Source organism: Anguilla anguilla, chromosome 3 (assembly GCF_013347855.1).
Source record: "Anguilla anguilla isolate fAngAng1 chromosome 3, fAngAng1.pri, whole genome shotgun sequence".
NCBI lineage: Eukaryota > Metazoa > Chordata > Actinopteri > Anguilliformes > Anguillidae > Anguilla > Anguilla anguilla.
This window is the reverse complement of record NC_049203.1, coordinates 3,680,453-3,806,585: the sequence shown is the minus strand read 5'-3', so window position 1 is coordinate 3,806,585 and position 126,133 is coordinate 3,680,453. Positions and strand designations below refer to the sequence as shown.

Below are 126,133 nucleotides of genomic sequence, written 5' to 3'. Positions count from 1 at the left end.
ATTCCGGTAAATTCTTTCACGTAAATCCCATTAATGTCACACCACCCCCCTCCAGTGCACTTCAGTGCTGAGTTTAAACCAGAGGGATAAAATGCTTTTCATACAGGGAAAAAAAGTCTTAAATCCCCACCTTGAAGATTATATTTTTATAGTCATTTTTGCAGACACTGTAATCCAGAGCAATTTACACATCTTGCTAACAATGATGCTGCACTGCTTCAGTTCAGTCCCCCGCCCGCCCCACCCCTGACCCCCCCCATTCGTCATGATTGTGCCTGTCAGCTCGCAGTAGGGTTGTCAGATGTCCAGTTTTTCGACCAGAATGTCCATTTATCAAATTATTTGTGCATGTCCTGGTTTGTGGTCTTGTACGGACAATATAATGTCCGGTCAAAGCAATCGATGGAAGAAATTGAGCTACAGTTTGTAATAAATTTGCGTCTCAATCACTCCCCACAGCTGCGATCCATTCCGACATCACTCCCCATTCCCCAATCGATCACGTGAACCTCATTCACGATTAAGCTTCCAGCTGCGCATGCGGTCCGATTTCAAAGACAAATTCAAAGTCTGGAAACCCTAGCTGGTGGTAATGACCTCTGACCTGCAATCATGTGTTTGCACCGTGTCTCTGGTTCAAACGCACCCGCGTGTGTTCTGTAAGAAAATATTGGATTTGAAATAAAACAATGAATAGAAGGTTAAAGCGCACAGTCAGCTTTAATTTGAGGGAATGTACATCCTTATCGGGTGTCCCTCGTAGGAATTACAACACTTTTTATACATACTTACCCCATTTTGGGTTCTCTCAAGGCGAAGGAGCAGGGGCTTTATTCAAGCCCCACATTAAACACACGGTAAGTGAAACGTATGTGCAAGATAAACGCGACATCGGTATTTTTTTCATGAGAGCAGCACGATGAAAGTTGTAAAACGCGGAGATTATTTTAAGAAGAGGATTCTGCAAAACGAAAATTGACTGTCAGTAAAACTGCCGATCGGCCTCTAGAGCTGGCTCCTCAGGCCTGGAGTTCCAAGCCGGCGAGTGAAGTGGGACCGGGAGGGCAGATTGGTGGCCGCGACTTCCCGCTGGTAAACACAGGAGGTTGGTTGCGCGGACCTGCTGGCTGCGTTCTACAGCGTGGGAAGAATAGTCCTTCCGGATTTTGTGATGGTCGCTGTTTACACAACTAAACCAGTTCATTGCCGGCAGCCCATATTAGCGGCGGAACTGGGCGAAAACATAGGGAAGGGGGAGAGAAGACAAGTTGGGTTGCCAGATTTAGAATTGGTGAAAACCGGTCAACGCACACAGCTGTAAGTTATATCGCGGATGAGATTGGAACTGGGAAGCTGTCACAACCGGCGGTTGAGACGCGAATTCATTACAAAATAACTGTCATTTTTCAAAAATGAATTAGGCTACTCAGACCGGACGTTATAGGATGTTGTGCAATTAACAAATAATTTGAAACCCTTACATTCGAAAACACGAAAATGGGGCATCTGGCAAACGCATGGACATGGCATTAGCAAGGTTATTCCGAAAACCATTCACGAAAAAAGTAGCGAGCAAATGACCGTATACTAACGGTTAGGGAGATTCTACGTTGGATTCTTTGGCACAGCACTATCACTGTGCCCTTGAGCCAGGCGCGTAGGCTGAATTACCTTGACAAAAATACAGCTGTATAACTGAACAGAATTAAAAAAAATAATAATTTTGCTCTGGGTTAGAGCATCTGCTAAATGTCTAAATATAAATGTGCCAAATGTTATCCACACCCTCACCACCTGTCTGTTCTCTTGTTCTCTTTATAACGGCATCATCTCTCTGTCTCTCCCTCTTTTCTTGGTACATCTGTTACCCCTCTCTTTTTGTGTTTCTCCACGGAGTGTTTGGACAGGGGCTGTTTCACCCAAACTCCCCGTCTTGTCTGGAGCTATTTCCTGCCCTCATTACTGGTGTCGAAATCAGTTAAGGTGCGTGCATCGAATAACTCAGAGCACAGGAGTGATTCGTTTGAAAATCCGATGTAATAACACAGAAATGACCACAGACCTCTGCACAAAGATCAGACACGTGCACACACACACACACACACACACACACTCACTCGCCTTAGACAAACACATATGCATGCGAACACACACACACGGACAAGCTTGCTCACCAAAAATTTTGGCTGTCACACACAAACTGTCACATGTACGTAGGGGTTTGGTCAGTATAGTGTAATTATCAGGGAACCGGATTTACCTGATTCCAAGGTTGCAGGTTTGAATCCCAGGTCTGACCCTGTCAATGTATTCTTGAGCAAGAAGTTTATCCAAAATACACAGCTGTGTAAATCAAGCTGTATGAGAGTGGCTGCTAAATGCCCAACTGTAAATGTACACAGGCATGCACATGCTCATAATTGCGCAGTCAAGCGATTGCATGCAGGTTCCCAACCCATTTGCCATACCCAAGACCAACACTGGGGGGCAGCAGTGAGCCTGTAGCTTCATTTTCACAGTATACAGGAACGCCGAGCGCACCTCACTGAACTCAGACGGTACGCAGCTGAGGGGGTTTATGAAACCCTTGAAAACCTCTCTTCCTGTCCGCAGGGAATACATTCATTCGATCTATTCTTAGACACGTGTGCGCGAGTGTGTGTATGTGTGTTTATTTGTTTGATATTCTAGAACACTCCAGGAGAGGGTTGCCATGCCAGTGAGGTAAATCAGTCAGTTCCACCTGAGGCAAACTATGCTTATTTTGGTACCGTTCCAAATGGTCCAATGAAACCCCCCTCACCTTCAACACATTGTTATTTGAACTGACTCCACTTGGTGGAAGCAGCTATAGTTGTGGGATTTGATTTGTGATTTAGGGTTTCAGGTTCAAATCCCCACTGCTTTGCCACCCTATGGTACTCAAAGGGGGCTTGCTTTGGGAAATAACCACTCATTGCATAAGCAGAAAATGTTAGCTGTGTATGTCTCAAAGGATAACAGCCAGAAAAAAAAATGACTTTAATTATATAGCACAATCCATTTTGTTTTTGCAGCTGTGAGTTGATCAACAGCCCTCTGGTTACCAAATGCCCCCTCCCCTAACCTAGCAGGGGGCTGTTACATTCCTAGAGGGAAAATGCATGTGGAGGTATTTGTTTCCAGCAATTACCCTGGCTCACCTTACATACGGGTGGACACAATAACAGTCTTCTGCTGCTGTTCAGTAGCTTGTCAATAAGTTTAGCTGAAATGCCAAATCACGTAAATGACTGGGGGGAAATTAAATCATCGAGAGCACAAACTTGACTGGAAGCCAGAACCAGATGCGGCTCCTCTTGCCAAAAAACCCCTGCTTTTGAGCACCGTGCTTCGCTGCTGACCCAGTTAAGACGAGCAGAATTTTTGGAAAAAGCATCGCGATAAGAGACAGATGGGAAGAGAGGAGGGATGAAAAACAGAGCAGGAAGGCGGACGAATGGCTGTCTCAGATCCCTGTGGGGGAACAGCCAGAGCCATCTGATGGAGAGAGGGATGGAGAGGAGGGATGGAGGGCTGGAGAGGATGGTGTGGTGGGGTGGCAGGAAAAGTAATAAAAATCTCACCGATGTTCTCTTTGCCCTCAGGCTCTCTGAACACCATTTTGTGTTGTTCTGTCTTTCTGACGGTCGGGTCTGTGATGGATGAATTATCGTACAGGGAATTCTGGGTAAATGTATCCACTGGAAGAGGAGAATACAAGACTCGTCTGGTCTCATCTCTTTAAATTAACTTGAAATAATGAAACAACTTGTATCCTGAGGGAATGTCATCACTCCTGGGTCAACCAGCCATGAAAGAACAGAGAGAGAGAGAGAGGGAGGGAGGGAGATGGAGACAGAGAGAGAGAGACAGAGAGGGAGAGAGAGAGAGAGAGAGAGAGTGCACAAGTCAGAACATGCTGGGGACCTGTGACCTGCTTCTCACGATAGTCGATAAAAATTCTATCAATAGTGACTCAGTATGAACATTTCAAACTTTTTTGCGCATTACAAAATTGCCCCTGGGGCGTCGCCAAGGCAACAACTTGACTATTAAAAAAAAAAAAAAAAAAAAAAAAACAAAGAGAGCAGGTACCAATTAAATGAACTGAATTCTGCTCCCTCCTAGCCCTCACCTGAGGACATGCAGGTAGAACCTGCACTCCATGTGCTGCTTTACATACACCTGCGTGAACAAGAGCACACAACGTGCCCTTGTATGTTCACGTAAGGGAGCTTGCTCTGTGTGTGTGTGTGTGTGTGTGTGTGTGTGTGTGCGTGTGTGTGTGCGCGGCGAGACTGCTGAGGGGGATGCAGTTGCCGTGACAACGGGGCTGCATATTCCAGGGCTGAGCTTTGGCAGTGGATTGGAGGAGAGAGAGGCAGGTGGGCGGGCCTGCCATCCCCCCCTCCCCTCTCCTCCCCCCCCCCAACAAGCAGACCTGTCAGTCGCTCAGAGTCCCCTCCCTCCCTCCCTCCCTCCCTCCCTCCCGACTCCCCTCTCCACCGTTCACGCCGGAGATCGGGAAAAGTGATCGAGACGCCGCTCTAAGAGCCCGATCCCCCACAAGCTCCGTCTGCTCCTCCGGTTTAAAAAAAATAACCCCCCCCTCCCCTCCCCCGACGGGAACGAGGAAGAAACCGCGCCAAACCTCGACGCCAGGATCCACCTGTGAGCCCCCAGCATGGCCACCATCACCTGCACGCGCTTCACCGATGAGTTCCAGATGTTCGAGGAACTGGGCAAGTAAGTTCAGTCTGAGCGTTTGGGATGACAGGCAGGAAATAACAGACTGCCTTCAGTACGGAAACCTATTAGAGATGATGCCTTTTCGTGGCTGGACCACTATTGCGTAATTTGTGGCGGTAATAATTGTGTACTCTGTGGCAGCAAAGTTGGCGGGATTATTGGATGGTGTCGGTTGCCAATGGAAACGTGCTTTCGGGCCATTATGAGGTTAGGGACCGAGGGAACTTTTTTTTGATGTGAGAAAAGAAAAAGTGATGAGACAGGAGGAAGGGGTAGATGATGAAGGAAAGAGAGAGAGAGAGAGAGAGAGAGTGAAGGAAGACTGCAGAGTGATCAGTGGGAATAGGTGTGGTGCTTTGACGGGCTAACTGGCAGCACCAGGACGTTTTTTCTGAAACCAAATACAAAAAGCGATATAACGTGTAAACATTTTTAAAATACTGTGCCTGTCATTCAAAGAGAGGTGCTCGACGGGGGGTTCTGCAGGTTTGGATTGGCGTTAACCTAGCGCAGGTAGTCGCGCATACTTCCAGCCCTGAGCGGAAGACGGACTTGTGCTGGATAGTGTGCCGTCTGTAGGAAGCTGACCCCATAAGCTGACCCCAGTTCAGCTGGGCTGTTCGGTGGCGATGAGAGGAAACGTCTTGGTGAATCTAATGCTTTTACGGCTGCCATTCAATTCAAGACCATATTGAACAATGCTGTGTGTGCGTGTTTGTGTGTGTGTGTGCGCGTGCGTTTGTGTGTGTATATCTGTGTGTGCGTGTGTGTGCGTGTGTATATGTGTGCGAGTATCTGTATATGTGTGAGTGTGTGTGCATGAAACAATCCTGTGAGCGTGCTTGTGTTTGCATGTACTGTATGTGTGTGATTGTTGCATGTTTGAGTATGCTTGAGGAATGTGTGCGTGTTTATTCATGTATGTATGTGAGTATCTGTGTATTTGTGTGTGTGTGTGTGTGCGCACGTGTGTGTGTGTGTGTGTGTGTGAGAGAGTATCTGTGTATTTATGTGTGTGTGCATGTGTGTGTGTGTATGTGTGTATAAGTGTATGCGATTGCGTATCACTGAATCGGTTAGTGTGCTCCTGACAGTGTGATTGCCTGTCTCTGGGTCTCGCTGGACGCATGGTAATTTGTCTCCCTGGTGCTGAGCAGCTGTCTCTGTAGCGTCTGCAGATCATGCAACACCTGAGTAAAGTTCATCACTCCGAGTCGCACACACACACACACCCTAACTGCCGTGCGTTATACGCACACACACACACACACACACCCTAACTGCCGTGCGTTATACGCACACACACACACACACACCCTAACTGCCGTGCGTTATACGCACACACACACACACACACACACACCCTAACTGACGCCCGTGGTACCGTGTGTTATATGGGGACACACAGACCCTAACTGCTGTGCGTTATATGAACACACACAGACCCTAACTGCTGTGCGTTATATGAACACACACAGACCCTAACTGGCACTTGTGGTGGCATGCGTTATACGCACACACATATGCACGCACACGCACACACACACACACGCACACACACACGCACACACACCCTAACTGCCTCCCTCCTCTCGCTGCTGAGCCCCCGCTCTCTCCATCACAGCCCCCGCTCGGCGGCCAGAGCCACTTACATAACGCCCTCTGTGGGCGGCAATCCAGTACTCTCGAATCAAAACATTTCATAATCTCTGCCCGCGCCTCTGCCCGCGCCTCTGCCCGCCCCGCCGCGTCCTGAGGACCCCCACGGGCGCCGGCCTCCCGCCCCAACCAACCCTTTCATCCTGCTTTCCTTTCCTTGCAGAGGGGAGAGAGAGAGAGAGAGAGGGGGAGAGAAGGAGAAGGAGAGGGAGAGGGAGAGAGAGAGAAGGAGAGGGGGAGGGAGAAAGTAGGAGAGAGAGCAGAAGAGGGAGAGAGAGAGAAAAGGAGGGAGAGAAATGGAGAGAGACGGAGAAAGAGAGGGAGATTGAGGGACCAGACAAGGAAGAGAGAGAGACAGAGAGAGCGAGAGAAGAAGGAGGGAGAGAGAGTGGGAGAGAGAGAGAGAGAGAGAGAGAGGGAGGGAGAGAGCACTTATTTTCCCTTGTAAGACATTACACTGTATAATGACGGAAAAGATTATTGATGGGACTAATTATTAATTAGTCAATTCCGCGAAGTCTAGTTGCTGTCAATTTCAGTGAAGTCAATTTCTAGAAACATCCGAAAGCGTATTTTATAAAGCATCACTCGCACAAATGGGCTTTATCTGCCCGCATTTTATCTAATGCGTAATTAAAATATACATAAAAAAAATAATATATCCGAGCTCCATATAATTCCCATCTGGTACCCGTTTACAGCGATCCGTGATGGTGCCAGACCTCTCTCCCCCCTCTCTGTTAATCTCCTCAGCTTTTACAGCTGTCAGGAAGTGTGGCAGTCGAGCAGTTTATAGTTTATTGACCCTCTCCTCTCATCCTTGGTTTTGAGTAGACTAACAACCAGCAGTGCCAATGGCCCAGACTGGTAGGGGTCGGTCTGGCACAAACAAACCCACCTCCCCAAACCTCTCCTGCCAATACACGATCCCCTACCAACACTACCCCTACCCCCTACTCTTCCCCTAACTACACTACCCCTACCCCCTACTCTACCACCTACCAACTGTACCCTCTACACTACACCCCACCTACTCTACCCTCTACTCTACCCCCCACCTAGTCTACCCTATATTCTATTGCCAACCTACTCCCGACCTACATTACCCCTACTCTACCCCCTACTCGATCTCCTAACTACACCACCCCTACCCCTACTCTACCCCTAACTTCACTACCCCTACCCCCAACTACACTACCCCTGCCCCCTACTCTACCCCTACCAACACTACCCCTACCCTTACTCTACCCCCTAGCAACACTGCCCCTACTTTACACCCTATCTACACTTTCCCCTACCTAAACTGCCCCTGCTCTACCCCCTGCATGACCCCTACTCTATATAACTCCCCCTACTCCCCTCACCGGCTCCAGCACCCCCCTGGCCGAGGAACTGCGGCTGAAATGAACTTTCGCGTGGCTTCAGGAGAGCGAGCGAAACCCCGCGTGCAGCCCATGCATAAAACAAACATACACTCCTGACCTCCCGCTGCCAGACGCGGCCCCAGTGTGCAGTGTGCAGCGCTTGTGCGGTACTGAACCGAGCGTACGTAAATGGAAAAAAAACATGGCTGTTCGTCTCCTGGCTGCTGTGCTCATTTTTAGGAAAGTAATGCCGAGAGTGAGGCTGAGGGAAAAGCCGAAAACTGGAAGGTGTTCTTTGGGCTGTTTCCTCTCTGTCCCGGGGCGCTGTGACTCACACACACTCCTGCTCACGCTGCTCCTCTGTGTGTCTTTCTGTCAGCCGTCCCACGATGATACACACACATGCACGAACACACACACACACGCACGGGCACACACATGCACACACACACACTCTGACCCTCTCAAATACACACACACAAACACACACACTCTGACCCTCTCAAATACACACACACGCACATACACTCTGATCCTCTCAAATACACACACACACACACAAGCATGCGCACCAAAAATAAAAAAGGAAATATTTTGGCTCTGTTGACAGAACTGTTGCCCTCAAGGCTCCTAAATAACTTTTCTGTCTCTTGAGGAAGACGCTGGCTTCGCCTGACTTGTTTTTTTTTTTTTAAATGCACCGTCACCGTATTTACCGCAGATATCTCTGCCTTCCACGGCGAATAACAGCACTTTCTCGATCCGTCGCGTTCCCCTGGCGCTCAAAGACGCGGATACGCTTTATCATTTATAATAACTCTCGTCTCCGGGCCGTGTGAAATGCTAGGTCGTTACTTTGAATTATGGAAGAGAGCTTCGCGTTTCGTCTTGCGGAAGCCCTAAAAAAACAGGCGCAAAAACTCCATTTCGCGAAAACACAAACAGCAAGTTAATGGTGCAGAATGTTACTTTTTCATAAACGCAAAGATCAGCCCCTCGGTCTCAATGAGGGCTCGAGTGTTTGGCTCTTGGGTTTGCTGAAAGAATGGCTGGAAAACGAAGCTTCTCTGAAGTGGAGCAAAAGATGGACGACTCAACGCGATGTGTTTGCCTTGCCTTGCTTTACCTCACTGCAGGCTACTTCTGCGTATCTCTGACTGTTGGTTGGGTTTGGGGACTACAGTCTTTCTCCCTCAGTTTTTTTGAATTTTTTGGTAGCATACCGACTAGGTAATTGGGCTTGCTGCTCTAAAACTCTAGACAGCAATGCCCAGGTAGGACCCTGCCATTGTTCCTTTTGGCCAGGTACTTCACCTGAGCTGCTTCAGTCAACATCCAGCAGTATAAATGACTTGCGTAATATATGGTCACAAAATTTGGGGAACGTTCAGGAGTGGAAACGTTCCATGGGAATAGTTTCAGGGAATTTCAGAAAGTTTCCCAGAGTTTTTGGGAATTTACCGGAGGTTTTTCTGACCCTTTGCATCCCTATGTGTATAAAATGAGTATAATCTGTTTAAGATAAGTGTGTTCACTAAATGCCTTTAAATGTAAATGTAACCCAGTTGCTAATGGAAGCTTTTACCCAACCTGCTCATGCGATTTATTTACTTTCCTGTGAATAGACCAGCATCGGCGATGCTGAGGATTTGCCCAGAAAAATAAAGAGGGGGAAAAAAACCCCCCAAAAACATAAACTGAAGTGGCTTAGTTCCAGCTCTTCAGTGGATACAAGTTTTGCCTGTTACAGCACTCTCACCTAACACTTCTCTTCCTTGTTTCCCAGGGGAGCCTTTTCAGTGGTGCGCAGGTGCATGAAGGTCCTGTCAGGACAGGAGTACGCTGCCAAGATAATCAACACCAAGAAGCTGTCTGCCCGGGGTAGGTGGCCTGCGCCTCCTGTTTCTGCCACACAGCCTTACTTTCCTGTCTAGCCCGTGGGGTGAAAGGGAAGCTGGCCCTGAGGTTTTGGTGGCCCTTATCAGGAAGCCCCAAAATTGCTCCAGCATAAATCGTACCCACCATTTAAAGCTTGAGGGATGGTTGTGGACCTAACTGGCTGCATGGAGTGTTTATGCCAGCGGTTGGCTCTGTACGAAAGGGATGCCTGGGGGGGGGGGGGGGGGGCGGAGCGTGTTGGGGGTCTTGTGGAAACAATCTTGGACCAGCGAACCCATCGCTGCAGAACAATAGCATCAAAAAGCTATCTGCACCCTGAGAATGCTGCAGAAATAAAATGCGTCCCCCCGCCACAAAAGAAATAAAAATAATAATTTAAACATGAAAACATTGTGGCCCTACACGACTGCTTAGTGTGTTTATGTCATGTGATCCGCAGTCACCTGGTGGGTAGCTACTGTGGGTGGTGCTTAATTAGCAGTTATCCAAAGAGCTTTGATCAACTCAAGCCCAGCCTTGCATGATAAGGCCCGTTGTGTTTCCTGCTGCTTTGAACTCGGCGAACACAGCCGGCTATAAGCTGAACAGCTCTATTCAGGCCATTTGTCATTCCGATTGGATAACAGCATTTGGCGACGGAGCGACAGAGAAAAGGTCACGCGGATCAAATGAAGAGGCTTATCTGTTCCCTTCTCCTTGCCCGAATCGGAAGTCACAGCTACGACCCCCCTACCCCCCACCACCACCGCCGCAGTGCTGTCCTGTTTCCTTCAGTGATAACGAGTGGCTAAGTGCTTTCATGTGTCCCTTTCAAGGGACCTCCGACTCGCTGCTGGAGAAACCGCTCTTTAGCTGGCTGGACAGATAAAAATCCCCCTTGTGTGGCAACTTGGAACAGAACAGCCTTCAGTTGGATTTTAAATAATAGGGGATCAATGGGCGGCACGACGATGTAGTGGGTAGCACTGTTGCCCCACAGCAGGAAGGTCCTGGGTTCGAATCCAGGTTGGGCCTTTTTTTGTGTGGAGTTTGCATGTTCTATCTGTGCACGCATGGGTTTCCTCCCAGTACTCCGGTTCCCCCCCGCAGTCCAAAGACATGCAGGTAGGCTAATCGGAGACTCTTCTAAATTGGCCCATTGGTATGAGTGTGTGAGAGAATGGTGTGTGTGCCATGTCCAGGGTGTATTCCTGCCTCTCGCCCAATGCATGCTGGGATTTGCTCCAGCACCCCCCCCCCCCCCAACCCCCGCGAACCCTGCCCAGGATAAGCAGGTATAGGTGATGGATGGATGGATAGATGGATGGATGGATGGATAATAGGGGATCAGACATCATTTGATATCAGATGTGGTGCCAGCTTCTGAGATAAGAAAGAACTAGGAGTGGAGAGGCAGGATTTTCTTCTGTCCACAATGTCTAATGTGCGAAGTGAGTGCTTTGTCTACCTTTGTACATGCTGTTTAATCCTGCTTTTGGGTCAAACAGGAAGGCTTTCTCGTCTGGCGATCGATCGTTTTCAGTCACGCGCCCTCGATTTCCTAGCAGCCTGGTTTTGGACATGCTTCAAGATCAAACTCGAAAGAATAACTTAACTAACCCGTCATAATCTTCCATAATCTATCTAATCCATCAAAAGAATTGGTATTTTCTGTTACTCCAGGGCCCCAGCTAGTAAGCAAACTGCCCCTGGTAAGCAAACTATGAAAATTAATATTTGTACTTTGAATTTCAGCTGAGAAGTTGTCAAGAATAACAAGCGAGGTTGTAGACATGACAAAAAAAAATCTGTCCTTCTTAAAACAAAAAATCTAATTATTTGTCTTAAGACACTCTAACTACCCAAGTCCCTCGGGAAGAGGTTGAGAAAAAGTTGCGACTCTCTTTTTTATTCTTAGCTACTGTGAAAGCATCTTGCATAAAAAGCACAAGCTTCTGCCAAACAGCATGACTGTGCCGGTGATTAAAATCGTGATAGCTGTATTATAATTGCATATAACTGCGATAAACTTTTAAGCCGGTGGCACAAGAAACGGAAGCCAGTTTGTACACTTCGTCCACCTGGTCTTGCCGCGCGCTGGAAGTGGGGTCAGGCGATCAAAGCTTAGAACACCGCAATATTCCACTCAGATATTTTAAGAATATGTTCCAAGAAACAGAATTTGATAATGACTTACATCCTGCAAAATCATTTTTTCCACCCACTCCTTTAAAAAAAATGTTATTGCGCTTAGCTTTTCAGAACATTTGATCTTTTTTTCTTCTTTATAAACCGCAACAATACTAAGGAGTGTTAACCTGTTTATGGCTAAGTTTCCGTTTCGCTATGCACAGTAGAAAGTTCAGTGTTATTTCAGTTCAACCAGTGTTAATTCGCAGCGGGGACCAAATGTTATCTGTCAGAATCAAATTAACACTGTTAGGGTTTAATTAACACTTGACATTTTACTGCGTAGATATCCTTTGCAAGAGGGTAATCACGTGAAACCTTCACGCGTATGAATGACTTTGGTTCGAGCGTACATTACCGCCGATTTCGGGCGCACAATTTATTCTTTGCCAGCTGTGATGTAGAGGTACACCCCTTAACCCTCCCCAGTCTCATTAGTTCTTTTAACTCCTCTGTCGATTTTTCTTTCCGTGAATTCGCGGTAGCCAACGAGACTCATCTACAAACCTCGTTAAAGCGGGTCCTCCGCGAGTTCGCGAAATGAACCGGTGGCGAAGCAGTCAGCCGCAGTCTGCGCGTTCGGCAGTTGGTTTTAGCGCGAGGGAACTGCATAGGAAAAAAAACGGCCAAAAACCGGGTGGGCGGTTTGCTTTGAAAATCCACCAGAAGCCGTCTGCTGGGTAATTATGGACTCCTGCTCCCACCGGTGATGTGGAAAGAGATCATTTATCAAACAGGGTAATGCTCCAAAAACCACTGCCACCTGTTTTGTTAGGGCTCGTGGATTTTTAAAACGGGTGAAGAGGGTGCTCCTTATTTTTGGTCAGTTTATGAGCTGTTTTTTTTCCCATTTCGACAACCCCCCACCCCCCATGGCTTCTCGACCTGGGCCAGTTATTTGCCTCCCCAACCCCGCCTTGTGATGGAATGAACTGTCTACAGTCAGGACAGCTGAATCACTGTCTAGTCTGCAGACTGGAAGCACTCTTGTTTACACATCACCCTGGCTCCACTAACACTGGACATTAATTATTTGCTTACCGATGCTTCATCTAGACACTATGCCCACCTGCTGCTTTTTTATTTATTCATTTAAAAATGTATCCTTGAAAAAGGAAAAAGGTCCAATAAAGCCCCATACCCAGAGGACTTAATCCACAATGTCCCTCTTGCACCTACTATGGTGCTGAACTTTGTGTTGGCTTTTGTAGTGACTGCAGTTATGAAATGGCTGACTTGGCGTTGGCTCTACTCATTGCCTAAACCTTTTCCGTTTGCATTTTGAGCATCTGCTAAATAGGTAAATGCAATCTAATGTAATGCAGGCTCCCCCCCTGAGCTGGCCAAAGGAGGATGGGTTCCCCCCGAGTCTAGTTCCTTCCAAGGTTTCTTTCTGTCTGTCCCACCCAGGGAGTTTCTCCTTGCCACTGTCCTTCTAGGGTTGCTCTTATAATGGGAGTTTAGGCCAGGGTCGACTGTAAAGTGTGTTGTGACAGATGTCTGTAAAATATGCTATACAAAAAAAAAATATTGATCTGATTCGATTGTGCGGTGCTTCTATTGTGGCTGCTTTGTAGTATTGAACGATTGGCCTTGTCTAGCAGCTTTAGGGGACAGAAGTCTGGGCATCTGGGGGATTAATTAAGGAACTTGGTCATTGCATGACTTCTTAGGCTGGCTAAAGCTTAATGAAGAATCTTTCCACTGAAATGATTAAAGTTCCCTGTGGGGGAACACCTCATCCTTGCTGTTCTTAAACTTTACAGAATCTGTAGACAAATCAGGAGGTCATGAGTCTCTACAATGTGTCCATATCAACGGCCCGTATATTTCCATAATTCATAATCATTTTTTTGCATTAGTACTGCGCTAGATTAGCATGTTGAGTATGTATAATATTACCCTACAGTGCTGGCTTTAGCTCATTTGGCGGACACTTTTGAACAAAGCGACTTGCAAAAGTGTGGTTTGCAGAGTAAGCAATCATCCAGAGAGTTACAGATAAGCAAAGTTACTGTCATAAAAGTGCCATGCCAATGTCAAGGTGCTTTTCTGAACACCTGACGGATAGAAAGGACGGAGAGAAAAGGGTTAGTGTTTCTTTTTCGATACGAAATAGAAACATTGAGGCGTTGTACGAAACGGTGTGAGGAACTCTCTCGTCTCCAAGATGGCCGCCTTTCTGAAGGAAGAGAAGCGCGTTTTTGTTAAATAACAAAATGCAACGAAGCAGAGCCGAAGAAGGCGGTTGTTTGGAGTTCACAAACGCCAGAAGGAAGCTGAGTTTCCTGTTACTCCGGTTACTGCTGCAGGGGATGGAAAGAAGCTGGAGATTTTTTGTGCGTTCGGAGAGGAGGAGGACGGAGCTGGAGGAGGACGGAGCTGTGTGCCCTCTTGAAGTTCCGGAACGATCTGCGACTCACAAGTCCCACGCATCGTTGCTAGGCACAGGGTTCGATTGGACGTATATGCATAGCAGCGTTCAGTCAACATTTGTTCTTAAATTAGTCACAATTAAAAAACAGGAATTATTCTTTTCTTTAGTCTGAGACACTGTTTAGAAATCGATGCCAAACCGTGTTTCTGATGAAGGGGTGTAATTGCTGGTATTTACAGGCAGGTCTTTATACTTCAGTTGTATTCCATAAAGCCTACATGAATCATGGCATAACACCTATTGTTACCAAACCTTGCAGAATATTTTATCTCAGGACAAATGTCAATACACTGTCATAAGTTTTGCAGTGAGTTTTTCCAAAATAACTGATAAAATGTTTTTAAAATTTTTTTAAATTTTTTTTATAGCTGATTCCACATAACCTTGAGGTCGTTTTGACTTTTCACGGTTTATTCGCTGCTGATGCCTTTGTCACATTTCGCCAGACTCTTAACCGACGTCGAATGGCGACGTTCGACTGAGATAACGACCTTATCTTGAGTGATGGGGTGAGCATGGATGCTTGCGGGGGAAAGAGTGAACACCCTGTCTCTCTGGAGAAAGGGGGGGGGGGGGAAGCTTGTTTTCTCCTGGGAATAATAATAAGCATCTGTCTTACTGAGGTTTCTGGATTACTGCTCAGACAGAACCAGCTGAAATAGAGGCAGAAACATTATGGAGGTCTGGTGAACGGTGCGGTCCACCTTGGTGCAGTACCAGTACTGGAAGAAAGGGGGAGGCAGAGTAACCATTTCAAAAGAGGCGAGCCTGTTATTGAACTTCTGGTCGCTAGGGGAAAAAAAGCGGCGCATTTTGCGGCAAATTACTGAGATGTTTGTTTACGCTAGACCGGTATTACAAGAGAACCTCAGATGCATACTTTCTCCCCACAAAAAAACAGCAGGTAATTCAGTTCAGGAAATTTAAAGGTAAAAACTGCTGACATAGCGGATTCTGATGGGCTTAAAAATCACAGTAATAGGTAATAATTCCTATTACAGGACATCCTTGTGTGAAGCTAATTTCGTCAGAATAGGACTACACTGATTCGGGATCAGTTTCTCTGATCCTAATTCGCCTCCTGTGGCTTTTACATCAAAACAGACTGAACCTAATGTGGGGTCTAAGCTCACAGATAGACCGGATGTATTTTAGAAACTTTAAATCTCTTTCCATCAGCTATTTGGCTTTCTAAATAGTGGATAGCCCGAGGGAGAGTCTATGTAATCCCCAGGAATTAGACCAAGCTGTCTCCAAAACTGAGCGTATATTCAGAGTGAAATTTCATTATGTGTGGTATTCGGCATTTTAAGTTCGTCCTCCCTCGAAGCAAGGGAAATAAATTAGGTTTACTGTAAATAGAGACGTCTGGGGGAAAAAAACAAAACAAATTAATTAACACTGGGAATGTTCACTTATTTCCCAAAAAAAGCTTGAGGTCATTTTGGAAAGGAAAAAAACAAAAAAACAAAACCGAATCAGAGGAGACAGATGTGAATATTCCAGATGTGAACCCCCAGCAAACGTGGGGTCACCTCAGGACAGGAGATGAAAGGAGGAGGTCTCATCAGAGAGAGAGAGAGAGAGCGAGAGAGAAAGAGAAGGAGAAGGAGAGTGAGAGAGAGAGAGAGAGCACAGGCTTTAAGCCATGACATTATGTTAATCAACAGCATAAATTCCGTATTTATAAGATTAATCATGAATAATAATTATGATTAATCTGTGTTTTTGTTCACAGCATCTACGCTACAAAGAGGGATAGAGATTAGAGAAAGAAAGACAGAGACATTTGAGAAACAAAGTAGAGAGAGAGACAGAGATGGAGAGAGATTAGAGAGAGAAGGACAGAGAGAGAAATATTAGAGAGCCATTAGTTGGGAGAGAGTGAAATGTATACAGAGAGAGAGGGAGAGGGCGAGAGAGATGGAGAGGGAGAAAGATTATGAGAGGAGAGAGAGAAATATTAGAGAGACATTAGTTGGGAGAGAGTGAAATGTATACAGAGGGAGAGGGCGAGAGAGATGGAGAGGGAGAAAGATTATGAGAGAAGGAGAGAGAGAAATATTAGAGAGACATTAGTTGGGAGAGAGTGAAATATATACAGAGAGAGAGAGAGAGAGATGGAGAGGGAGAAAGATTAGGGAGAGAAGGAAAGGGAAACATCATTAGAGAGAGAGAGAGTTTAAAAGGTCATGAGCGCTGCATTGTGGGAGATGAATATAGGCGTGCTTGCACGGCGTGTGTAGGAAACACAGCCAGATAAGAATCGCTGAGCTCTGTGAAGGGGGGACGGGGGGGGGGGGGGGGGGGGGGGGTGTGTGGTGGTGGTGAGAGGGGGCGGGCGTGTGTGGTGGTGGTGAGGGCGGGCGGGGGGGAGGGGGTGGGCGTGTGTGGTGGTGGTGAGGGGGGGCGGGGGGGAGGGGGCGGGCGTGTGCGGTGGTGGTGAGGGCGGGTGGGGGGGAGGGGGCGGGCGTGTGTGGTGGTGGTGAGGGGGGGCGGGAGGAGGGGGCGGGCGTGTGTAGTGGTGGTGAGGGGGGGCGGGGGGAGGGGGCGGGCGTGTGTGGTGGTGGTGAGGGGGGGCGGGGGGGGAGGGGGCGGGCGTGTGTGGTGGTGGTGGTGATGGTGAGAGGGGGGGGGGGGGGGGGGCATGTCTTCTGTGTTGTGCTACAGCCTGCCGCTGAGTTCGCTGAGCTGTAACCACGGGAGGAAATGTTGAAACCGCTGCCCTGCTTCCTCTGATGCAGCGCTGGGAGGGAGAAGCAGATGGCTGGGCTGAAAATAAGAGATAATGAATAATGTGTGTGTGCGTGTGTGTGTGCGTGTGTGTGTGCGGGTGTGTTTGTGTGTGTAGGGGGGGGTTGTGTGTATGTGTGGGTGTGTGTGTCTTGTGTGCGTGTGTGTGCATGTGCATGCTTCTGTGTGTAGGCTTGTGTGTGTGTAGGAGGGGTGGTTGTGCGTGTATGTGTATGCTTCTGTGTGTGTTTGGTGTGTATGAGCGTGTGTGTGTGGTCTGTGTGTTTTTTTTTTTTTGTGTTTTTTTACACACAGAATTATGATCTTCCACGTTTTCACTCGATGGGAGCATTAGCAATCCCACCGTCTGCCTGTCTCTATTATATTTCATATGACAATGTGATTATAGCTCATATCCTGGCTTGATAGGAGCTATGCTTCAGCACTAAGTATATAATTACCTGCACCTAGTCGGAGGATCAGGACACAGAAGTGACACTGTAATGAAAGTAAATCATGTTGCGGTGTGTTGTGTGCACTGTATGCATGTGTGTGTGTGTCTGTGTATGAGTGTGTTTGTGTGAGTGCGTATGAGTGTGTTAATGTGTGTGTGTGCTTGTGTGTATGTTTTTTAATGTGTGTGTTTATTTGCACACTGTATGGAAAGTAAATCATGTTGCGGTGCTTTCCAGTCTTAATAGCTGGAAATACACAGATAGAATTGGCAGCATTGGCGACACAACGTGTGATATCTTCAGACATAGAATCTAGAATTTCTTCTGCATGTTCAAAGTGAACGAGACCAGTCCTTCAGCTCAACAGGAAGTTCGCGGGTTGCACTGTGCTCACCAAGAGATACCACGTCTTCCTGTGTGTCACAGTCCTGATACTAAATCTACAGAATTAAAATAAAAACCCAAAAACGTAAGCTGCAACTTGTAAGTCAGATTTTTTTGTTTTGCGTGTAAAAAGGGACCGGTTCCCAAAAGGGATGAGAAAGCGCTGCAATTGTCTTGTTTTCACAATAAGTGAGATCTCTCCATTTCACTGCCCCCTCATCTGTGCTGTGTGGGAGTTCTCCTCCGGCTCGTGATCGACTGAACGTCCCAGTTCGTGAGGGAATAAATAGCACTGTGGACAATAATTAAAGGTCTCCCCGGCAGAGTCGAGACGAGCCTCTTTCCATCTCGCCAAACGAGGCAAGCAAATTGGCGGCTCTGCCTTTTTTTTTTCGTGAGAATGGACAGCTGTTGTTGCGACTCGTAGCCGATAAGGATATCTGAGGACATTTTTGGAAAGCGAAGGGAATGCGAATGGGCGGAGACGTGACCTGATCTGTGCCGTTATTCACAGCTGGGCGAAAGCGGGTTAAAACGCTGTTGCCGAAAGGGGGAACTGAATGCAGCCGTCACTGTTTTGTAACACTACGAGTTTCAGTAAAGTTTCACTTCCCTTTTTATTAAGTTGTTGCGCAACACGTTGTCACCGGAAATAACGCGCGATCTGTGATAATGTGATAATCTGTGATAATGCACCCTGCCAGATATCGTTTTGAAAATATAAACGACTGTTCTTAATGCCACACGCCGTTACGGTCAGCCACGTTTTAAGTGGTAACGAGGAAGGTATGTTATTGATGAAAGCTAAGATGAGATGTGCGTGTGCAGCAAGTGTACGGGCCCATCTGGACGTTCACATGCCGCGTGCTGGGGATTGAATCCACCCTTCTCTGTGTGAGGGTCACGCCACAATTTTTTGCATTCGTTTCAATGTAAGTGCAAGAGTTTTTTTTTTTACAAGAGTTATCGCTTGTGCTTACCAAACCTTGTTTGTGAAGACAAATGGCTGAAGCCCCCACTTGGCTAGTGTGTGTGTGCAGGTCGACACTGTCCCCAGTTGCACTGGCCAGATTAGCTGAACACACTTGCGCTGAGTTAGCTGTGGATTGGGCCGCGATGTGATGCTTATGCTGGGGCACCAGAACGGTGTCCTTTCGATGACATTCAGGAACCTATCAGGAAATGAGGCTGGAATATCAATTCGGAAATTATCGGGGCTAATTTTATAATTAAGAGCTGGAGTTGGCATGAAATGCAGGAACAGATACGACCCCCATGCCCCCCCCTGCCCCCCCCCCCCCGGGTCTGTCGGGCGGGGCGAAAAAGCACAGCAGAGCGAGGGGGGGGGGGGGGGGGGGGTACAATCACAATCACACAAAGGACTGAGTCAGAGAATGGCGCTGAAGTGCATTCGCGGTAAAGTGGGAAGGCTGTTATTGGAAGGCCTGGCGGGAAGCTTGGCGAATCGGGGCGGGGGGGGCGACTCGGTGACTCACCCAAAAATGACGCGAGGGGGCAGCGGCTGCCCTCTGAAGTGTGTGAGACGGCGGGGGGGGTTGCGGGCCGACCCCATTGAAGAGTGGGGGAGTGGGGGAGGGGTCCACTTGACAGGTTTAAAAGTTGTGCTCTGCCCACTCGTCTGTCTCGTTGTGACGATGTTGAGCCCTGCTGGTGGGTGGCCTGTGGCACGTGGGGGTGCGTTACTCACCCACCTGTCATATCGCCCACCTGACCCACAGGTGCCCTCAGCAGGTATCTGTACAGACCGTTAGACCGAGAGAGGCAGGGAGGGAGGGAGGGAGAGAGAGAGCGAGACAGGGAGGGAGGGAGGGAGGGAGAGAGAGAGAGAGAGACAGGGAGGGAGGGAGGGAGGGAGAGAGAGAGAGAGAGGACCCCACACGCTTAAAGACATTACATTTATATTGAACTATGGGCATAAACTTCACATTTATTAAGAGATTATGATTAATAATTATAACTAATCTGTGATTCTGTGCAAAGTATTTCTGTGCGCTTTGGCAATTTTTAATAATGTATTTCATGGCAATAAAGCATTCAGAATTTGCATCAAATCTGATCAGCACAAAGTTTATGAGCCCGGTGAGCTCAAGTTGCATTAGTGTACAAATAACTGCAATGCAATGCACGACCTAATGAAAACTGTTGAGTGTGTGTGTGCATGCATGAGTGTGTGTGTGGTTGTGTGTGCGTGCATGAGTGTGTGTGTATGTGTATGTCTAATTGCTTTAGAGAAGCCGCTATACTCCACTGTGTCTGAAAGAGAGAGGGTGTGAGAGTGTGGTTTCTTTCAAGAACCCACAGTCTTTCACTTTATGTGTGTCTGTGAGGGTGTGTGTATGTGTGTGTGTGTGTGTGTGTGTCTGTGTGTGTTAGGGGATGTGTGTCTGTGAGGGTGTGTGTATGTGTGTGTGTGTGTGTGTGTCTGTGTGTGTTAGGGTATGTGTGTCTGTGAGGGTGTGTGTATGTGTGTGTGTGTGTGTGTGTCTGTGTGTGTTAGGGTATGTGTGTCTGTGAGGGTGTGTGTATGTGTGTGTGTGTGTGTGTCTGTGTGTGTTAGGGGATGTGTGTCTGTGAGGGTGTTGGGGGGAGGTGCATTAGTCATAGAAAGTCTCAATAACACTGTGTGGGTCATCGGTCCAGAACTGACGTTGAAAAGCCGCTCTGTTTCACCGATGACAAAGGGAGGTGCGCTGGCCTACGATAAGGAGACCCGCAGTCCTCTGCCTCTCCCCTAGGGGGCGTTAGCCTCTGTCTGCTGTGCCACACTCAGCCCCTGCTTCAGTTCCCTTTCATCCGTTTACACACCTGCAGCGCGTCACAGAGAGGCGTCTCCACGGCGACGGTTACGCGGCGTCGTCCGTAACGCCCCCACGCCTGGCCGGGGGCGCACGTCTCCCCCCCCCCCCGTCCCCCCCCGTCCCGTCGAGTCCCGCCCCCCCATCACGCTGTGCTGTTCGATTCTCTCAACTTCGTAAGTGCTGCGTGGAAATATCCGCTTGCGTATCTGTGGCCTTTGGCTGCGTTCTGAGGGGGAGGAGGAAGAGGAGGAGGAGGAGGAGGAAAGAGAGGAGGAGGAGGAGGAAAGAGAGGAGGATGAGTAGGAGGCAGAGGAGGATGCGCTGCAGCGCTGTTCAGGCAGAGGGATGAGAGAGGATTCTATTTCTGTGCACAGTTGCCATCCTTTAGGGTTTAGGCAGCTCTGCAGTGGAGAAAGAGGCCTCAGCGTGGCCATTTTAAACTGGGTCCTTTACTGTTCCTGCTGTAACACCAGCCTTCTTGGGCATGTGCAGGGCTAGATGGCTGGATTGTAGAAAGAGACACACACACACGCACACACATGCACAGATATTCTTGCTCTCTCTCTCTTTCTCTCTCTCTCTCTCTCTCTCTCTCTTTCTCACTCAGACATAGAATGAAGGATTGTTGGGTTCTTCAAAGCAACCACACATACCATTTATTTCTTCCACTCTCGCGTACAGGTAGTGGAGTTTGTGGCTTCATGAAAGCAACCTCGGTCTCTCTCTCTCACACGCGCACACGCCCACACACACGCATCCAGCCTAGTGCAAGAAATATTGTGCTAATCTGCTAGTCCTGTTCACTGACGTGTGGCAGTGCGACTGAAGTATTTGAGATGCTGATGTTCAGCATGTCTGGGCTGTGAAGGTGCCCCCACCTGCCCCTTTCTCACCTGCACAGTTTCTCTTCTTTCTCACGTTTTTCATTGCTTATTCCATGTGATCTTTCCAAAACTCTGAATCCCTGTTTCCGTTATTCTGATTCATCAATGTCAGCCATTTTGTGGCAGAACACTAACAATACATCACCTAAAGTGGAGAGAAAATCACCAAAAAAAATTCAGAAAAATAAAGCAGAACTTTCAAACGTAATTAATCTGTAACAAAGTGTTTGTACACCTGTAATTACATTGTAATTACACATGTATTAAGGCCACGTAACAGAAGCCGTAATGAATTACCATTTTAAAACACGGGGCTGGTTCGAGGGGCCAGATTAGGAACTGAGATAGCCAAAAAAAAAAACAGATGGTCTTTTGCAAGGACACACAAGCATCCTTTTCCCTCTGGCCAACAGCAACTCGGGTTGAATGTAAAACAGCAAACGGAGAGCTTAACAGCTGGTGTGAGACGCACTTGCTGTGACTGTGGTGGAGTCGATGCTCACGTCCGCTTTCCAAATGAGGACTCAGAGGAGCTGCTAAGTGAGGGATAATCCAGGGGGGGAGTGGTCAGGAACAAAGCATCAGGTAGACCCCCCCCCCCCCCCCCCCCGATGGCAGGAAGAGTCCTACACACACCTGAACCAGGTGAACGCTGATGTTCCTGAGCAGCTCTCCTGAGGGGGAGTTCTTTGTGTGGCAAGATGGTGCTCTGCTCCATTCCTGTAGCATTAAGGGCTCTTATTGCTATTGTCTGCTGTGTATCCTAAGAAGTCTTGCTGTCTACTCAGAGATAGTTTAAGGTGAATTTACAGCGCGTGTGGGTGTATGAGTGTATGTGTGAATTGGTTTCTGTGTGTGTTTGTGTTTGCGCTTGACTCTTATTAGTTTGTGTTTATTTGTATTTTTTGTGTGTGCAAAAAGCATTTGTCTGTGTGTACGCATGTTTTTGGTGTGTTTGTGTGTGTGTGTGTGTTACAGTGTGCTTATGTGTGTGTGTGTGATAGAGTGCGCTTGTGTGTATGAGTGTGTCTATGTGTATATGTGCAAGACCCAATGAAAACCCTAATGTGTGTGTTTGAGTGTGTTACATCATGTGAAACAGACTAACTGCAAGCCCTTCCCACCCAGGGAAGGTACAGTGTATGAAATTGGGGAATATGTGTCATTCCTATCCCAGAATGCTCTGCTCTGACTGGCTGTGTCACACAGGAGTCCAGATCCGTCACCCTGGACGATCCCCCACCAGGGCGAGCGGGGGCCGACTTGTGGCAGAGGACCACCACCCCCCTACCACCCCCCCCCCCCCACCCCCCCACCCCCACACACACACACACACACACACACTCAACCGACAGGAACAGGGGTAATATGAGGACCCGGTGTGTTTTTTGACAGTGGCTGTCAGCGGGGTGGGGGGGGGGGGGGGAGCACTGCGGATCCCACGCTCTACCCATACCTGTCACAGGACTCCTTTCAGCCCTTCCAGTGCTGAGAGCTCACTTATTCTGCTTTTTTTGCTGAAACAAAGCCAGCGAACAAAAAGAAATCCCTTGCATCGTACGGTACGGTTCGTGTGTACAGCGAGCCCCCCCCCCCCCCCCCACAATGCCGCAGACCGTAATTACGTGCTGTTTGCTGGCCTCCTTTCACCCCCACTGACTTTAATTACTCCTGTTTTTGTGCAAGACGACGCAACAGTCAGTCCTCTGCATGCCGTTGTAAGTTTTGGTTTTCCAAATTCCACGTCCTTTTTCGTTTTTATACCTGAGTGTGACTCCAAGCCTCGGACCCGTGTCTAATGAGGGCTGTCTTCCACCTCGGGCCGTCCTGTGTCCCTCCTGGGGAAGCCACGCCCCCATCCCGCCACAGTGCGTTTTCTATAACACGCACACCTCTGACTGCTCCCTTAGCTGGCCAATAAAAGGTGGTGGTACCCCCCTATCCCCCAAAGTTCTTTTTGGGAGTCTCACTAGCCTTAGTTCAGGTGGGGGGGGAGGGGGCGGGGCGGGGCGGGGGGGGGGGGTGGGGGGGGGGAGGGATATAAATACCAATTTTATTTGCATTGAATTGGGTGTGCACAAAGTAAATCTAAATCACGAATACACATTATCCCTGTTAGTAATATTCCGTTGTGAATATTGCCACACTAGTGCTTTAAGCAATATCATGCAGACAGAGGACATTGCTGTGTGATCTTGTGTCAAGTGGTTGGTTTACTGTCCTTGAGGACAGAACCTTCTAGAACCCCCTCCCCGATTGCCACTTTTAATGTTCGATTGCAATTCTGATTTGAGCACTACTTCAGTTATGGCACTGATGTCCGCTCATCGGCTCAGAGGACTCCCTGAACCCTTAATCTATGCGCTTTTATGAGTCACTGTGGATAAGAGTGTCCACTGAGTGCCTAAATGCAAATTAAATGTAAATTGTAGGCCCTTCCCATCATTATGACGTTCCTGTCAAATCGAGAGATGCCCTGTTGTTTGACACCTTCCTACTACAAGCATTTTTATATTCACAGATCCACTCCTGACTTAGAGGACACATCGTTGACCTATTGGAGCCCTGACCTTATAGTGACCTCTGACCTTACGGCCCATGCAGCATGCACTGCTCATCGGTGTCAGAGAGCCCTACAAGTTCCTCTAATTCCATCGCGTTTTTTTAACGAAAGGCGGAGGCGACGCCACCTCACAGACGAAAGTGCCACGCCTTCGATTCACGCCGCGCAAGCTAGCGCATTTACCAGTCGCGGCTTCTCCTCTTAGCGCTGGGGGGGGGGGGGTGGGGGGCGGTGGATTCCTTTAAGGGTTAGAACGACGCGCGATTGTTGTTCTTGGAAAATTCTGCATGCAGGGTTGCTTAGCAACGGCAATTTTTTAAGCCCACCGTGAAAGCTTTGCTCATTGTGTATATTACACTGGCAGTGGTAAGAAATGCGGAGAATAAGAGAACCATTAACCCTCGGAAGAGTAGGCTTTTTGTAAAGTTTTTTTTTTTTTCCTTCAAAATTATATGTCAGTGTTCTAGAACCCCATCGCTTTCAGTTACCAGTAGCGATTGTTACATCAGCATCAGAACGTTCAGTTCGGAACATTCTAATCACACGTCTGTGAACTCACACCTTAAAGGGTTAAGGAAGAATTCAACAACCGCTGATTAGGTGACAGATATGATGAAAGCATGTAATGGGCATTGCTCCAACCGTGTAATTTCTGTGGCTTAACGAGGTGGGCATGGTGTGGGTGCGGGGTTGGGGGGAAGGGGGGGGGTGCTGGGATCAACCGTGTCATTTCCCTCTGTCGTTTGGGCTGTGGATTATTGCCGCGGCAACGCTAGCTCTCTGCAACAGACAATTTATTTAGCGGGAATAGCGCCGGGAGAGCGTGTGTTTTCCACCCCCCAGGGTAGCTCCCCCCCCCCCTCCCCAGGGGTGAAAAATCTGAACCCCCCCGCTCCCCACACCCCCCAGCCACCTCTCTGACCCACCCGTATCCACTCCTCCCCTCCCCCACCTTTTCCTATTAGCCCGCTCTCCACTCAATCTCTCATCCCCCCCCATCTTTCTTCAGTCACCCCCCCCACCCCCCACCCCCTTTAAAAAAAAAATTTCAATATCATCACTGTCTCATTTCCCACAAGAGTAATCCCCCCCACCCCCACCCACCCCCCCCACCGCAGTGGTGAAATTTGATAATCGCTGCCGTGGAATTTATGACTCAATCTGAGGCCGACGGTCGGTCGCTGGGCGCCGGATCTGAGCCTATTGGCATCGCCGACCCGGGCACCCGGCTCTCCCCGCTCCCCCGCGGCGGAAGCCGGATCGGATCGGATCGACCCGCGGCCACACGCCCTCCGCCGTTCGCGTGACCGCGACGCACGTCCGATCGGTCTGAGCCTCGCTCCCGACGAATACCCTTTAAGCCCCGGGCCGATTTAGTTACCCCGTCTGGGGCGTGAGCCGCGACGCTAGACCCCCGCGCCCAACTGACGCTCTCTTTAGCGCCCGCGCCGGGGCTGCTTGAGCGATATGCGCAATGTGTATGCTAATCATGGGGTTCCCGGGGCGACGCAGATATTGCATATTTGAAGAAAGAAGAAGAAGAAGAAGAAAAAAAAAACCCTTGATTGGATCGTATATCAGGATTACGCTGAGGTGTGCCGTGCAAGCGCGTCTGCCTGAAGCTGATTGATGGTTCGCGTTGGCGGACTGCGGTGGAACCAGCCTCCACGCCCATTTGAGTTGCGATGGGAAATAAAAAGAGAGTCTTTGCTGAATGTTATTATTCTGTCTGTTATGAATTAAAAAATGGAATAGTGGAAATTTTTGGCGTTCGCTGAATTGTAAGCAAATTGTTCTGCTTGTGTGGTTCGCTGAAACAAGTGAAATGTCGGATCAACTCAAAAATTCTTCAGAAAATTAGACCCATCTAAAAAAAATAATGATTTGATTCAACTAAGTTAAAAAAATAAATAGATTCATTTCATTAAATACAATTTTAAAAATTAAAATCTTTAGATGTGACCACTTGAAGAAGAATTCAGAAGATTTTTCTAAGAGCGTGATCCAACGTTTCACTTTTTCGGTGTCGATGTTGTAATTGTCTGCTTGGGCCGTTCCCTCCACAGACATGGATTGATTACCAGGTGCTGGAAAATTGCTTTCGCTGATAAATGTGTCTCCAGGGGAATCATGGCTCTGCCACAGATCAGTCAGTGAAATCTCTCTCTTGTCTTCTTCCAGATCACCAGAAGCTGGAGAGGGAAGCCCGCATCTGCAGACTGCTGAAGCACCACAACATCGGTGAGTTTCATTGGTCGGTTCCTCTGGACGCGCGCGCTTCAGCATCGGGGAAGTTGATTGGACCGCAGGTGGAAAAAAAACCCATGATCTTCAGGTGGAAAAGATCAAGAAGCGGGGAAACCCACAGGGGGGGGATCTAATGCCTCACAGCACGGTCCACGAAACCCCCCCCCCCCCCTCCCCTGGTTGATATGCCTCTTACTGAGAGAGAGAGAGAGAGACAGGGAGAGGGAGGGAGAGACAAGAAGAGAGACAGAAAGGGAGAGGGAGGGAGGGAGAGACAGGAAGAGAGAGAGAGTGAAAGAGAGAGAGAGACAGGAAGAGGGAGGGAGATACAGGAATGAGAGACAGAGAGGGAGAGACAGGAAGAGAGAGGGAGAGGGAGTGAGGGAGAGACAGGAAGAGAGAGAGAGTGAAAGAGAGAGAGAGAGACAGGAAGAGAGAGAGAGAGGAAGAGGGAGGGAGAGACGGAGAGAGAGAGAGAGAGAGAGAGAGACAGGAAGAGGGGAGAGAGAGAGTGAAAGAGGGAGAGAGAGAGACAGGAAGAGAGGGAGGGTGAGCCGGAGAGAGAGAGAGAGAGAGAGAGAGAGAGAGAGAGAGAGAGAGAGAGAGAGACAGGAAGAGGGGAGAGAGAGAGTGAAAGAGAGAGAGAGAGACAGGAAGAGAGAGAGAGAGGAAGAGGGAGGGAGAGACGGAGAGAGAGAGAGAGAGACAGGAAGAGGGGAGAGAGAGAGTGAAAGAGAGAGAGAGAGACAGGAAGAGAGAGAGAGGAAGAGGGAGGGAGAGACAGACAGACAGAGAGAGAGAGAGAGAGAGAGAGAGAGCGATCGTCAACTTGAGCGAGCCGCCGCTCCATTCATCTCCGGCCCGTCAGTGTTAATTAGTGACATACAGGCTGGCAGGCTGAGCGTTACGCGGAGAGTCGGCTCGCCAGAGGAGTGTGTAATTTTCCGATTAGGGAACGCGGAGGGCTTTTCACTGACTGGCGGGCCTTAAATAATGCAGCCCCGCGCACCCGCCGCGTCACCACGTGACTTATTCATTATTCATCCTCCAAAGTCGTTTTCATCCCTCCATCTCTCTGGGAGAACGAGAGAATTTCCGTTAGATGAGTGGGAAGAAAGAAAAGAAATGAAGTGAGTGAGAAACAAAGGAGGAGGGAGGAGGGAGGGGGTGGGGGGAGGGGGAAGGGGGGGAGTGCAAGGTGGGTCGGGGGAGCGGTTTGCACGCGGGGTCAGAGTCAGAACCGCGAGCTTATCACCCGTAATGGGATCGCGGAATACGTTAGCGTTAGCATTAGCATTAGCATTAGCGTTAGCATTAGCGTTAGCGGCTCCCGGCCGACTCGCTCCGGGCCTCCTTGCGTTTGCGTCTGAAAGCCCTTCGGGAGAAAGTGTTCAGGAAGTGCCTGGAGTAGAAAACCATTTAAAAAAAAAAAAAAAAAAACTAAATAAAACAACAACAGTATAAGAACCAGTATTGAGCAGCCGCATTACTCTGACCTCTGATATTGCAGGAGACAAAACATTACAAGCTTATGTAATAATAATAATAATAATATAGAGTGGCAGAAGTCGGGTGCTGCGCCAACTCAATGAACTGGATTTGCATATGGATCACATCCTGACTTTCATGGCATGAGAATCCACCTGACCAACACCCCCACCCCCCACCCTTTCCGACAGGCAGTGACCCTGGGTCCAGGGGTTGGGTTTGTGCTGTTCTGACTCCAGTGGGAAGCTCGTTCCATCGCTAAATTTGATTACTGTGGTTAATGGTTAAATGGAAACCCTACTCTCGTTTCTCACATTCGGTCATCACCGGTAGCTTTTTAGATCGTTTCTGCGATTGTGGACGCTAAAGCTCTCAATGCTCAGGAAGTGTGGACTCATATAGAGCACTATTCAAAACATTGGTAGGGACTTCTGCCAGATCAGTAGATAATAATGATAATGATGTATTTTTAGACTCACTTCTCTATATGGATTAGTTGTGTCATGTATTGCAACGCTATTGTTTTTTTGTATAGCTAACCTTTTTCGCCTGTGTTTTTGTTCTGGATATTGTACTAATGGGAATCTTGCTTACATTTGCTCCAAGAGTACTCCAATGTGAGATAAGGGAGATAATGGGCAATTAAGAGAGGTCCAGAATTTAAACAATTAAATGGCGCTGTTGAATATAATCGCTACATGCATTTTTCCTGATGGTGCACTTACTTTGAATTGCACGCATTTAATAAACATAACACTGACAAGAACATTTTGCAACGTGCATAAAATGCATCTATATGACATCACCATTTCAAATTTAACAGGACATATTGTAGTATTATACGGACCTAACTGTATAGAGATCTCCAGGATGTATTTATCCTCCAGAAAAGGTCACGAAAGGGTATGTTTTATTGTGTACAAGACGCGATATTGCACAGCAGTTTTCGCCGTTGGGGGCACCGCGCTGAGTAAAAATGGGTTGATTGGTTGACAGTTGGCCTGTGGAAGAGCCAATGCGGTCATACAGGGTTCATTAGCAGCGAAGGAGAAACGTGTCACGAAGGTCGAAGATTAGGTCTTCAGACGTGCCCTGCAGGACAAAGCACTTTGCTGTATAATTGTCTGTGGCTGTCACATTGATTTGTAAGGGGGCGTACGAGAACTCAATTCTGTAACGGCTGAACTAGCGACTGCGATTGACAGAGATTGCGTGAGACCCCCCCCATCCCCGCCCCCCCCCCCCCAATCTGACCCCATGGCAACGGTGCTGTCATTCATTCTTCGATGACTAAGCCCGAAACATTGAGCAGGGGAACAACAGGAGAGGGAAGGGTCGGGGGAGAAAAATAAATGTTCAGAAAGCTGACAGTGCGGTGTGCATGGGTGGGGCGGGGGCCAGGATTTTGGGTAAGTCGGGGGGCAGGGGGGCAGGGGGGCAGGGGGGCAGGGGGGCAGGGGGGCGCCTTCACGGTCATATCCTCCTCTTTTTTGTCCCTTCCTGGGGATGACAGTCTCTGGTACTAATCTCAAGAACCATAGATTCTACTATGCTGAAACCTATGCTACAAGGGACATTCAATAGCAATAAAATAATTAATGTTTCTTGACATATTTTCTGCTGGGACTCTGGAGGATACAAAAACTGCAAATGGCCAGATGTGAGAATTTGGGGTGGAGGAGTTGTTACAGGGGAGGGGGGTGATGGTTGATGTTTGACAGGGTGATGTAGGGGTGTCAAAAACATGTAGACATAATCGATCTGTTAGTGGGGTGGTGGGGGGAGGGGGGGGGGGGGGGGGGGGGGGCGGGGGTTTACCAAAGGGTGAGTGGAGTTTGTGAACCTGTGAACTCCCCCAAGGATTTTCAACATACACTACACTATCAGAAAAAAGGGGTTGTTAGATGAGCTCCATAGGGGAACCATTTTTATCTCTTTGTGGAACCATCTACTGTAGTTGTGAAAAGTGTGAAAGCTCCTAGATTTTGAACTATTTTTAACCCTTTTGCCCAACAAAGATCCTTGAACTAGACAGGGTTCCATTATGGAGACACAGAACCCTTTGGAACCCTTTCTTCTGAGAGTGCAGGCCCTGTACCTGCAGTAGGTCACTTTTAACTGTGAGAAAAGTGCTTTCTGTTTCAGAAGTGCATTCAGCAAACATAAGTTTCTGCTGTGGTTTGGAGTGTCGCGTCAGCAAAGGAGGGATCCTCGACCAGAGTCCCAAAGTTTTAATTAAGAAGTAGAATTATTTTGGATTGCAGTGAGTCACCGTTTTGCAAGTTAGAGTTGAACCTCTTATGGGATTCTTCTAAAAGACACACTCAAGTGGAACACTGAGGTAAAGCCTTTTCCCCTTCATAGCTTCCAAGCGACAATCAAATGAGACAGGATGGTATGTGGGATCTCGGGAAACTTGAAGACATTATTTGTGTGTGTGTGTGTGTGTGTGTATAATCATTTCAAAGATTAAGATATAATGACCCACATACCCCAGACTCGGATGATTAAAGACTTCCGAAGAGAGAGAGAAAGAGACAGTAAGAATCTTCAGAATTGAGAGAGTAAGAGACTGTAAGAATCTTCAGTATAAAGGGAAAGAAAGAGACTGTAAGAATCTTCAGTATAAAGAGAAAGAAAGAGACAGTAAGAATCTTCAGAATTGAGAAAGAGTAAGAGACAGTAAGAATCTTCAGAATAAAGAGAGAGAAAGAGACTGTAGGACTCGAGTTTCAACTGCTCGGCCCACGCCTGGCAGGGATGGTTATTATTTCTAGTCTTCTTCTCTTATTTATTTAGCGTGAGCGAAGCTATATTGCGAGAGCGCTGCTGCCCTCCCAGGGGACTTTGCAGAGCGGCCTATCCTACACCGGATTACTCTCTGCCGCCTTATCGCGAAGAGATACGAAGGCGGTCGACATAATCCTGTCTGCAGCAGCCTTAACCGGCCGCCCAATCCTTTATGTCCCGGGGCTACGGTTCAGCCGCCGAGACAGTTTACCCAGAATGCCGTCTTTCAGAGACGAGTGGCATGGAAATGAGAGCCGGTTGGTGGAGCTGGGAACTCGTCTCTGACAGACGGCCTTCTGGGTAAACTATCTCAGCGTCTGAATTATATAATCGTTTTTTATTTTTTTTTACTTTCAAAATTTATTTATTTTTTTTACGAGTGACTGACATTCTCACTGTCATTCTCTGGTACTGTTTTGGCAAAAAAAAAAGTTAATATTGAAACTGCGGATGTTTCTGATTCTGCAGCAAATATAATGAGGCTCAGCTGCTCTTGAGAGCTCAATGAGGAATTGTGCTTGCGCATGAATACTGATATGCAGACGTCCTTCTGCCAGCGGGTCCTGCTATGGGCGGCAGTTTGGTGGTACAGTGATTAGGGAAATGTGCTCCTAACCACAAGGTTGCCAGTTCAGATCCCGAGTACGACAGTGCTGTTGTACCCTTGATCCAGGTACTTAACCTGACACACACACACACACACACACACCTGCTACAAGGCAAAGCAGACTGACTATGACTAATGTCAGCTGTCATAACAGTTGCTGACTATACAGTTTCTCTGCATAAGCGTAAGTCTGATAGATCCCAGTAATGCAATATCGGTGCAGTAAAATGTTCTGTGCTAAATCAAGTCATACAGAGTACACGTGGTCCCTATTGGCAGTGACGGATTAATCAATTTTGGGGCCCCAACCAAGGCTCAGTTCTGGGGTCCCCCAAAACTCCTCCTGACAGTTTGCTGACAAAGCTGTCTGCTTTAAAAGCTACTGTGCATAAGAAGTGAAATTCTGCCATCTTCTCAAAATGTGTAATTTGTGGAGTTATTTTTCAATGATGTATTTACCAATATTCTAAGTTCACAGGCTACCGCTCGTAGCCAGCAGGGGACCTCCAAGTCCTAGGGGTCCCAGGCATTTCACTGCATGAAAAATTGAGTTTCTGGAAGATATCCGACCTCGTAAACTTCAGTCGGACGTGTTCAGCCGTGAGCAGTCAGTAGTTTCCCCGTGTCACACGCGTGTATTTCCAGAAGCTTCCGCGCGCTCCCGGACCCACTTCTGCGATCGGGGATTTCTGGACTCGGATGATTCCGTGATTAATTCATGGACTCCGCTAACAACACTGAAATTTTACGGCGTTGTCCCGGGACGCGGACGGCCGTGTCTGGTAATTTATGCCGAGTGTCTGGACCAGAACGGCTCCGGTGCGTTAAATTATGTAGATTTCCATCACAGGGACCGTGGTTTCCGACATTTGCGCCGCAGCACAGGGCAGGAAATGTGTCCGTTCTCAGACAAGTGTCTCCACCCAGCAGGGGCACATTTTCATGCAGTAATTGTGTGGTTTGCCTGCTGGCAAAGTCTGCCTGTGCCTATTGGACTCCTATGCACTCTGCTAGAATTAAATTAACACTGGACATTTTACTGTATTGTGTTGAAGGGTAATGGGCATGTTCAAAGCAGACGTTAACCCTAACCCTAACCCTAACCCTAACCCCAGGAAAAGTTTCTGGGTGTGTCAGATCTCCAAGTTTCATTTTCAGACTTACTGACTTTAACCAGAATATGGTCGGTTTGGTCAGGTCTCCCTTGAAAGAGAGGTTTTTTTTGTTCTCGGTGCGTATAAACAAAGGATAGAAATACTTAAAATCTTCAAGTGCTAATCGAGCATCAGAATTAATAATCTGGTGTGTTTTGTTGTCACACCTCTTAGACTCTAACTGACCCAACAGTTGATTATATTTCAAAAGTACATTCTCTCCTTCGTTGTACTTTAAGGTTTTAAAGTCTTTATTCTGCGAATGGCATTACGTTGTGCGGTTAATGTGGGGCAGGCTAAATTAAGAGTGCTGAGAGGGTCATTAGATTCGGGTCTGCTGAGAACACAGGGCCTAATGAATCTCGTAATGAATGAACACGGAAGAATTATGTCCCTGAATTTTTAATTCAGTGCTTAAAGAAAGGGAGAAATTAAAGGAAATGAGTGAAAAACGGCTGACTCAAACACTGACGCTACGTGCACGGGTCAGCACTGTCGCGGTCGCGGTTACTTTCAGTGCTAACTTAGCAGCATTTCTATTTTGAGAGGCAGCCTCTGCAGTTTGTGTTCTGAGCAGCGTGATAGCTGCTTTGAAGCACAGTTTCTGCTTTTTTTTTTGGGGATCTGTTGCTTTAATCAACGGGAACCTCAGCACCGTGCTCCTGAGAGTACTCCTCCGGCTCGTGTCTGTTTGAGCGCGACTCGTCAACTGTGATACGAAAAAAAAACAAAACAAAAAAAAACGGCAGTTGACATTATGCGCTTTGCGGTGGCAGAGTACCAGTTTTTCTGCACTCTCCAAAATTGATAGCAGAGGTTCCAGTAATGAGCTCAGATATATATATATATATATATATATATATATATATATATATCATTAATATCATTAATATCTTTACATTACATTACAGGCATTTAGCAGACGCTCTTATCCAGAGCGACTTACACAACTTTTACATAGCATTTTACATTGTATCCATTTATACAGCTGGATATATACTGAAGCAATTCCGGTTAAGTACCTTGCTCAAGGGTACAACGGCAGTGTCCTTACCCGGGAACCGAACCTGCGACCTTTCGGTTACAAGCCCAGTTCCTTACCCACTGTGCTACACTCCGTCACTTTAATATCTTCTCTCCGAATTGGGGGGAAACAGAGGGAGGAAGCAGAGCGAAAGAATACTCCCGTCAGAAGAATGGCATGTAGGTGAATGACGAGACCAGATGGGCTGAATGGGCTGGATGTTCTCGTCCCTGTGAATTCTCGTGAATCAGCCTCTTGTTTCCTCCCCAGCTCAGCCCGACGTCTTGAAAATGGGATGCCGGGTGTCCCGCTGTTTCGGCAGTGCTGTTAATTAAACAATTTGCATACTTAGTGGATTCATGTAAATGATGAGGAAATGCGCTGGAAAAATCGTTCTCTTGTAATCGGTCAAAATTTTGCCATTCGTTCTCGCTGAGTTCGGCTGCATGAAGTGAGGCTTTTAGAGCTTTACGAGAATGGCTTCCACTGCTGAGAACAATTTTTTAAAAACAGTTTTTCAGTGGCTATAGACGAGAGATACGCTCTTTTTCCACGACATTATTTCCAATTCTTGCACCGTATTTAATTTGATGGAGATGAGAACCAGATGCAGCTCTAAATAAAGTAAGAACGAACACACAGACACTCACACACAAGCATGCAAACACACACCTGCGCGCACACATGTACATACACACACACGCACACACACACACACACACCTGCAACAAGGCAAAGCAAACTGACTAATATCAGTTGCCATAACGATCTTCATGCACAAGCAATCCTCAGTGTTGCAGCAAATGTAATGGCAATTTGAATATTTGCTGTATGCTGTAATTTTATGCAAACAACCATGCAATGAAATGAAATTCTTTGCGAGTGTAACAGCTTTGACTGGCACAGTTACATAATGCCAACTCCGAATCTCCTTATTTGTATTATTTACCATAACTGGAGGGAGACAATTACAGATTGCTGGAAAGAAGTTGTTTACTTTGGAGACTTTGGGAAATTGATGTTACTCAACGTCTGAATTTAAAATGCAACAAACAGTGCAATTTTCTCTGCACTGCAGCACGGTTGCGACAATTATAGTTTATTGTTTGTTTGCCTTGCAGTGTTTAAAGGAGTAAGGTTTGACTGTAGTTAGGTTGAACTAAATTCGGCATTTTTTTTTAAAACTCACGTAATGAAAGTTAGTTTTCTAGCGGGAAAAGAAAATGGTGGTTAAAGTCTTAAAAGGCAGCAGTGGGCTTTTGTTCCCATTGGTGAGGGATTCTTTTCTAACTCACTTTGCTCAATTTGCCTTTCTGTTTTCTCAGTTCTCGGTTCCGCGTCGGTTCCGCGTCGGTTCCGCGTCGGTTCCGCGTCGGTTCCGCGTCGGTTCCGCGTCGGTTCCGCGTCGGTTCCACGTCGGTTCCGCGTCTGAGGTCTGATGCCTTAACAAGGCCGCCGTGAGCAGCTCTGATGGCCCGACATGCGAACGCATCGCACGTTACGCACCGATGACTGGCTCTGCACTGCAGCTCCAGTCAGCTGTGAAAGACCCTCTAATTGGATTACACTACGTACATGCCAGTTCTCATTCGGAGGGAGGGAAAAAGCCAACACTGTCTCTCTCTCTCTCTCTCTCTCTCTCTCACTCTCTCACTCTCGCTCAAACTCTCACTCTTGTCTCAGTCTCAGTCAAACTCTCAAACTCTCACTCTAACTATTGCTCTCTCTCTCTGTCTCTGTCTCTTTCTCTCATGCTCTCTCTTTCTCTTTCACTCTCACTTTGACTCAAACTATCACTCTCTCTCTAACTCATACTCCCTCACTTTCACTCTCACTCAAACTCCCTCTCTCTCTCTCTCTCTCTCTGTCTTTCTCTCTTTCCGGAGTAGCACAGGGATTCAGGGGTTAACAGTTGAGAGGCCGACTGAAGAACCATATTTCCAGCCACAGCAGAAATATAAGCGTATAAACACACCGCCAACAGCCAATCACACCCTAACGGCAGTTTCCTTTCCTCAAAGGGAATATCACAATTAGGCCTTCCAGTTGGAGTCGACCAGAATCGAGGGTTTATGAGGAATTACACACATTAATAAGTCATAACAGAAAGTACAGGCATTACTGAGCCGCGAGTCTGGCGAGGAAGGAGTTCAGTGCGGTGGTTAGTAAGAAACTAAGTCTCCAGCGGAAACTGTAAATGGCTGAGATGAAATATGCATCAGAACGACTGGCCCAAGGGAGAGAGGCAGAGAGAGAGAGAGGGTGAGGTGTTTGTCCAATTTCATAACTTTGCCGCTTTTCTCTAGAGATAGCGGATTGGAATTATAGACATTATGTGCTCTGGAACTGTGGGACCAGGGTTCTAGAACCATGTGACAGGGCTCTGAGAAGAAGCTGGGTTGTAAGAGCTCTGATCCAGCTGCGGATTCTGCAGATTTGGGTTTTTTTCTTTCGTCTGTCCTGTGCCAGGTTCAGCATCGGGCGGGGTCACACCTGTGTTATCACCTCTCTCAGCCCGGCCGAAAATACCCACAGGCCTCTGCAGCGACTCGTAATGGACACTGTGATCGCGAAGAAGGAAGAGAACAAGCTTGTCTGTCCGCACCGGCGGTGTTCATGAAATTTCCGTTAGCCCTACTGTCGGTTGATGAATCAAAAAGAACTGATGAATTCAAAGCTGTCTGCACCTCTGGCGTTGAAGTGCCCACTCGTCCCCACTGAACAGGATCAGACGCGTCCCCTTCAGTGTCCTGCTCAAGGAGAAACGATCCCCTGTTGTGGAGGGACTTACCTAACGGGGGTGGATTGAATCCGTTGCGGCATTTATTGATGTCTCAAAGTACCCCCCCCAGGGAACTGCAGTCTGCAGCAGTGAGTTAACGCTGCAATGAGACCTGGGGGCGGGGGGGGGGGGGGGGGGGGGGTGGTGGGGTGGGGGGTGGATTAGGGCGGATTAGGGCAGGGACATGTCACGGACATCCTCCGCTTTTGGGGAAAGAGCATCAGATAGCGATCCTTTCCTTCCTTTTGAGTTAGCGCCAAGCCAAAGCTGTCAGGGTTTCAGTCTGTGGGGGAAGTGGGAGATTGCCAGTGACCTTGGCTAATCGTCCTGTGTGGGGGTGTGGGGGTGTGGGGAAGGAGACTGAACCGGGCCTCAGGTTAAACTTCCGAGGCTCAGTGAGAATTCAGATGGGGAGCTTAGTGGGGGAATTTGAGCTTAATGTGAGATTTGGAGCTCGGTGTGAAATTTGGAGCTCAGTTTGTTACACTGGGAGCTCAGTGTGTAGTTGTGATTTGGAGCTCAGTGTGTGACTGGAAACAGGCAGACTTGCTTTCTTTCTTATAACAGAAGGAGAGCCAACAGGCCCCCCTCCTTTTATATTTTTTCCCCACTTTATGCAGACGGGGAACAGCAGAGAGGGTTACAGATAGAGATGGGACCATAGCACCACGGGTGGGATTCGAACCCGCAGCCACTCATGGGATGTGTATAGCGCTTCAGAGTCCACTGCCCTTCAGACCGCGCCACACGTTCTCCCCCTGGGGCAGATCAGATCCCTGCTTACAAACCTCTGTATCAGTAGGGGTTTTTTGTTGTTACTCTAGCCATCCATCAAACAAATATTATTTCTGTTAGCCCTTCATCACAAAACCTCTGTGCTTGCCTTTGCTGAGAGCACCCAGACAACAGAGAGTGGAGTGTTATTTAAAATGACTGATGGAGAAGCCAGACATTGTAACGGTAAGAGGCATAATATGGTATGGCAAACTGAGAAAAACCGAAAAAAATTTAAAATCAAACTAGCCGGCGAAAGATCTTCTGCATGTGAATTTTTAGCGACAGTAAAGAAAAAAAACTCTTGAGAAGATCAGTAGAACATAGGGAAATACAAGAAAAGCACAGCTATAAGCTCAGTCAAACCACGATCTTCTTGGTAATACTCTATAACCAAACATCATATGTTTTTGAAAATAGATCATATGTGAGGTCATACTGTACAGAGGGATTGAGAATTTTCTGTCAACCCCCCGGGAGGCGACACCTTGCCCTGGAAAATGTCCTTGGTTTTTTCGCTTTTCCAATTCCAGCCCTGGCGTCCGGCCCTCATCTCGAGAGACTCCCGATTCTAGAAGCTTCCGGACGATAAAATCCCTCTCCTCTCCCCAGTGGGCTCGGGAGAATCTTCCGGTGTTCAGAAACGGGCGCTCAGCTTTTTATTCTTTATTTATTATTTTTATTCATGAAGTCTCCGTGGGCGTGAATGAGATATTTTATCTTCTCGGCCCACCTTTTTCTCTCCCCCCCCCCCCCCAGCTTTCCAGCACATGTTTTCACATCAGTCTTTGTGAATAATGTTCCCCCTTTTCTCTCTCTCTCTCCCTCTCTCGCTACGTTCACGTATGTATAAACGCCCCCAAAACCAAAGGGGAGGTTTTCAGACTATCACTCACTGTAGATCTGTCATGTGTAAAAAAAAAAAAAGCCATTACCAGACGGCTCTCTCTTCTTCGCATTGATTGGGCTGGGAGTAGCACTGGAATAACAGCCCTGTTATCGAGCCCGCTGCTGAAAGGTTATGTGGAGATCGAGCCGAGGCCGTCCTGCATCCCCCCCCCCCCCGCCCACACAGACCTATCCGTGGTGCCGCACATACTTTGCTGCAGATTAGATTTTACACGCAATACATTTTTACGTCCTGTTATTTGTTTTTTTATGGAAGCAATCTGTATTGACTACCCTGTGCAAAGGTACTAGAGCGGTACCCCCATCCCCCCCCCCCTGCCCCCCCCTCCCCCTGCCGTCGAACCAGCAACCTGGTTACAGAGCTCCAAGCCCTGGGCTGTCGCTGATTTGTGTGAATTGTGGTCTTTTTGACTTTGTGTTTATGAAGATGCGCCCAGGTACGTGAGGGGTGGAGGTGTTCCTGAGCCCGTTTTTAGGAGCCATGAACGCTGGAATTTAATTTTTATAAAGCCCGTGCAAACTGCAGTATTTGGGATTATGTAATGCAGAATCGTTGGTGCTTGGAGGAGAAGGAAAGAAAAGGAGTTCCTCCTGCTTTCTGCAGCTTCTGCACGAACACACACCTACGTGTGTGTGCTTTAATGAGACACGCACACACACCTGCACATACACATGAGGACACACGCACACCCACACACACACACACCCACACACAGGCCCACACACCCCCACCCACACACACACTCACACCTACACACGGACCCACACACCATCTCACACACACACACACACACATCCACACATCCACCCACACACCCCCACACACACACACCTGCACATACACATGAGGACACACGCACACCCACACACACGCACACCCACACACAGGCCCACACACACACACTCACACACACTCACACCTACACACGCGCCCACACACCGTCTCTCACACACACACACACACAGAATCACAATGCAAAAACGATGTATTTTCCTGTCTCCATGCGCTGAGTGATATCATCCTTTGTAATAGCAGCGAAAGCATCATTCGTCTCCATCCGCACCCCGTGCTTCACTGCTCCCAGGAGACTCGGTGGTGAGATCACAGTAAGAACCACGCACCCTTCACTCGGGCTAATTAAACCAGCGATTGCTCAGGTAACAGCAGCAGTTTGTGTCACAGCTGAAATGGCCTGGTTACCGTGTTGGGCAGAGAGGCCCTGTGTGACTGAATCCTGGCAGGTTTTTCTGCAGTGCAGGCTGAGTCCTGCGTTTGCTCACAATCGATTTATCCACTCAGAATCCACACGGAAAAAGCAGACTGTCTTGACATTTTTTTTACATGCCCCTCTCTCTCTCTCTCTCTCTCTCTCTCTCGCTCTCGCTGTCTCTCAATTCCAGTGCGACTCCATGACAGCATCTCAGAGGAAGGACACCACTACCTTATCTTTGACCTGTGAGTCTGCCTCTTCCCTTCCTGGACTGTCTTTTTTTATTAACAGATTTTAAAAAATGTATTTAATGTAAAAGTAATTGAACTCTTTCAGTGAATCCCAAAAGGACAGCTCAGTTGCGTGCTAAACACTTCTACTCAGGGCTGGTTCTAGGCAAGGGCAGCGTAGGCAGTCCCAAGGGCAGCATCCATCTGTGGGGGGCACTAACTGTCTGGGGGGGGGGGAGGCAAACGAAGGGGGGAAAAAAATCCAAGCATTTCTTTGGAGACAGTTGGTGAAACCATGCCCCCTCCTCCCTTGCTTGGTCGTTACTCCCACTCCCTCCTTAACTCACACCCCCCCACCACCACCCACTCCACAGGTTGGGCATTACAGTCCAGCACTACCCCCCTCCCTCCCCAACCCGATGTGTGATCTCTGTCTCCCCCGACCCTCCCCGCTCACCTATAGGACTGGAACGAAGACTTTGGCCATCCCTGACTCCGCCTCCCATTGGACCCTGAGATTCCCACTGTCTGTGACCAGCACTGCCTTTTCAGTCAAAATAACACAGTCCAGCAGCAGACATCATGGATCACTGGTCACAACCTCCCCCCGCCCCCACCAAGTCGAGGTGGCCGGTGCGATAAAATTGACATGTTCCTTAGCGCTCGAAGGGGGATCTCCCCTGCCCGTAAGGGGGGGGTGGGGGAGGGGGAGACCCTCGCTGCTTCTTAGGGCAGCGTCTGAACATTCCCAGAAGGCATTTCTGCCCCAGCTCTTATCTCGTCAGCGCCGCGACTGTCACCCAGGACTCCGCCGACAGCTTCTGAGCTGTAATTACGCTGTGAAAAAAGGAAGAGAGGAAGAAAAAAAAAAAGAAAAAAAAAAGCAACCAGGCAAAACAAACGGCAGATGGCCCGCCATCGGCCGACTGGAGTAACGCGTTTTCGTCGACGCCTGGCGTCTGTCGGCACCGCGGGTCTCGCACCGCGCGCTCTGATTCGACGCACGCTGTTGAAAGTGACAGCACCCGTTTTGTGTCCTTTTAAAAAAAAATTATTTTAGTCAGTTTACACCCCCCCTGCACTTTTAAAATGACAGTAATGTAAAGTCAGATGTGCCGGATTCAGTTCACCAGCTCACTCTGCTAACTCAGAATTCTATTGTGGTTTTAAACCAGTTTAAAATCATCACACTGTACTACAGTTCAGAAATCCCTCAGCAATGTGTTTTACGTGCACAGAAAATGCATTCAGCAGTTCCAACAATGATTCTGTGATGGTGATGTCACCCTATCAATAATGCTGCGCATTTGCATGCGTGTATGCATGTGTGTGTGAGTGTGTGTGTGTGTGTGTGTGTGGGTTTCAGTGCTGTACTGTACATACGTTTCTCTGTGTGTGTGATTCACCAGAGGGGTGAAGCAGGGACTGATTTATCACCCATGCTGGGGCTTGTAGTGGTGGTGACTCATTTGCAGCAGTTCATTATTTCCAACAAATCTTTAGGTAGAACAAAAACGAACCGCATCTCCTCCTTGTAATGATTCATTATCCTCTATTCCATTTTGCAATCCGTTCCTAATAAACGAATCTATGTATACAAAACCAAAGATGAACTGGAAATACTGGACTAAGCCGGCCAAACGATCCAGTGAACAAATCTTAATCGTGAACTGAATCAAAGGATTTGAGCCACGGAGAGGAAGTGAGATGCTCACCAGGTGTTCAAACCCATCCCCCTTCTTATTCGTTCACTCAACCCACCTCCCCCCTCCCGCCCCCCCCCCCCCCCCGCCAATCCAACTCCCCCCACCCCCGTTCCCGCCGCTCCCCTACCGCCCAAAGGTTCGACATGCCCGTGTGACTCACACCGGCGCCTGACCAATCAAGTGATTCATCCTGTTTGAAATGCTGAAATGTGTGCGGTGACAAGGAGTGGCTCTTGTTTCTGCGACGAGGACCACTTCAAAGCGTCTCTCGTTCACTTCATGGAGGGGGGGGGGGGGTAAATTTGAATAATATGGACACTGAGGGCACAGAGGAAGAGGCGCAGAGGGACGGTTTAAATTTCACTCCGGCCCTGGAGTGGTAAAACATTACGCTTCGCCTGTATGAAAGACCGAGCGAGCGACGAAGAGCGTTTCATATTTTGAAAAAAAAAGAAGGAAAAAAAAGGAGGGTTATGCAAATGTATTTACTTTGAAAGTAAAGATGAATCGGATTTCCATAATTCCCTTTCTTCTTCTCCCGCCAGCCTCCTCCCATCCCCACACCTCCCGCCCGCCCCCCCCCCCTCGAAAATGACATTTACATAAAGAAAAATGGAGCCTGACGCTGGCGGAGAAAAAATCGTTTTTTAACCGCGCTGCCGGGGCCGCGTGGGGGATCTGTCGTCCTCCGAGCGGCGGGCGGCCTCGCCGTGAAAGAAATGGCGGGAAAAACCCGCTCTGTCTCACCGGCGGGCAGAACGAGGAGGCTTCGCGTTTCCCAGGGGGCTTTGCGTCCTGGCAGACCCTGCGAACGCAACCCGAATGCGCGCCCTTAGTTTATGGCTGCCGTGCGAACTCGACTTTGTGCTCGCGGCTGTGGATGACTGATACTTCATGAGAACTGTACCCTCTCAGGCCCGTGTTCGGCAGTGTTCTGCAACGACCTTCAGCGTGCGCTTCCTATTGTGTGTCGCGAAACAAAACAAAAAAAACGTTAGTAAACCGAGATGGCAGGAAATGTCCCGGCTAGTCCCGGCAGTCACATGGTTCAATGCCAAGCAGGGCCCACACTTAAGAACAGGAACCAACTGGTTTCCCATAATGGCCCTGCTATGTTGTTCTTAGCTGTGTGCTGTGTGATGTGTGATGTGTGATGCCCCCCCCCCCCCCCCCGCTCACCCTCCCTGGTGGACCAGCTTCCATTTTGGGCTCAGTCAATCACCAGGGGTCAGAGGGGGTCACCCACAATTGCGTTTCTGCCCCGAGAGGGATGCGCTGCGGTCCATTAATGAGGGAGATGGATCGCGAGACTGTGGAGGTTACGCAAATCCAGGAGGAGGAATCCGAGAATCCGAAACGGCAATAAATGTTTGTTGTGGGGCGGGGGCGGGGGCAGGGGCGGGGGGGGGGGGGGGACGCTACTGGAGGAACAGCCTGCTTGCTCAGTCTCATGCTGTGCTCACATGGAAACACCCTCCCTCTGCTGCTTTTGTAATGAAGTTTTTAAAAATTTTAAAAAACTTCATTATTTTAAAAAACTTCATTGTGTCTTGTGAAGGACTCAGTTCGGCTAATATTAGACTAATATTAGAGTCAAGGCTTCAGATGAGCTGCTGTCCACCATAAACCACTGGCTGCGTGCTCTCCATGCTTCCCTTATGCCCATTATTAAAAGAGAAAAAAATTCAAAGAAATCAGAGAAGAAAATGGAAGCCATGTCGCTGGCATGCTCTCATGTGATTGGCTATCCCTTGATGCTCGGGCCAATCCCGCGCTGTGTCTTCCCGTTCCTCAGGGTGACGGGAGGGGAGCTCTTTGAAGATATCGTGGCCCGAGAGTATTACAGCGAGGCGGACGCCAGGTGCGTGTCTCTCTCTTCTTCCTCTTCATCATCACCCGTCTCCTCCCCCCTTCTCTCTCTCTCCTCCCTCTCTCTTTCTCTACTCTCTCTTTACTTTCTCTGCTCTCTCTCCCTCTCTCTCTCTCTCTCTCTCTACGCTCTCTCCCTATACTCTCTCTCTCTCCTCTCTCTACTGTCTCTACATCTCTTTCTCCTCTCGTGTGTGTTTGTTTGTATTTGTGTGTGTTTGTTTGTATACTGTTCTATGTGGACCCCAGGAAGAGTAGCTGTTACCATGTGTAACAGCTAATGGGGATCCTAATAAACTAAACTAAACTCTTTGCTAGCTCTCCCTCTCTTGCTCTCTGTCTCTTCTCTTGTTTCTCTCTCTATTCTCTCACTTTACTGTCTCACTCTCTCTTCCTCTCTTTCTACCTCTCTCTACTCTCTCTGCATCTTTCTCCTCTCTCTGCTCCGTTTCTCTCTCTACTCTCTCTCACTCTACTGTCCGAAAGACAGTGTCTCTCTCAACTCTATCGCTCTCTCCCTCAAGTAACTGAAATTGAACAGGTTTTATTGGCACATTATATTCGAATATACTATAGCCGAAAGCTTTACAGAAACAAACATCGAACGCCGTAATCTGCAAAACAGGACTGCAACACATCATATCCCAATATTGTGCGCATAAACACAGATGATATAGACACAAAACAGAACAAGAATAGATCACTAAAATAAAGTGTACTTGTTCCTTAGGTCATGTAAGGCCCTACACAAAAATAATGAACTCGTCTTTTGTAATAAAAAAATTGTGATATTCTTCTATCTGCCTTGTAACATATTTAGGACTGGGGTGTCCAATCTTATCTTTAAATGGCCTATGTGGGAGCAGGTTTGTGTTTTAGCCCAGTGTTATGACACCTGAGTAAACTAATTAATCAATCAAGGTCTTCAAACGAGGCCTTGATAGGTAGAGTCAGGTGTCTTGGCGCTGGGCCTGAACGGAAAAACCTACAACCACACTGGTCCTTTTTTGGACAAGATTGAACACCCCAGACATCGGAGATTTCACTTTCCCTTCCCGCCGCCGCCCCCCCCACCCCCATCGGCTGCCACAGCGCAGAGGTGAGAAGTTCAGCTATGGTCTAATTGGGGATAAAAGACTGGTTCCTGTCTGTAAGTGACACGGGGCAGAAATGAGTATTGATTGGATCCGATCGATCAGCCTCCACATGGCGGAACCGTGCAGGAGCGGGAAGCGGAAAGAAATGGAGGGGGGAAAGGGGGGGTGGTGGTGGTGGGGGGGGGGTGGAATAAGGGATCACCCCCTTCAGAACAGAAATTAGATGGCGAGGGCTCCGATTCGCTGTCCCACGGGGTTGGGGGGGACCGTCATTCTCACCGCCCCGGAGGTCACACACCGGGGGGGGGGGGGGGGGTTGGGGGGGGGGGTTAGCTAAGTTAGCTAATGAGAAGCGACACACAATATTTTGGATTCGCGGAGTGTGATTCAAAATGGACTTTAAATGCACATTCCAGAAAGGTGTTAGCATGCTAACAAGAAGTCACGCGAACATGACAGCTTCGCAGAGCATAACTCTAAATGGATTTCAAATACGCGTTCCGGAAAGGTCCGCAGGTCCCCCCTACATCGGTTATAAAGCGAAATGTGCCCCGGCTCCCGCGAAAAAGTTGCGGACCGAAGTCCGAAGTTAAATGTCCTCTGTCTTCTCGTTTCTCACTCTTGCCTGTCAGCCATTGTATCCAGCAGATCCTGGAGGCCGTCCTGCACTGTCATCAAATGGGCGTCGTCCACCGAGATCTCAAGGTAAGCCTGCCCTTAAAGAAAACGATTTATGGTTTGATTGATTTCAACAATTAAAGTACAGCCGAATTCACACATTTCCCCAAAGACGAATGGTACGGTGATTGCACATGCGTTGCTCCAACACAAATTCTTTTTCTAGTTAAAACCAATATTTCTGCCACAGCATTGATGCAAATTATACTAGAAATGATAAGATATGAAATGCACCGATATGAAGTGTTCGGAGTTAGACAGTTATTTCTTTCTCGCAAAAATATACACTGAAATTATATTGTGTGGAACTTTTAATGAGATTGAACTTTCTTCATAAATAATATAAATTGCAAATACCCCTCCACACACACACACACACACACGCGCATACATACTTGCCCGCTCACATGCCCACACACACACACATATGCACATACATGCGCACACACTCACGCACACACATGCACACACACACACACACACACTGGTAAAACCATGCACCTTGGAGTTAATCTTAATCTTCCCGAATCGAGCGTGGCTCTCTCTGAAGACTGAGCGGGGAGGTGTCCCCTGGGTCTTAAGGTCCTCAGAAGGTTAATTACATCATTTCGGGTCCCGTAAAGGACGGATCCCTCTTCCGGCACCTCCAGAAAAAACGTGTGACATACCTGAACTGTCATTACACACACCTACAAGGTGTTAATAGACCTGTCACAGCCACTGGTCCCCTTGGGTCTGTCTCTGAGGACAAAAAAAAAAAAAAAAAAGGCTATTTTTGATTTTTTGTTTTTTCTGAGCAGAGAGAGAGAGAGAAAAAGGGAGGGAGAGAACTGTGTAGAAGGACAAAACAAGCTGAGATGCGAGGCTAATGTTTCCCTGGACCCGGGGAACTGTAAGAGACTCGGAAATGCTCCTGGGTCGATTCAGAGCTTGGCACGGTGCAGGGCCCCGGGTAATTGAGAGATTGATTTGTTCTTTTTTTTGCCCGGGCAATCGATGAAGAAGAGGTTTGTCGCGTGCTACGGGGGAAAACTACCGGCGGGGAGAATTCCACCCCCCAGCGCTGCTCTCCACGCTCGTTCATTCATTAGCTCAATTTTACACCTGTCAATACCAATCACCTTCTGAGTGACATTAATCTAGAAGGACAAGAAAAACACACACACACACACAGAAACACACACGCATTTTATACTGTAATGATGTCTGTGCCACACACGCATGCGCACGCACACAGACACACGTACACACACGCATGCACATGCACACACACGCACACATACACATACACGCACACACACACAAACACACATTTTATATCATAATGATGTCTATGCCACACACCCACAAAATATATACAAGGTCTGAAACACCCTACACTGTATGAAACAGTGCAGATACCTCAGCAGTGTGTGATGGGAGGTGGATAATCGACTGTTCGCAAAGCGTTAGCAGTCAGGGAACTGAGCACGTAACATAGAGGTTGCCCGTTCAATTCCCAGGTGGGGCACAGCAATTTACTTCACACGTACTTCGCGCATCTACACTTACTTACAGCAAGCCAGTAACTTAACCTGATCTACCTCAGGTATAAAAATGTGCAGCTGTCTGTTTTTATTGCGCGTCGGCTGTGTGCAAGCGTTCTGCCGAATGCCTGCGTCGTGAGGTACTGCAATCGCCAGTGACCAGGTGCAGACTAGCCCGTCTCCGATTCCTTTTCTCTCTCTCTCTTTCTGACATTATTTCCTCACGCGTTCCAACAGCCGGAGAACCTGCTGCTGGCGTCGAAGTCCAAGGGGGCGGCGGTGAAGCTGGCAGACTTCGGCCTGGCCATCGAGGTCGAAGGGGAGCAGCAGGCCTGGTTCGGTAAGGACGCACCCCTTACCGCGCACCGGCGTTCGGGCCGGCGGCGTAGTGTGATGGGGGTAAGGAGCTGGTCTTGCAGCCTGAACGTCGCTGGTTCCATTCCCAGGTGGGACACCCTGCCGCTGCATGTTGCGTCCCTGAGCAAAGGTACTCAACCTGCACTGCTTCAGTATGCATCCAGCTGTATAAATGGATCATGCAATGTAAAAGTTGCGCAAGTCGCTCTGGAGGAGAACGTCTGCTGAATGCCTGTAATGTGACGCAATATTTGTGGTCTCAACCAATCAAGTCAGGCTCAGTTTGACTGAGGAACGTATTGTACACAATTCAAGCTGAACAGGTCTCTCATCTGTAACTAAGTACAAAAATATATTTAAATCAATAGTTCTTCACCTTGTACAGGAAACATGTTTTTTTTTAATAGGTGGCAGTGGCAGTGTAGTATAATGGGTAAGAAGCTAGTCTTGTAAGCTAAAGGTCACAGGTTTGATTAACAGGCAAGACGGTGTAGTTGTACCCTTGAGAAAGCTACTTAACCTGCATTGCTTCAGTATATATCCAGCTGTATAAATGGATGCAATGTAAATGCTGTGTGAAAAGTTGTGTTCGTTGCTCTGGGTGAGAGCATCTGCTAAATGCCTGTAATGTAATGTAAAAAAAAATTACTTTTAGTATTTTTTGCTTGAAACTGTTTCCTCTGGCGCATAAAAACTGAGAAGAGCGTGCTCAAGGGAAGAAGCGCCATTACCAATATAAAAATTGATTCTGTTTAGAGTTGTGAGTAAATGCTATAAACTATGCTCTTGTGCACAGCCTCTGAAAACATAATGCCCAAATACAAGCTGCTTCATTGAGTTACCTGAGGTGTGTTTCCTTGCTTTTGACCACAAACGCCCGAATGCCCAATATCTGCCATTGTAAACTTTTTGTTTCATGAAAAACCTTTATGGGTCTGTTGAAAACATCCACTAAGAAAAAAAAAAAAAAACCCAAAAAAGGAACCATCCCTTTAATATGTTCCTGTGTTACTGAGGCGTTTCCTTATGTGGTTTCAGATAATGAAACTATTAACCTTATAGTCACCCCCCCAAAAAAACTATGTTAACTCAGTAGAAAAGATCACCAGAGCGTGCTTTGCATTAGAGGAGTTCAATACGCATCGGCCCAAAATGTTTTTAGCTGTCAGGTCCCCATCTCCTCCCCAGTCGCCATTCTTGTCCAAACCTCGCCCCCCTGCTCGACCCCCCCCCCTCCCCTCAAATATATTCCTATCTACGTCACTGGGTGCTTTGGGCCCCACTTAATGCAATTTAGGATTAATGATGCTGTGCTGAACATTTGGCACCTTTGACAGTCCGGGACTTTTTCCCCATTAACCATCCCCAGGCATGACTTACTGCATGCCTTAACGAAGAGAATCTCATCAACGAGCCAATGAGCACCAGATCGCCTGTGTGTCGTCCGACAGAGGGAGGTGTCACACGGTGCGACTGATGATGCGATGATGACATCACACACGTTCCATCGTCCTTCTCGGCTTATTAAAAAAACATGCTGGCGTTATGTGTCGTCATGGATACTGTATCGTCGTCAGGCAACGGACGTGGCTGTTAGACTGACACTCGAAGCGATATTAAACTCAGAGCGGTTTAAATTCAGCCGTCTTCCCCGTGATTAATTAGCAGAGAGGGGTGCCGCCCTGGGTGCCCGAGCACCTGCCCCTTTTGCCTCCCCCCCCCCCCCATGCACCCGAGGTGCCCCTTTGTTGTGATTTACAACAAAAAAAAAACAACAAAAAAAAAAAAAACAGCTTTTCTGTGCTGGTGTGCCTGTCTCTCACTTTGAGGACCTGCTCATCAAAAGGTCTCTACATGACCCTGGGCAAAGACGTTCAGCCCCCTTGGAGAGCATCCAGTTTAAATCATTTATCGCGTGTTCATCTCCAGAAAGGAGAGAGAGAAGTGTTCCTCCTTTCCCTGTCCCGCATTTTGCTGTCTAATGATCTCCCCTTTGCTTAACAGAAACGCACTGGCCTCTCTTTTCCTCGAAGTTTGTGGATTTACGGAGGTTGCATATGGAGCCGTGGGCAGAAACAATAGCGAAAAAGCCTTATAAGATGACATGTTTGCAGCCGCTGTAGAAAGATAATTATCCTGTTGTGCCGCCAGGATGCGTCAGGCCTCCCAGGAGAGAAACCGCAGGAAGTGGATCTCCTTTCGTCCTCTGCACGTTAAAATGAAACATCTCTGCGAGCAGAGGCGGTGCGAAACGACTGCTCCACACACAGTATCAGTGCAATTACACGCCCACTCCTCTGGAGACCAAGTGATGTCACAATAGTGCCGGTTCCATTCCCGGTCATGTGACCCCATTGTGCACTTGTCTTTTTGGAGCTACCATACAATTCTAATTTGCATACGGTTCATATGTAGATTGGTTAAATTCAAACGGCAGCAAATGCACTTTCTGTACAGTCATCTGTCTGCACAGCGTCTAGTATGAGTGCAGCCGTTGATTGGCTGTTATTCCTGTGGTTTATCGGTCTGGAGCGTGTACCGATGCTTCAGGGATTTTTACTTGCTATTCTGGACCGGCTCGTTAGCATTTTTGCTAATGGCCTAATGTGAGCTGCGGTACTGGGCCCAGTACAGTGTTTCACTGGCCCAGAGGGAGCTGGTGTCGGCCTGGAGCCATAGGCACTCTTCGGGCCAGTCCATTAATGACTCTGCACTGCGTCAGATTGACCGAGTTTAATTATTAGCCACCACCCCTTATTTTCACGGCATATGCACACCTGTTCCCACACCTGTCTCCACCGGTCCTGCCCCGACAGGATTCCAGAATTTCCAGTCACATGCTGCGAGGACGCGATCCGATTCGCTGCAGCCACACCGTCGCTGATCACTATAGGTCAAAATCAAAATCAAAATCAAAGGGACTTTATTTTGTCCGTCTGGGGCACTTTGACCTGTTGGCAGTGCGAGATGCATAGAAACACAGGGAACATATGAAGTGCATGCGATGCACAGTACAGGATGTGTAATACCAGCATTGCGCATTGAGAAATGCAAACTAAGAAATTAAACGAAGAGAGCACAGAGTCATACGTGGACTGTGACATTGTGAAGGAATTCCACTGGAGAGAGCAAAAGTGCGTTTTTAAATCATTAATATTGTTAACGAATGATAAACGTGTTCTGTCGTTTTGCCAAAACGTGCTGTTAATATGTCATCATGCATCATACAACCCGCCACTCAGCGGACGGCAGGCCTCCCAATCCCAGTTGCGCAGGCAACCGTACGACCCACAGCTGTTAAAATCTCGCTTTACTGACATCTCAAAAGGAAATGCACAACAACAAAAAAACCACGGAGGGAATCGTCATAACTATTCCTCGACATTATGATTAATACATGAGCTCATATTTTCTCTCAGCACTTTATTTTACACGCAGAAGACCACTCAATGTGGTCATGTAGCTGTGAAGGATTAAATATGCAGCGAGCCACAGTTTATCCTCAGTAGAATCTGTCCACTTTGGAGAGGAACTCACCAGATGCACATGAAACAGACGTATTTGAATATTAATCTCTCAGCTTGCATGTAACACAGCAATAACACTCTTCTAAAGACGGCGAGTTTCTTGTCGTGATTAAATATTTAAATCATGTTCACATTAGCATGTGCAATATTGATGCCGTTCACTGGCATGTACCAATAGGACTGGAGGGGGTTGCGTGCTGCATGGTGAATGCATTTTCCCTTAGTTGCATGATAATGAGGAAATAAATCCACCCCCGCCAGTGGTAGGACCCAGTTTGCAGGAATAAACACGAGGTCAAAGTGACTGTTTCTTTCTAATAAACACCCACTCTGTTAATCTGCCTGTCATTTCAGAGGGAGAACTGTTTCAGATGCAATATCCTTCGAAAACAGTGGGCACAACCTCTTTGGAGGGATATAAAGATCAAGTTGAACGACGGCCATTTTAGTACGGTGCTGTCTCTGTTTGCAGGCGTACTCTTTCTGTGGAAATAAAGGCACACGCACAGCATTTTGCACTTTACTGCCTCATTAGTCTAAAGTAGTGTGAACCCAATGTGGGCTATTGCATTCCCTAGGTAGTAAAACCTGCTGTGTCTGTATTATGACCCAAGTCTGTCCTGATTGGCCTGTCATCTATGTGTCTACATGTGTCCCTGTCCTATTAGCTGAGTCTGTCCCGAATGGTGGGTCACCTATGTGTCTACTTGTGTCCTATTAGCTGAGTCTGTCCTGATTGGCTGGTCACTTATGTGTCTACCTGTGTCCCTGTCCTGGTAGCTGAGTCTGTCCTTATTGGTGGGTCACCTGTGTGTCTACCTGTGTCCTATTAGCTGAGTCTGTCCTGATTGGCTGGTTACCAATGTGTCCACCTGTGTCCCTGTCCTGTTAGCTGAGTCTGGTGGGTCACCTGTGTGTCCACCTCTGTCTTTGTCCGTAGGCTTTGCCGGCACACCTGGCTACCTGTCCCCGGAGGTACTCCGGAAGGATCCGTACGGGAAGGCTGTGGACCTGTGGGCATGTGGTGAGTGTGACACTGAAAAGAAATGTATTGCTTTCCTGTTTATAAATTAAAAGTATAGACAATTGTCTTAGGCTTAATGAACACTTGAAACGAACGATAAGGTGATAGACTCGAGGCTACAGCTCGAGTCTAATAGGAACCTACCTTAACAGACGTCCCTTGCGCTGCAAAGACAAACAACCCACACCTGCGAGCCTCGTTTCCTGTTGAAAAGAGGGAGAGAGACTTTGAGAAATGTAGGGTTTCGCTTCAAGGACCAAAAAAAAAAAAACGAAAACCCAGAACCGAACCAGCGCAGTAAGAAGCCTTTGAAGAGCCAATTAGCTTCTCGCTAATCAGACGAGGTTAGGACCGTGGGCGAGGTGTAGCGACAACCTCGCTCGCCCCTTACCGAAGCCGCCGTTCCCTAATTGCTCTCTCTTAATTCTGTTGGCTGTGTTAAGGTGCTGTATGCTCGGCGACAGCTCTGAGGTGTGAGGCACTCTGTTTCTTTGCCTGAAAATATGTTAACCAAATCATCGCGGTTACTTTTCCCACCAGCCAATGCGGCACCTCGCGGTAGTTCACGCACGCTGCATACAGACCGTTCTTCATTCTCTGATCTGTTCTTTTTTTCCAGCCATTAATAGAATGCCATTCTGAGAGAATGATATTACTAAATGTTATCTATTAAGTATGAAAACCACAACGTGATAATTAGCTAATTTCTCATTATCGAAATTTGAATTTGAAATAGCATGCATTTACGTTTAGGTCTGGATGCTCTTGTCCAGAACAGTTTGCTTAAGTGCATACATACGGCTTTAGGAAAAGACCGGAGCCAATGGCACGGCCATAGCAGGATAATCTTACAACAGGAAGTTAGCGTGATAGGTGCAAGAGGGTAATAGAGAGCGCAGTGTCATTAGGAAGCAAACAGTTTTGTTGGGCACATTGCTTTATACTTTGCTTTATAGGCTAGGCACGGCTAGTTAACTCGCTCAGTATAACCCGCGGTGATAAAGGAGCCTGAATTTCATTGGCATGGTCGTTATTCTGGGTGCGTAAAGGGTACCTCACTGAAAACTATTTTTTGCTGGATGTTCTACCTGAGGACACTGGAGATCACTTCCCAGTCCACAAAGGAATGGCTTAAAATTTTGTGTTTTACCGTATTTGTGAGAAGTGAGCCGTTCTCTGCCTCCCCAGTGATAACGCTATGTATTCAATTCAATTCAGTTCAGTTCAATGCAGTTCAGTTCAGTTCAGTTAAATTAAATTCAACTCATCAAAGTTCAGTGCAACTCAGACTGTCACGAAGACGCTGTTCAGAGAAAACACAACAGAAGGGAGGGTCGGGGGTGGAGAGGGGATGTGGTGGGGTGGGTTGTGGTTAGCGCTATATTGTTTGTGCACAGGGTGTCAGGCTATCAGAAAGTGCAGCGCAAGACCCACCCCCCCCCCCCCCCCCCCCCCCCGCCTCCCCCTGCAGGGGAGCAGTAACCAGAGCTGGGTTTTCACACATAAACCCTGACAGGAAACAGGTGCACGGTAAAGAGATCTGGCCAATCAAAGCAGAGGCCCAAAGAGCTTATACAGTACAGTGTCCTTAAACCACATATCTGCTGTGCAGTGCTATGGATAGAAAGCAAACAGCTTTGTACAGAATGACCCCCCCCCCCCCCCACCCACCCCCCCCCCCTCGCTAACTGACCACAGTGGGCCCCTCCTTATCCTCCCAGCAACAGAACTCATACTGCTATAAATGCACACGCATGGGTGTCTCAGGTTCAACCCTAGAGTGTGAATGTCTCATTTAAAATACACACGGTGTGAACATTCACAATATTTTATTGATTCTCTTTGGACTATTCTATTGTATCATTAAAGCAGCATCAACAATGCTGGCATGACTACTACTATTACTACTGCTGATGCTACTACTACTACTACAACTAACATTACAACTGTTGTTTTGCTACTACTACTGGTATGACTACTAATACTATTATTACTATTGCGCTGCCACTCCTGCTCTTACTACTACGACTACTGCTTCTGATACTGCTATGACTACTACTGGTTCTATTTCTGTTGACATTACTACTGTTCATAAGGCCGCTGCTACAAATGCTATGAATGACGCTAGTGTTTGTACTGCTGTTTCTGCTGCTCTGGTCATTGCGGGGATTACCAATCAAACCGCTACCACTCCAAACGGTGGCGATGCATGTAATTATGTCCCCCCCCGTGTTCCTGTTTCCTCCCCCAGGTGTAATTCTGTACATCCTGTTGGTGGGATACCCCCCGTTCTGGGACGAGGACCAGCACAGGCTATATCAGCAAATCAAGGCTGGGGCCTATGATGTAAGATATCATGTTCCAGTGAATGGCTGGAGCTGGACCTAACGATTATCCGTCAAAAATATACTATACATTCTCTGTCTCTCTTTTTCACTCTCTACCTCTCCTGTTCTCTCTCTGTCTATCTCTGTTTTGCTCTCTCTGGTTCTTTCTACCTCTCTCTTGCTCACTCTCTCATTCTCTTTCTCCCTCTGTCTTTCTGTCTCTCTTGTTCTCTCTCACTCCCTTTCCTGTTCTCTGTCTCTTGTTCTCTCTCTCTCTCTTTCCTGCTGTGTCAGTTTCCCTCCCCAGAGTGGGACACTGTTACTCCTGAGGCGAAGGACCTCATCAATAAGATGCTGACCATCAACCCAGCAAAGCGCATCACGGCCTCTGAGGCCCTCAAACACCCCTGGATTTCGGTGAGCCCCCTCCTCCCCCCCAAGCTTCCCCCGCCCCTCCCTAATCTTACTCCTCTTCACAGCTTTTCTACTTCTGATGACCTTGGGATGACCTTTTCTGACCCTGTGTCCCCCCACCACAGCACCGGTCCACAGTGGCCTCCTGCATGCACCGACAGGAGACCGTGGAGTGCCTGAAGAAGTTCAACGCCAGGAGGAAGCTGAAGGTAGAGTGGGGCGGGAACGCCACGTGGGGAACGCCGTGCATCGTGGGAAATGTGTACACAGCCAATCAGAGCTCATCATCGACAACAGGGGTGCACAACAAGGGCCGATCCATTTCAGGATTCTGTGCCAACGTCTGCTCTTAATTATTTCATAGACGATGTTGCTGTAACCCCATTTCCACAATTTGAAATGCTTCTTTAAAAGAGCTTTAAAAGTGGATTTTGTGTCATTCGCGGCTGTGATATGTCCTGCGTTGGAATTAAAAATACAGAACGGTGTTTGAAATGTAACCACGGTGATACACTCCAGAAAAAGCAGGTTCCATTCTGTCATTTATGAGATGCTGATCAAAGGTCGGAAATAACGAGGATTTTAGTCACTCGAAAAATGCATCCCAGCATGCACTGCTTGGCTACAGCTGCTGCGTTGTTATACTGACGTGTCGTTCCTTAAATTTTATTTAATTGCCTTGCATGTGTCTGCTATGCTGTCAGTATGAAAATAAGCCTTAAAACATGACCACATGTTTGAAAACAGTGGAGTTAGCATATTCTGTATGGATTTGGTGGGCGGGTGGTGGTGGTGGGGGGAGGGGGCGGGGATGAGTCTGAATGTACAAAAATTGGAATATTATCTAGAATTCATAACTGCAAGTCGGTATTTCTTGCAATAAAAAATGAGAACACAGCGACACAGTTGTCATAGTTACAGAAAAAGTGACTTAAATAAATATAGATTTTATTTTATCTTGGAATTTGGATTGTTTATGAAGACACAAATCTATTTTTTCTTCTGTGGGTGTCATCACATTTTTCCTTTGTCCCAGGGTGCAATTTTGACCACCATGCTGGCCACACGGAACTTTTCAGGTGAGTCCGGAACAGGAACGCTATCCGGCAAGATTCCGTATTCCGAATGGATTATCACTGTCTTATCTATGTCTATCTCGCCTCTGTGGACGGAGCCTCCCACAGGGATGTGAGGACTTTCAAAGCCTCTTCTGTTTCAGCATTTCTGTATTAAATACCACAGTGAAACATCCTTCTCTATGATATCCAGAAAGAAAGTTCTCTTTCTTTCGTTTATGAGTTAGTGAACAACGTTCAGAAATAAATAGCAGGCTGAAAAAAATAAGGGAGGGACAGCGAAGGATTTCTAGACTGTCATACCAAAGGAGGAGTAACTTGCCTTCTGTTAATCTCTCTGACGTTAACTCTCTCCTCCTTGCTCGCGTTACCTTCGCCTGCTCTCTGGCCAGTTCATGCCACTAAATGTTTCTATCACGGTTTATGGAACTGTGAGACTCTAACAACCCTCACCACGAGTGTCTAGATTGTCAAACCCCCCCCCAGCCCCTGCCCTAGGGAATCCGGCTGTCATTTTCCAGCAATACATCACGCCCCCGCCCCCCCACCCCCCCCGAAAAATTTCATTTCAGCACTTTAAACCACAGCCCATCAATCTTCCCTCTTTTTTTTTCCTTTAAAAAAGGAGGAGATCTGTGTCTGTCTTAATGCACTCTGACGAAAGATCCGGCAGACATCGCAGCTTCTTGTTTCTATTATTAAGCCCCCCCGAAATTCGCTGACTGGCCACGGCTGCCCCCCTTTGAGCGCCCCAGGAATCCGACAGTTACACTGTGGACGGGGTCCAGGGGATGGCCCCACATCGAGGATTTCATTGGCTTAAAAATTGTTTTCTCCCTCTCCACCCCAACTGATGTGTGGTGAGCGTTCTGGTGCAAAATGGCTGCCGTGCATTGCCCAGGTGGGTGCTACACATTTGCTGGTCACTGTAAAGGTATGACCATCTGGAAAAGTGCGATATATAAATTCATTCATTCATTCACCTGACGCTGCAGGCTGAGGGGATCACGCTGCCCCCTGCTGTTGAGGATGGTGTCTGCGCATCCCAGAAGCGTAGCGAGGCTAAAATTAGCCAAACTGTCGAGCGTGACAACTTACTAAAAACACACAGGCTCAGCTCTTTGCCACGAAATGTAAACCAAGTGGAAGGGTCAGTAGGGGGAAAGGGCAGGAGTGTGACTGAGAGGGGGAGGGTAAATTGAAGCAACTGGACGGTTTTAACCGGCCAAACGGCTTGCACAGATGCGCAGATGTAGCTGAACTCCTCAAGCGCCGATTCATTACAGAGTTTTATTTACTCAGTATAATTTTAAAAATCCCAACAACCTCCCACAATTTATCTACTGAAGACTTAAAACAGGTGGCCGTCTGATTTCTTGGCCGTCTCTGCTTTGCCAAGTCAGCATTTTTTTTCCTGAAGGATGAATTTTTATTTTTAATATTTTGTGGAGTTTTTTGGGATTTCACGCTCGGCTGCCTCTCGTACCCTGTCCCCCTGCTACGCGTGGTTGCCCTCGTCAGGGGTCCCAACGTCGGAGGAGATAAAAAGGAACAGACGTCTCGTCTCTCGACGTTTTTCCAGAGGATCTGAGCGACAGTGTGGCTTTGCTTCTTTCCTTTCGAGCCCCCCGTCCGTCGCCCCGAGGGTTCCCGCCATGTTCCTCGCCCTCCTGTTCTGGGGTTTCCTTCCCTTTCTGATGGCGCTCTCCCTCTTTTTCTTCCTGTCTTCTTCAGGAGCCAAAAGTGTGGGGAACAAGAAGAGCGATGGAGTGAAGGTAGGGGTGAACAGAAGCCTGATTCCCGACCGTTCCGGACGTATTCCCAGCTGCTCCGATCACATTCCCGACCGTTCCGGACGTATTCTCAGCTGTTCCAGAAATCCAGCTGTTGGGTGTTACTGTCACTGTGGAGGAGCCAGGCAGGGCTCTGGCTTCCGCATGGGCGGGGGGTGCATCGGGGGGGGGGGGGGGGTGGTGGGGCGGGGGGGGTGGGTTCCGGGATTGTGTTGCCGAACCTCTGTGTTGGCCATGTCCAGAACCATCCCTGGGAGGAATACGGGAGAAGCGGGGGTCTGCAAGCTTCACCGTTCTCAGCGTGCTTAAACCCCCTCTATGCCCTTACTGATTGGACGTAATGGGGTACTGGATGCTTACTGATTGGACGTAATGGAGCACTGGGTGCTTGGTGATTGGACGTAGTGGAGCACTGGGTGCTTGGTGATTGGATGTAATGGAGCAGTGTAGGGGCGTGGAGGAGTTTGGGGCTCCAATCGTGGGTCATTATGGATCCGTTTTTTGATGTCTGATGTTCTAAAACTATTCTCTCGGCAGATACTTTCAGTGGTGTTTGTGTGTGTGTGTGTGTGTGTGTGTGTGTGTGCTTGCATTCATATGAGTGAGTGTGTGTGTGTGTGTGTGTGTGTGTGTGTGTCCCTGACATCCCAGTGATGGTGATCAGTATTAGGGCCAGTGGTCATATCATGGGAGAGATTAACGGGTCTGGGGTTTCTCCTATTGGAGCTCGAGCTGTGTAACTATAGAGATAAAGGGTCACTGAATTTGAGGGTCATTAGTGTCAGGGGTTAATGGGGTCCAAGGTCGCTGGGATCAGGGGTCACTATCCCCGTCTACCTCAGTCCTCTTCTGTTGCCTGTTACTGAGTGCCTGGGCATATTCACACAGCATCACAAAGAGACACACATACAAACACACACAATATCACGTGCAAACGCTTATACACACATGTGCATTCACTCACAAACACACCCATATATACATATGCACAGTATTTCTGGCTCTCTCTGTCTGTCTGTCTGTCCCTCTCTCTCTCTCGCACGCACAAACACACACACACACACACTCACTCATATGAATGCAAGCACACACACACACACACACACACTCACTCATATGAATGCAAGCACACACACACACACACACACACTCACTCATATGAATGCAAGCACACACACACACACACACACACACACACACACATATGAATGCAAGCACACACACACACACTCATATGAATGCAAGCACACACACGCACAGTCATATGAATGCAAGCACACACACACACATACACTCATATGAATGCAAGCACACACACACACTCACTCATATTAATGTAAGCACACACACGCACACACACACACACACACACACACACACACACACACTCACTCATATGAATGCAAGCACAGACACACACACACACACACACACACACACATTTCTCTTGGCTCCTCCCTCTCGTGGCGTCCTGCTCTCCGCCTCCATCCCATCCCGTCTGTTTCTGTCTAACTTCTTCTCACTTCTCTTCCAGAAAAGGAAGTCCAGTTCCAGTGTGCAGCTGATGGTGAGTGTGCAGTGCCCTCCCCTCTCCACGTCCTCAGCTGTACCCAACGCCCGTACCCCCCCACCCCCCCAGGGCCAGTGCTGGGACACTCCCCATTTAATGGCAACAGTAGTCACCTAACAGGCTCCTTGGCCAATTCTGGGAGAGCAGCAAACCCAGGGGAAGTGTTTGGTTGGACGTACGAGATTAGCCTTGTGCCTTGTGTTGGTTGAGTGCGATTGGTCCGTTCAATGGAGCACTTTCCCCACCGGTTGCTTTTTCAAAAAAACTCAACCTCCCAGAGTTCCCTGGGTGCCTTGAAAGCATCCCAATGAGAAAATGTTTAATTCAAGATGGAGCTGGACTTTCTTTTTGCTGTTGTTGTCGTCGTGGTGACATTTCATTTTCAGTGTTTTCCAAGCCATCGCTTTTTTATATGTGGACTTGGGTTCACGTTGGGGGAACAAACAAAAAAATGTCTCTCCACTGTCAGGTTTGTCGTGTGCCCTTCCCTGACCTCACGTTACCTCCTCTAACCTGAATAATTTGCAGGTGAATGTTTTTATTCAAAGGTGCTGGTGTCATGGAGAGGGTGGGGGGGTGAGGGGGGGGTCATGGAGAGTTTAAAAAGCGGCTGGGAACGGGACCACGCAAGGGCCGAATTTTCCCTCTCGCCAGCCGCGCCTCGAATGCTCACTCTTGTCTGTGTGTTCCCCCCCCCCCCCCCACCAGGAATCCTCAGAAAGCACCAACACCACCATCGAGGACGAGGACTCTCGAGGTACGGACCGTTAGAAAGAAACTCCTCCGGGAGCTTCCGCGTCCGCGGTCGCTCGGCGTGACAGCGTAGCCGCGATGAGCGCGCGGCGTGTGTGTGTGCGCGAGTGACGATGACGACTCCCTGCTCCCGAGCGTCACGCAGATACGCGCGCTGTGGCGTCCGGGGGCTTAACACAGAACGCCTTCCTTTCACCGAGGGGGGGGGGGGGGGGCAACTCAACACCTGCTGATACCACAGAACCAAAACCGTTGAGCTAAATGTGGCCGCGTCCTCCTCCTGCTTGGGGTCCCGGTCTAACGGCTAACGGCTCACACGTGGCCTAGTATACCACTCTCCACTCAGCCTAAGCGCAATTGCGCCTGGAGTAAGACGGTTGTGATGTCATTCAGAAAAAAAAATACAAAAGAGGAGCTCCACCAATCACAGAGTGCGTTGGAAGCAGTCAATAGAACGTTGATGATGACTGGTGGGTAGTTTCTGGCGGCTTCCTGGTGATTCCCACAGAGATTCCAGAAGCATAGGTGTGACATTGTTCCGTTGGTTGTTATCAATCTGCTCTGCGATTGGTGGAGCTCCTCTTATTTATTTTTTTTTATGACATCACAATTGTCCTACTCCTATTTCACTATCTGTGGTTCAGCATCCTCCCCTGTAAAAGAAGAGTCTTTTTGTATTGGTACTGTATGTGTACGTATGATGTCTGTGTGTGTGTGTGTGTGTGTGTGTGTGTGTGGCGGGGGGGGGGGGGGGTGGGGGGGTGGGAGGTGGGAGGTGGGGTGGTGGATGCTGTGGGACTATCTTGTGCCCTTAAGCTCCTCCAGGTGGTAGAAAACTGGCGGTCTACATTGATAAATTACGCTGCTATTCAAAATGCCATACCATCAATTATCCACAGGCTCCACTTGTATTTGCAATAGTGGTTCGAGCAAACACTTATCACCCCATTGCCCTTCCTACCGTCTGCCACTAGAGTACAGTCTAATATCTTTTTTCTTTATGTAAAATCTTCATCCACCTTCCACCTGCTTAGAGGTGCACTGCATTCAGAATCCGATAATTAGCAGCGTTATATGAGAAGAAGCATTATAACAACATCAAGCAGGGCCTCACAAAAACAACAGGCCAGATTAATCATTGCCTGATAATCTGGAGGGAAATTATCACTGAGTTGAGTCTCTTCTTGTGGATCAGAGAGTCTCTGGTTTCGTTTAGTGTTCCGACAAGCTATCCCACAATGCATTTTTAATCCACCGAGCAAAGAATTTCCCAGCATCAGCATGAACGCTGTTCTGTGCTAATTTCAGAAATGGGTTTGAAAATGCTTGCTCGGTCCACTTTGTTAATCCCCGTTGAATGTCTTAAACAATTAAGGTCAAATCCCTGTTTACCATGATGTTATTCCTAACTGCAGCCCAGAGCTAAATCTCTGTGCAAAAGGTTTGATGTTGATGATGTAACAGGAGCTAGTGTGGAGCCACTGGTGCAAGTCTGTGGATAGGAAGAAACTTATTTGTTGCAAAAAAACAAAAACAAAACAAAGTTCAGAGTAATGAACTGTTCAACATGCACGAAAAACACATTTGTTCACTCAGATAATGTGCAGCCAACCACTTGGTTGGAACCTTCAAGTGATTAGAGGTCCTAGCATGGAGAAAATATTTTTTTTCTCTCCTACAGATAGGTTTGCATTTCCTCCCACTGACATAGAGCAAAAGCTTATTTCCACTGACGTCATCAGTGGCATTTTTGGGGGATACCTGGGATACCTTGGAACTCTGGGATACCTGCATTTTGGAAGCTTTGTTTTTAGCTGTTGTCCACACCGTTAAGGCATAAGATCACACACAAACATGCCCCCACATGCAAACATAGACAGACAGAGGCACGTACATACACACGTCTCCCCCCCCCCCCCCCCGCGCACACACACACACACGCATATCCCCCGGCACACAGACAGCTACACACACACACACACACACATTCAGGAGTTAAAACAGTTGTGAGGTCTTACAGTATATGTGCACACGAACAAAGCTGAATATGAACAGGAGTGACTGTACCACATAAACAAAGCTGAATATGAACAGGAGTGACTGTACCACACAAACAAAGCTGAATATGAACAGGAGTGACTGTACCACATAAACAAAGCTGAATATGAACAGGAGTGACTGTACCACATAAACAAAGCTGAATATGAACAGGAGGAGCTGTACAGGGGGAATTACACAGGGCGATTTTTTGTAATCCAGTGTCAGAATAACACTATTATATGCCGGACACCTTTCTCAGAAATAGTCAGCGTGCTCTGAACTGACACATTTTTACAGGAGATGCTACATCTCAATGACAGCACAAGGTGCTCCAAGGGGACCTTTTTATATTGCGTTCGCTAGATAGACACATCTGCTCGGGGAAAAAATAAATTCGACCACAAGTGGCGTTTACTGGGGCTGTCTCTGAGCAAAGCCCTCTGTGTGTGTGTGTGTGTGTGTGTGTGTGTGTGTGTGTGTGTGTGTGTCTCCGCTTGTTTTGCAGTGAGGAAGCAGGAGATCATTAAGGTGACAGAGCAGCTCATCGAGGCCATCAGTAATGGAGACTTCGAGAGCTACACGTAAGTGACAAGCTTTATATCCCTGAGCTATCGGCCTTCTTCTGAGATAGTCGGTACGAGAAATTTGTTCTTTTTTTTTTTTTTTAACAAAAAAATTCAGCTGGCAAATCCGTTTCATGGCAAGTACATACAGATATCAATCGCTTGACATTCCTACGACCCCAAAACAAACTTCTTTTTTTTTTCTGTGGCTGCCTCAAAACTGGGAAACTATTTGTTTTTCTTTGAGCATCAAAAGCCAAATACTGTTTTTCACATTTGATTTTGTAACTTTAAAAGGAATTGCAGAAAGGGAAACCGCGGGTGATTCACGCCAAGCGTTTGCAAATTGTGAAATCTCTGGTTTCAGACACTTTTAAATTGAGCCATTTTGTTAGCCTATGAACATTTGAGCTGTGTGACCAACGCGCGGTGGTGATCAGCCTGAGGTCATGACTGAACGAGACATCAACTTCCTTCCACGACTGCCAGAAAATGTGACAACATTAACTACATTGAGTTGTGGAAAGGAAACTTTATTAACAAATTTCTAACCTACTTCATAAATATGCAGAAGAAAGTGCTGGGGGTAGGGATGGGTGGGTCGTGTTCATATAAAATGATTTGTCTCAGAATTCACTTATTTTTCATGGTTTGAATTTTCATACGAGAAATAGTCTTTTTTCATACGAGAAAAAGTCTTTTTGAAAGCCTTTCTAACAAATTACTTTATAAAAAAAAAAAAAAAAAAAAAAAAAAAGACATGACTCATTGATTTCGTAAGTGAAATTGCTCACTGCAGACGAGACAGGAAGGAATCCTGGTGGTGTAGACCCAAGCCAGAACACTGCTCCGTCTGTACGGACGGATAAGTCAGCGGCCTACGCCTCTCGTAGCGGAGTTCCCCTCTCCGCTTCTGCCTTTGCTGCTCAAGTGTAGCGTCAAATGAAGAGTAGCATTACAACCTGCATTCCTGGGGCGGGGGGGGGGGGGGGGGGGGGGGGGGGTTTGGAGGTGACCCTGATGAGATTATCCAGGTCTCTTGCTGGGACCGGCTTGCTGCTCTTTCATTTTTGGGCATGGTTTCAGAGCGAGGCTGTGGTACGGTCCCGGGGCAGGGACTGGTATCGATTTGGTTTCAGTTCAGAAAATTTCAGGAAATGGATTTTCACTTTCGCCCGACGAACGGACAAACGCACGCAAAATGTTCGACGGAGCATTTCTATCTGTCGGTCAAATTTTTCACTTCCTTAAATCTAATTTCGGGTTTGTCGACTGAAGTGAATTTTCCCCAGCCCCACGGCTGCGGCGTTTGTTTTGAGAGTCAGTCTGCTGGTCAGGACCGACCACATGGAAGCGCCGATTACCGATTGGCTAATGACAGAACGTTCTGGAATTCTCTTTGGGGGGGCGAAGGTCTCCTCGGGGGTCCTGAACCCAAATGTATCTCACAGTCTGTGGTACTTCCGAGCCTGTCTGTGTTTGCCCTGCTCTTGTGGCTTCCGAGCCTGTCTGTGTTTGCCCTGCTCTTGTGGCTTCCGAGCCTGTCTGTGTTTGCCCTGCTCTTGTGGCCCAGAGAGTGACCACCGCTCTCCCCTCAACAGGAAGATGTGCGATCCCAGCGTGACGGCCTTCGAACCCGAGGCTTTGGGGAACCTGGTGGAAGGCCTGGAATTTCACCGGTTCTACTTTGAGAACCGTGAGTGAGCCCCCTGAGCGCCGCGCCGATTTCCTGTCATGTGACGTACGAGGGTGGCAGGTGCGATCGGTGTATTTAGGCAGTGAGACACATGCGTGCACACGTGCACGTGCTCTCACACTGGAAATGTCAAGAAAGGAGACTCATAGAATATGGAGACATATAAAGATGTTAAAGGTATTTGTCCGTCATCAAAATACAACCAGATTGCGCTCTCTCTCTCTCACGCACACTCTCTCTCTCTCACTTTTTCTCTCTCTCTCTCTCTCTCTCTCTCTCGCACTCTCTTTCTCTTTCACACACACTTTCTCTCTCTCGCTCTCTCTCTCGCTTCCTCTCTGGCTCCACTGGGACCGTTTATGGAAGAGATAGACACGGAGCGGAAGTGAAAAACGAAGCTAATTCTCATTAGTGGACGCCGCTGGTTTCGGCCGGCCGTGACTGCAAACAGCAGCTCATTAGCTGTGTGGGAATACGCTGGGAGTCTGCCTTCGTCACGGCGAGGGCCGGGGTCTGGTGTTCAGCCTCCATCATGGGGAGAGCAGGGGTCTCATTTTCACAAAAGAGGAGAGCGCTCTAATGTGTGTGAGAAGCCCAATTACTGAGAGAGAGAGAGAGGGAGAGAGACTTTTTTTACTTTTAATTTCCCTTTATTATTAACAATAAAAAGCTTTCTTTCTACCCCAAAATCCCCACTATTTACAAAAAAAGAAAGGAAAAGGTAAAAATAACTACAGAGGGTTAAAATTAAAAGACTGACAGAACAGAAACAAAGACATAAAACAAAAAATGAAAAACAGTTACCAGTAAAACGTAACAAAATTTCAAGAACTTTCAGCAATTCAAAACTTTTACTTTCATCAGGTTCGCAGATACACCCATCCATCCCTCAAAATTATAAAAAATTGGCCACCTTCCCCAATTAATGCATAACATGCATGCTCCAACAAAAGTCTTCCCATTACCAAACCTCTCATTTGAGCAGGATCTTGGAGAACGGCCCTCCTTACACACGGCCACTCTGACTGGTGCGTTTCGCTTCTTCTTCTTCTTCTTCTTCTTCTTCTTCTTCTTCTTCTTCCTCTTCCTCTTCTTCTTCTTCCTCTTCCTGTTCCTCTTCTTCCTTCTCTTCCTCTTCTTCTTCCTCTTCCTCTTCTTCCTTCTCTTTCTCTTTCTCTTCCTCTTCCTCCTCCTCCTCTTCTTCCAGTGTGGTCGAAGAACAGCAAGCCGGTGCACACCACCATCCTGAACCCGCACATCCACCTGATCGGCGAGGAGGCGGCCTGCATCGCCTACATCCGCATCACGCAGTACATCGACTCCAGCGGCATGCCGCGCACCGCCCAGTCCGAGGAGACCCGCGTCTGGCACCGCCGCGACGGCAAGTGGCAGATCGTCCACTTCCACCGGTCCGGCACCCCCTCCGCCCTCACCAAATAAAATCACCCCCCTGGGTAGGCCTCTCCTGACTCCCTCTCCTGTCCCTCTGAACACCTCTCTCTCCTCACTCCTTCTCTCCTGCCTCCCCCTTCTCTCTCTCTCGCTCCCTCTCTTTCAGTTTCTCTCATTCCTTCTCTATCTCTCTCCTTCTCTCTCTCGTCTCCTCCTGAAAGAGGCAAAGGCCTGTAAATTTGAGTTCGTGAGACATGGTGAGATTTTAACACCTTTTTAGGTTCCCGCATAGCAAAATTTGGTCTGGACTGACAGCACATGTTGGTCATGTATTAACTTAACTTGATTAACTTTAGGCTCCTGCTGAGCTTTGTTGCCTTACTCTCTTGCGCGTCTAAGGGAGTGAAGTAACCCTAGTACATGTGACCACTAGTGTGAGTCGTCATCCTTCCCTGTCAGTGACATATTCTGTGGGCTTCAATTTCTCTGCTCACTTTGACTCGCTGAGGCTCCCCTCTGCTGACTGTGCAACCTGTGAGCGCCATCTGGTGGTGCGGATGCCAAACAGAAAGGCCGAAGAGACCTTCTCAAAAATATACTAACATACTTAAGCACTTTCTGCCGCTCAATTGCATTAATTAATCTCAATTAGAAATGAGTAATTTTCCCCCGCTTTCTTCATTGCTGTACCTGAGATTATGATCCGCACAAAAATATTTGGGGAAGTTGTTTAAAAAAGAAAAAAAAAGAAAAAAAGAAATAAGAAACTGCCAGAGCACATTTTCTTAATGTTTTTTTCCCACCATGGGCCGAAAAGGCAGGCGGGACCTGATCAGGGGCCTCATTTATAAAATGGTCTCATCGTTTCGTTTCTTAAATAGCGGCTTACGCAGAAGACCGCAACTGAGCAGTTATTTATAAAATCGCACTTCAGTGTGCGTCTGGCATTTAACTGATGGTTTAACTGATAAGGGGCGATGGTGAAGCAGGTTCCCAAGAGTTCAGTGCCACATTGGATATATATATCACAGGAGTATAAGACACGTATGCCATTTTCAACCCAAGTAAGCATCTTTTTCAGTCTTGGTTTTTTTAAATAAAAATAAAAAATTATATATTTTTATAAATATTTTTCATAAATAGATAAAGCATAAGCTCAACTTGAGCAATGAGTTCAAGATTACGTTTAAGTTAAAATCCATTTTAGTAAATGAGGCCCCAGCTCTCCGACTCTGAGATACTTTGTGAACTTCTGTCAGCAGCACAGCAATTATGCCTGACCAGGGGCCTCGTTTATAGAATTGTTATTGGCTCTAAGATTAAAACATAATCTTGAGATAATTTCCCAAGTTGTGCTTATGGTTGATTTATGAAAAAGTTGCTTACGTCAGTTTAAAGTTTCATATCTGCGTCTTATGCACCTGTGATATTTAAATCTCAAATAAACTCCAATAAGGTGAGTGCAGCCATGATTAAGTAAGTTTTCTCACGCAGTGCACGCTATTTATAAGATATCTCACAATGTCTTAAATAAAAAACACCGGGGATCGATCATGACCCCCATCAGTTGGTTATAAATAAATGTTATTCTTAAAGCGCAAACACAATCCACTTTAGGGATTCAGACAGCCTGAAATCAGCAGTACCTCCACATGACCACCAGGTAATTAACTGATGTTTACTATAAGCTTTACATAAAAATCATCGATTGTATTCAGCTCAAAGTGAGATTTTATAAATATCTGCTTAGTCATGGTTTTTCTGCATAAACCATTCTTTAAGATACTAAGACACAACTATTTAATTTTCAGTTTGATCATTTGACAGTTTTCTAAAGAGAACACTGGTGAGTCGTTGTGCTGAACTCTTGCAAGGCAAGTCCCTAACTTAACAAAATTAGGGACATCCTGACTTTGTGTTCATTTCCTGAGTAGTTACTGACACTATCTCACCCCCCCCCCCCGCATCCCCCCCCAGCCCCTTTGTATGTTCATATCCGCCTCAAAGTGAGATTTTATCAATAACTTTTTAGTCCTGGTTTTTCTGTGGAAACAATAATTTAAGATACAATTTGACCGTGGTGAGTCGCAGTGCATTCTGTCCATATTCTGACCAGTTACTGACACCTGTCTCCTCTCCCCCCCCCCCCCACCCCCCTTTGTTTGCCTTCTAGTTGTGTTCTAAGGTTCAACACAATTTGAGAGGAGGAGTGTCTCCATGGTGCCGGTGACCAGCTAACTGAAGGGGGCGGGGCTGAGGGCCCATCCCCTGCATCTTTCATCTTTTACTTGAAACCCCTGCGCACCCCTGCTCCACCAACGCATATGGTATCATCCAACCCCTGCACACCCCTGCTCCACCAATGCATATGGTATCATCCAACCCCTGCACACCCCTGCTCCACCAATGCATATGGTATCATGCGACCCCTGCACACCCCTGCTCCATTAATACGAATGGTATCACCAAAACAAACAAACAAAAAAAACTATCACTAACCTTGCTGCTGTACATATCTGAGCTTTAGCCCTGTCCAAATAGTTTTGACTCTGCTTTAACCTTTCATTCGTTAGGGGCATGGATATTTACAACAAGGTTTTTCTTTTCCGCTACAGTTTTTGAGCTTTATTAATATTCAGAACTTGTGTGAATTACCATGCACGATTACCAGTGACCCTGGTTTAGGGTTGCTACCAATATTTTCACTGGTTCTGTTGTGACATTTAGGAAATGGACTTGTGCTACAGATGGAGATAACGTTTAAAAACAAGGGACTACTCTAAACTCAGTGCTTTGATCCGATGGATAGCAGTGGATAATCACTTAATTTTCATGTCCTCCCCGTAAGCTTACCTTCCAGTTGACTGCAATGGTCATTTCCATTACTGTACCTAGCATGAGCCAATTTACTGTAAACTGCAGTATTTTTTTTTGTCACTAGGTGTACTATCACAGTTTATATATTATGTATATCGAAGGCCTGGTATATGTTTCCCATATCTCATTTAATGTGCACCAGTCAGACTTTTGATTATGGCGTATGGTCTGAAACCACATGAGTAAAATGGGCCTCAATCTTATTATGCAGGATCCTGCCAGTATCAGGCCCAAGTGTTTGGTCCAACAGAAAAGTGGGTCAGTCTATGATTCTGCGTTTCCCAAAACACAATTAAGTCCGTCATATAAAAGCAAAAAAAAGAGAAATAATTCAAATTGATGCAATACACCATTGTGGTAAATTTTGTAAACATTATGGGTATATATTTTTAGAATATTTGTGCAACAGTGTTTTCATATATAGATGTTGTTTTTTTTTTTTTGTTTTTTTTTGATAATTCAGTGGCACCCCTATGGAAGCTTCAGGCCCGGGACAAAATCTACTGGGAGGGCCGCTCTCAAAATATTTTGTGACAAAAAATTGTTACGCTCCCATAGCCTGGGCCCCCCCCTCAGGCCCCAGTTGCCCACTGGACACGGGCTAATTTATTATTATTTTTCACCAGGTATGAAAGGTTTGAAACATTGGAATGATACCACACTTCCTACAGTAATTTACAGAGTTTAGAGAGAGAGAGAGAGAAATAGGTCATTTCTATTTCTTTGATTCTGACATTATTTTGTGGAAGACAGGGGTATTTTTATATAGCATATATTGCATTAGTATATTAATTTTCTTTTTTTCATTGGTGTGAAAATTTATACAGAGACTTTCATGTAAGAACTTCCATTAGACAAGGTTGTGGTGTTTATTGAATGTTTACTCTTAGGTGTAAGGTAACTCTTCCAGGTATTTGGCACATGGATTGTTTAAAATGTCACACCAGAAGTATTTCTCTTCTCTGTGTACAAAAAGGGATAGCAAAAAAACAAACAAACAAAAAAAAAAAAAACCCAAAAAATAATTGTCTTAATATTTTGGTCTCAAAAGAAGTTGTTTTGCTTGGATTGGAGCATGCAGTTTGTACCGATTGTATGTGTTTTTTTAGAACTATTTAATACATATATATATACACAATACTGTTATATTGCACAAGTAATTTTGACAGGCGAACAAAATGCGGATGAACTTTGATGATGAATATTAATTTCTACTTTAAGCATACTTGAGGGTATTTAACTTCCTGCCCCGCTACAAAAAAATAATGAAAATAATTAATTTTATGATTATTATCATTATTTTTTGTAATCATGGGACCAAAGTCAGATTTATTGACCTACAGCAGCTGGTGGTTTTGCTTTTTCACATTTATATTTGCTTGCATTTGCAATGGGCATTATGGTTCTCGCCAACGAATCTGCCCATTTCCTGCTACATACAAAGGATCACCCCCAACCAATGAGATCACCCCCGTGTGTGTGTCCTTTCTTCTTCGGATTAACCGATTACCTATCAGACAAGCAACGCGTAGATTTTAAACTGGCAGTATACTCCGTAGGAAGAAAGAATTTCAGGATTCAGAACACCGGCGAACATGTCCACGAACACTGTTGTTGGTATACTCAGTGAGAACACCGCACCGTTTAAAGTCACTCCACGCCGCTGGGGCGTGAATAATTATGAATAATTACGAGGCAGCTATTAACCGGGGCTGGAATCTCAACCAGACCTCCGTCTCGCGGCTACGCCATGGTTGTATAAAGACAACGGCTACGCGAGATCACAACACAAAACAAAAAGTTTAAAGTGTTTAAAGAGGCTTTAGTTTATGTCGCTATGCAAAAGAAGAAAAAAGGCGAAGATGGTAGGCCTACGTTCGCCCTCTAAATCAGAGTAGGACGGAGAATGGAGTTTTGCCTGTACATTCGGCAAATGTGAGTTTAGACGAGGGCGTCCACTTTCTCTTATTCCGAATGTGTGCTATGCGTTTTGATGACTTGCTGAAACGAGTAGCACCATTCATCAAATTCATCAAATCGATTTCATGATTTATTGCGTCATTTGGGCACAGTGCCAATATTTGTTCTGGACCAATGAGGTACAGCTTACGTCACTTCCGGATTACTGCGGAAGACTGAGCTACAATAGGGGCTACATTCTATGGTCACTGGGGTGGGCGGTGGCGTCTCTTGGCCTTGACATTGCGGCTCCGACCACGGTCCACCTGTGCGAAGTCAGAAAATGCAGGCATCCCATTTTGTAGTGGTTTCATTATAGCGTGTGCTATTTACAGCTGCACTAGACGACCATAAAATAATCCTCCTCTGAAGTTTTGCGGTAGCCGAGTCATTTTTACTATTTCCTTTAGCCCACTTAACCAAATAATTAGTTGGCAGAAAGCGTAATCAGCTAACGCTTATTTGCTATATGTGGTAGTCCAGTAGCCTATGCTAAAACAGTTCGCAACTTCGGCTACCAAGCCATTTGACTAGCTAGCTAACCCTAACCGGCAAATATTCCATCTGTCAAACGTGTTTGACGGCTTGTCAGTCGTGTACATTCCGTAAATGTCTACCTGGGCTATGCTGCACGAATGTGACAAAGCTAGAAGCTAGCAAGAAAATAATAATAATTAGAAATTCAATGTACATTATTTTTGTCTTTATGCAACAGGTGGAAAACTTGCTCTTCAAAGTGCGTTGTCATGTTTACACGCCTGTAAATCAGTTATTAAAATACTTGGTAGATTTGTTAATCACCGCTGACGGTGTTACTTTTTATTCGGTAAAAAGTGACTTGCGAACGATCGGTCAGCTAGCGTCACCCAGCAAGTAAACACCACAACCGGCGATGGAGTAGCTAGTAGCAGTTACCGGCTCATTAACTGACTGTGGCGAAACCCTACGACGATAACTTGCTTGGTTAACAGCAGGTCTACCAGACAGTTATATGAAAATTAGCCTAGTCAAATCACCAGTTGTCTACACATCTCTGATTGATTGACCATCAGTGCAGTCGATGTTCTTCCCCTGTAGTTCATATTGCTAATGCGTGAGCTAACCACGGATAGCTTACCTAGCTCACTGGCAAGCTGATATGCTAGCTAAGCATATTCGTTTTGCCGAGAAACATAAATTGAAGATAACTGAACATAATTGTATGATTAATGTCATACATATAACGTGATTACATGACACAGTACAGTCACGGATGGAAATTAAACTCCGTAAACATTTGATCATATATTTTAAAACATAACGGCAGACAGTCAGCTAGCCTCAAGTTCGTTCTGCAATCGTTCGTTCAGGTTGATGGGCTTTTCCGCACCGGACTGTCAATCACATTATAAAAAACACAAGACCTCTTAACTCTATGGTTTTGGCTCCAAATCGAGAACATGGCCGCGCCCGCCATTGGGCTTCAAAACGTGTTTTACAGACCCACGGAGAGGCAATGGGTGACGTCACAGTAGCTTTGTCCATATTTTTTACAGTCCCTGCTCTGAACTCAACCGTGACATAACCAACTATGTGATATTTGGACCAATAGCTGAGAGGGGGAGGTCGGAGAACAAGAAAGAACTTTTCGAAAAGTTCTCCCTGGAGGCTGTCGCACACTGCACCGTACGAACACACAACACCGCGTCTTTTTGTTGTAGGCCTACCATCTTCTTCGCCTTTTGCATAGCTAGATAAACTAAAGCCACTTTAAACGTTTTGTTCTGTGTTCGAATCTCGCGTAGCCCTTCTCTTTATACATCCATGGCGTAGCCGCGAGACGGAGGTCTGGTTGAGATTCCAGCCCCGGAATTATTCATAATTATTCACGCCCCAGCGGCGTGGAGTGACTTTAAACGGTGCGGTGTTCTCATTGAATATACCGACAACAGTGTTCGTGGACATGTTCGTCGGTGCTTCTCAATCCTGAAGTTCTTTCTTCTTGCTGAGTATACTGCCAGCTTAAGGGTTCATTCTAAATCGCTTATTTTAAGTCCTTGCATGCTCTTTCACCCGAGGAGTACACAAGGAAGAGATGCAAGGGTGAGGTAGGAGGACGGAGGAATCGATGCAGCCCCCATTAGGCGAATGGAACGTTGCTTGCACAGTCAAGAGTCGGTCTGAAGTGAAGTCAGTTACAGACGTGGAGAGGTGGGTCCACAGGTGGATTGTTTCTACGTCATGCGTTTCCGACAAAAAAGACTTCCACAAAGGCATCCTCCGGGAGGCTCCTCGCTCCTCCAGGTAGCATTTCAACCGATTAGAATGTCATCAAAGATGGCGGACCTTGATCGCGAAGACAAGGATGAATAAAATAAGCGATTTTTGTTTGGAGGACTCTGCCCTCTAGTGGAAGTAAGCAGTCTAGGCATTTTTTCTTCCTTGACTCTTGTCCTACACATGGGAAAAGTAAGCTGTTCGAACCCCCCAGTTTTTTTTGTTGTTGTTTTTTTACAGTACCAGAAGGTCTTCTTTCACCAGTTCATGTTTATGTTTTACCTTTATTTAAAAGATGTATTTCTGCCTGTCACTTTTGAACTGTAAAAAAATGTAATGTATTTATATATATAAATTTAAAAAGTGCTATTACTGTATTTTACAGACACATGGATGGAGCAGACTGAGTTGGTGTGGCTTGCCATACATGAACTATTGCAAGCCAATTCAAATATGGTGAAGTTGTAAAAATATACTTTTAAAAAAGTAGTAACTTATATAAAAAGGTCAAAGCTGGGAAACAGTGATAAAGGTGTGTTCATTCATTAGAACCAACCGATTGGGCAATGTAGTTAGAAATGACTTTTGATCTAACATCAGCCAACAGAAGCCGTGGCCATTTTCCATCGATGGGTCAACAGCAAAAATCAGAAGCTTAACAATAAATCAAACCAGTTTTCCGTTGGGGGGCAACACAGGCCAGACACGTTCTGTGTAGCTAAGTTCTGTCCGATCAACTTTCTGCAAGCACATCATAAAAACTATGAAATTAATTTTTTTTCCTACAGTGTCATGTGAGCAAAATGGAGGGAGACAAGGGAAATTGCTTAGGGTGGATACTGGTGGAGCCGGTGCAAAGTCTACTGTTAGTCAGTTAGTTAGTTAGTTAGTTAGTTTTTATTTGACAGATTGTCGTGGGATGCATTTTGGTCCCTGATGGTGAACAACCTGTGAATACTGTTCTCATGACGGTTATTTCGGTCTTCAGAACAAGATCCCACAACTCATTCGCCTTAGGTATTTTTAGGTAGGTGACAAAAATGTGCCCCCCCCACACCCCACCACCACACCCCACCACCACATGAGCTCGCAGTGCACTTCCTGTGTGGCACGCTGCTCGGCAACAGGCACCGTGGCCGCTGAGCCAGGTGGCTTATGGGAAAAGACTGGTTTCCAAAATAAGTTTCAGTGGAATGTGGCTTTGCATCAACTGTGTTTGTACGTTTGTGTGAATGAAACGATGGGCTTGTGTGCACTTCTGATCAATGTAATTTATCCTACTGCAGAAATGATTGTAATTTAAAAAGGAATGAGTTTCTTGTTTTTTTTTTGTTGTTGGTTTTTTGTTGGTCTTTAAAATTAAATGATATTCATCAACTGCCCGGCTGAGCTGTACACCTCATTTCAACCGTGTTCTTAGCTTTAGCTGAACGCTGATGATTTTTTAAATACCCCCCGTTCTCCCTAATTTGGAATGGCCATTCGAAGTTCCGTCAATTGATAAAACTATTTATATAGCAAAAATCATGCATTAAATGCAATTCAAAGTACTTATCATAAACTCAAGATAAAAAATGCCGGACATTTAAAGTTATCTGCACTCCATCGCTAAAAAAAACCCACCGCTTTTGGCATGAGAGAGAGGGGGAGAGAGAGAGCGAGAGAGCGCAGACACGCGTGTGGTCTCCATAGAAAGCACACAAGGCCAACTGCCACTTCCTATCCCTCTGCCGTTGTCACGGACACATGAAAAATGTATGCTTTGTGAGCCAGTCAGCGGGTGGGCTTGCAGGTAACCCTCCGAATGCAACCCTTCCCATCCCCGGGCGATGCTGGAGCAGTTGGCGCTGGCGCTAGGTTGGGGGCCAGTCCATGCTGGAACAGCGTTCTAAAAGTATGAGACAACCAGCAGCCCCGAAATGAAGGTTTGAATTGTATATTGCACCAGGATGCTACAGACACACACACACACACACACACTCTCTCTCTCTCTCTCTCTCTCTCTCTCTCACACACACACATACCCACACACACACACACTCTCTCTCTCTCTCTCTCTCTCACACACACACAGAGGTCACTGGCCTCCTGGGAACCCTGACAACAGTATGTCACAAAAGAAAATATTCTGCGTGTCTTAAGACACCACTGTGGTTGATCTTGATAAATGAAAAAGATGTAGCTCTGTTGTGGAAAAATAGGATCAAATATTATCACTTGCTGTATAAAGTAAAGCACATGACGCACATGAAAACATTGCTGCAAAAAAAAAGAGAAGTGGTTTCAACAGATCTATTCTGTTTTTTTCTCCTCTAGAACTTCCTCTTTCCTCAGGAAAGAAATACACGTCTGCAGTGGGGTCAGGGTTACGCAGGAACACTCGTTGCTAAAATACACCTCCCTCAGTCCCTCAGAGTTTATCGGAGACGGCATCGAGACCGTTTTTCGCGTTTGGCGAAGAGGCTGCTTGAGTAACGGCGGCGTGCGTACCTATCCGGGACTCCTGTGTCTGTCACTTGTTTTAGCGACTCCTGTCCTGTGCGATGAAGAGGATGCTGCCTGCTCTTCTCAAACTACTGCTGGTTTTAGCGGCAGTGTCACACGGTAAGCGTCACGGTAAAACAGTGTGGATATTTCGGCCTGTTTTCCTCACGGCCGCATCGTCTGTAAATCGGAGGATACCTGGACACTTGGATCAGGCTTGCTGTTGAAGTGCAGAATACGCTAAAATTCACAGTAGGAATCTGGACATTTATGCCTGAAGTGTGGAGTTTGGAGGGTTCAAATTCAGGAAATTTTGAGAGATGCATTACGGCATCTATTTTTGTTTTGTGCATAAAATACATGATATAAAATGTATATGTAATTAATTAAGATTAATTTATTAATGAAACTTCATGAATAAATAAAGGAATAAAAACAGAAGCCAAAAGGTTTTTATGTACCCAGCATTTGTACCCTTTCACTCTCAACAGTGTTTAAAACACCTCATAGCTTGTCTTTTTTAACACGCTTCTCTGTCTAGTAAAGGACAGCACATGTGTGTTACTGTCAACATAGCCTGTGTTAAAAAAAAGTTTCTCTTTGCAACAAATAAATTATATATGTGTAGTTCATAACTTGTAACTTTGACACAAAACATTTTGAAATAAACAGAAGTAGTGGCACAAAGCATGCTGGATATTAACATCCTTTTTGAGAGTGAACAATGATTTTGAAAGATTGAAAATAGAACAAACTCTGTGGGTTCTGTTTTCTAAAACAGTACGCAATGCCGCTATAAAATGTTTCTGCAATGTTTTTTTTTTTTTTTGCGAAGTGAAACTCAAATGTAAAAAACTATATTTCAAATCAGTCTACTGAATTTGTTTCACGTCATGAATTGTGAAAATAATTTTTTCCCCCCTCTTTTAGGCACAGCAACCTTCTGCGACATCACAGAGACTGAAACATCAGTCCAATGTTACGGAGCTCTGGGACGATCAGTCTTTATATATCCATTAAACACCAGTTTTGATATTGTTGAATTACACGTCTATTTCCAAGGTAAAGAGTTTTTCCACTACAAAGAAAAAACCAAACCTTCTGTGAGAACCTGCCAAAGCCGCTGTAAGCTCATAAAAAATGGGACGTTACGGCTGGACCATGTGATGAAAAATGATTCTGGGATATATACCATTGAAACATTTGGTGAAGACGGGAAAAGCTGGGGAAAGAGAAACATATCTCTGACCATTCAAGGTAAATCATTACTTTGTCTATTAAACTTGTAATGTTGCAGAATAATTTATCTTGTACAATAAAATAAAAAATGACTACAAAACCCACAACCACACTGAACCCAAGGCTGGCTGAAACTGCACATATTATTAAACATGTTTGCTGAAAATTTAACAATATAGATATTTACAGTAACTGCAACATATTCTAAATCTCTGGAAAATCAATTTGCAATGCAGTTCAGGCCAAATCTTTAGTTGAGCATAAGCGCATATGAAAAGATTGGCCTTTGCAGGGTCTCCATAGAAATGACTGTCGCTGTTGACCCAACCAAAGTCCTTCCTGTTGGTTTATTTTCTTTGAGGGGCATTTTAGCTTGTTTTTAATCTTGCTTGTTTCCATCCTCTTGAAGACCCGGTGTCCCCTCCTGCACTGTCCCAGCTTTGTCTGTCCCATGGAGAAATTAGGGCATCCTGCAACAGCACCGGGGAGGACCTCCAGTACAGCTGGACTCTGAATAACAGTCTCCTGGATGGGGGGGTGGCGTTTCTCAGCAATGAGACTCAGACTGTCATACTGAGGAGGAACGTGTCTGGATCCATCACCTGTACAGCCAGTAACCGTGCCAGCAGCAATCGCACCACCCAGGAACTACTCAAGTGTCCAGGTAGGATGACCAGTGATCTGTAAGCCACATATCGGAGGCTTATATGCTATGCAATGCTGTGAGAATTCCACATATTAAAAATGATAATAATAATAATAATAATAATAATAAATAAATACTTTGTATTGATGAATTTCACTCATAATTTTTAAACCACTAAAGGATGAAATATCAGCAATAAAATCTATGAGAAATAAAAACCCTGACAATAAGACCGCAGCCAACAGAACACATAAACAACTTTCATGAAAGAACATGGACAGCTACGAGACTGACGTTGTGTGTTATAAGTGTCGTCTTCCGAATGTGGGCTATTTTTTTTTACGTGCATATTTTTCTGAAGCACACTGCTGCTTTCTGTTCTGAGGTGCTAGAGTAGTTTGTGCAGATGTCAGATGCTCTGTTTTCCATTTGCGTGAATACGTTTCACTTTAAAAGTGTCCATTGACATATCTTGTATGATTGTGGTATGATATGACTAGACTAGACCTAGACTTTATCAGGTCTAAATGGCCATTAACAAAAATATTAAAAAAATGTGCAATTTGCACTGAATGCATGATGAGGCTTACAGTGTATGCATAATTGTTTTACAAATTATCTTATTAATTATGAAAGATTCAGAGGTCCTATGCTGAGTAAAATGACCGCAGGCTTTTGATGCTTTATCTAACTGGATGCGCATATGAACCATCTTTTGGGCGCTTTAATAATATTGCATGCATTGTTAATATTGAAATGTAAGCATATTCTATTAAACACCTGAGTAAATATTCATCAAATAAAATATGTGCACAATAAGAATCCTAATATTGCTGTTTGGATCCGCTTTACTTTGCGAAATGGTGCCCCAGTAAAAACTTTCATAATTTTGAAACTATGATCTATGTGGGGCCCAGTAGTGTACTCTATGCAGAAGAAAATAGATTTCTTAATGGTTCCAGAAAGACTCATGTATTCTCAGACTTCCTATGTTGCACTGTACCCCACAGGACTTGGAGCCCCTGTGATTTGTACCTTTGGAACCATGACCGAAATAGAAGTGAGGATGAATGCCTCATTAAACGCCTCGTCTCTGCTAGATAATACAGAAATATTCTTTAGGGCTGGAGGGGCAGAAATGGTGTCTGCCGTCTGTACGAGCCGTCCCCACACTCCAGAAAACACTTCCGATTCCCACACTTGTGGTAAGGGACTGTTCTCGAATGATAATGCACTTATGACCAAAGGTGTGTGGTTAGAACTGAGTTTCAGAACCCCAAATGTAGGCCAATCACTTCAAATATTCAGATATTTTACAAAAATACTTTGTGGAAATCGCCATGCGTTTCATTTTCCCTGATTTGCAAATGAAAAACTCCCAAAACAGAGTTTCTACACGAATGGCAAGCCAATCAAAGCTCACCACATCTGCAGAATCATGTAAATAAGGCTTTTATTAATTTTTCCCCCTGTGCTGTTTGAGTAAATCACATGTTCATATACTACAAGTCGTATTATTTGTTTTTGGCAAGTGTCATGTGACTATCTTGGCCACGACGGGACAGCAAACTGTTGCCGGCAGCCCCACAGGGGCGGTGCATTATTGGGAGGGACGCGGTCGGTAGGGATAAAGCTTGCTCCTTGCTCCAGCGACTCCTGCTTGCGGTCCGCGCGCCCGTGGCTAGCTCTCCCTGCGCACGGCGTATGATTGGGTCTCCTCCGCCCCTGCTCTGCGTGCACGCCGCTTGCGGCTGCGGTGTGACAAAAAGCAGCTGGCTGGCAGGCGCGTATTTTTTTTTCAGGAGACTGGTGGCTTGCTTTCATTCTCCCGAATCGGCTGCTGGGACCGTTTATGAGCTCGCTTGGACATAGTTTGCGAGTCCGACATTCTAAATTTGAGTGAGATCGGAGATACCAAATCTTTTTTTAAAAGAAAAGAAAAACATGGCCTCAGCACTGGATAGAATTTTGAACGTTTAAATATAGCTTAAAATCATCCAGTAAATAGCCACTGTTTTGGTCTAGTTTTGAATTCAATAATCATAATCATAATTACAATTACAGTTACATATTTAAAAAGAAAACCAAGTATACTACTATCTCCAGTATAACCTATACTCTGATAATTTTCCTCATGGTTTTACCTACTGCTTCGCCATTTGCTACTTAAACACTCCTTCTCAGGTTTTTGTTGATTTTATTCGTCATTAACAAAGACCCTTAACACTCTGACCATCCAGGGTTTGCCCAGGAAGTGTTCAGGCGGACATATACGCTCTTCACAAACTTACTTGTAATGTAAACATGTGTGAAATATCTTTGTAAATGCTTATATATTTCCCCATTTTTTTTGGGTTGCTTTGTCCCCTTAATTGCTGACCACAACTGTAGCTATGATTGCTGACGTGTTTTGTTTTCTTTGCACCACTGTATTGCAATGCCAATGATAGTTGCTGTTTGATTGACATTCCCAAAGCCTCTGACAAGATAAAGTGAGAGAGACGATGTACAGTAATATACACCGGTTCATCTTGATGCTCTCATAAATATGTGATCTTGGTTCTCTTCAGTATCCCCTACGGAAGACAAAGTAATGCTTCCTGTGGCGCTCGGAGTTTGCTTGTTACTTATGGTGCTGCTATTGGGGACATGCTGCCTCTACAAGAAGAAGCAAAAGCAAGCAAAGACCAGCGAGAGAAGTGCCGGTGAGAAGTGTGCTTTGCTGAGCTAAAATGTCACAAATTATATATCATATTGTAAATGCTTTGAATACCTCTTCAATACCCCGGCCTCTTTAGTATGGCTGTGCTTTCTTGGTGATATTGCATTTTTGTATTCTTGAGAGAATCAATAATGTTGCTCTGAACAAACCTGGCCACTAAATGATTGTAATGTAATGTAAGGTAAAGTAACATAATGTAATGTTACGTAATACTATTCAATATCATATAATGTTATGCCATGCAACGTAATGTAATGTAATACTATGCAATATCATATAATGTTATGCAATGCAACGTAATGTAATGTAATACTATGCAATATCATATAATGTTATGCAATGCAACGTAATGCCATGTAATGTAATGTAACATAACGTAATGCAATGTGTTGTCACTCCCCAGATGACAGGTGTGAGGATCCCCAGGAGTTGGTGTACTGCCAGGTGCAAGTGGTCAAGAAAAAGGAACGCCCAAAAAAGCAGGAGCAGGACCCGCAGGTGACCTACGGTGAGGTGAAAGTGTCCGGCAAGTCTAAGGCCGCCAGACGCACACCCAACGAGCAGGCAGACACGATATACTCCGGCATCCGCACGTAGGTCCGGCCAATCACAGAGCGGTCTTACTCTGCCTGCACAAGCCTTTCGCTGAAGTTAGGCCGAGTAATCAGATGTCAAAAATCCCAGGGATTTTCAACAGGAAGTGCAGCATTTCAGAGGAAAGACATTTTTAGTATTGAATCTGCACATCTCACAGTTTTTTCTTAGTTTGAGGAACTGTCATTTTCCCCTCAGTCAGCTGTATGGGAAGATTAGTGTTATGCAAAATAGACATTGTCTGTTAGTACCAGTTTTTTCCATATAAAAGTGGAAGGCTGAGATCCACAGACATTTGTAACATTAATAAGTTCTAATCGTGTTCCATTGATTTATATGATTTTCTAATTAGAAACAAAAAGCATACACCGGGAAAGTTGATGACTATATGTGTTTACCCCATAGTACCTTGTAAAATACTGCAAACATAACAATCATTTATAGTATAAGACTGAGTTTGAAAAGCACAAGGTGTGGGCGCAAGGAATTGCGTGTTATGCATTCAAACTACAACGCGCTTCTCGTCACATTAATAGCGCTAATTAAATCAACCGGCAGTAAACTGCATCGGAGAAATTAGCTGTTTCAACTAGTCGCTACACGAAACGCTGCACAAAAAAATTTATTGCCAGTTATTTCGGTGTCACCTCCCTCTGATGGTGTCACCCTGTGCGGTCAGCACCCCCTGCACGCCTCTGAGCACAAGTACGTTTTGTATGTATTTGCCTTTAGCGCAAACTTTTTTTGTTATTTATTTGGACAGAACAAATTAAATAATGAGGAACTGGTAGATTGCATTTAAATTTTTGATCTATTTCTCTATAACATTCTTTTTTGCATGTATCTACATTTTCAATCAAATGTTTACCTCAGATAAGCATAAGCATGCTGTTATTGCTAAAATCTGTTTCAAATATATATATATAATTAGCCGTTCCGGGATGATCCATGCGTGTGGAGCAAAGATTCACTTTGTAGTGAAAGGGCGACAAGGCGAAGCAGGGGATTTGTGAAGATTCCTAGAATAAGGCTGTTTAAGGAATGAAAGTCCTTCTTTTAAGTGGCCATAAAGCAGAACTGCAGAAGAGAAGCAGAAATATCGACGCAGCCTGAATTGTGCAAAAACTCCGTTTCCAACCTCAAGCGCGGACACCCACCGCACGCGTAGCGGCCGCGAGCGCACGACGCGCGTACTAAGCGCGTAAGACACGGAAGCGCAAAACAGGGAAGTGGTTTTATAAAACTGGCAGGCTGATACAAGTGTTAAAAGAGCTGCATTTAGTTCGCCGGGGGTGGGGGATTGTGGTTTGGCTGAAAGCTTTGGGCTGAGTTGCACAGAAGACCATCTGCTGAAGACCATCTAAAATTGGAGAAACGGATACAAAAATCTTTACTGCTGATTTTTAAAATTAATTATTTTTTTAAAATTGTTTACATTTTTTTGGCCAGTTGGTGGCAGGGAAGAAAAATCAAGGTTTTGCTTATTAGCACCACAACTTTCTACAATATAAAGGACCTCAGCCTAGTCTGCTACGGTACGCAAATAAACGCCGTTTGTGAGGTGGGTTCCGGTCTGGCGCTCCTGCATCGAAGTCTTCCATTTGAACGCCTCTCAGATTCTGGTCAAGTCAAGTCAACACTTCGGGCTGAAGTGCACAGAATTAACTTTATGAGCTGGAAGAAGACAGCCATTGCTGCAAAGCTGCTAAAGACCATGTAAAAATTGGAGAAATTGAAAAATTATTATTATTATTTTAATTATTTATTTTATTTTATTTTTAATTTTTTTTTTTTTTTACCGCAGACAGAGGTGCTGCCCACCAGACTTCGAGTTGCGTAGTGCTGCTTTACATGAATTGCTTTGATGATTTTTTAAATTTTAAATATAAAACTTACTTTTTTTTTTCTTGGGCGGTAACTCCTTACCTTTGGAATGATTGAAAGGAATAATTGCGCTAATGTTGAAACCCTACTATAGATATAACCCTCTCCTATCAGAACCCTGGTTTTATAGTCTGATTCGGTGATTCGAGATTATTCGTTATCACTCTGATGTAGTTGAATAAACGAGACATGGATGGATTCACAGTAAAAAGTCCAGTGTTAATTCATCTCTAACAGTTTTTTTGAGTCCACTCTGGCCATATATTGTAAACTCTGTAAGTCTGATTTAGCATTTCACTGCGGAAGAGTCATCGGTTTGGACAACAGAAGAGACAATGACATTTAAGGCTGTTCTTGAGTGATTGTATTCAGCACTTGGTTTGTTATACACTGATTGATATAATTCACTATAATGCGCCAAAGTAGATGTGACACACGCTCAATTCCAATCCATAAACAGAAGTAAAAGATGGGTTAGCCAGAATACTGATACTAATGAATGCATGTTCTGTAATGGATTAAACTTTCATTTATATATCACCACCCCCCCCCCCCCCAAAAAAAAAAAAAAAAACACTTGCTGATTAGAACAACCGGCTAAACTTTCGACTAACTACCCTTCCCTTTTACATTGGAGTTTCTTGGGCGCAGATATTAATTTTGAAAATGAGAAAATTTTCAAAGGTGCTTTTTTGACTTTCAACTTTTATTACAGAACGTTCAGAATGTTTTCTTTACAACACGACTGTATTTATTTTATGTTTCATTTGAAGAAATAACCATTTAGAATATTTCAGTGTCCTGTGTGATTGAGTGAGTATTTTTTCTTTTTTTTAAAAAGTAAAACAAAAAAAAGTAAACTAAAAGGAATTTGATTCTGTTATTGGTAAACATTCGTGTACGTTAATTTGAATGATTAAAAATGCTGAATAAAAAATTTTCAGATAATTGTCAGCAGCCATGAGTCTTTCATTCATCAATGTGCAACTACAAATAATTTAATTGTAATATTACTGGCATTTTGCAGACACTCTTATCCAGACTGACTTGCATTGTTTTTACATGCAACTCGCTGGGGTGTGCAGAGGCAATGTTTTAGTGCGGGTGCGGGGCCGATGCACCGCATGCCAATGATTCCGGAACACAGAGCCCTGTTTCTGTCCCGCGCATCATTTTTAAAAATGGCTGTAACAATTGTAAGATGCTATTCTACCATGCCCCCACTAGGGGGCCATCTAAAACTGGCCACGTCAGTTTACTGAAGACGAATACCTCAGTTATATGAGTAAGAGAACCCTGGCTCATGAATAATATTTGGGGTGGGAATAAACATGGTGCCCCAGAGAACCTCACAAATAGTAGGAGTATAACATTTGTTTTATTTACTTTACAAAGTTTTAGTCAAAAACATAAATCATGAGTTATAAACAAGACAAAGAGAAAGGCGACCAGTGCCACCAGTAACCTAAATCATGCAAAAAGTATGAGTGTTCCACTTCTATCACATATGTTGGGCAATGACAATACATTTTAAATTCAACATTCATCAATCTACTTAGTTACCTTAACAGTCACCTAACCTGGGAACCTAATCTAATATAACCTAATCTATATTAGGTAGTGTAGCAATGTCAAGAGGTAAATTAGAATATACAAAAACATAGAAAATATACACTTGTTAAAATGCACGCAACATGACATAGGATATATATTGTTACATTACCACAATCAACATCACAAAATGGATAACAGGAGGAGGCCAAAAAGCAGAACATGGCCTTCGAACCCCTTGAAGCCTTCTAAGCCACATATAAATCCACCCAAGGACTAATGAAAAAAGGATAAAATACGTTGTCACTGTGACAGTAGGAAAATTTCAATGCCTCCTCCCCCCCCCGAATACTGTATGTACAGAGAGATAAAAAAACTCATCACCTTCTCATCACACAAGCCCACACACACGCTGTCTCTCTCTCACACACACCCAAACACATACACACACATGCGCACACACACACACACAAGCACACACACACACACACAAGCATACATACACACACATGCGCACACACACACACACACAAGCACACACACACATGCTCACACAAACACATACACATACACACACGCACACATATCCAGTGTGCAACAGCTCATGCTGCTGTGCCAATACTTCAAGCAAAGTGCATTTACTGCATTCAGACCTTTTCACGGTATGAATATGATAGCCTCATATACAGTCACATTTCACAGTGTTGATGACACATTGCGCAAAGATGCCCTCTTTGAATTTGGCTTATTGGGTGTGAGATAGAGAAGTAGTTTCAGAAGTTCTATTCTGTTTTTAATCTGAAGAACTTCCTCTTTTCTCAGTAAAGAAATGTGGTTGTACAGCTGCAGTGGGATGTCAGGGCTACACAACACCCTCTAGTGTGAGTTTGACACTTTTTGCTGAAATACAGCTCCCTCAGTTCCTCAGAGTTTATCGGAGATGACACTGAGACCGTTTTTCGCGTTTGGTGAAGAGACTGCTTGAGTAACGGTGGTGTGTGTGTCAGTCCCGTGTCTGTCCCTTGTTTCAGCGACTCCTGTCCTGTGCGATGAAGAGGATGCTGCCTGCTCTTCTCAAACTCCTGCTGGTTGTAGCCGCAGTGTCACACGGTAAGCGTCACGGTAAAACAGTGTGGATATTTCGGCCTGTTTTCCTCATGGCCGCATCGTCTGTATCAGTAAATCGGCGGATACCTGGACACGTGGATCAGGCTTGTTGTTGAAGTGCAGAATACGCTAACATTCACAGTAGGAATCTGGATATTTATGCCTGAAGTGTGGAGTTTGGACTGTTCAAATTCAGGAAATTTTGAGAGATGCATGAAGGCATTTATTTTTGTTTTGTGTATAACATGCATGATATAAAATGTGCATGTAATTAATTAACATTAATTTATTAATGAAACTTCATGAAAAAATAAAGGAATAAAAACAGAACCCAAAAGGTTTTTTATGTGCCCAGCATTTGTACCCTTTCACTCTCAACAGTGTTTAAAACAGCTCATAGCTTGTCATTTTTAACACACTTCCCTGTCTAGTTAAGGACAGCATATGTGTGTTACTGTCAACATAGCCTGTGTTAAAAATTGTTTATCTTTGTAACAAATAAATTTTATATGTGTAGCTCATAACTTGTAAATTTGACACAAAATATTTTGAAAGAAACAAAAGTAGTGGCACAAAGCGTGTTGGATATTAACATCCTTTTTGAGAGTGAACAATGATTTTGAAAGATTGAAAATAGAACAAACTCTGTGGGTTCTGTTTTTTAAATAGTACTCAATGCTACTATAAAATGTTTCTGCAATTTTTTTTTTTTTGCAAAGTGAAACTCAAGTAAAAAACTATATTTGAAATCTGTATTTGCTTCACTGCCATGAACTTGAAAATAAATTATTTTTTCCTCTTACTTTTAGGCACAGCAACCTTATGTAACATCACAGAGAATCAAACATTAGTCCAATGTTACGGAGCTCTGGGACGATCAGTCTTTATACATCCATTAAACACCAGTTTTGATATTGTTGAATTACAAGTCTATTTCCAAGGAAAAGAGTTTTTCAGATACAAAGCCAACAAACCACCTTATGATAGAACCTGTCAAAATCGTTGTCAGCTCATAAAAAATGGGACCTTAAGGCTGGACCAAGCAATGAAAAGTGATTCGGGGGAATATACCATTGATGAATTTGGTGGTGATGGGAAAATCAGGGGAAAGAAAAACATATCTCTGACCATTCAAGGTAAATCATTACTTTGTCTATTAAACTTGTAATATTGCAAATTAATTTATCTTACAAATACAATAAAAAAACATCTACAAAATCTGCCACCACATTGAACCCAAGGCTGGCTGAATCTGCACATATTATTAAACATGTTAGCTGAAAAATTAACAATATAGATATGTACTGTAACTGTAACATATTCTAAATCTCTGGAAGATCCATTTGCAATGCAGTTCAGGCCAAATCTTTAGCTGGACATAAGCGCATCTGAAATTAATGGCCTTTGCAGGGTCTCCATAGAAATTATTTCTGCTGTTGACCAAACCAAAGTCCTTCCTGTTGATCTATTTTCATTGAGGGCCATTTTATCTTGTTTTTAATCTTGCTTGTTTCCATCCCCTTGAAGACCTGGTGTCCCCTCCTGCACTGTCCCAGCTTTGTCTGTCCCATGGAGAAATTAGGGCATCCTGCAACAGCACCGGGGAGGACCCCCAGTACAGCTGGACTCTGAATAACAGTCCCCTGGATGGGGGGGTGGCGTTCCTCAGCAATGAGACTCATACTGTCATACTGAGGAGGAACGTGTCTGGGTCCATCACCTGTACAGCCAGTAACCGTGTAAGCAGTGAACACACCACCCAGGAACTACTCGAGTGTCCAGGTAGGATGCCCAGTGACCAGGAAGCCACATATTAAAGACTATGCAATGCTGTGAGAATTCCACAAATTAAAAATGATGACGATGATAATAATAATATAATAATAACAATAACAACAACAACATTAATAATAACAATAACATTGACAATAATAATAATAGTGTCTCCATAGAAATAACTGTGGCTGTTGACCCAACCAATTCCTTCCTGTTGATCTATTTTCAATGAGGGCTATTTTAGCTTGTTTTTAATCTTGCTTGTTTCCATCCCCTTGAAGACCCGGTGTCCCCTCCTGCACTGTCCCAGCTTTGTCTGTCCCATGGAGAGATTAGGGCATTCTGCAACAGCACCGGGGAGGACCTCCGGTACAGCTGGACTCTGAATAACAGTCCCCTGGATGGGGGGGTGGCGTTCCTCAGCAATGAGACTCACACTGTCATACTGGGGAGGAACGTGTCTGGATCCATCACCTGTACAGCCAGTAACCGTGTCAGCAGCAATCGCACCACCCAGGAACTACTCAAGTGTCCAGGTAGTATGACCAGTGATCTGGAAGCCACATATCGGAGGCTTATATGCTATGCAATGCTGTGAGAATTCCACATATTAAAAATGACAATAATAATAATAATAATAATAATAATAATAAATACTTTGTATTGATTGAATTTCACTCCTGATTTTTAAACCACTAAAGGATGAAATATCAGTTAAATATAAATCTATGGGCAATAAAAACTATGACAATAAGACCACAGCCAACAGAACATACAAACAATTTTCATGAAAGAACATAGACAGCTACGAGACTGACGTTTGTGTGTTATAAGTGTCGTCTTCCGAGTGTGGGCTATTTTTCTTTTACGTGCATATTTTTCTGAAGCACACTGTTGCTTTCTGTTCTGAGGTGCTAGAGTAGCTTTGTGTGGATGTCAGACGCTCTCTGTTTTCCATTTGCGTGAATACGTTTCACTTTAAAAGTGTCCATTGACAAATCTTGTATGATTGTGGTATTATATGACTAGACTAGACCTAGACTTTAGCTGGTCTAAATGGCCATTAACGAAAATATAAAAAATGTGCAATTTTCACTGAATGCATCATGAAGTTCACGGTATATGCATCATTTTTTACAAATCATCTTATTAATTATGAAAGATGCAGAGGTCCTTTGCTGAGTAAAATGACTGCAGGCTTTTGATGCTTTATCTAACTGGATGCACATATGAACCATCTTTTGACACTTTAATAAAATTGCATGCATTGTTAATATTGGCACGTAAGCATATTCTATTCAACACCTGAGTAAATATTCATCAAATAAAATATGTGCACAATAAAAATCCTAATATTGCTGTTTGGATCTGCTTTAATTTGTGAAATGGTGCCCCAGTAAAAACTTTTGTAATTTTGATGTGAAACTATGATCTATGTGGGGCCCAGTAGTGTACTCTGTGCAGAAGAAAATAGATTTCTTAATGGTTCCAGAAAGACTCATGTATTCTCAGACTTCCTGTGTTGCACTGTACCCCACAGGACTTGGAGCCCCTGTGATTTGTACTTTGGGCAATGGGACCAAGATAGAAGTGAGGATGAATGCCTCGTTAAATGCCTCGTCTCTGCTAGATAATACAGAAATATTCTTTAGGGCTGGAGGGGCAGAAATGGTGTCTGCTGTCTGCACGAGTCATCCCCACACTCCAAATAACACTTCCGATTCCCAAAAAACTTGTCCGACTTGTGGTAAGGGACTGTTCTCGAATGATAATGTACTTATTATTAAACATGTAAGAAAGCTGAAAATTGAACGACATAGATATTTACAGTAACTGCAACATATTCTAATTCACTGGAAAATCCATTTGCAATGCAGTTCAGCCCACATCTTTAGTTGAGCATAAGCGCATATGAAATGAATGGCCTTTGTAGGGTCTCCTTAGAAATGACTGTTGCTGTTGACCCAACCAAAGTCCTTCCTGTTGGTTTATTTTCTTTGAGGGCTATTTTAGCTTGTTTTTAATCTTGCTTGTTTCCATCCCCTTGAAGACCTGGTGTCCCCTCCTGCACTGTCCCAGCTTTGTCTGTCCCATGGAGAAATTAGGGCATCCTGCTCCAGCACCGGGGACGAACCCCAGTACAGCTGGACTCTGGATAACAGTACCCTGGATGGGGGGGTGGCATTTCTCAGTGATGAGACTCAGACTGTCATACTGAGGAGGAACGTGTCTGGATCCATCACCTGTACAGCCAGTAACCGTGTCAGCAGCGTAAACACCACCCAGGAATTACACAAGTGTCCAGGTAGGATGCCCAGTGATCTTCACAAATTATGGAGGGGAAGCCACATATCGGAGACTTATTTGCTATGCAATGCTGTGAGAATTCCACATATTAAAAATGACAATAATAATAATAATAACAATATTAATAATAATAATAATAATAATAATAACAACAACAACAACAACAACAACAACAACAACAACAACAACAATAATAATAATAATAATAATAATAATAATAATAATAATAATAATAATAATAATAGCCAAGAGAACAAATGGTATGATCAGAAGGATCTATGGTTCTTAGATGGTAGATTTGAACACCCATTTAGGCATTTATCAGACACTTTTATCAAGAGCGACTTACACCAAGTGCGCACACACACAGCTTTAGGAAACAAACAGCTGATTATCACTGTCAGAGCCAATTGCATTTGTCAATAAATACTCTCAAAACATAAATTTAGATGGCATAGTACGTACACGACAAAAATAGAGAATTCAGTACTATTAGAAAGAAAATGGGCAGTTGGCTGTGGTTTTAGATTTAGCATCGGTATAGCCAATAAACCCGAAACTGCAGGGTATGAATTTACAATGTGACAGCCACGTCTCTGTCATGCTTTCTTTCATCCTCTGAATTTCTCTTTGAATTATTTAAGGATCATTTTAAAATTTCTTCGAAATTACTAATTTTGGTAAGGTTTACTTTTAGGACAGATAATTACAGTCCAAACAGGTACTTACAATAAATGCTGATTAATCATATTTCATTGTCAAACTAGTATCTAGTGTTTGCATTAATAGTGATGTGTGTATGTATAAGTTCATGAGTGTGTTGACATACTTTGTACTGATTGCATTTCACTCCTAATTATTAAACCTCTTTAAAGGATTAAATATTTGTTAAAAATAAATCTATGGGCAATAAAAACTATGACAATAAGACTGTGGCCAACAGAACACACAAACAATTTTCATGAAAGAACATGGACAGCTATGAAACTGATGTTTGTGTGTTATAAGTGTTGTCCTCTGAGTGTGGGATATTTTTCTTTTACGTGCATATTTTTCTAAAGCACACTGCTGCTTTCTGTTCTTAGGTGCTAGAGTAGCTTTGTGCAGATGTCAGATGCTCTGTTTTCCATTTGAGTGAATACGTTTCACTTTAGAAGTGTCCATTGTCAAATCTTGTATGATCGTGGTATGGTGTGACTAGACTAGACCTGGACTTTAGCTGGTCTAAACGTCCATTAATAAAAATATAAAATATTTTAAAAAATGTGAAATTTTCACTGAATGCATCATGAGGTTCACAGAACAAACATAATCTTTTACAAATCACCTTATTGATTATGAAAGATACAGAGGTCCTATGCTGACTGAAATGAATGCAGGCTTTAGAGGCTTTATCTAACTGGATGCGCATATGAACCATCTTTTGACGCTTTAATAAATTAGCATGCCTTGTTAATACTGAAACGAAAACATATTTATATTCTATTCAACACTTTAGTAAATATTCATCAAGTAAAATAATGTGCACAATAAAAATCCTAATATTGCTGTTTGGATCTGCATTAATTTGGGAAATGGTGCCCCAGTAAAAACCTTCAAAATTTTGATGTGAAACTATGATCTATGTGGGGCCCAGTAGTGTACTCTGTGCAGAAGAAAATAAATTTCTTAATGGTTCCAGAAAGACTCATGTATTCTCAGACTTCCTGTGTTGCACTGTACCCCACAGGACTTGGAGCCCCTGTGATTTGTACCTTGGGCAATGGGACCCAGATAGAAGTGAGGATGAATGCCTCATTAAACGCCTCGTCTCTGCTAGATAATACAGAAATATTCTTTAGGGCTGGAGGGGCAGAAATGGTGTCTGCTATCTGTACAAGCCATCCCCACACTCCAAATAAGACTTCCGATTCCCAAGAAACTCCTCCCACTTGTGGTAAGGGACTGTTCTCAAATGATAATGTACTTATTATTCAACATGTAAGAAAGCTGAAACTGGAACAATATAGTTATTTTCAGTAACTGTAGCATATTCTAATTCTCAGGAAAATCTTTTTGCAATGCAGTTCAGGCCAAATCTTTAGTTGGACATAAGCACATATGAAATGAATGGCCTTTGCAGGGTCTCCATAGAATGACTGTCGCTGTTGACCCAACCAAAGTCCTTCCTGTTGGTTTATTTTCATTGAGGGCCATTTTAGCTTGTTTTTAATCTTGCTTGTTTCCATCCCCTTGAAGACCCGGTGTCCCCTCCTGCACTGTCCCAGCGCTGTCTGTCCCATGGAGAAATTAGGGCATCCTGCAACAGCACCGGGGAGGACCCCCAGTACAGCTGGACTCTGAATAACAGTCCCCTGGATGGGAGGGTGGCGTTCCTCAGCAATGAGACTCAGACTGTCATACTGAGGAGGAACGTGTCTGGATCCATCACCTGTACAGCCAGTAACAGTGTAAGCAGCGAAAACACCACCCAGGAACTACACGAGTGTCCAGGTAGGATGACCATTGATCTGGAAGCCACATATTAAAGGCTTATTTGCTATGCAATGCTGTGAGAATTCCACAAATTAAAAATGATGATGATGATAATGACAATAATAATAATAATAATAATAATAATAATAATAATAAATACTTTGTATTGATTGAATTTTACTCCTGATTTTTAAACCACTAAAGGATGAAATATGAGTTAAAAACCATGACAATAGACCACAGCCAACAGAACACACAAACAATTTTTATGAAAGAACATGGACAGCTACGAGACTGACGTTTGTGTGTTATAAGTGTCGTCTTCCGAGTGCGGGCTATTTTTCTTTTACGTGCATATATTTCTGAAGCACACTGCTGCTTTCTGTTCTTAGGTGCTAGAGTAGCTTTGTGCAGATGTCAGACACACTGTTTTCCATTTGCGTGAATATGTTTCTCTTTAAAAGTGTCCATTGACAAATCTTGTATGATTGTGGTATTATATGACTAGACTAGACCTAGACTTTAGCTGGTCTAAATGACCATTAACGAAAATATAAAAAATGTGCAATTTTCACTGAATGCATCATGAGGTTCACAGTATATGCATAATTTTTTACAAATCATCTTATTGATTATGATAGATGCAGAGGTCCTATGCTGAGTAAAATGACCGCAGGCTTTTGATGCTTTATCTCACTGGATGCGCATATGAACCATCTTTTGACGCTTTAATAAAATTGCATGCATTGTTAATATTGGCACGTAAGCATATTCTATTCAACACCTGAGTAAATATTCATCAAGTAAAATATGTGCGCAATAAAAATCCTAATATTGCTGTTTGGATCTGCTTTAATTTGTGAAATGGTGCCCCAGTAAAAACTTTTGTAATTTTGATGTGAAACTATGATCTATGTGGGGCCCAGTAGTGTACTCTGTGCAGAAGAAAATAGATTTCTTAATGGTTCCAGAAAGACTCATGTATTCTCAGACTTCCTGTGTTGCACTGTACCCCACAGGACTTGGAGCCCCTGTGATTTGTACTTTGGGCAATGGGACCAAGATAGAAGTGAGGATGAATGCCTCGTTAAATGCCTCGTCTCTGCTAGATAATACAGAAATATTCTTTAGGGCTGGAGGGGCAGAAATGGTGTCTGCTGTCTGCACGAGTCATTCCCACACTCCAAATAACACTTCCGATTCCCAAAAAACTTGTCCGACTTGTGGTAAGGGACTGTTCTCGAATGATAATGTACTTATTATTAAACATGTAAGAAAGCTGAAAATTGAACAACATAGATATTTACAGTAACTGCAACATATTCTAATTCACTGGAAAATCCATTTGCAATGCAGTTCAGCCCACATCTTTAGTTGAGCATAAGCGCATATGAAATGAATGGCCTTTGTAGGGTCTCCTTAGAAATGACTGTTGCTGTTGACCCAACCAAAGTCCTTCCTGTTGGTTTATTTTCTTTGAGGACTATTTTAGCTTGTTTTTAATCTTGCTTGTTTCCATCCCCTTGAAGACCCGGTGTCCCCTCCTGCACTGTCCCAGCGCTGTCTGTCCCATGGAGAAATTAGGGCATCCTGCAACAGCACCGGGGAGGACCCCCAGTACAGCTGGACTCTGAATAACAGTCCCCTGGATGGGAGGGTGGCGTTCCTCAGCAATGAGACTCAGACTGTCATACTGAGGAGGAATGTGTCTGGATCCATCACCTGTACAGCCAGTAACAGTGTAAGCAGCGAAAACACCACCCAGGAACTACACGAGTGTCCAGGTAGGATGACCATTGATCTGGAAGCCACATATTAAAGGCTTATTTGCTATGCAATGCTGTGAGAATTCCACAAATTAAAAATGATGATGATGATAATGACAATAATAATAATAATAATAATAATAATAATAATAATAAATACTTTGTATTGATTGAATTTTACTCCTGATTTTTAAACCACTAAAGGATGAAATATGAGTTAAAAACCATGACAATAGACCACAGCCAACAGAACACACAAACAATTTTTATGAAAGAACATGGACAGCTACGAGACTGACGTTTGTGTGTTATAAGTGTCGTCTTCCGAGTGCGGGCTATTTTTCTTTTACGTGCATATATTTCTGAAGCACACTGCTGCTTTCTGTTCTTAGGTGCTAGAGTAGCTTTGTGCAGATGTCAGACACACTGTTTTCCATTTGCGTGAATATGTTTCTCTTTAAAAGTGTCCATTGACAAATCTTGTATGATTGTGGTATTATATGACTAGACTAGACCTAGACTTTAGCTGGTCTAAATGACCATTAACGAAAATATAAAAAATGTGCAATTTTCACTGAATGCATCATGAGGTTCACAGTATATGCATAATTTTTTACAAATCATCTTATTGATTATGAAAGATGCAGAGGTCCTATGCTGAGTAAAATGACCACAGGCTTTTGATGCTTTATCTCACTGGATGCGCATATGAACCATCTTTTGACGCTTTAATAAAATTGCATGCATTGTTAATATTGGCACGTAAGCATATTCTATTCAACACCTGAGTAAATATTCATCAAATAAAATATGTGCACAATAAAAATCCTAATATTGCTGTTTGGATCTGCTTTAATTTGTGAAATGGTGCCCCAGTAAAAACTTTTGTAATTTTGATGTGAAACTATGATCTATGTGGGGCCCAGTAGTGTACTCTGTGCAGAAGAAAATAGATTTCTTAATGGTTCCAGAAAGACTCATGTATTCTCAGACTTCCTGTGTTGCACTGTACCCCACAGGACTTGGAGCCCCTGTGATTTGTACCTTGGGCAATGGGACCGAGATAGAAGTGAGGATGAATGCCTCATTAAACGCCTTGTCTCTGCTAGATAATACAGAAATATTCTTTAGGGCTGGAGGGGCAGAAATGGTGTCTGCCGTCTGTACGAGTCGTCCCCACACTCCAAATAACACTTACGATTCCCAACAAACTCCTCCCACTTGTGGTAAGGGACTGTTCTCGAATGATAATGCACTTACGACTGAAGGTGTGTGGTTTGAACTGAGTTTCAGAGCCCCGAATGTAGACCAATGACTTCAAATATTCTGGTGTATTACAAACACTACAAAAATACTTTGTACAAAAATACTAACTACAGTTTTGGTTTAGTTTTGAATTCAATAATCAGAATTACAATCACAGTTACATATTTTAAAAAAACCAAGTATACTAGTATTTCCAATATAACCTCGTGATTTTACCTACTGCTTGGCCATTTGCTACTAAACACTCCTCACGTTTTTGTTGATTTTATTTGTCATTAACAAAGACCCTTAACACTCTGACCATCCAGGGCTTGCCCAGGAAGTGTTCAGGCGGACATACGCTCTTCACAAACTTACTTGTAATATAAACATGTGTGAAATATCTTTGTAAATGCTTATTTATTTCCCCACTTTTTTTTGGTTTGCTTCGTCCCCTTAATTGCTGACCGCAGCTGTAGCTATGATTGCTGATGTGTTTCGTATTTTTTGCACCACTGTAATGCCAATGATAGTTACTGTTTGATTGACATTCCCAAAGCCTCTGACAAGATAAAGTGAGAGAGATGATGTACATTAATATACACCAGTTCATCCTTGATGCTCTCATAAATATGTGATCTTGGTTCTCCTCAGGATTCCCAGAGAACGTAGTGCTTCCTGTGGTGCTCGGAGTTTGCTTGTTACTTATGATACTGCTATTGGGGACATGCTGCCTCTACAAGAAGAAGCAAAAGCAAGCAAAGACCAGCCAGAGCAGTGCGGGTGAGAAGTGTGCTTTGCTGAGCTAAAGTGTCACAAATTATATATCATATTGTAAACGCTTTGAATGCCTCTGCAATACCCCGGCCTCTTTAGTATGGCTGTACTTTCTTGGTGATATTGCATTTTTGTATTCTTGAGAGAATCAATGATGTTGCACTGAACAAACTTGGCCACTAAATGATTGTAATGTAAAGTAACTTAATGTAATACTATTCAATATCATATAATGTTATGCAATGCAATGTAATGCAATGTATTATAATGTAATGTTATGCAATGCAACATAATGTAATGTAATATAATGTAATGTTATGCAATGCAACGTAATGTCATGTAATGTAATGTAACATAACGTAATGCAATGTAATGTAAATGTAATGTAACTCCCCAGGTGACAGGTGTGAGGATCCCCAGGAGTTGGTGTACTGCCAGGTGCAAGTGGTCAGGAAAAAGGAACGCCCAAAAAAACAGGAGCAGGACCCGCAGGTGGTCTACGCTGAGGTGAAAGTGTCCGGCGACTCTAAGGCCGTCAGACGCACACCCAACGAGCAGGCAGACACGATATACTCCGGCATCCGCACGTAGGTCCGGCCAATCACAGAGCGGCCTTACTCTGCCTGCACAAGCCTTTCGCTGAAGTTAAATCACAGGGATTTTCAACAGGAAGTACAGTTTTTTTTTTACATTTTTAGTATTGAATCTGCACATCTCACAGTTTTTTTCTTCGTTTGAGGAACTTTCATTTTCCCCTCAGTCAGCTGTATGGGAAGGTTAGTGTTATGCAAAATAGATATTGTCTGTTAGTACCAGTTTTTTCCATATAAAAGTCGAAGGCTGAGATCCACAGACATTTGTAACATTAATAAGTTATAATCCTGTTCCGTTGATTTATGTTATTCTCTAATTAGAAACCAAACGCATACACGGGGAAAGTTGATGACTATATGTGTTTACCCCATAGTAACTTGTAAAATACTGCAAAAATAATAATAATTTATAGTATAAGACTGAGTTTGAAAAGCACAAAATGTGGGCCAAGGAATTGCGCAAGGAATTGCGTGTTATGCATTCAAACTACAACGCGCTTCTCGTCACATTAATACCGCTAATTAAATCAACCGGCAGTAAACTGTGTCGGAGAAATTAGCTGTTTCATCTCGTCGCTACACGAAACACTGCACAAAAAATTTATTGCCAGTCATTTCGGTGTCACCTCCCTCTGATGGTGTCACCCTGTGCGGTCCGCACCCCCTGCACGCCTCTGAGCACAAGTACGTTTTGTATGTATTTGCCTTTAGCGCAAATCTTTTTTTTTTATTTATTTGGACAGAACAAATTAAATACTGAGGAACTGGTAGATTGCATTTAAATTTTTGATCTATTTCTCTATAACATTCTTTTTTGCATGTATCTTATTACATTTTCAATCAAATGTTTACCCCAGATAAGCATAAGCATGCTGTTATTGCTAAAATCTGTTTCAAATATATATATATAATTAACCGTTCTGGGATTATCAATGCGTGTGGAGCAAAGATTCACTTTGTAGTGAAAGGGCGACAAGGCGAAGCAGGGAATTTGTGAAGATTCCTAGAATAAGGCTGTTTAAGGAATGAAAGTCCTTCTTTTAAGTGGCCATAAAGCAGAACTGCAGAAGAGAAGAAGAAATATCGACGCAGCCTGAATTGTGCAAAAACTCAGTTTCCAACCTCAAGCCGGACACCCACCGCACGCGTAGCGGCCGCGAGTGCACGACGCGCGTACTACGCGCGTAAGACACGGAAGCGCAAAACAGGCAAGTGGTTTTATAAAACTGGCAGGCTGATACAAGTGTTAAAAGAGTTGCATTTAGTTCACCGGGGGTGGGGGATTGTGGTTTGGCTGAACGCTTTGGGCTGATTTGCACAGAATTAGCTTTGCAGCCATTTCTGCAAAGCTGCTGAAGACCATCTAAAATTGGAGAAACGGATACAAAAATCTTTACTGCTGATTTTTAAAATAAATTTTTTTTTTTTGATTTTTAAAATTGGCCTGTTGGTGGCAGGGAGGAAAAATCAAGGTTTTGTTTATTAGCACCACAACTTTCTACAATATAAAGGACCTCAGCCTAGTCTGCTACGGTACGCAAATAAATGCCGTTTGTGAGGTGGGTTCCGGTCTGGCGCTCCTGCATCGAAGTCTTCCATTTGAACGCCTCTCAGATTCTGGTCAAGTCAAGTCAACACTTCGGGCTGAAGTGCACAGAATTAACTTTATGAGCTGGAAGAAGACAGCCATTGCTGCAAAGCTGCTAAAGACCATGTAAAAATTGGAGAAATTGAAAAATTATTATTATTATTATTATTTTAATTATTTATTTTATTTTATTTTTAATTTTTTTTATTTTACCGCAGACAGAGGTGCTGCCCACCGGACGTGGAGTTGCGTAGTGCTGTTTTACATGAATTGCTTTGATGATTTTTAAATTTTTAAATATAAAACTTACTTTTTTTTTCTTGGGCGGTAACTCCTTACCTTTGGAATGACTGAAAGCAATAATTGCGCTAATGTTTAAACCCTACTATAGATATAACCCTCTGCTATCAGAACCCTGGTTTTATATTCTGATTCGGTGATTCGAGATTATTCGTTATCACTCTGATGTAGTTGAATAAACGAGACATGGATGGATTCACAGTAAAAAGTCCAGTGTTAATCCATCTCTAACGGTTTTTTTGAGTCCACTCTGGCCATATATTGTAAACTCTGTAAATTTGATTTAGCATTTCACTGCGGAAGAGTCATCGGTTTGGACAACAGAAGAGACAATGACATTTAAGGCTGTTCTTGGGTGATTGTATTCATTACTTGGTTTGTTATACAATGATTGATATAATTCACTATAATGGGCCAAAGTAGATTTGACACACGCTTAATTCCAATCCATGAACAGAAGTAAAAGATGGGTTAGCCAGAATACTGATACTAATGAATGCATGTTCTGTAATGGCTTCAACTTTCATTTATATATCACCACCCCCCCTACGCCCCCCCCCCCCCCCAAAAAAAAACACTTGCTGATTAGAACAACCGGCTTAACTTTCTCCTAATTATCCTTCCCTTTTACATTGGAGTGGCTTGGGCGCAGATATAAATTTTGAAAATGAGAAAATTTGCGGTTTAACAAAAGTAATTAAAGAACAATGTGAACGACGTAAAGCATGCTTGGTACAACCTGGAGACAAACAGAACTTTTTTCAGGTGCTTTTTTGACTTTCAACTTTTATTACAGATCGTTCAGAGTGTTTTCTTTACAACACGACTGTATTTATTTTATGTTTCATTTGAAGAAATAACCATTTAGAATATTTCAGTGTCCTGTGTGACTGAGTGAGTATTTTTTCTTTTTAAAAAAAAGTAAAACTGTCGAATTTGATTCTGTTATTGGTAAACATTCGTGTAAGTTAATTTGAATGATTAAAAATGCTGAATAAAAAATTGTCAGATAATTGTCAGCAGCCATGAGTCTTTCATTCATCAATGTACAACTACAAATAATTTCATTGTAATATTACTGGCATTTTGCAGACACTCTTATCCAGACTGACTTATGCAGCTTACATTGTTTTTACATGCAACTCGCTGGGGTGTGCAGAGGCAATGTTTTAGTGAGGGGGCGGGGCCTATGCACCGCATGCCAATGATTCCGGAACACAGAGCCCTGTTTCTGTCCCGCGCATCATTTTTTAAAATGGCTGTAACAATTGTAAGATGCTATTCTACCATGCAACCACCAGGGGGCAATATAAAACTGGCCACGTCAGTTTACAGAAGACTAATACCTCAGTTATATGAGTAAGAGAACCCTGGCTCATGAATAATATTTGGGGTGGGAATAAACATGGTGTGCCAGAGAACCTCACAAATAGTAGAAGTATAACATTTGTTTTATTTACTATACAAAGTTTTAGTCAAAAACATAAATCATGAGTTATGAACAAAACAAAATGAAAGGCGACCAGTGCCACCAGTAACCTAAATCATGCAAAAAGTATGAGTGTTCCACTTCTATCACATATGTTAGGCAATGACAATACATTTTAAATTCAACATTCATCAATCTACTTAGTTACCTTAACAGTCACCTAACCTGGGAACCTAATCTAATAGAACCTAATCTATAATATGTAGTGTAGCAATGTCAAGAGGTAAATTAGTATATACAAAAACATTGAAAATATACACTTGTTAAAATTCACGCAACATGACATCACAAAATGGATAACAGGAGGAGGCCAAAAAGCAGAACATGGCCTTCGAACCCCTTGAAGCCTTCTAAGCCACATATAGATCCACCCAAGGACTAATGAAAAAAGGATAAAATACGTTGTCACTGTGACAGTAGGAACATTTCAATGCCCCCTCCCCCCCCCCCAATACTGTATGTACAGAGAGATAAAAAAAACTCATCACCTTCTCATCACACAAGCCCACACACACGCTCTCTCTCTCTCTCACACACACACCCAAACACATACACACACATGCGCACACACACACACACACACACAAGCACACATACACACACATGCGCACACACACACAAGCACACATACACATGCTCACACAAACACTTACACATACACACATGCACACATATCCAGATTGCAACAGCTCATGCTGCTGTGCCAATACTTCAAGCAAAGTGCATTTACTGCATTCAGACCTTTTCATGGTATGAATATGAAGCCTCATATACAGTCACATTTCACAGTGTTGATGACACATTGTGCGAAGATACCCTCTTTGAATTCGGCTTGTTGGATGTGAGATCTACTGTATATAATAGAGAAGTAGTTTCAGAAGTTCTATTCTGTTTTTCATCTGAAGAACTTCCTCTTTTCTCAGGAAAGAAATGTGGTTATACAGCTGCAGTGGGAGGTCAGGGCTACACAACACCCTCTAGTGTGAGTCTGACACTCTTGGCTGAAATACAGCTCCCTCAGTTCCTCAGAGTTTATCGGAGACGACATCGAGACCGTTTTTCGCGTTTGGCGAAGAGGCTGCTTGAGTAACGGTGGCGTGCGTACCTATCCGGGACTCCCGTGTCTGTCCCTTGTTTCAGCGACTCCTGTCCTGTGCGATGAAGAGGATGCTGTCTGCTCTTCTCAAACTCCTGCTGGTTTTAGCCACAGTGTCATACGGTAAGCGTCACGGTAAAACAGTGTGGATGTTTTGGCCTGTTTTCCACATGGCCACATCGTCTGTATTAGTACATCGGTGGATACCTGGACACGTGGATCAGGCTGGCTGTTGAAGTGCAGAATACGCTAAAATTCACAGTAGGAATCTGGACATTTATGCCTGAAGTGTGGTGTTTGGAGGGTTCAAATTCAGGCAATTTTGAGAGATCCATTAAGGCATCTATTTTTGTTTTGTGCATAAAATACATGATATAAAATGTATATGTAATTAATTAACATTAATTTATTAATGAAACTTCATGAATAAATAAAGGAATAAAAACAGAACCCAAAAGGTTTTTATGTACCCAGCATTTGTACCCTTTCACTCTCAACAGTGTTTAAAACAGCTCATAGCTTGTCATTTTTAACACACTTCCCTGTCTAGTTAAGGACAGCACATGTGTGTTACTGTCAACATAGCCTGTGTTAAAAAAAGTTTATCTTTGTAACAAATAAATTATATATGTGTAGCTCATAACTTGTAACTTTGACACAAAACATTTTGAAAGAAACAGAAGTAGTGGCACAAAGCATGCTGGATATTAACATCCTTTTTGAGAGTGAACAATGATTTTGAAAGATTGAAAATAGAACAAACTCTGTGGGTTCTGTTTTCTAAAACAGTACTCAATGCCGCTATAAAATGTTTCTGCAATCTTTTTTTTTTTGCGAAGTGAAACTCAAATGTAAAAAACTATATTTCAAATCAGTCTACTGAATTTGTTTCACGTCATGAATTGTGGAAACAATTTTTTTCCCCCCTCTTTTAGGCACAGCAACCTCATGCGACATCACAGAGAATAAAACATCAGTCCAATGTTACGGAGCTCTGGGACAATCAGTCTCTATACATCCATTAAACACCAGTTTTGAAATTGATATGTTAGAAGTCTTTTTCCAAGGTAAAGAGTTTTTCCGATACAGAGAGAAAAGCAAAACTTCTGGTGGACCCTGTCAAAACCGCTGTCAGCTCATAAAAAATGGGACATTACGGCTGGACCGTGTGATGAAAAGTGATTCTGGGATATATAACATTGAGGCATTTGATAAAAATGGGGTGAACAGAAAGAGAAACATATCTCTGACCATTCAAGGTAAATCATTACTTTGTCTATTAAACCTGTAATAATGCAGAATAATTTATCTTAAAAAATAAAATAAAAAATGACTACAAAACCCGCAACCTCATTGAACCCAAGGCTGGCTGAAGCTGCATCTATTATTAAACATGTAAGAAATCTTTAGTTGGACATAAGCACATGTGAATGGCCTTTGCAGGGTCTCCATAGAAATGACTGTTGACCCAACCAAAGTCCTTCCTGTTGGTTTATTTTCATTGAGGGCCATTTTAGCTTGTTTTTAATCTTGCTTGTTTCCATCCCCTTGAAGACCCGGTGTCCCCTCCTGCACTGTCCCAGCTTTGTCTGTCCCATGGAGAAATTAGGGCATCCTGCAACAGCACCGGGGAGGACCCCCAGTACAACTGGACTCTGAATAACAGTCCCCTGGATGGGAGAGTGGCATTTCCCAGTGATGAGACTCAGACTGTCATACTGAGGAGGAACGCATCTGGATCCATCACCTGTACAGCCAGTAACCGTGTCAGCAGGGAACACACCACCCAGGAACTACTCAAGTGTCCAGGTAGGATGCCCAGTGACCAGGAAGCCACATATTAAAGGCTATGCAATGCTGTGAGAATTCCACGAATTAAAAATGATGATGATGATGATGATAATAATGATATAACAACAACAACAACAATAATAGTGTCTCCATAGAAATGACTGTGGCTGTTGACCCAACCAATTCCTTCCTGTTGATCTATTTTCATTGAGGGCTATTTTAGCTTGTTTTTAATCTTGCATGTTTTCGTCCCCTTGAAGACCCGGTGTCCCCTCCTGCACTGTCCCAGCTTTGTCTGTCCCATGGAGAAATTAGGGCATCCTGCAACAGCACCGGGGAGGACCCCCAGTACAGCTGGACTCTGAATAACAGTCCCCTGGATGGGAGAGTGGCATTTCCCAGTGATGAGACTCAGACTGTCATACTGAGGAGGAACGCGTCTGGATCCATCACCTGTACAGCCAGTAACCGTGTCAGCAGCGAACACACCACCCAGGAACTACTCAAGTGTCCAGGTAGGATGCCCAGTGATCTGGAAGCCACATATTAAAGGCTTATTTGCTATGCAATGCTGTGAGAATTCCACAAATTAAAAATGATGATGATGATGATGATGATGATGATGATGATGATAATAATGATATAACAACAACAACAGCAATAATAGTGTCTCCATAGAAATGACCGTGGCTGTTGACCCAACCAATTCCTTCCTGTTGATCTATTTTCTTTGAGGGCTATTTTAGCTTGTTTTTAATCTTGCTTGTTTCCATCCCCTTGAAGACCCAGTGTCCCCTCCTGCACTGTCCCAGCTTTGTCTGTCCCATGGAGAAATTAGGGCATCCTGCAACAGCACCGGGGGGGACCCCCAGTACAGCTGGACTCTGAATAACAGTACCCTGGATGGGGGGGTGGCGTTCCTCAGCAATGAGACTCATACTGTCATTCTGAGGAGGAACGTGTCTGGATCCATCACCTGTACAGCCAGTAACCGTGTCAGCAGTGAAAACACCACCCAGGAACTACACAAGTGTCCAGGTAGGGTGTGCAGTGATCTGGAAGCCATATATCGGAGGCTTATATGCTATGCAATGCTGTGAGAATTCCACATATTAAAAATGACATTAATAATAATAATAATAATAATAATTATTATTATTATTATTATTATAATAATAATAATAATAATAATAATAATAAATACTTTGTATTGATTGAATTTCACTCCTGATTTTTAAACCACTAAAGGATGAAATATCAGTTAAAAATAAATCTATGGATAATAAAAACCATGACAATAGACCGCAGCCAACAGAACACAAAAACAATTTTCATGAAAGAACATGGACAGCTACGATACTGACGTTTGTGTGTTGTAAGTGTTGTCTACCGAGTGTGGGCTATTTTTCTTTTACATGCATATTTTTCTGAAGCACACTGTTGCTTTATGTTCTTAGGTGCTAGAGTAGCTTTGTGCAGATGTTAGGATGCTCTCTGTTTTCCATTTGAGTGAATACGTTTCACTTTAAAAGTGTCCATTGACAAATCTTGTATGACTGTGGTTTTATATGACTAGACTAGACCTAGACTTTATCTGGTCTAAACGGCCATTAACAAAAATATAAAAAAATGTGCAATTTTCACTGAATACATCATGAGGTTTATGGTATATGCATAATCTTTTATAAATCACCTTATTAATTATGAAAGATTCAGAGGTCCTATGCTGAGTAAAATGACCGCAGGCTTTTGATGTTTTATCTAACTGGAATGCACATATGAACCATCTTTTGGCACTCTAATAAAATTGCATGCATTGTTAATATTGAAACGTAAGCATATTCTATTCAACACCTGAGTAAATATTCATCAAGTAATATGTGCACAATAAGAATCCTGATATTGTTGTTTGGATCTGCTTTAATTTGTGAAATGGTGCCCCTGTAAAAACTTTCATAATTTTGAAACTATGATCTATGTGGGGCCCAGTAGTGTACTCTGTGCAGAAGAAAATAGATTTCTTAATGGTTCCAGAAAGACTCATGTATTCTCAGACTTCCTGTGTTGCACTGTACCCCACAGGACTTGGAGCCCCTGTGATTTGTACCTTGGGCAATGGGACCCAGATAGAAGTGAGGATGAATGCCTCATTAAACGCCTTGTCTCTGCTAGATAATACAGAAATATTCTTTAGGGCTGGAGGGGCAGAAATGGTGTCTGCCGTCTGTACGAGTCGTCCCCACACTCCAAATAACACTTACGATTCCCAACAAACTCCTCCCACTTGTGGTAAGGGACTGTTCTCGAATGATAATGCACTTACGACTGAAGGTGTGTGGTTTGAACTGAGTTTCAGAGCCCCAAATGTAGACCAATGACTTCAAATATTCTGGTGTTTTACAAACACTACAAAAATACTTTGTACAAAAATACTAACTACTGTTTTGGTCTAGTTTTGAATTCAATAATCATAATTACAATCACAGTTACATAAAAAAAAAAAAAACCAAGTATACTAGTATTTCCAATATAACCTATACTCCTCGTGGTTTTACCTACTGCTTGGCCATTTGCTGCTAAACACTCCTCATGTTTTTGTTGATTTTATTTGTCATTAACAAAGACCCTTAACACTCTGACCATCCAGGGCTTGCCCAGGAAGTGTTCAGGCGGACATACGCTCTTCACAAACTTACTTGTAATGTAAACATGTGTGAAATATCTTTGTTAATGCTTATTTATTTCCCCACTTTTTTTTTGTTTGCTTTGTCCCCTTAATTGCTGACCGCAGCTGTAGCTATGATTGCTGACGTGTTTCGTATTCTTTGCACCACTGTAATGCCAATGATAGTTACTGTTTGATTGACATTCCCAAAGCCTCTGACAAGATAAAGTGAGAGAGACGATGTACAGTAATATACACCGTTTCATCTTGATGCTCTCATAAATATGTGATCTTGGTTCTCCTCAGGATTCCCAGAGAACGTAGTGCTTCCTGTGGCGCTCGGAGTTTGCTTGTTACTTATGGTGCTGCTATTGGGGACATGCTGCCTCTACAAGAAGAAGCAAAAGCAAGCAAAGACCAGCCAGAGCAGTGCGGGTGAGAAGTGTGCTTTGCTGAGCTAAAGTGTCACAAATTATATTTCGTATTGTAAACGCTTTGAATGGCTCTCCAATACCCCGGCCTCTTTCGTATGGCTGTGCTTTCTTGGTGATATTGCATTTTTGTATTCTTGAGAGAATCAATGATGTTGCACTGAACAAACTTGGCCACTAAATGATTGTAATGTAATGTAATGTAAAGTAACATAATGTAATACTATTCAATGTCATATAATGTTATGCAATGTAATGTAATGTATTATAATGTAATGTTATGCAATGCAACATAATGTAATGTAACATAAGGTAATGCAATGTAATGTAAATGTAATGTCACTCCCCAGGTGACAGGTGTGAGGATCCCCAGGAGTTGGTGTACTGCCAGGTGCAAGTGGTCAAGAAAAAGGAACGCCCAAAAAAGCAGGAGCAGGACCCGCAGGTGATCTACGCTGAGGTGAAAGTGTCCGGCGACTCTAAGGCCGTCAGACGCACACCCAATGAGCAGGCAGACACGATATACTCCGGCATCCGCACGTAGGTCCGACCAATCACAGAGCGGCCTTACTCTGCCTGCACAAGCCTTTCGCTGAAGTTAAATCACAGGGATTTTCAACAGGAAGTACAGTTTTTTTTTTTGCATTTTTAGTATTGAATCTGCACATCTCACAGTTTTTTTCTTCGTTTGAGGAACTTTCATTTTCCCCTCAGTCAGCTGTATGGGAAAGTTAGTGTTATGCAAAATAGATATTGTCTGTTATTACCAGTTTTTTCCATGTAAAAGGCTGAGATCCACAGACATTTGTAACATTAATAAGTTATAATCCTGTTCCGTTGATTTATATTATTCTCTAATTAGAAACAAAAAGCATACACGGGGAAAGTTGATGACTATATGTGTTTACCCCATAGTAACTTGTAAAATACTGCAATAATAATAATAATTTATAGTATAAGACTGAGTTTGAAAAGCACAAGATGTGGGCCAAGGAATTGCGCAAGGAATTGCGTGTTATGCATTCAAACTACAACGCGCTTCTCGTCACATTAATACCGCTAATTAAATCAACCGGCAGTAAACTGTGTCGGAGAAATTAGCTGTTTCAACTCGTCGCTACACGAAACACTGCACAAAAAATTTATTGCCAGTCATTTCGGTGTCACCTCCCTCTGATGGTGTCACCCTGTGCGGTCCGCACCCCCTGCACGCCTCTGAGCACAAGTACGTTTTGCATGTATTTGCCTTTAGCGCAAAAAACTTTTTTTGTTATTTATTTGGACAGAACAAATGAAATACTGAGGAACTGGTAGATTGCATTTAAATTTTTGATCTATTTCTCTATAACATTCTTTTTTGCATGTATCTTATTGCATTTTCAATCAAATGTTTACCCCAGATAAGCATAAGCATGCGGTTATTGCTAAAATCTGTTTCAAATATATATATATATATATATATATATATATATATATATATATATATATATATATATATATAATTAACCGTTCTGGGATGATCAATGCGTGTGGAGCAAAGATTCACTTTGTAGTGAAAGGGCGACAAGGCGAAGCAGGGGATTTGTGAAGATTCCTAGAATAAGGCTGTTTAAGGAATGAAAGTCCTTCTTTTAAGTGGCCATAAAGCAGAACTGCAGAAGAGAAGAAGAAATATCGACGCAGCCTGAATTGTGCAAAAACTCAGTTTCCAACCTCAAGCCAGACACCCACCGCACGCGTAGCGGCCGCGAGCGCACGACGCGCGCACTACGCGCGTAAGACACGGAAGCGCAAAACAGGCAAGTGGTTTTATAAAACTGGAAGGCTGATACAAGTGTTAAAAGAGTTGCATTTAGTTCACCGGGGGTGGGTGATTGTGGTTTGCCTGAACGCTTTGGGCTGATTTGCACAGAATTAGCTTTGCAGTCATTGCTGCAAAGCTGCTGAAGACCATCTAAAATTGGAGAAACGGATACAAAAATCTTTACTGCTGATTTTTAAAATTAATTTTTAAAAATTTTTTTTTTTAAATTGGCCTGTTGGTGGCGGGGAATAAAAATCAAGGTTTTGTTTATTAGCACCACAACTTTCTACAATATAAAGGACCTCATCCTAGTCTGCTACGGTACGCAAATAAATGCCGTTTGTGAGGTGGGTTCCGGTCTGGCGCACCTGCATCGAAGTCTTCCATTTAAACGCCTCTCAGATTCTGGTCAAGTCAAGTCAACACTTCGTGCTGAAGTGCACAGAATTAACTTTATGAGCTGGAAGAAGACAGCCATTGCTGCAAAGCTGCTAAAGACCATCTAGAATTGGGAAAATTATTATTATTATTTATTTTATTTTATTTTATTTTATTTTATTTTATTTTATTTTATTTTATTATTATTATATATATTTTTTTTTACCGCAGACACAGCTGCTGCCCACCGGACGTGGAGTTGCGTAGTGCTGTTTTACATGAATTGCTTTGATGATTTTTAAAATTTTAAATATAAAACTTACTTTTTTTTTCTTGGGCGGTAACTCCTTACCTTTGGAATGACTGAAAGCAATAATTGCGCTAATGTTTAAACCCTACTATAGATATAACCCTCTCCTATCAGAACCCTGGTTTTATAGTCTGATTCGGTGATTCGAGATTATTCGTTATCACTCTGATGTAGTTGAATAAACGAGACATGGATGGATTCACAGTAAAAAGTCCAGTGTTAATTCATCTCTAACAGTTTTTTTGAGTCCACTCTGGCCATACACTGTAAACTCTGTAAGTCTGATTTAGCATTTCACTGCGGAAGAGTCATCGGTTTGGACAACAGAAGAGACAATGACATTTAAGGCTGTTCTTGAGTGATTGTATTCAGCACTTGGTTTGTTATACACTGATTGATATAATTCACTATAATGAGCCAAAGTAGATTTGACACACGCTCAATTCTAATCCATAAACAGAAGTAGAAGATGGGTTAGCCAGAATACTGATACTAATGAATGCATGTTCTGTAATGGCTTCAACTTTCATTTATATATCACCACCGCCCCCCCTACGCCCCACCCCCCGCCCCCACTAAAAACACTTCCTGATTAGAACAACCGGCTAAACTTCCTACTAATCATCCTTCCCTTTTACATTGGAGTGACTTGGGCGCAGATATAAATTTTGAAAATGAGAAAATTTGCGGTTTAACAAAAGCAATTAAAGAACAATGTGAACGACGTAAAGCGTGCTTGGTACAACCTGGAGACAAACAGAACTTTTTTCAGGTGCTTTTTTGACTTTCAACTTTTATTACAGAACGTTCAGAGTGTTTTCTTTACAACACGACTGTATTTATTTTATGTTTCATTTGAAGAAATAACCTTTCAGAATATTTCAGTGTCCTGTGTGATTGAGTGAGTATTTTTTCTTTTTTTAAAAAAAGTAAAACTGTCGAATTTGATTCTGTTATTGGTAAACATTCGTGTACGTTAATTTGAATGATTAAAAATGCTGAATAAAAATTGTCAGATAATTGTCAGCAGCCATGAGTCTTTCATTCATCAATGTGCAACTACAAATAATTTCATTGTAATATCACTGGCATTTTGCAGACACTCTTATCCAGACTGACTTATGCAGCTTACATTGTTTTTACATGCAACTCGCTGGGGTGTGCAGAGGCAATGTTTTAGTGCGGAGGCGGGGCATATGCACCGCATGCCAATGATTCCGGAACACAGAGCCCTGTTTCTGTCCCGCGCATCATATTTAAAAATGGCTGTAACAATTGTAAGATGCTATTCTACCATGCCCCCACTAGGGGGGGCAATATAAAGCTATACACGTGTTAAAATGCACGCAACATGAAATAGGATATAGATTGTTACATTACTACAATCAACATCACAAAATCGAGAACAGGAGGAGGCCAAAAAGCAGAACATGACCTTCGAACCCCTTGAAGCCTTCTAAGCCACGTATAGATTCACCCACAGACTAATGAAAAAAGGATAAAATACGCTGTCACGGTGACAGTAGGAAAATTTCAACGCCCCCCCCCCCCCATACTGTATGTACAGAGAGAAAAAATAACTCACCACCTTCTTCCGGCTCCATGACTTTCAACATCACAATCCGCTTGTAATCTGCAACAGAAGAAACAGCCTGAGGACATCACCCAATCAGAAACGGCGAGCAATTAACATTGAGCACTTGAACACTGTGATCACCTTGGCTCCCATCCACACACATGCACACGCACACACATACACACACACCAAAACACACACACACAAGCACACACACGCTCACACACACACACACACACACACACACACGCACACACACACCCAAACACATACACACACACAAGCACACATACACATACACACGCGCACACATGTCCAGTTTGCAACAGCTCATGCTGCTGTGCCAATACTTCAAGCAAAGTGCATTTACTGCATTCAGACCATATCATGGTATGAATATGATAGCCTCATGTACAGTCACATTTCACAGTGTTGATGACACATTGCACGAAGATACCCTCTTTGAATTTGGCTTGTTGGCTGTGAGATCTACTGTATATAATAGAGAAGTAGTTTGAGAAGTTCTGTTCTGTTTTTAATCTGAAGAACTTCCTCTTTTCTCAATAAAGAAATGTGGTGATACAACTGCAGTGGGAGGTCAGGGCTACACAACACCCTCTAGTGTGAGTCTGACACTCTTTGCTGAAATACAGCTCCCTCAGTCCCTCAGAGTTTATCGGAGACGACATCGAGACCGTTTTTCGCGTTTGGCGAAGAGGCTGCTTGAGTAACGGTGGTGTGTGTATCAGTCCCGTGTCTGTCCCTTGCTTCAGCGACTCCTGTCCTGTGCGATGAAGAGGATGCTGTCTGCTCTTCTCAAACTCCTGCTGGTTTTAGCCGCAGTGTCACACGGTAAGCGTCACGGTAAAACAGTGTGGATATTTCGGCCTGTTTTCCTCACGGCCGCATCGTCTGTATCAGTAAATCGGCGGATACCTGGGCACGTGGATCAGGCTTGCTGTTGAAGTGCAGACTACGCTAACATTCACAGTAGGAATCTGGACATTTATGCCTAAAGTGTGGTGTTTGGAGGTTTCAAATTCAGGCAATTTTGAGAGATGCATAAAGGCATCTATTTTTGTTTTATGTATAAAATGCTTGATATAAAATGTGCATGTAATTAATTGACATTAATCTATTTATATAACTTAATGAAAAAATAATGGAATGAAACAGAACTCAAAAGGTTTTTATGTGCCCAGCAATTGTACCCTTTCACTCTCAAAACAGAAGTGTTTAAAACAACACATAGCATGTCTAGTTGAGGACAACACATTTTGTGTTACTGTCAACATAGCCTGTGTCAAAAATGTTTCTCTTTGTAATAAATGACACGTGTGGCTCAAAAGTAGTAACTTTGACACAAAATGTTTTGAAAAAAAAACAAAAGTGGTGGCACAAAACGTGTTCGATATTAACATCCTATTTGAGAGTAAACAATGGTTTTGAATGATTGAAAATAGAGGGTACAAAGAAACTTTGTGGGTTCTGTAGTGTTTCTATTATCTAGTGTTTTTTTTTTTTTTTTTTTTGCAAATTGAAACTAAAAAGTAAAGCAGGCAAAATTAGAAAACCAGGAAGTACATCTAGACATAGAAGAAGGCTTGAACGGCACTAAATAGAACAAAGGCATGATCTGGCAAAGACTAAACGAGCAAACAGAGAATAAATAGCTAGTGAAATGAGTAAACGATGAGTTGCAGGTGGAGACGGTGGCAGAGGCTTGATTGAATAATCGGCTGATGCAGACTGGCGGGAACAGGGGGAGGAGCGTGGGTGGGAACCAGGAACTCAAGGGATCTGAAACAGAAGCAAACAACATGCGCGCACGCACACACAACTCATGCATACATACCAAAAAGAAAAAGGAAAATGCAACGGAAACTCAGGCAGAAGTCCTGACACTCTCATGAATGTAACTGTAAATTATTTTTTCCTCTTACTTTCAGGCACAGCAACCTTCTGCAACATCACAGAGACTAAAACATCAGTCCAATGTTACGGAGCTCTGGGACAATCAGTCTATATATATCCATTTAAAACCAGTTTTGAAATTTATGAATTAAAAGTCATTTTCCAAGGAAAAGAGTTTTTCAGATACAAAGCCAACAGACCACCTTCTGATGGAACCTGTCAAAACCGTTGTCAGCTCATAAAAAATGGGACATTAAGGCTGGACCATGTAATGAAAAGTGATTTGGGGATATATACCATTATGGAATTTGATGAAGAGGGGATAAGCAAGCTGAAAAGAAACATATCTCTGACCATTCAAGGTAAATCATTACTTTGTCTATTAAACTTGTAATATGCAGTCATACATATTCTAAATCTCTGGAAGATCCATTTGCAATGCAGTTCAGGCCAAATCTTTAGTTGAGCATAAGCGCACATGAAGTGAATGGCCTTTGTAGGGTCTCCATAGAAATTATTGTGGCTGTTGGTTTATTTTATTTGAGGGCTATTTTAGCTTGTTTATAATCTTGCTTGTTCCATCCCCTTGAAGACCCGGTGTCTCCTCCTGCACTGTCCCAGCTTTGTCTGTCCCATGGAGAAATTAGGGCATCCTGCAACAGCACCGAGAAGGACCCCCAGTACAGCTGGACTCTGGATAACAGTCCCCTAGATGGGAGAGTGGCATTTCTCAGTGATGAGACTCAGACTGTCATACTGAGGAGGAACGTGTCTGGATCCATCACCTGTACAGCCAGTAACCGTGTCAGCAGTGAAAACACTACCCAGGAACTACTCAAGTGTCCAGGTAGGATGTCCAGTTATCATACCATGTGTTGGAGCCTTATATGCTATGTAATCCTGAGAAAATTCCATACATTAAATATAAGCATAATTAAACTTAATATGAGGGTCAATACTTGTGTTGTTCTGAAAGAACACAATCCTGAAGTTTATACGTGCTGTGATTGGTTGGAATAATGTGGGCGTTAGCCAGCAAGCCTTTGCAGGGTTTCCATAGAAATGACTGTTGACCCAACCAAAGTCCTTCCTGTTGATTTATTTTCTTTTAGGACCACCTTAGCTCTCTTTTAATCTTGTGCGTTTCTATCCCCTTGAAGACCCGGTGTCCCCTCCTGCACTGTCCCAGCTCTGTCTGTCCCATGGAGAAATTAGGGCATCCTGCAACAGCACCGGGGAGGACCCCCAGTACAGCTGGACTCTGGATGACCGTCCCCTAGATGGGGGGGTGGCGTTCCTCAGTGATGAGACTCACACTGTCATACTGAGGAAGAACGTGTCTGGATCCATCACCTGTACAGCCAGTAACCGTGTCAGCAGCGAACACACCACCCAGGAACTACTCAAGTGTCCAGGTAGGATGTCCAGTTATCATACCATGTGTTGGAGCCTTATATGCTATGTAATCCTGAGAAAATTCCATACATTAAATATAAGCATAATTAAACTTAATATGAGGGTCAATACTTGTCTTGTTCTGACAGAACACAATCCTGAAGTTTATACGTGCTGTGATTGGTTGGAATAATGTGGGCGTTAGCCAGCAAGCCTTTGCAGGGTTTCCATAGAAATGACTGTTGACCCAACCAAAGTCCTTCCTGTTGGATTATTTTCTTTTAGGACCACCTTAGCTCTCTTTTAATCTTGTGCGTTTCTATCCCCTTGAAGACCCGGTGTCCCCTCCTGCACTGTCCCAGCTCTGTCTGTCCCATGGAGAAATTAGGGCATCCTGCAACAGCACCGGGGACAACCTCCAGTACAGCTGGACTCTGGATGACCGTCCCCTAGATGGGGGGGTGGCGTTCCTCAGTGATGAGACTCACACTGTCATACTGAGGAGGAACGTGTCTGGATCCATCACCTGTACAGCCAGTAACCGTGTCAGCAGCGAACATACCACCCAGGAACTACACAAGTGTCCAGGTAGGATGTCCAGTTATCATACCATGTGTTGGAGCCTTATATACTATGTAATCCTGAGAAAATTCCATACATTAAATATAAGCATAATTACACTTAATATGAGGGTCAAACATGTTTTGTTCTGACAGAACACAATCCTGAATATTATACGTGCTGTGATTGGTTGGAGTAATGTGGGCGTTAGCGAAATGATTTTGCAAATCGTGCCACAAGAATTATCTAAAAAATCCACAAATAAATGCAAGCAACTGGTACCGCAGAAATGTATGTAATCAATTCACATTAATTCATTAATAAAACTTAATGAATAATAATGGACTAAAACAGAACCCAAAAAGTCTTTACGTGCCCAGCATTTATACCCTTTCACTCTCAGAACTGAAATGTTTAAAACAGCACTGAGCCTGTCTAGTTGAGGAAAACAAATTGTACGTTACAGTCAATCATAGCTGTTAAAAATGTTTCTCTTTGTAATAAATCATGTTTGTGTGGCCCGAAAGTAGGAACTTTGACAAAAAATGTTTTGAAAGAAACAAACGTGGTGGCACAAAACGTGTTGGATATTAACATCCTTTTTGAGAATGAACAATAGTTTTGAAAGACTGAAAACTGAGGGCACAAACAAACTCTGTGGGTTCTGTTTTCTAAAACAGTACTCAACGCTACTATAAAATTTCCTGCTATCTTTTTTTTTAATTTTTTTTTTTTTACAAAGTGTAACTCAAAAGTAAAAAGACTATATTTCAAACCAGTCTACTGTACTCTCATGAATGTGACAGTAAATAATTTTTTCCTCTTTTAGGCACAGCAACCTTCTGTGACATCACAGAGAATAAAGCATCACTCCAATGTTACGGAGCTCTGGGGCAATCAGTCTCTATATATCCATTAAACATCAGTTTTAAAATTGAAGAATTACAAGTCTTTTTCCAAGATAAAGAGTTTTTCCGATACAAAGAGAAAACCAAAACTTCTGGTGGAACCTGTCAAAACCGCTGTCAGCTCATGAAAAATGGGACATTACGGCTGGACCATGTGATGAAAAGTGATTTGGGGATATATACCATTAAAACATTTGATGACACAGGGAAAATCAAGCTGAGAAGAAACATATCTCTGACCATTCAAGGTAAATTATTACTTTGTCTATTAAACTTGTAATATTGCAGATTCATTTATCTTAAAAAATAAAATAATAAACAACTACAAAACAGGCAACCACACTGAACCCAAGGCTGGCTGAAACTGCACATATTATTAAACACGTTAGCTGATAATTTAACAATATAGATATTTACTGTAACTGCAACATATTCAAAATGTCTGGAAAATCCATTTGAAATGCAGTTCAGGCCAAATCTTTAGATGGACATAAGCGCATATGAAGTGAATGGCCTTTGTAGGGTCTCCATAGAAATTATTGTTGCTGTTGGTTTATTTTCTTTGAGGGCCATTTTAGCTTGTTTATAATCTTGCTTGTTTCCATCCCTTTGAAGACCCGGTGTCCCCTCCTGCACTGTCCCAGCTTTGTCTGTCCCATGGAGAAATTAGGGCATCCTGCAGCAGCACCGGGGACGACCCCCAGTACAGCTGGACTCTGGATGACCGTCCCCTGGATGGGGGGGTGGCGTTCCTCAGCAATGAGACTCAGACTCTCATACTGAGGGGGAACTTGTCTGGATCCATCACCTGTACAGCCAGTAACCGTGTCAGCAGCGAACGCACCACCCAGGAACTACACAAGTGTCCAGGTAGGATGACCAGTGATCTGGAAGCCACATATTAAAGGCTTATTTGCTATGCAATGCCATGAGAGTTCCACAAATTAAAAATGATGATGATGATAATGACAATAATAATAATAACAATAATAAATACTTAGTATTGATTGAATTTCACTCCTGATTTTCAAACCACTAAAGGATGAAATATCAGTTAAAAACCATGACAATAAGACCGCAGCCAACAGAACACACGAACAATTTTTATGAAAGAACATGGACAGCTACGAGACTGACGTTGTGTGTTATGTGTCGTCTTCTGAGTGTGGGCTATTTTTCTGAAGCACACTGCTGCTTTCTGTTCTTACGTGCTAGAGTAGCTCTGTGCCGATGCTAGATGCTCTCTGTTTTCCATTTGAGTGAATACGTTTCACTTTAAAAGTGTCTTTTGACAAATCTTGTATGATTGTGGTATGATATGACCAGAGTAGATCTACACTTAAGCTGGTCTAAACGGCCATTGATGAAAATATTTTAAAAAGTGCAATTTTCACTGAAAGCGTCATGAGATTCACAGAACAAACATAATCTTTTACAAATCACCTTATTGATTATGAAAGATTCAGGAACTACAAAGTGTCTAGGTAGGATTCCCAATTATCATACCATGTGTTGGAGCCTTATCTACTGTGCAATCCTGAGCACATTCCACACATGAGCATAAAAAATTAAATAAAATAATAATAATTCTAATTATTATTATGTTCTTGCTGTGAAAAATTAAAAAAAAATTTTGTAGGTCACAAAAATTATACAAGACTTCTGTTGTTGCTCGGTGCCTGTGGAGTTCTTGCCATCCTGTTTGCCACCTTGCGCATCGCCAGCAGGTACAGGGAGGGACCCGACACAATCCCGAAACTGAACCAGCCTCTAGGGTAGGGACGATAACACAAACACCGTGCTTACCATTTCATTTCCTTTCTGAAGTTAAAATAAATATACATGTACGTTTTCTGCATGGGCGATGTTTACGGTGAATTATCATGGATGATGCCATTTGTCACAGTTTTATATTTTGAATGCACTTTTTCCAGATAGACCTCATGCACTCAGGCTTGTCTTTTTCTTCCTTTTTCAGAGGAATAGAACCAGAAAGAGAGCAGACTCAGTTTTAAAGTCTCTGCACTGGCTGCCTGTTTGCTTCAGAATGGATTTTAAGGTCCTTTTATTGGTTTATACAGCTCTTAATGGGCTTGGCCCTATCTATTTATCAGATTTGCTTTTGGCTTACGAACCCTCTAGAACCCTCAGGTCTTCTGCTAGTGGCCTTTTAATCATCCCTAAAGTCAGAACAAAAGCCCACGGTGAGGCATCCTTTTATTACTATGGTCCACGCCTCTGCAACAGCCTTCCTGAAGACCTGAGGACAGCAGAGAATGTTGATATTTTTAAAAGTAAACTCAAGACCTACCTTTTTAGTCTGGCTTTTAACTGAGTTTTATTCATTTATCGTTTTTTTTTTTTTTTAAGGCGGGGGGGGGGGGGGGGGGGGGTGGGGGGGGGGGGGCATTGTTGTATTGTGTGAATCACTTTGTGTTACATTTTACTTGTATGAAAAGTGCTATACAAATAAAGTCTGATTGATTGATCGATGTGGTTCAGCCTAAAATCTATTCGCGATAATCATACTCTCCACTTTCCGTTAGGATTAGCATGTGTTACAAAGACCTCTTTCAAGCCCCGTTCTGCATTGTGCTTTGCTTTCATTTTTTATTCAGTTATTAACGTCACTTGTTTGTCAGATATGTGAAGATTTACAAAAATGTGTCTTTATTGTGTCCACTTTTCAAAGTTAAATGGTAAATGGACTGCATTTCATCCAAAGCGCTTTACAATTCATGCCCCTCATTCACCCGTTCACACACACACTCACACACCAATGGTGCAAGCCTGCCATGCAAGGTTCCAATCAACTCATTGGGTGCAATTAGGGGTTAGGTGCCTTGCTCAGGAACACTTCGACATGCCCAGGGTGCGGGATTGATCCGGTAACCCGCTGACTGCCAGTCAACTTTCCTCCTGAGCTATGTCGCCCCATAGTTAAGGTCATTAAGTACATTGTGTATAGTCTGAAGATGCCAAGGATGTATAATAGGTCTACCATGACTGGACTTCCATAAAGTTGTCCAAGTCATACTTTTACTAGACTACTTGATCAAAGCTAGAGTGTGTTAGTCCAGGGAGTTTCATGAAGCACTGGCTACCAATGAGGCGTAATGCTGACTTTGACTTTCATCCTGAAGCATTACATGGACTAGCACCAGTATATTTGTCAGGTAGGCTTCAACCATACAAGCTGGGGAGATTCTTCTCTCTCAAGATGCAGGTTATCTAAGGGTCCCAAGAATTTCCAAAAACTTGACCAGCAGTAGAGCCTTTTTCCCATCAAGTTCCCCTACTATGGAACAACCTTCCAAAATATGGAAGGGAATTGGACTCTCAGTATTTTGAATTCCAGATTAAAAACGCACCTTTTCTGCGAAGCTTACAATCAGCTTTATAAAACGGATAGTTCCGGTCCTTGATTTTGATTGGCTGAACCGCGTTCGAAGCCGTTGTAAAATACTCTAAACACACACCTGTGACCGCATTACAATTTCAGTATTACTGCGCCAGTTAGTCACCCATACAATGTGGTCTGTTCGCTGTTTTCATGCCTGTGTGTTGCTTGGCAACCATTCTGCTAAATGTTGCTGAAGAACTACATTGCTTGGCGGAAGAATGATTATTTGTTATCAATAAATGACTGCATTTTTTGTTGCTGTGTGTTTATGTTATGACACCGTGCCAGGTATATGTAGTAACCGTTTTATAAAAGCAATAAGCCACGCGAGGCCGTGGTTTACAGTGATTTTACAACAGCTAAGAGGGTTTTAGACGCTCCGCTAACAACGCCCCTTAGCTTTTGTAAAAGCACTGTAAACCATGGCCTCACATGGCTTATTGCTTTAAATGTCCAGATACAGATTCACAGCCTCCTACGGGTTTTGAGAGCTTACAAAACACTGTTTCTGCATTTCTGTACTGCACACCACAGTGAAACATCATTCTGTATGATATCCCTGTATGATATGAAACAAAAACTAGCTGTAATCTACCTACCAACTCTCTGCATCTGTCTGGTCCACCTACAGTATTAGAGGGTAGAAAATGATCTTCATGTTTTATGATGCCACTGCGATTAGTTTTAGCACGACAAAAAAAATGACTCATTCCAGGAAACCTTCTGCAGAATTGATAAATGATAGGGACGTAGCTAAAAAGGTTCAAGTTGTCTTGTGAAAAAATAGACTGAAAAGTCATTGCCTACTATATAAATTGAAACACATGAGAACATTGCTGCTAATTAAAAAAAAACTTTTTTAAAATAGAAGTGTCCCCAGGTGTTTTATTCTGTTTTTCTCCTCTAGAACTTCCTCTTTCTTCAGGCTAGAAATGTGGTCATACGCCTTCAGTTGGGTTAAGGCAGTGCAACACTCGGTGGTGTGAGGTCGACACCGTCAGTGTGCCTGACAGAGACCTGGCTAATATACAGCACCCTCAGGAAGAAACGCACAGTTTATCGGCGACTACATTAAGACCGTTTGTCATGTTGACGAAGACGCGATATTTGTAACGGCGGTGTGCGTACCTGTCCCGGACCTCTGTCCCTTGTTTTAGCGACTCCTGTCCTGTGCGATGAAGAGGATGCTGCCTGCTCTTCTCAAACTACTACTGGTTTTAGCCGCAGTGTCACACGGTAAGTGTCACGGTAACAGTGTGGATATTTCGGCCTGCTTTCCATAACTGTATTTATTTTTGTTGTGTGTAAAGAATGAATGATATAAAATGTGGATATAATTCACATTAATTTATTAATGAAACTTCATGAATAAATAAGGAATAAAAACAGAACCCAAAAGGTTCTTATGTACCCAGCATTTGTACCCTTTCACTCTCAACAGTGTTTAAAACAGCTCATAGCTTGTCATTTTTAACACGCTTCCCTGTCTATTTAAGGACAGCACATGTGTGTTACTGTCAAAATAGCCTGTGTTAAAAAAAGTTTCTCTTCGTAACAAATAAATTGTATATGTGTAGCTCATAACTTGTAACTTTGACACAAAACATTTTGAAAGAAACAAAAGTAGTGGCATAAAGCATGTTGGATATTAACATCCTTTTTGAGAGTGAACAATGATTTTGAAAAATTGAAAATAGAACAAACACTGTGGGATCTGTTTTCTAAAACAGTACTCAATGCCACTATAAAATGTTTCTGCAATCTTTTTTTTTGCGAAGTGAAACTCAAATGTGAAAAACTACATTTCAAATCAGTCTACTGAATTTGTTTTACTTCATGAATTGCGAAAATAATTTCCCCCCCCCCTTTTAGGCACAGCAACCTTCTGCGACATCACAGAGGCTAAAACATTAGTCCAATGTTACGGAGCTCTGGGACAATCAGTCTCTATACATCCATTAAACACCAGTTTTAAAATTTATGAATTAAAAGTCTTTTTCCAAGGTAAAGAGTTTTTCCGATACCAAGAGAAAACCAAAACTTCTGGTGGAACCTGTCAAAACCGTTGTCAGCTCATGAAAAATGGGACGTTACGGCTGGACCGTGTGATGAAAAATGATTCTGGGATATATTCCATTCAGGCATTTGATTACCCGGGGAAAATCAAGCTGAATAGAAGCATATCTCTGACCATTCAAGGTAAATTATTACTTTGTCTATTAAACTTGTAAACTTGTTGCAGATGAATTTATCTTGTACAATAAAATAAAAAATGACTACAAAACCTGCAACCACACTGAACCCAAGGCTGGCTGAAACTGCACATATTATTAAACACGTTAGCTGAAAATGGAAAAATATAGTTATTTACATTAAGTATAGCATATTCTAATTCTCTGGAAAATCAATTTGCAATGCAGTTCAGGCCAAATCTTTAGTTGAGCATAAGCGCATATGAAATGAATGGCCTTTGCAGGGTCTCCATAGAAATGACTGTCGCTGTTGACCCAACCAAAGTCCTTCCTGTTGGTTTATTTTCTTTGAGGGCCATTTTAGCTTGTTTTAAATCATAAAAAATTAAATAAAATAATAATAATTCTAATTATTATTATTATGTTCTTGCTGTGAAAAAAAAAATTGTAGGTCACAAAAATTATACAAGACTTCTGTTGTTGCTCGGTGCCTGTGGAGTTCTTGCCATCCTGTTTGCCACCTTGCGCATCGCCAGCAGGTACAGGGAGGGACCCAACACAATCCCGAAACTGAACCAGCCTCTAGGGTAGGGACGATAACACAAACACCGCGCTTACCATTTCATTTCCTTTCTGAAGTTAAAATATACACAGGTTTTTATTTAAGGGTGGTGTTTATAAATATAATATATATATATTTACGTTACATGTACGTTTTCTGCAAGGGCAATGTTTACGGTGAATTATCATGGATGATGCCATTTGTCACAGTTTTATATTTTGAATGCACTTTTGTCAGATAGATCTCATGCACTCAGGCTTGTCTTTTTCTTCCTTTTTCAGAGGAATAGAACCAGAAAGAGAGCAGACTCAGTTTTAAAGTCTCTGCACTGGCTGCCTGTTTGCTTCAGAACGGATTTTAAGGTCCTTTTATTGGTTTATACAGCTCTTAATGGGCTTGGCCCTATCTATTTATCAGATTTGCTTTTAGCTTACGAACCCTCTAGAACCCCCAGGTCTTCTGCTAGTGGTCTTTTAATCATCCCTAAAGTCAGAATAAAAGCCCACGGTGAGGCATCCTTTTATTACGATGGTCCACGCCGCTGGAACAGCCTTCCTGAAGGCCTGAGGGCATCAGAGAATGTTGATATTTTTAAAAGTAAACTCAAAACCTACCTTTTTAGTCTGGCTTTTAACTGAGTTTTATTCATTTATCATTTTATTTTATTTATTTATTTTTTTAAGGTGGGGGGGGGGGGGGCATTGTTGTATTGTGTGAAGCACTTTGTGTTACATTTTACTTGTATGAAAAGTGCTATACAAATAAAGTCTGATTGATTGATCGATGTGGTTCAGCCTAAAATCTATTCCGGATAATCATGCTCTCCACTTTCCGTTAGGATTAGCATGTGTTACAAAGACCTCTTTCAAGCCCCGTTCTGCATTGTGCTTTACTTCCATTTTTTATTCAGTTATTAACGTCACTTGTTTGTCAGATATGTGAAGATTTACAAAAATGTGTCTTTATTGTGTCCACTTTTCAAAGTTAAATGGTAAATGGACTGCATTCTATCCAAAGCGCTTTACAATTCATGCCTCTCATTCACCCGTTCACACACACTCACACACCAATGGTGGAAGCCTGCCATGCAAGGTTCCAATCAACTCATTGGGAGCAATTAGGGGTTAGGTGCCTTGCTCAGGGACACTTCGACACGCCCAGGGCGGGGGATTGAACCGGCAACCCGCTGACTGCCAGTCAACTTACCTCCTGAGCTATGTCGCCCCATAGTTAAGGCCATTAAGTACATTGTGTATAGTCTGAAGATGCCAAGGATGTATAATAGGTCTACCATGACTGGACTTCCATAAAGTTGTCCAAGTCATACTTTTACTAGACTACTTGATCAAAGCTAGAGTGTGTTAGTCCAGCGAGTTTCATGAAGCACTGGCTACCAATGAGGCGTAATGCTGACTTTGACTTTCATCCTGAAGCATTACATGGACTAGCACCAGTATATGTGTCAGGTAGGCTTCAACCATACAAGCTGGGGAGATTCTTCTCTCTCAAGATGCAGGTTATCTAAGGGTCCCAAGAATTTCCAAAAACTTGACCAGCAGTAGAGCCTTTTTCCCATCAAGTTCCCCTACTATGGAACAACCTTCCAAAATATGGAAGGGAATTGGACTCTCAGTATTTTGAATTCCAGATTAAAAACGCACCTTTTCTGCGAAGCTTACAATCAGCTTTATAAAACGGATAGTTCCGGTCCTTGATTTTGATTGGCTGAACCGCGTTCGAAGCCGTTGTAAAATACTCTAAACACACACCTGTGACCGCATTACAATTTCAGTATTACTGCGCCAGTTAGTCACCCATACAATGTGGTCTGTTCGCTGTTTTCATGCCTGTGTGTTGCTTGGCAACCATTCTGCTAAATGTTGCTGAAGAACTACATTGCTTGGCGGAAGAATGATTATTTGTTATCAATAAATGACTGCATTTTTTGTTGCTGTGTGTTTGTGTTATGACACCGTGCCAGGTATATGTAGTAACCGTTTTATAAAAGCAATAAGCCACGCGAGGCCGTGGTTTACAGTGATTTTACAACAGCTAAGAGGGTTTTAGGACGCTCCGCTAACAACGCCCCTTAGCTTTTGTAAAAGCACTGTAAACCATGGCCTCACATGGCTTATTGCTTTAAATGTCCAGATACAGATTCACAGCCTCCTACGGGTTGTGAGAGCTTACAAAACACTGTTTCTGCATTTCTGTACTGCACACCACAGTGAAACATCATTCTGTATGATATCCCTGTATGATATGAAACAAAAACTAGCTGTAATCTACCTACCAACTCTCTGCATCTGTCTGGTCCACCTACAGTATTAGAGGGTAGAAAATGATCTTCATGTTTTATGATGCCACTGCGATTAGTTTTAGCACGACAAAAAAAAATGAGTCATTCCAGGAAACCTTCTGCAGAATTGATAAATGATAGGGACGTAGCTAAAAAGGTTCAAGTTGTCTTGTGAAAAAATAGACTGAAAAGTCATTGCCTACTATATAAATTGAAACACATGAGAACATTGCTGCTAATTTAAAAAAAAACTTTTTTAAAATAGAAGTGTCCCCAGGTGTTTTATTCTGTTTTTCTCCTCTAGAACTTCCTCTTTCTTCAGGCTAGAAAAGTGGTTATACGCCTTCAGTTGGGTTAAGGAAGTGCAACACTCGGTGGTGTGAGGTCGACACCGTCAGTGTGCCTGACAGAGACCTGGCTAATATACGGCACCCTCAGGAAGAAACGCACAGTTTATCGGCGACTACATTAAGACCGTTTGTCATGTTGACGAAGACGCGATATTTGTAACGGTGGTGTGCGTACCTGTCCCGGACCTCTGTCCCTTGTTTTAGCGACTCCTGTCCTGTGCGATGAAAAGGATGCTGCCTGCTCTTCTCAAACTACTACTGGTTTTAGCCGCAGTGTCACACGGTAAGTGTCACGGTAACAGTGTGGATATTTCGGCCTGCTTTCCATAACTGTATTTATTTTTGTTGTGTGTAAAGAATGAATGATATAAAATGTGGATATAATTCACATTAATTTATTAATGAAACTTCATGAATAAATAAGGAATAAAAACAGAACCCAAAAGGTTCTTATGTACCCAGCATTTGTACCCTTTCACTCTCAACAGTGTTTAAAACAGCTCATAGCTTGTCATTTTTAACACGCTTCCCTGTCTATTTAAGGACAGCACATGTGTGTTACTGTCAAAATAGCCTGTGTTAAAAAAAGTTTCTCTTCGTAACAAATAAATTGTATATGTGTAGCTCATAACTTGTAACTTTGACACAAAACATTTTGAAAGAAACAAAAGTAGTGGCATAAAGCATGTTGGATATTAACATCCTTTTTGAGAGTGAACAATGATTTTGAAAAATTGAAAATAGAACAAACACTGTGGGATCTGTTTTCTAAAACAGTACTCAATGCCACTATAAAATGTTTCTGCAATCTTTTTTTTTGCGAAGTGAAACTCAAATGTGAAAAACTACATTTCAAATCAGTCTACTGAATTTGTTTTACTTCATGAATTGCGAAAATAATTTCCCCCCCCCCTCTTTTAGGCACAGCAACCTTCTGCGACATCACAGAGAATAAAACATTAGTCCAATGTTACGGAGCTCTGGGGCAATCAGTCTCTATATATCCATTAAACACCAGTTTTAAAATTAATGAATTAAAAGTCTTTTTCCAAGGTAAAGAGTTTTTCCGATACAAAGAGAAAATCAAAACTTCTAGTGGAACCTGTCAAAACCGCTGTCAGCTCATAAAAAATGGGACGTTACGGCTGGACCGTGTGATGAAAAGTGATTCTGGGATATATACCATTGAAGCATTTGATGACATGGGGATAAGCAAGCTGAAAAGAAACATATCTCTGACCATTCAAGGTAAATCATTACTTTGTCTATTAAATTATTCTGCAATATTACAAGTTTATCTTAAAAAATAAAATAAAAAATGACTACAAAACCCGCAACCACACTGAACCCAAGGCTGGCTGAAACTGCACATATTATTAAACACGTTAGCTGAAAATTGAGCAATATAGTTATTTACATTAAGTATAGCATATTCTAATTCTCTAGAAAATCCATTTGCAATGCAGCTCAGGCCAAATCTTTAGTTGGACATAAGCGGATATGAAGTCAATGGCCTTTGTAGGGTCTCCATAGAAACGACTGTCGCTGCTGACCCAACCAAAGTCCTTCCTGTTGGTTTATTTTCTTTGAGGGCCATTTTAGCTTGTTTTTAATATTGTGTGCTTTCATCCCCTTGGAGACCCAGTGTCCCCTCCTGCACTGTCCCAGCTTTGTCTTAATGTCATGTAATACAATGTAATGTAATGAAATGTAACATAATGTAATGCAATGTAACATAATTTAATTCAATGTAATGAAATGTAACATAATGTAATATAATGCAATGTAACATAATGTAATGCAGTGTAATGTAATGTAACATAATGTAACGTAATACAATGTAATGTAATGTAATGTAATGTAATGTAATGCAATGTCGCTCCCCAGGTGAGAGGTCTAAGCCACCCCAGGAGTACTGCCTGGTTTAAGTGGTCAAGACAAAGGAAGCCAGGAGGAGCAGGAGCAGGAGCCGCAGGTGGTCTACGGTCAGGTGAAGGTGTCTGACGATTCTAAGGCTGTCAGCAGACCTGGGTTAAATACGTATTTGATTTGGATTCAAATACTTTTCTACACTTTATTGATCTTGTCTGGTGTATTGGAACCAATGAAATACTTTCAAAAAGTACATGGAAACCCCGCCTTCTGGTCATATTGGCAGGCTCAGTTACCCAAGACCAATAGAGCACGGAGAAGTATTCGAATCCAAAACAAGGTCTGGCTGTCAGACACACACCACAGGGGCAGGCGGACATGACATACTCTGGAATCTGCGCATAGGTCCGGCCTTAACCTGCCTGTACAAGCCTTTTCGCTGAAGTTAGGCCGAGTAATCAGACGTCAAAACTCACAGGGATTTTCAACAGGAAGTGCAGAATTTCAGAGGAAAGACATTTTTAGTATCGTATCTGCACATCTCACAGTTTTTTTCTTCGAGGAACTGTCATTTTCCCCTCAGTCAGCTGTATGGGACGGTTAGTGTTATGCAAAATAGATATTGCCTGTTAGTACCATTTTTGTCCATTTAAAAGTGGAAGGCTGAGATCCACAGACATTTGTAACATTAATAAGTTCTAATCCCGTTCCATTGATTTATATTATTTCCTATGGCTTGGAATGGCTTGCGTGCAGATATAACTTCTGAAAATGAGAAAATTTGCAGTTTAACAAAAGCAGTTAAAGAACAATGTGAACGACGGTAAAGCATGCTTGGTACAACCTGGAGACAAACAGAACTTTTTTCATATGCTTTTTGACTTTTCCTTTTGACTTTCTTTACAACACGACTGAATTTATTTTATGTTTCATTTGAAGACATAACCTATTAGAATATTTCCGGGACCTGTGTGATTGAGTCAGTATTTTTTCTTTTTAAAAAAAAGTAAAGCTGTCGAATTTGATTCTGTTATTGGTAAACATTTGTTGACGTTAATTTGAATGATTAAAAATGCTGAATAAAAAATTGTCAGATAATTGTCAGCAGCCATTAGTCTTTAATTCATCAATGTGCAACTACAAATAATTTAATTGTAATATTACTGGCATTTTGCAGACACTCTTATCCAGACTGACTTATGCAGTTTACATTGTTTTTACATGCAACTCGCTGGGGTGTGCAGAGGCAATGTTTTAGTGCGGGGGCGGGGCCTATGCACCGCGTGGCAATGATTCCGGAACACAGAGCCCTGTTTCTGTCCCGCGCATCATTTAAAAAAATGGCTGAACAATTCTAAGATGCTATTCCACCATGCTCCCACTAGGGGGCCATCTAAAACTGGCCACGTCAGTTTACTGAAGACGAATACCTCAATTATATGAGTAAGAGAACCCTGGCTCATGAATAATATTTGGGGTGGGAATAAACATGGTGCGCCAGAGAATGTCACAAATAGTAAGAGTATAACATTGGTTTTTTTTACTATACAAAGTTTAATCAAAAACATAAATCATGAGTTATGAACAAGACAAAATGAAAGGCGACCAGTGCCACCAGTAACCTAAATCATGCAAAAAGTATGAGTGTTCCACTTCTATCACATATGTTAGGCAATGACAATACATTTTAAATTCAACATGACATCCATCTACTTAGTTACCTTAACAGTCACCTAACCTGGGAACCTAATCTAATAGGTAGTGTAGCAATGTCAAGAGGTAAATTAGAATGTACAATAATATAGAAAATATACACTTGTTAAAATGCACGCAACATGACATAGGAGAAAAAGCAGAACATGGCCTTCGAACCCCTTGAAGCCTTCTAAGCCACATATAAATCCACCCACGGACTAATGAAAAAAGGATAAAATACGCTGTCACGGTGACAGTAGGGAAATTTCAACGCCCCCCCCCCCCCCCCCCCCCCCATACTGTATGTACAGAGAGAGAAAAAACTAAAAAAAACTCATCACCTTCTTTCAGCTCCATGGCTTTAAACATCACAACCTGCTTGTAATCTGCAATAGAAAAAACAGCCTGAGTACATCACCCAATCAGAAACGGCGAGCAATTAACATTGAGGACTTAAACCCTGTGATCACCATGGCTCCCAGCCAGACACACACACATACACACACACAAGCACCCATACACATGCTCACCCAAAC

The 126,133-nt window shown here is 43.8% G+C and overlaps 3 protein-coding genes across 5 annotated transcripts in view; all 3 read left to right on the top strand.

The window, feature by feature from the left end:
• Positions 1-4,522: 4,522 nt before the first annotated feature.
• LOC118224113 (calcium/calmodulin-dependent protein kinase type II subunit alpha) lies at positions 4,523-68,777 on the top strand. 3 transcript variants are annotated; one of them, XM_035411304.1, is made up of 19 exons: positions 4,523-4,767; positions 9,580-9,674; positions 26,318-26,377; positions 39,313-39,367; positions 42,854-42,919; positions 44,657-44,729; positions 46,466-46,568; positions 51,053-51,136; positions 53,388-53,482; positions 53,758-53,880; positions 54,003-54,086; positions 54,914-54,956; positions 56,688-56,728; positions 58,281-58,313; positions 59,025-59,073; positions 61,615-61,690; positions 63,274-63,368; positions 64,576-64,822; positions 66,934-68,777. In XM_035411304.1, the coding sequence occupies exons 1-18, from the start codon at positions 4,706-4,708 to the stop codon at positions 64,806-64,808; spliced, it is 1,470 nt and encodes a 489-aa protein (XP_035267195.1). In that variant the 5' UTR covers positions 4,523-4,705; the 3' UTR covers positions 64,809-64,822; positions 66,934-68,777. The 3 variants fall into 3 exon arrangements, with proteins under 3 accessions (XP_035267195.1, XP_035267196.1, XP_035267197.1); XM_035411305.1 differs by lacking the exon at positions 58,281-58,313 and having other exon boundaries at positions 4,525-4,767; XM_035411306.1 differs by lacking the exons at positions 4,523-4,767; positions 9,580-9,674 and adding an exon at positions 18,608-18,802.
• Positions 68,778-74,121: 5,344 nt separating this feature from the next.
• Positions 74,122-126,133, top strand: part of LOC118223341 — a 62,180-nt gene continuing 10,168 nt past the window's right edge. Inside the window, exons 1-14 of the mRNA XM_035409731.1 lie at positions 74,122-74,456; positions 75,267-75,593; positions 75,985-76,239; positions 85,607-85,861; positions 86,137-86,391; positions 100,427-100,750; positions 101,046-101,300; positions 101,543-101,797; positions 102,066-102,320; positions 110,396-110,722; positions 110,953-111,207; positions 111,521-111,775; positions 112,089-112,343; positions 113,146-113,472. Coding sequence (XP_035265622.1) covers positions 74,396-74,456; positions 75,267-75,593; positions 75,985-76,239; positions 85,607-85,861; positions 86,137-86,391; positions 100,427-100,750; positions 101,046-101,300; positions 101,543-101,797; positions 102,066-102,320; positions 110,396-110,722; positions 110,953-111,207; positions 111,521-111,775; positions 112,089-112,343; positions 113,146-113,472 — 3,661 coding nt within the window. The 5' untranslated portion in view covers positions 74,122-74,395. The remainder of the gene's footprint in view (positions 74,457-75,266; positions 75,594-75,984; positions 76,240-85,606; positions 85,862-86,136; positions 86,392-100,426; positions 100,751-101,045; positions 101,301-101,542; positions 101,798-102,065; positions 102,321-110,395; positions 110,723-110,952; positions 111,208-111,520; positions 111,776-112,088; positions 112,344-113,145; positions 113,473-126,133) is intronic.
• On the top strand, positions 76,376-81,978 carry LOC118223343. Its single transcript, XM_035409734.1, has 3 exons — positions 76,376-77,426; positions 78,792-78,926; positions 79,347-81,978. The coding sequence occupies exons 1-3, from the start codon at positions 77,126-77,128 to the stop codon at positions 79,538-79,540; spliced, it is 630 nt and encodes a 209-aa protein (XP_035265625.1). The 5' UTR covers positions 76,376-77,125; the 3' UTR covers positions 79,541-81,978.

Coding starts and splice junctions, on each gene's coding strand:
- LOC118223343 (XM_035409734.1), top strand. CDS start 77,126: ATGTGGGGCCCAGTAGTGTACTCTATGCAGAAGAAAATAGATTTCTTA. Junction 77,427..78,791: donor TTCCGATTCCCACACTTGTG/GTAAGGGACTGT, acceptor GGTTCTCTTCAG/TATCCCCTACGGAAGACAAA. Junction 78,927..79,346: donor GACCAGCGAGAGAAGTGCCG/GTGAGAAGTGTG, acceptor GTCACTCCCCAG/ATGACAGGTGTGAGGATCCC.
- LOC118224113 (XM_035411304.1), top strand. CDS start 4,706: ATGGCCACCATCACCTGCACGCGCTTCACCGATGAGTTCCAGATGTTC. Junction 54,087..54,913: donor ACGCCAGGAGGAAGCTGAAG/GTAGAGTGGGGC, acceptor CCTTTGTCCCAG/GGTGCAATTTTGACCACCAT. Junction 56,729..58,280: donor AGAAGAGCGATGGAGTGAAG/GTAGGGGTGAAC, acceptor CTTCTCTTCCAG/AAAAGGAAGTCCAGTTCCAG.